General features: G+C 37.8%; 1 protein-coding gene and 1 long non-coding RNA gene across 3 annotated transcripts; one reads left to right on the forward strand and one right to left on the reverse strand.

The window, feature by feature from the left end:
• Positions 1-10,230: 10,230 nt before the first annotated feature.
• Positions 10,231-58,312, reverse strand: RRP15 (ribosomal RNA processing 15 homolog). Its single transcript, XM_036826459.1, has 5 exons — positions 58,018-58,312; positions 46,097-46,371; positions 43,548-43,645; positions 40,950-41,151; positions 10,231-11,918 (listed from the first exon to the last, which is right to left on the reverse strand). The coding sequence occupies exons 1-5, from the start codon at positions 58,223-58,225 to the stop codon at positions 11,775-11,777; spliced, it is 927 nt and encodes a 308-aa protein (XP_036682354.1). The 5' UTR covers positions 58,226-58,312; the 3' UTR covers positions 10,231-11,774.
• A 546-nt stretch (positions 58,313-58,858) lies between these two features.
• Positions 58,859-117,356, forward strand: LOC118883974. 2 transcript variants are annotated; one of them, XR_005017164.1, is made up of 4 exons: positions 58,859-59,072; positions 59,685-59,749; positions 85,198-85,312; positions 112,632-117,356. It is a non-coding gene; the product is annotated as an uncharacterized LOC118883974 (long non-coding RNA). The 2 variants fall into 2 exon arrangements; XR_005017157.1 differs by lacking the exon at positions 85,198-85,312.
• The last annotated feature ends 26,823 nt before the right edge of the window (positions 117,357-144,179 follow it).

A 144,179-nucleotide genomic window follows, 5' to 3' on the forward strand; every position in this document is an offset into this window, starting at 1 on the left:
AAACGTTTAGTGATTTCCACAAGAAAAATCATCCAAATATTGTTTCCATTCTGTATCTATAGGTTTATCCAAGAAAGAAGTGATAAAGGACAAAGGACGGCACACTGGCAGGGAGGAAAAGGCTGAAAGAGAAGATCACAGGTGGTGAAAGATAAAGGGATGAACTCAGGAGACAGGGAAAAGCAGACGTATCAGTAGGTTGTGAGGTTTTAAAGTGATAAACTCCTCACACTTTGATGATACACTGTGGGAACACTGATCTTACCCTTTGGAATTGCGATTAGTTGATGGATTACTGCTGGTGGCTTTGGGGCCCTTCCACCTCTATATTTTCAGCTCCATGAGATTTCCAACAGGGGGCAACCTCCGGAGGTCTGGATACTGTCACTGCCTACTGAAATCAGCCAGAGATTCTGGTTTCTTACCCCGGTGAAATTCAGCCACTAAAATAGCACTTGGTGACTGATATAAATAAAGAGCATTTAGTGATTGATATAAATAAATGAACATTATGGGGACAGCTGTCTTACACTAAAATATGGAGACATGCTTGATAAAATGCTAATGCTGATCAAAAGCAGCCAGCAGCAGAGTTTGCCTTAGTTTTTAGGGCAGGGTTTGACACTTGCCTTTACAGAATCTCTGCTCCTACTTCACTGACCCCACCAGCCCAGCAGTCCCCAGATACTTCACAAAGCAAGAGACTGGAATGAGGTTGCTGGGGAGAAAGGGAGACAGAGAAGTATGAACAAAGTAAAAATTCAAAGATGAGGAAGGAAAAGAAAAGGCAAACGATAAGAGAAAAACATAATGATGTTATAATTAAAATGAGTATGACAACATAAAGTGGAATTTTTATCTTTTTAAGATATATAGTCTTTAAATGAATTTGTCATCATTTCAGGGGGCTTCATAGATTGTGGAAAATTCTGAATGTGTAAATTTCCATGAGCAAAGTTACCAACCTCTATTTCAAACAACCTTGCCTTTCTGCTGCCTCAATTATCCTGCAATTAAGAAATGAAAATAAAACAAAAACCAACAGGCAATAGCAATTGCAGATAAAAAGAAAACCTGGATGTAGTTTTTTTTTAATGTTAGAAGGAAAAACTAGTAAATACGTATTTTAAAAAGCAAAGTGTAAGTATACTTTTAATATGTATTTTAGAAAGCAAAGCTATATCGGTAGTTATGATTTGTAAAAGTGGAGACTGAGGGCCACAAACTTTTCCTGATGTTTGTTTCAAGTCTTAGAAAAGAAAGTTAGTTCTTACATCTAGGGCGACCATATAATTAATCACACAAACCTGAGCACTTTCAAGAGTGAAGAGGATGCTTTTCATCAATACACAGGACACCAGGGGTAAACCAGGACTGTCCCAGACTGTCACCCTAAAATGAAGCCACTTTCCAATCGGAATCTGTAACAATGCATCAATTAACTTTTCACCTTTTCTCGGTTCAGTGTGATATATGTTGCGTATTTCCAAGCCTTTTTTTTCTTTGCCTATGCTACGGATTCTAATAATCACTATCAGAGCTATAATTTGAAAATACTTGTACGATTTTTAGCATTTATATAAACATGCACCACCCCCAAAATGAAGCTCCTGAGAGGTGCCTGGTCAAGATTCTTCTGAGCTCCATGAAAGCCCATCTCCCACACAGACAGGAAGAAGAGGATGAAGATGAAAATGACTGGGGATTAACAAGTATTTCATGTATTCTGGGTACAGCCAAATTCATTTTTAAATTTTGGAAAGTGAACAATAGATAAAAGAATCTGAAAGGTAAAAATAAAGTGTCCTCTTCCCGTTTTAGTGTAAAGAAAGAACAGAATGTTTCTGTCATTTGCTGCTTCCAGGTCACCTAATACTGACTTTTTACATGTTGATCTTTCCTGTTTAGTAAACAGTGAAGGCTGCAACAAAACCAGGGACACCTGGGAAGTTAACTTCACCTACAGTTCTGGTTTCTTTTTAGATTATTTCAGTTATCTCTATGTGTCTTTTCAAGTACAAAGGCAGTATCTTTACAGTCAATATCAAACGGCAAGCTGTTTACCATAAACCAAAGAAATAAATCCATAAATGGGCGTGTGCTATGACCCAAAGAGACTTCAGCAATACACAGAAATGATTTTGGCTACCTGGTTATTAGAGATAAGCTTTTGTTTTTTAAGAGGTCTTTGTTAATTAAGTTACTTAAGGTCACTAGACAACAGATTGTTGCAAGGTCAATCTGGTTATCTGACCAGTTATAACGGTTAAATGGAATCGATACCCCGGTTGTACTGATTGTTCAGAAACTAGTCCCTCGCCTGGTGTGAGGGCTGGAGGGGAATCGTTTAATTCAATGATAGCCTAAACCGTGCCACCTAGAGGAGAAAAGTGGTATGTCCTACAGCTTCCTATTTGGAGAAAACTAACATACTCAATTTCCCTGGGTATTTTCATCACAGCCTATTAAACAATGATACAATGTCATCTGGCTGTAAATTTCTTTTTAACTGTAATTAACTTTCACCTCAAGAATATTTTCCATTGACTTTTTTTTTCCCCCAGGGGAAAAATAAAGTGTTAGTTACTTGTTATCTCCTAGCCAATAACATTCTAAACTAAAATCTAGTCTTCATTTTTACAAAGCATAATTTGAATATCTAAATTCTTAATAGCAAAAATGTCAGCACTTACATTTTTATGAGCCATCTAATGTCATTAAGCAACAACCAGAGCTATGGGCAATATACTGTATCTTCGTATAAAAGGAGCTAGTCATGTTCCAATAGACAAAACTACTGGACCCTACTCCAGGACTTAGTAGTAGTTCCATTTCTGCAGCATCAAGATAATTAAATAGCAAAGTTTTAATTATCAGACATACTCAAACAAGATCTATAATAAATTCTCCAATAGTACACTGTATAATAAACTGACAGTAGCAACCAAAATAAAGCCTGAGCTGACAAGCTACCTTTAAATTGCTAGTGCCAGGAAAATTTTCACCTTTTGACACGTGCCGTCTTCCCCCACCTTCCACTGGCCGTAGGTTCGTGTCATGAGTAAATGAGACTAAAAAATGTAATATGCCTATTTATTTTTCCCAGAGCAAAGTGCAATTTCTAGAATCTCATTTTCTATAAGACCTTAATAATTTCTAGAATGTCACTTGCTATACAACATTAGTATCATCTACAATGTGAGGAATCACTGTTGTGTTTAACAGCTCTGTGACTGGAGCTTGGACTCAACTGTATTAATAACTGTGAACTTGGGCAAGTTATTGAACCTATTGCCTGTTTCCTCAACTATATGTTGGGGACAATAACAGCACCTACTTCACAGGGTCATAGGAAGACTGACTGGATGAGTTAAGGGCATTATAAACTGTTAAATACTATCTGGCACACAATAATTACTGTATAAATGTTTGCTGTTCTTATGACTTGCTCTGGTCCAACTTATACTTGACTGGTTGATGGGCCGACCTTCATGCAGTCATCAATTGCACCTCTCCATGTCAACCCCTTGGAGTGTTCTATTAAGACAGTATTTAGAGTTTTGGTTCTGGAACAGCTGAAGTAGACAGTAAATATATTTAAATTTCTCATTAAAGGTCAGGATCTTGGTACTCAGTGTGAACTCGACTTTTCAGGCCGTCAAAAATTATTTTTTTAAAAAAAGAATGTATTATGTTCTTCTATTCATCTAATGAATTTTTGGCATTTGAAAATTTTACTTATGCTATCTATAATTTTTTAATCTTACATTTTCAGTCTACATGCAATTCTTGACACGCGATTTCACCAGTCTTCACGCCATCATGTTAAATGGTAGCACAAAAGTGGAAGTATCACAGTTGACGTCTGTGTGTGTCCTCAAGTCACTGAACTTGTAGGTTGCCTAGAATTTGTTGTTATTAAAAATAATGCTATTATACTGTTCACACAGCGTTTTCTGTAATTAGGATCTTTTCCTGAGGAGGGTTTCTAGAAGTAGAATTACTGGGTGAACACAAATTTTACTATCTGCCAGACTTTAAACTTTTGTGGGAGGAACTCATTACCTAGAAGAGGAACGTTTATGACTAAAGAGATCAGAAATGAGTAACAAATCTACATGCACAGCATCTAAACCTCCAAATACATAATACTGTTTCCTGAGACCCTCCCTACTACATAGCAGGCACTGTGCTAGACAGACACTGTGCACGCATTATTCCAATCCCTCCAATACACACAAACATATCCCTGTGCCTGAGGTACATGCTAGCCTCAAAAAGTTTTAAGACATTTTTGCAACGACACATGGCTTAATATGAGTCCAAACTGAACTCTGAACTCAGTTCTGATTCCAAAATTTTGCCTTCTGTCATCTAACAACGAATACTGATATTTCTAAAAATATTCCATGTAAATATAACTTCATTTATCATTAAAAAGTATACTTGGGAGTCCTCCTAAGGACCAAAATACGGCAGCTGTGTCATGCAATAGATATTGCTATCATTCCTACCATTTGTAGAGAAGGATAATGTCACCTTGAACCTTCTGGACTCTGAGCTTTTACTATTTATAATACACTTAAGAGATCCCAGTGTTATTGTACAAAGACAAATATCATGTAGAAACAGCCCTGATGCTGTGCTTGGTACTACTCAGTATTTCAGGGTAACTGCTGTGTCTGGCCGCCTGGCTGACGTTTGGAGAGCTGATGTCAATCCCTTGTTTATGTCCATCCCACGGGAGGGGATCCATTTTTACCAAAGACTGGAGTCTGGCTCTGCGAGCATGCAGAGGCAACTGTCTAGAAGCCTCAGGGTGAATCAACAGCTGCGAGGCCACCCACGCAAAGGACACGGCTCTCAGCTGTCTCTCCATTCAGAGCCCCAGTTGCTCTTGACCCCACACAAATTTGGTGTTGCTGCTCTGATGTTTATGCACCGATTGCATTAAAGATGCAGGGCAATGATTCTGGGGTTAGAGAAACTGTCCTTTATACAAATGTGGTTTGACACCTCATCGCTTTAAACTGGCTGGACTAATAATGCTCATGGTGCGCTTTGTTTTCCGGGTGTTTTTGCCCAAATCTGCAACCTCCATTTGCTCTGGCAGGATGTCGAGTGTGTGCTGGGACAGATCGGAGCTGCTGGATACCTCGGGAGCCCTGCCACTCAAGGCGCTTCCTCAGGAAACCTCCTAAACAAGGAGGCTCCCGACACAAGTCCCCAGCGCTGGAATTCACTGGCTTAGATGGCACCTGCTGTCTGCTGCTCTGACAGTTCTCAGTATGTCCCTTTCGTGCATCACAAACCTATTGTTTCACAGTACAGCACTGAGACTTAAAGTTTATAGTGTGTTCATTCTGAAAGCTGCAGGTGATACTACTAAAAAAGCAAATGCTATGTGTCATACACAGTGGCCTAACATGTAAGGACAATAGTTATACCTCAGGAAATAATTATAAAGCAACTTAATATAGCTTTTTAAAAACACAAATAGTGAAAAAGACATCAACCATAATTTAGTCAATAAAAATCACACCAGTATTTGTATATACTTAAATTGTATCAGTAAATGTTTACGGAACAATTCAAGATAGACTTATGATCCCAAAATTTACTGGTATTTTATTAGACTAAATATACGCTCTGTGACTTTATTCTCTTCATAGGTAAACAGACCACCACTAGCCACGTGCAGCTTTTAAAACTTGAAGTAATTAAGTAAAATGAAAACTCCAGCTTCTCTGTATCCCTAGCCACACTGCAGATGCCCCACAGCCACTTGTGCTACCATATTGGACAGTGGAGATGTATTTCCATCATCACAGAAAGTCCTACCGGACAGTAGTGATGTAGAGACCAAAATTATAAGGAATCAGGCCCACTTCTCTAACATATACCCTTGTTTAACTACTCGAATGAAAACCAAAGAGCATTTGACAGAAAGCTAAATATATACTCCTGCTATGGTGGAGGGGTGGGTGAATGAGGTGAGCAATGTTGGACCAGATGTTGCTAACAAAGCAAAATGAAACATATTTTGTGACTCTGAGGACAACTCTTTTGAATACAAAAGTTTCATCACACACCTAGATAAATAGCCCTAAATCATAACTCCCTGAAAGTATGCTCAGTAGACCAGATGAAAAATACTAATGTGGTTCTAAGCTAGAAAACATCCTTTAGAGAATCTAAAATTGTTTAAGAATTGTTGGACTATATCTTCAAACTACAAAATTCTGATTAGATTTATTACAACTCTTAGTATTTTGTTAACCACCAATCACTACTCTAAATGTCCTGTCACCTATCTCAGACACCATTTTACTTCCAAATCTGTTCATTGGTCCTCCTGATTGATATATTTAATCAAGTTCAGAAAAGCTCACACAGAGAAAAAATTTACCAGGAGGCCTACCTTTGCTGCAATAGACAGTAAGATTCATCTATCCAGCTGGCCAATATTCAGACTCCTGCTTTCTTGGGGAAGGAATGAGAGAGCTTTTTGTAGGCATGGAGGAGTTCTCTCTCCTTTTTCCAAAATTTGTTCTAACTGCCAATTCACCTCAAATAGTCTTCGTACTCATAATATCTGCAGGGCTCAACAGACTCACTACCTATCACAGATATACCGAGCGGAGACAAACATCAGTCATATTGATCCTAATAGATAAATTTAAGGAAGGAGTAGTATGAACTCTGCTTCCTTCAACTGAAAACCGTTTCCAAGTAAAAATGAACTTAACATCGATAGAGTACCGACAAATTAACCTCTTCACACCCCTAGACAAGCTTCATTATTCTAGGACTCCTGTTACTGTACAATTACTGTACAATTCTGTTACAATAGTTTTTTTAATGTACAACTTAGATTCCACTATAATAGTTTTTTAAAAGGTTATCTTTTAACAAACATTTTTTAAGTCATGACAGATAACTGATTTATTTCAAGTTATCACGGTTAATCCAAATTGCCACACAATCCAAATCATACAGTGGGCACGTACTGCAGGAAGTCGACTTTAAAAAGGAACAGGAGATTTGACTTTTTGATTTTTACAGGAGTAAAATTACCCCTTATTTTGCCATAAACAATATCACTCAAATGATTCTAGTACAGTTCCTGGAACAGGTGCTCAATTAATGCCAGATAAATACTTCACTTAACTTTCTAATTCTAGTACGGAATTTAAGTCAAGAATCAATGGTAGGGCTTCCCTGGTGGCGCAGTAGTTAAGAATCTGCCTGCCAATGCAGGGGACAGGGGTTCAAGCCCTGGTCCGGGAAGATCCCGTATGCCGCAGAGCAACTAAGCCCGTGCATCACAACTACTGAGCCTGCGCTCTAGAGCCCGCAAGCCACAACTACTGAGCCCACGTGCCACAACTACTGAAGCCTGCGCGCCTAGAGCCCGTGCTCCGCAACAAGGGAAGCCACGACAATGAGAAGCCCGCGCACTGCAATGAAGAGTAGCCCCCGCTCACCACAACTAGAGAAAACCCGCAAGCAGCAACGAAGACACAACACAGCCAAAAATAAAAAAACAAATAATTTATTAAAAAAAAAGAATCAATGGTAGCTAAAGTTATTTCACATCTAATTTTAAAATGTACCATTTGCTATTTTATGCATTGCTGTGGACTGAATTTTTGATCCCCCGCCTTCCACAATTCATAGGTAGAAGCTCTATTCCTAATATGATAATATTGGAGGTGGAGCCCTTTAGGAGGTAAGCAGGTCATGAGGCCCTTATAAAAGAGACACTGAGAAAGACGACCTCTCTCTCCCTCAAGCAGACACAGCAAGAAGTCAGTTGTCTACACACCAGGAAGAGGGTGCTCATCAGACATCAAATCTGCCAGCACCTTGATCTTGGACTTCCCAGCACCTTGATCTTGGACTTCCCAGCCTCCAGAACCATGAGAATAAATGTTTGTTGTTTTTCCCACCCAGTCTATGGTATCTGGTACAGTGTCCTGGACTAAGACACACACACACACACACACACACAAGTGCACACTTCCTTAAGAAATTACAAATGTTAAAAAGTATCTACTGATTTTTCAAATGTATGTTTTAAAAGTGCAATCACGTGGCACAAATATATCACTATACTAAGTGCAATAATGGTACTCTGTGATCATTAAAAAAAACTGAAAAAATAAAACTTCCATCCCATTTCACTTATGACTCTTTTATATTATATAATTTTATATTAATACAGTTTATATATATATTAAAATTAATATAATTAATATAATTTTATATTAATAAACATCTATAATAAAATAACATAAAATAAGTAAATCCGTATAGGGAAGAAACAAGTTATCCAAAAGATGTAATATCAACTTACTTATTTGACCTCCTCCTATCTCTTCTAAATATTTATGCTCTATGATGAGTCCCTTATAGGCATTCTCTCAGGCCTTACAATTCCTTACAAGGTCCTCAGTTTGTCCACGTTTCTGTTCACACTTCAGCCTTAGGACTTCTCTGCTGTTACATGTTAACTGGGACATCTTTAGGTGTCTAGAAGCTCAATTAAATGGCTTTATGGTTAAGGACTGCATTTACACGTCCTGAAGACCAGCACGGGAGGGAGGATTAGTTTAGTTGGCAGCCACTGAATATTAAGTATGTTCATATGTGCAAAACACAGTGACTGAAAAGCCTTAAGAGGTTTTCCAATATTTAAACTTTCCCTTTCACCCACTTATTCATATTATAAAAGACAAAATATTTTAAAGGATTGGACTTACCCTCAAATAAATCTTCCAGAACTTCCTATGGAGTCATTTCAGGTTCTAAGTACTGAAAGCGAGCCTTTGAATTAGTCCATCCAAAGCGTTTCCAGGATATATTTTTCAATGAGTAGAATAATACTTAATCTATGTAGAAGTCTAGGTAACTTGAAAATAAATTCAGTATTCTAAGTTAAAGTACTAAACTACTGTAATGATTCTAAGTTATTGTCAGTCTATAGCAGGTATTAGTTTTGTGAGATTTCAACGCCTAAAAGCAAAACATAAGCAATACTAAACTATGCTAATACTGAGAACATTCACCCTAGCCATCTGAATATCCAGATAAGGGAATAAGATAATACCTAGGTACTGGTTACCTGGTTACTATTTTCCATTGTTCTTTTTAAACAAACAAAAATAAAATCTTTTTATTACTCTATTATCCTAAATAGTTACCAAAAATAAAATCCAAATATTGTTATATTTAGATAACTACAGGGGGGGAGGGGTATAGTAATGCTGTTCTCTTTTCCCTCCTTAAAGAACTCAAAGACAATATCAGAAGTTAGGTGCAGAATTATTTATCTGATTGATGTCAGAATTTAAATGTTGTAGGGGAACTTCCCAGGTGGCGCAGTGGTTAAGAATCTGCCTGCCAATGCAGGGGACAAAGGTTCAAGCCCTGGTCCGGGAAGATCCCACATGCCGCAGAACAACTAAGCCCGTGCGCCACAACTACTGAGCCTGCACTCTAGAGCCCGCGAGCCACAACTACTGAGCCCGAGTGCCACAACTACTGAAGCCCGCGCGCCTAGAGCCCGTGCTCCACAACGAGAAGCCACCGCAATGAGAAGCCCCTGCACCACAACAAAGAGTAGCCCCCGCACGCCACAACTAGAGAAAGCCCGCACGCAGCAACGAAGACCCAACGCAGCCATAAATAAATAAATAAATAAATAAATAAATGTTGTAGGTAAAATATTTAGGGTAGAGATGACACAGCTAGATTATTTAAAAAATCCATCTAAAGATACAGAGTTTTAAAAATAATATGCTCATCCTTAGATTCATATATGGTGGTATTTTGCTTAAATATTTGATCGCCAATATGCAGAAATATTAATACATATAAAACATCCTATCTTTATGATAAAAACTATTTCATGTGATTTACATATGCTTTACACCTTCTAACATAAGTGAAACATTTATTTTTTCTTATAGCAGCAACTCAATTTTATTTTGGAATAAAATGATTTCTGAAAGAAGAAAATCTGCCAATATTCTCTTCCTTCCTTTCAGTTTGAAAATCTTGCTCAATTTTTCTAAACTAAACTAAGGACTATACGATGAGTTTATGTTAAAAAACAACTTTTTTACTAAACAAGAAGTTATTTACCCATTTCTATCACCTGATGTCCTATGCAGAAGAATTTTTGCAAAGCTTTAATATGATTCAGAAACAGATTAATAGCAAAAAAAAAAGTAAAAGCTTTAATTCTGAGAAGATAAAAGTTTTTAGGTGCTGCAAATTTGTTTTTCAAAATTATCTACGTGTGAGGTTGTACTGAAATATTTATCTGTGTTAAGTTATACTGAGATGTTTATCATGCTCACGTTACTACTGAGGACTAGTTGTTCACATTTACTTATATTACACTGACAAAATAGCAGTTCTATAATTTAAGAAGACACTAAATTTCAAAAGTTTGGATACATACAAAAATGTACTTTGAGCTCTGCTGGTTTAATCATTTGATATCTTAGATGTATACCTTCCTTTAGGATAACAAATACCAGGCCATGGACTAATTTAACTTTGGTTACATAATACTTGTAACACTCAAATGGGTTTGCAAATATAAACGTCTCTGCTCTAGCATAGTTTCGAGGGGAGGATTATCCTTCGATATATAACAGATGCAAGCATGTGCAATTTGGTAGTAGGAGGGAACTATTTTTACTATGGAAAGATGGAGTAAGGGATGGACCCTTTTAAAAAAGAACAGATCACTTTTATTAAATAATTCCCCTACAAAGTTTGCATCTTAGGCCCAGTTTGACAGAAATTTTGGAATGATATTAAATAGCCCTGCTTTTTCTCTTCTCTTTTTGTTTAACACCTAGATTCTGAAAGTCACCCAATTTAATAATCTTTAAGACAACTATAAGGAATCAAGTCTCAAATCAGACGCAGTATCTGACGCAGACTATCTGTTGTCTACCTACCATTTCAGTGGTCAGCCAGTCCATGAAAAAAGAATTTAAGCTAACTCAAATATTTAGGGAAAATAAGAGAAACCAGAACATGTCAAATATGCTTCCTAAGAAATGATGCCTCATTGCATAAGTTAAATATGAGAATTTCCACCTCAGTAAATCTCTCATACAAAAATAACCTAACACTTAAAATAAATCAAAGCCATTATTTATATATATTACTTAGCATATAAAAGGAAATCATATAAAAGTAGAAATTTGATGCTTCTTAAATCATAATTGCCAGAGTGTCTAAAAATAAAATCATCACCCCAAATCAGAAATGCTATAATTTAAAAATTTTGCTACACAGGTTTTCTCAATAGCTCACCAAAAAAAAACCACCAACCCTTCCCCACAAAAAATATACATATATAGGTCTGTAAGTTAGAGGCTGAAAAATATTAACTTCAAGGAGTTCATTTTAATTATGAATTGATATTGCATTTCTAGAACCCTTGGTGATACTTAAATAAAACACTAATATCCAAAAGCAACAGGTAAACCTATAACGAACTTGGCAAAATGCATATCTCAAGTAGAAATATTTCTTTCTACAAACGTTCTAAAGAACAATGCTTAAAATTATACAAGGTTTGAAATATCACTTTAACCAAGTTTACATGAAAAAGAGAAACACCGAAGTTGATAATAGTGAAAGTCTTTTGGCTCTCTTACAAATGGTATCTTTATAATTCCCCAACTTTCAGAGCATGAGTATTTTTCTAGGAAAAATAAAATGGAAACTGTGTTTCTTATATAGCTTTATGTGTCAGAGTCACTTCCAGACCCCGGCCTGTTGTCATCTGGTCCATCACTTTCTTTGTCCCAGTCTTTCATGGATGCTCCCATCATGAAATTATCACGTAGGATAGTCCATCCTGGGCCCTCTTCTGATTTTGCTTCAGTCTGTGGAAAATTACACAATCAAAATATTCAGAAGTCAATTTCATCATAAGGAAATTTTAAAATTCCAAGCTATAAAACAAACCTGTCAACACTTTTACAATAGGAGTGAAATCAAGACAAATTATAGACTGACTTTATTTATGCACTATGATCATATATGCACAAATACGTAGTACTATGCTAAAATATTTCAGCCTTATGAAAGAACCATGAAAGCAGAATTAAACTTTTTTTTTTTTTTTTTTGCAGTGGGGGGTATAATACAGTAAAATCTAGGTTTGGTATCAATTTTTAAAATCTTCTGACAATCAAAACAGACTCACAAAATATCGTTTAACATTCAGTGATAACTTATTAGAAAATGTTTGGCAAATTATTTTAACACAAAGAGAAATTTAACAAAGGTTTTTAACCCAAAATAAAGGCGAGAAAATGAAACTAACCTGATACTGTGCTAGGTTTTAATAGATGCTATCTCATTTAACATTTGATAAAAATTTGAACCAAATGTTCTTTATTTAGGTTATGATCTCACTGCCTGCCCAAATCATGGACTCAAAAGACTAATCACATGCTAAAACCATAAATATCTGAAACAGGCAATAAACATAATAGGTAGTCAATTCATTTTGTTTATTCATAGGATTTATATAAAACTATGTAAGAGAGTCTAAGAATTACAGCCTCTTATTTCATGCTACAACAGTACCACCTTGTGGCATTAATTAAGTAATGCAGGATGCTGAACTCTAAACTGGTTTCTTTCCTTCATTCCACAAATATTTACTGAGAAATGCATATCAAATACCTTTCTTAGTGTTAGAAACAGAGTGATTACCAAAACAAAGTCCCTGTCTTCATGGAGCTAACAGTCTGTGCTTTTCTACTTATGCCATTCACAGAAATACACAACGTGGGGAAAAATCTCTCTAAATATACGAGAATCCATTTGGTTAGAAAATACTGTTACCTTATGGGAGCCATTAATCATATAAAAAGCAATTATTAAGGGAAAAGATGTTAAAGACATTTACTGGGTTAAGAGATTACTTATCTAATTCTGCTGAAGCTATCTTTTATTTTAAAAAATATAGCCCTGAAACAGTCATACCATTTAAAAAAAAAAAAAAAGGACGCTATTACAAACAGGAAAAATCTCCTATTGGCTTACTCCTCAGGGCTTGTCCCTCAGTAGAACCCAAAGACTGGACAGCATATAAATGTGAGCAAAGATTTCAGAAATGACTAAGTGAATCAAACAGTGCACTTTATACTATAATTTAACCAGCATAAAGAAACAAAAACATCTGTGCTAGGTTAAACCCAATAGTAAGACAGTTCCAATGCTTTTCACACCGCACTGATAGAGAGTAATGAAGTAGAAAGGCAACTGATAACGCTGCTCACGGAGGATGCTAACACCTCCCCATCCCTCATCTCTACAGTGTCAAACCTACATTCCTAAAAACGATTTCTGCTTCTGTCAGATTAAATTACCTAACTGGATAAAAGGACATTTTCCCTGATTCAACTGAAGTTTTCTTTGCCAATCTCCTCACCTTACTTAAGTAAGAGAGAGTTGCTCCCAATGAACAGAGATCCACTTAGAACCAATAACTGTAACACTTCTCCTGCCAAATTAACTATTCAAAGTTTTCAATTAAATTCTAAAAAGTGTATGCTTCCTGGTATAGGCATACACAAATTACTAACTAGTAAAGACAGCCTGACATTAATGTTTGTGTTTACATGCGAGTATGCACAAGCTTAATGGTAAGGCTCCATGTTTAAATAACTACACCCAACATGCTATGAACACGTTACCGACCCGGAGCAGGCAGACCCCATGTGACCGACCTCAATGCAGACTTGCTTCTACATGAGAGCTCACCCTGACAGCCAACTGCTGCCGCATCACAGAGTCGCAGGCACCACAAGAAAGGAGGGAAGGAAGAAGGGGAGACGAGGACAAAATCTTAAACAGGCAGTTCAGAAAGAAAGAAAGGAATAACAGTGGACCGAAGGAAAGGATTCATTAATTAAAATGGTGAGACCTACTGTCTCGATCAAGACGATCAAGCAAACGTATGTTTTAGGCAAAGAGAGCGATCACAGCATAAATTCAAAGCTCTTCTCAACTGTCCAACTTGAAGATAATGAAGTAAAGCTTTACTGGGGGTCTTGGTGGTGGCGTTCTGGTTTCCACGCACTCATAGAGCCTGCTTCAGTCCGTCTCAAAGTGTGGCCCTCACACCGGCATCAGCATCACTTGCTAGGAATTCACAATCTCAGGCCCATAAATACAGAAACATTAAAAAAAAAACAACCCCCAAAACTTGGGCCCTGCTCCGGACCTACTGAATCAGAAACTCTGGTTTAATCTGTTTTAACAAGCCCACCAGTGCTTCTGGGGCTCACTAAAGCCTGAGAACCACCAAATAAAAGGACACGTATGTCTTAGTGACAGTCTTCTTTCACTGCTGTAAGACTAAGTACACTTTACGGCTGAGAGAGAAAGGATTTCAGATTTTGGAATCCAATGTCAGACACAGCACTGGACGCTTGACAGACTGCCATCATTCAAGCTACATTACAGTGGCATTTTTATACCACAAAGCAACAATATGGAGAAAAAAACAGACAACATAAACTTTAGTACTAACAAGTGTAGGTTAACATAGTTTAAAAACAGGTATTTTCTATAGTATCTCTCAAGATGGCAGCTCAAGAAAAAAAACATCTCTCAAGATGACCCTTTAACTTCAAATGCCTCCACATGCTGAAGAAATATGCAGCAAGAAAAAAGGCAGGGGATCCGTGTTGAGGTGGCTGTTTGAACATAAACGAGTCCTGCTCAACGGCACAGCTTAAGCAACCATGGAACAGTGACTGTTGTTTTAAAGACATAATCCACAAGGACAAGATCCAAAGAGAAAAAACAGCAACAAAATTGTAGAAGGTGGAAGCAGATGGACTGGAGGAAAGTGTCTTGGCAAAGCCAAGGAAGGTGAATCCTACGCCTGCAACCGTCAGGCTGACAGCTAACCCAACTCACGCTGCAGAATGCTCAGGGGAAAAAACAAAAACCTAGACACGGGCAGTTCTGGGTACTTCTGGAAGTGAGGGTAGGAACAGAGGAACCAAAATAAAGAGAATTGGGTGAAAGTTATCTTAAGAAACAATCAGGTCTCTAGATCCGCTCCCCACTCCACACTCCCCTGGCAGAACACTTGAGGTTTAACCCCTGGAGAGGTTATGAGCTAGCACAGATGAAGGCATAGGTGCAGTACCAAAACCAGGGGATTAAGTTACACACACACACACACACACACACACACACACACACACACACTCCACCCCCAACAATGAGTCCCAGGCTTCTTCTCACATTGGGCTCCCAAAATGCTGGTCAGCAGATCTTTTTTCTCCAGGCAGGAGATCAGGAATACTCTAGAAAATCTGACCAGTTAATAATAAGTAACCCACCGAGAGAAGCCTACATTAAAGCTCACATGTCATGTGGACAATATACACATACTCAGAGTTTCCAGTAACCTTCTTTAGGATTATTTGTTCTAGTCATGAACAGACAACTAAGGTTTATCAGAAAGAAGACAGAGAATAACATAAACAAACACAAACATTTAAAAAGCAACTTGCTTGGGAGATTGGATTGACATATATACACTAATATGTATAAAATAGATAACTAATAAGAACCTCCTGTATAATAAATAAATAAAATAAAATTCAATAAATAAATAAATAAATGAAAAATAAAAAAATAAAAAGCAACTTGCAGGAAAAAGAAACTATTCAGGCAGATAGCAGAAGCAAGAAGAATTACAATCCTGCAGCCTGTGGCACAAAAACCACATTCACAGAGAGACAGACAAGATGAAAAGGCAGAGGGCTATGTACCAGATGAAGGAACAAGATAAAACCCCAGAAAAACAACTAAATGAAGCGCAGATAGGCAACCTTCCAGAAAAAGAATTCAGAATAATGATACTGAAGATGATCCAGGACCTCAGAAAAAGAATGGAGGCAAAGATCGAGAAGATGCAAGAAATGTTTAACAAAGACCTAGAAGAATTAAAGAACAAACAAACAGAGATGAACAGTACAATAACTGAAATGAAAAATACACTAGAAGGAATCAACAGCAGAATAACTGAGGCAGAAGAACAGATAAGTGACCTGGAAGACAGAGTGGTGGAATTCACTGCTGTGGAACAGAATAAAGAAAAAAGAATGAAAAGAATTGAAGACAGCCTAAGAGACCTCTGGGACAACATTAAACGGAACAACATTCGCATTATAGGGGTCCCAGAAGGAGAAGAGAGAGAGAAAGGACAAGAGAAAATATCTGAAGAGATTATAGTCGAAAACTTCCCTAACATGGGAAAGGAAATAGCCACCCAAGTCCAAGAAGCACAGAGAGTCCCACACAAGATAAACCCAAGGAGAAACACGCCGAGACACACAGTAATCAAATTGGCAAAAATTAAAGACAAAGAAAAATTATTGAAAGCAGCAAGGGAAAAACGACAAATAACATACAAGGGAACTCCCATAAGGTTAACAGCTGATTTCTCAGCAGAAACTCTACAAGCCAGAAGGGAGTGGCATGACATATTTAAAGTGATGAAAGGGAAGAACCTACAACCAAGATTACTCTACCTGGCAAGCATCTCATTCAGATTCGATGAAGAAGTCAAAAGCTTTACAGACAAACAAAAGCCAAGAGAATTCAGCACCACCAAACCAGCTCTACAACAAACGCTAAAGGAACTTCTCTAAGTGGGAAACACAAGAGAAGAAAAGGACCTACAAAAACAAACCCAAAACAATTAAGAAAACGGTAATAGGAGCATACATATCGATAATTACCTTAAGCGTGAATGGATTAAATGCTCCAACCAAAAGACACAGGCTTGCTGAATGGATACAAAAACAAGACCCATATATATGCTGTCTATGACAGACCCACTTCAGACCTAGGGACATATACAGACTGAAAGTGAGGGGATGGAAAAAGGTATTCCATGCAAATGGAAATCAAGGGCTTCCCTGGTGGCGCAGTGGTTGAGAGTCTGCCTGCCAATGCAGGGGACGCGGGTTCGAGCCCTGGTCTGGGAAGATCCCACATGCCGCGGAGCAACTGGGCCCGTGAGCCACAATTACTGAGCCTGCGCGTCTGGAGCCTGTGCTCCGCAACAAGAGAGGCCGCGATAGTGAGAGGCCCGCGCACCGCGATGAGGAGTGGCCCCTGCTTGCTGCAACTAGAGAAAGCCCTCGCACAGAAACGAAGACCCAACACAGCCATAAATAAATAAATAAATAAATAAAAATTTAAAAAAAAAAAGTCTTTTATCTTAAAAAAAAAAAATGGAAATCAAAAGAAAGCTGGAGTAGCAATACTCATATCAGATAAAATAGACTTTAAAATAAAGAATGTTACAAGAGACAAGGAAGGACATTACATAATGATCAAGGGATCAATCCAAGAAGAAGACATAACAATTATACATATATATGCACCCAACATAGGAGCACCTCAATACATAAGGCAACTGCTAACAGTGATAAAAGAGGAAATCGACAGTAACACAGTATTAGTGGGGGACTTTAACACCTCATTTACACCAATGGACAGATCATCCAAACAGAAAATTAATAAGGAACCACAAGCTTTAAATGACACAATAGACCAGATAGATTTAATTAATATTTATAGGACATTCTATCCAAAAACAGCAGATTACACTTTCTTCTCAAGTGCCCACGGAACATTCTCCAGGATAGATCACATCTTGGGTCACAAATCAAGCCTCAGTAAATTTAAGAAGACTGATATCATATCAAGCATCTTTTCTGACCAAAACGCTATGAGATTAGAAATCAATTACAGGGAAAAAAGCGTAAAAAACACAAACACATGGAGGCTAAACAATACGTTACTAAATAACCAAGAGATCATTGAAGAAATCAAAGAGGAAATCAAAAAATACCTAGAGACAAATGACAATGAAAACATGACGAACCAAAACCTATGGGATGCAGCAAAGGAAGTTCTAAGAGGGAAGTTTATAGCAATACAATCCTACCTCAAGAAACAACAAACATCTCAAATAAACAACCTAACTTTACACCTAGAGGAACTAGAGAAAGAAGAACAAACAAAACCCAAAGTTAGTAGAAGGAAAGAAATCATAAAGATCAGAGCAGAAATAAATGAAACAGAAACAAAGAAGACAATAGCAAAAATCAATAAAACTAAAAGCTGGTTCTTTGAGAAGATAAACAAAATCGATAAACCATTAGCCAGACTCATCAAGAAAAAGAGGGAGAGGACTCAAATCAATAAAATTAGAAATGAAAAAGGAGAAGTTACAACAGATACCGCAGAAATGCAAAGCATCCTAAGAGACTACTATAAGCAACTCTATGCCAATAAAATGGACAACCTGGAAGAAACGGACAAACTTTTAGAAAGGTATAACCTTCCAAAACTGAACCAGGAAGAAATAGAAAATATGAACAGACCAATCACAAGTAGTGAAATTGAAACTGCGATTAAAAACTTCCAACAAACAAAAGTCCAGGACCAGATGGCTTCACAGGTGAATTCTATCAAATATTTAGAGAAGAGCTAACACCCATCCTTCTCAAACTCTTCCAAAAATTTGCACAGGAAGGAACACTCCCAAACTCATTCTATGAGGCCACCATCACCCTGATACCAAAACCAGACAAAGACACTACAAAAAAAGAAAAATTACAGACCAATTACAGACCAATATCACTGATGAATATAGATGCAAAAATCCTCAACAAAATACTAGCAAACAGAATCCAACAACACATTAAAAGGATCATACACCACGATCAAGTGGGATTTATCCCAGGGATGCAAGGATTCTTCAATATACGCAAATCAATCAATGTGATACACCATATTAACAAATTGAAGAATAAAAACCATATGATCATCTCAATAGATGCAGAAAAAGCTTTTGACAAAATTCAACACCGAGTTATGATAAAAACTCTCCAGAAAGTGGGCATAGAGGGAACCTACCTCAACATAATAAAGGCCATATACGACAAACCCATAGCAAACATCATTCTCAATTCTCAAGATCATTCTCATCATTCTCATTCTCAAAAACTGAAAGCATTTCCTCTAAGATCAGGAACAAGACAAGGATGTCCACTCTCACCACTATTAGTCAACATAGTTTTGGAAGTCCTAGCCATGGCAATCAGAGAAGAAAGAGAAATAAAAGGAATACAAATTGGAAAAGAAGTAGTAAAACTGTCACTGTTTGCAGATGACATGATACTATACATAGAGAATCCTAAAGAGGCCACCAGAAAACTACTAGAGCTAATCAGTGAGTTTGGTAAAGTTGCAGGATACAAAATTAATGCACAGAAATCTCCTGCATTCCTATACACTAACAACAAAAGATCCGAAACAGAAATTAAGGAAACAATCCCATTTACCACTGCAACATAAAGAATAAAATACCTAGGAATAAACCTATCTAAGGGAGGTAAAAGACCTGTACTCAGAAAACTATAAGACACTGCTGAAAGAAATTAAAGATGATACAAACAGATGGAGAGATATACCATGTTCTTGGATTGGAAGAATCAATATTGTGAAAATGACTATATTATCCAAAGCAATCTACAGATTCAATGTAATCCCTATCAAATTACCAATGGCATTTTTTACAGAACTAGAACAAAAAAATCTTAAAATTTGTATGGAGACACAAAAGATCCCGAATAGCCAAAGCATCTTGAGCGAAAAAAACGGAGCTGGAGGAATCAGACTCCCTGACTTCAGACTATACTACAAAGCTACAGTAATCAAGACAGTATGGTACTGGCACAAAAACAGAAATATAGATCAATGGAACAGGACAGAAAGCCCAGAGATAAACCCACGCACCTATGGTCAACTAATCTATGACAAAGGAGGCAAGGATATACAATGGAGAAAAGACAGCCTCTTCAATAAGTGGTGCTGGGAAAACTGGACAGCTACATGTAAAAGAATGAAATTAGAACACTCCCTAACACCACACTCAAAAATAAACTCAAAATGGATTAGAGACCTAAATGTAAGACCAGACACTATAAAACTCTTAGAGGAAAACATAGGAAGAACACTCTTTGATATAAATCACAGCAAGATCTTTTTTGATCCATCTCCTAGAGTAATGGAAATAAAAACAAAAATAAACAAATGGGACCTAATGAAACTTCAAAGCTTTTGCAAAGCAAAGGAAACTACAAACAAGATGCAAAGACAACCCTCAGAATGGGAGAAAACATTTGCAAATGAATCAACGGACAAAGGATTAATCTCCAAAATATATAAACAGCTCATGCAGCTCAATATTAAAAAAACAAACAACCAATCCAAAAAAGGACCTAAAAAGACATTTCTCCAAAGAAGACATACAGATGGCCAAGAAGCACATGAAAAGCTGCTCAACATCACTAATTATTAGAGAAATGCAAATCAAAACTACCATGAGGTATCACCTCACACCAGTTAGAATGGGCATCCACAGAAAATCTACAAACAACAAATGCTGGAGAGGGTGTGGAGAAAAGGGAACCCTCTTGCACTTTTGGTGGGAATGTAAATTGATACAGCCACTATGGAGAACAGTATGGAGGTTCCTTAAAAAGCTAAAAATAGAACTACCATATGACCCAGTAATCCCACTACTGGGCATATACCCTGAGAAAACCATAATTCAAAAAGACACATGCACCCCAATGTTCATTGCAGCACTATTTACAATAGCCAGGTCATGGAAGCAACCTAAATGCCCATCGACAGACGAATGGATAAAGAAGATGTGGTACATATATATACAATGGAATATTACTCAGCCATTAAAAGGAACGAAATTGAGTCATTTGTAGAGACGTGGATGGATCTACAGTCTGTCATATAGAGTGAAGTAAGTCAGAAAGAGAAAAACAAATATCGTATATTAACGCATATATGTGGAACCTAGAAAAATGGTACAGATGAACTGGTCTGCAGGGCAGAAATTGAGACACAGATGTAGAGAACAAACGTATGGACTCCAAGGGGGGAAAGTGGCGGGGGAGGGGGAGGGGTGGTGGTGGGATGAACTGGGAGATTGCGATTGACATATACACACTAATATGTATAAAACAGGTAATTAATAAGAATCTGCTGTTTAAAAAAATAAATAAAATTAAATTAAAAAAAGAATATACTGGATAAACTTTAGTCAGTTGCTTTTAGTGTCTTTTACAAAAACAAGAAGCTCTGGGGAAAACAAGATGATTCTGCTAGGACAAAATGCATGACAGGACAATACTGCCTGGGTGTGGTTTGGTTTTTAGTGCCTGGGGCATAGTCCATATTAATAGTATTTCTCATAATCCTCCTGATATGATCACTGGAGATGAGTGGGAATTGAGCTTTTTCACTTATTTCTTAAAAAAAAAAAAAAAAGGAACTATTCAAATAAAGAAAATTTAGGGGAAAATACCATTAATATGCTTGAAGAGTTAGAAGATTATATTGCATCCACAAAGCGAGAACAGTTACTATTTTAAAATAAACATTAAGAGAATAACAAAGAGCTTGAAATTTAAAACGCGATGGCAGAAATAAAAAAATTATAAGGGTGAGAAGATAAAGTTAAGGAAATCACGCAGAAAAGAGTAAAAAGAAAAACGTGATGGAAAACAGAAGAAAAAGTAAGATAATCGGAGAACCAGTCCAAGAGGTTTAACATACAAATAACAGGTCTACAGACAGAGATATGCAAAAATGGAGAGGAGGAAAATCGATGAAATACTTCCAGAAAATTTCCCGAAAGTGAAGCACACACATTTCCAGAGTTAAAGGAGCCCTCCTGAATGTCCAAAACACTAAAGAAAAATTGAGCCACATCAAGGACACCATGTAAAATTTCAGAACAAGGCGGTGCTAAAAGAACGTGCTATAAGCTGCCAGAAAGCAAACAAATAAATCACATACATACAGATGATCAGGAATCAGAATAAGATTCAGATTTTCCTACAGCAACACTGTAAGCAAAAAAGCAATAGATGAATGCTTTCCAAATGCTAAAAGAAAAGAATTTCCAATTGAACATTTAATACCCAGATGCACTGTTATTCAAGTGTGAGGACAGAATAGGGGCACTTTCAGACACATGAGGTACCCAAAACTTTACTTCCAACTAAGCCTTTCTCGAGAAACTACTGAGAATGTCCTCCACAAAAAGCTGGAGTAAATCAAGAAGAGAAAGACACAGGAAAGAAAAAAATCAGGACATCCAACGCAGGAAAGAGAAGGGCATGTCCAGGATGAGACTGAATGGAGACTCCAGCACGGTGACTACAGTCAGGCAGGGAGGAAAGCTTGCAGCAGTGACCTCGGGAAAGGCTGCCGAGAGCTGTCATCACCAGCCAACTGCCACAGTCCCATCATTTTAACTGGACAAAACCCCTAGAGGCTATGCTTTACCGAAACAGTGGGAGTAAACCAAGAAAGAAGAAGATACGAGATCCAGGAAACAGGGAATCCAATCCAGCAGACATTCCAAGGATCAGAAGAAATTTACGTCCCAGGATGACAACTGTGAAGCGGCCCAAGACAGCAATCAACCCAGAAAAAGGAAAACAGAGGATTCTAGGAGAGAATGTCTCCAAGAAAGTTTTTATAATAGATACATTACCTGAGGTAATTTGATTTTGAAAAACTAAATAAATTGTGGAAGTTAAATATGAAAATCAAGGCGATTATTCATGTCAGGGAAAACAAATAGAAAGGAAACGTAAGTAAGGAATATTACAATCTTTAGCTGTAAATAATACTTGTACAGGCATAATAATATATGTTGAACACTGAATTAGCAAAAAATTATAAACTAGCTATATTGAAAGGACAGCCGGGAGGAAACAGACTGTGTGAGAGGAATGAAATCTTTGCCTACAGTAAGAGAAAGCCAATAGGTAACACCTCAAATTGACAAATCAAAAGATCTGGCTGTGTGATAGTCGGGAATATGAGATGTGTAAGTGCCAGCAGAACTAGCCACAGGAGCCAGCTGTCCTGGTTGCCCAGGTTGCCCTGGGGTCAGAGCCGTGCAGAGCAGACAGAATGGGGCAGAAAACTGCTTTATTTGATAATGAACTTTTTGGCAAAATGTGGTCTTTTAAACTACATGCCTAAGTAAAAATTAATTTAAAAAGGAAAAAACAGGACAACAAGGAGAAAACCAACTATTCTTCAATCATTTCCACAAATCCCAAGTTTTACAAGCCTCCTCCAACATCTTCCTAAAAAAATCTCTCCCAAGAAACCTTTCTGGTTTTATTAACCATAATGATTCTGCTTTCCTTTCTAACTTATTCAATGAAAAAAAGAATTATACTATGAAGCTATTATGTGCCAGACACTTTATATAATATTCCCTTGCTTCTCATTCTCTTAAGTTTCCTAGCCAGATTGCCATCGTCCTTCTCATCTTTAATAAGGAAACTAAGGCTCAAAGAAGTGAAGCAACTTATTTAAGTCAGAGTTAATAAACGGCTGAGTCAATACTTAAATCCAGATCCATTTGATTCCAAAGCCCAAGTTCTTTCCATAATACTACACTGCTCTACGACTTAATCAATATGAACAAAATATATTACTAAGTCATCTGTTATAACCTAAAAATTACACAGTAGAATGAGTACTAAAGTACACTGAAAACAACTGAATACACTTTCAGATAGTTTCTATGAAAGTCAAAACTTGGGCAAATTATCTCACACAACAGATTTACATAATTTCAACTTACTGGATCTTTTCCATAAAGATGACTTAACCATTAAGTAGAAAACTTCCTAAATGCTTGGAGCACCCACAAAGAAAAGGTAGATCAGAGATTAATATAAGAAAAGGAGAAAGCTTGAAGCAAATTCCAAATGTGTCATTTGTTGGTAAAATTTGCCTAGGGTGATCCCTAGACAGATTTCATTAAATGTTAAGACATCATGAGAATTAAAAGTTTTTGTTTTATTTGTAAAATAGAAGTAGTGGCAATATGATGTATTATGTTTACAACAGGAATAAAAAACCAAGAGAGTTCTGGATTTGAATCATTGTTAACCACTGACTACAACACTACAAATGAGAAAGTTTAGATAGAGGTCCGAGATTTGAAGGAAATTAAATGTACTTCCCTTTCTTAACCTTGGTATAAATGTAATGTAAGAGACAGTTAATCATACTGTACATGTGAGGCACAGATATTTACCACCATCAGATGGAAGTTGTGTTGACAGCTAAGTCTGGATGTCTTGACATCTAAGACTGGATTGATAAAAATTTAGCAGCTTATGAAGTCTGTCAGGGTTACTGCAAGGCAGCAATGACTCAATGACCTAAAGCAACCTACAAGACAACTCTCTCTGTGCCTACATCAACTGAAAAATAAAACTGACTTAAATGCAAAAAACTTAATGAAAACCGTATGACGCAAGGAAACAAAATAGTCCCCACCCTCACTGGCCTGGTTTTACACAAATATTTAATCAAGATCATACAGAAGCAGTCTGTGTTGATTTTGAAGATGAAGACAACCCTTAAAAATGTTAATCAGCTTCCATTTCAAGGTTCAAACATACACTGGCAGCTATTGAAAAGAAAACTGAAAACAGAGGTTTGGAATTATTCATTAGTCTAATACCAAATAATTAAGAGCTTAACCTCATTTCAGTTTTGAAGGGGGAAAATTAAAGTCAAATCCTAAAAAAATAAACATTATAATCATATCTAAATTTAGCAATCAGCAATAGCTGATTTCATTGCTTTCCCTAAGAAGAACGTTCTGTTTTCATTTTAATTTATTTTCACCTAAACTAAAAAAGGTTCATACTGGTTAAATTCATCTTAATACCTTTGTTGTTGCAAATTTTTGTAAGCTATTTACAACTGTAGTTAGTAATCTCCCCTACATTTGTGAAAGGAAAATCAAAATGGAGTCAGTATTGCTAAGAGAGCCCCCTAAAACACAGCCAAGGGACCATTAAAGAAGTGTGACTTACGCACATCTCAGCCTGGATGGAATCTGACCCTTTGACCTGACGAAGCCGCCCAGAACACCTACCAGAAATTCGGGGCAGCACAGCCTATCTGCCTCCTGGACCCTACCCGAAAACAACTCGTGGTTCCTCAAGGACAAAAATATTTTCTGACTTCAGTCAGAGTCAATCACAATTCTCGTCGGGTGACTTTTAACAACCTCATGGCTTTTCATCTTTATGATGAAACTTTCTCTTCCTTGGAACACTCTTCTGGGATCACCCAAATCTTCTGCATCTCCCAAACTGCAATTCTTAAGACCCCAAATAAACTCTTTTCTTATTTGCAGACTCCTGCTTCTTTTTTTTTTTTTTTTTGGTTGACATATTAAATCCTATCTAAAAGTTCTGCCTGTGAAATGAAGGGCATATGAGAAATCCCTTTATATAAAAAAATGTATTCTGGTAGAAATCAAGAGGAGTAAAATATAGCCCCAAATCTTTAGAATTTAAATAAGAGCACAAATGATTTTCTAATTGTGCAAGACACTGTAACATCCCTCTAAAGAACTGAAAATTCAATCATAAAGGATTGAAAATTTTCAATCTAGAATATACGAGAATTCCAATGAAGAACCTAATGAAGAACCTACTGATTCAAGTTTATGTGAAAGATCCCATATCTAAACAAACTCAAACTTTTCTCTGATTCTCAAAGAATTCTTAATAAGCAATTCCTACTTGTCTTTATCAATCTTTGCCTTCTCTATTCCTTCACAAACTTGTTTAACTCTTTTACTAGGATGGTATTCCAGGCAACAAGCCCACTGGGCTTCATTTTTGTTAACTTTTTGTTTAGTTTCCACATTCTTGTATAGTTTACAAATTCAGACGGGTAATTTCTAAGATCCAAGCAAACTAGAAAAGCATTTAATAAGAGATCCCAGGAAAAAAGATCAAGATGCTGAAATCATGTCACCTTTAATTACAGCCCAAGCACATATTAAATGTACAGAACTCTCTAAGAAAACCTAATTCTGCCTGGCTTTCCAAGAATTCAGGCCTAATATTCCTGGAAAACAAGCTCTTTTGATGCATTTTTTTTTCATCCACTATACTGTTTTTTGTTTTTATTTCATTTGCTGCCCTTCATTTTACTATGCACTTAACACTTATGTCCTTGTTCAAAGTGGTTCTATTTGGTTTCTTCTGTTCTAACTTGCTATCTACATACATCTAGCTCCACAAAATTAAGTCTTAGGAAACATTCCTGCATCCCTGATTTTCTTCATTGTTTATATTCTCTTAAGAATTGTTAAAAGCTGACTATACTGCCTAAAAAGACAAACAGAACATCTCAAGGAGCCTTTTGACACAAGTGCTCTATACATTTTCATACTCAATTAGGATCATGAAATATTTCGAATACACTCTGCCAGTCAGTCTCTTAAAGCACATCCTTATTCTTATATCCACTACATTACATAGTACATTAATGAGAATTCAGATTTATAAACCAATTAGCAGAGCTATGAATTTATCTAGAAAATAGACACCAATGTTTTACTATCACAACTTTGTTAAAAGCTTAAATGAAAAAAACCATACATAAGCCCCTCCTCCATGTGAGGACACAGCAAGAAGACATGTCTATGAACCAGGAAGCGGGTCCTCACCAGACACCAAATCTGCCAGTGCCCTGATCTTGGACTCCCAGCCTCCAGAACTTTGAGAAATGAATGTCTGTTGTTTAGGCCACCTAGTCTGTGATAATCTATTATAGCAACTAGAATGGGCTAAGACAGCATGTTACCTGACTATTTCCTCTTCTGAAATATGAGGGATGATAATAGTAAATACTCTCTCCCTCACATATCACATACACACACACACACACACACACACACACACAGCCATAAAGGTCATTGATATAAATAAATGGTTGCTTTTGCCAACAAAAAACTCCTTGTCATTCTTTTAAATGTAATATGTGATTATTATCCCTCCATTCTTCTCCTTAATTTCTTGAAGTACCCAACCACCAAGGTCCTTGCAGCAATGAAATGTACAGACTTCTTGCTAGTCCAACACTGCAGTTCGTTTATGAGACGGGGTATCAACAAGGAAAAAATTTTTTTTTAAATATGGAAAAGTTCTTTGTAAAACCATGAAAAGCTATACAAACAAAACTAAGTTATATCTGGTAGATAATATGCATACTATCAATCAATCTACTGAAGTCAACAAAAGATTTAAAAATAAATGGATTGTCTCACTAGAGTTCCTTGTACAAATGGGTGATTCCAAGTCTGGGACACAGGAAGTTCAAGGTTTGGTCTGGGACATCTTGTTATCCCAGAAAGCAAGAAGTACTCAAAGAAAAATGGGGTCATGTCAAAAGGGCACAAGAGCCAGTTTGCACTGGTTCCCATTACCTCATTTGTGAATTTAAGCATCAAAAAGCATAATGTTTGTAAAATACTGAACAAATAAAAATTCTTATGTCCATGATACTAAACAAAAAACAACAACAAAGGGCGGGGGGAGAGAAGGCTCTCTTGCCAGCACTGGAGATGACTGCTAACCCAACTCCCCACTCCAGAAAGCAGTAATTAAAGGGAAGGGAACATGAGCCCCCATCTTTAGGAAATTAAATTCATCCCTAGAAAAATAAATAAATAAAAAATAAATGAGAAAATCACCATTCTGTAAACTCCAATGACATAACTGTTTTAGACAAGGATCATCAGTTGATGCTAAAAGGCAAAGGAAAGATGGAGAAAGGTATACTTGCTCCTTCCAAAGTTATTCATCCCAGAAATTACTTTATAACTGTAGGGGGAAAATGCACTTTTTTTTTTTTTAAATTAATAGCTATTCTATTCTATTTATTTATTTATTTATTTTTAGCTGTGTTGGGTCTTCGTTTCGTGCGAGGGCTTTCTCTAGTTGCGGCAAGCGGGGGCCACTCTTCATTGTGGTGCGGGGGCCACTCTTCATCGCGGTGCGCGGGCCTCTTACTATCGCGGCCCCTCCCGTTGCGGGGCACAGGCTCCAGACGCACAGGCTCAGCAGTTGTGGCTCACGGGCCCAGTTGCTCCGCGGCATGTGGGATCTTCCCAGACCAGGGCTCGAACCCATGTCCCCTGCATTAGCAGGCAGACTCTCAACCACTGCGCCACCAGGGAAGCCCAGAAAATGCACTTTTAATAAGGGACTATTTATTACCACTTTAACCAAATGAAAAACTACCATCACTAATATGGGATGTGATGCAATAGTAAGTACAGAGCATCTAAGTATCACACCTATGAAACAGGCCAAAAGAGTTTAACCTAAATCCTGACCTTTAGTCCTAACTTCCAGCCTACTAAAAAAGGGGCACAGGGGAACAAGTTAAAAGATATCATGACAAAACCATCAGGCAAATTCAGAATCTGGATTCATTCTTCAAGACAACTGGTTTGTCTCTTTATATATTCTTCTTAAAAAAAGGTGGGGGGCTTCCCTGATGGCGCAGTGGTTGGGAATCTGCCTGCCAATGCAGGGGACACGGGTTCGAGCCCTGGTCTGGGAAGATCCCACATGCCGCAGAGCAACTAGGCCCGTGAGCCACAATTACTGAGCCTGCGCATCTGGAGCCTGTGCTCCGCAACAAGGGAGGCCGCGATAATGAGAGGCCCGCGCACCGCGATGAAGAGTGGCCCCCACTTGCCGCAACTAGAGAAAGCCCTCGCACAGAAACGAAGACCCAACACAGCCATACATACATACATACATACATACATACATACATAAAAAGAATGTAAGCAGACAAGAATAGCATTAAAAAAATAAAAAATAAATTAAAAAAAAAACCAAAAAACAAAAAGGTGGGGTGGGAGAGGACAAGGGACTGGTCAAGAAGAAAAGAGACCAGGATACAACCAAATGTACGGTGTGAACCTCAACTGGATTCCAATTCTCAAAGTTATAAAAGAATCCTTTGAATTCTGTGGCATGTGAATCACACGACAATAAACCTAATTTTTAAAAAAGAATCTCTGGGACAGTATAGGGACTACCTTCAAATAATCACCCCAAACAAACAAAAACTAGATGGAGAGAGGATAGGTAGACAGGTATAAAATGAACACATGGACAAGTGCTAACAATTTTAGAAACTAGGTGACAGAAATACTGGTCTTTCACATGTTTTTCCTGTTTGAAAATTTTCTATAAAATTACTGAAAAAAAAAAAAGGATTCTAAAATTTCTATTAGGCAAACAATGATTAAATGATATCCAATAACTTTAAATTCCTTGATAAATGAATAGAAAGTCAATTCTAACAGTAAACTTATAAAGAATTTTCTTCTCTTTTCTTTCTTTTTTTTTTTTTTTGGCCACACTGCGTGGCTTCCGGGATCTTAGTTCCCCGACCAGGGACTGAACCCGGGCCCACAGCAGTGAAAGCCCCGAGTCCTAACCACTGGACCACCAGAGAATTCCCCAAAGAATTTTCTAAATAAGGCTAATGAGTTTCATAATTCTGAAGTGTTTTACTATAATATTTTATCTTACTTCCTCCTTAACCAGTTTTAAGGAATGAGATTTTAAAGTGGGTCATTCCCCAAGTGCTACTACATAACCTGTGAAGGGGAGGTGAGACCCAGAACTCAGCAAGCTGCCTTGCTTACCTCTCTAGTCTGGGCAGGCAACACTGGGGCTCGCCAGACAGCCCCCCTTCTTTCCAGCTCATCTAGGTGACAGAATGGAGACAGTTTTCTGTTCTGCTTCTAAAAAAGTACCTCACTATTTTAAGCACACAGGCACTAATGGCTGAAAGACAGTTCTGGAGCAATACAGACTAGGTTTTCATCCAGAGTCTGTCAATTATTATCAGTGTGTCCTGAGGCAAGTCATTGAATCTGACTTTGGGTTTCTCATCTTTAAATGAGAGTTCTAATATTTCTTAAAATGATAATTATATAAAAACACGTTCCATAGTACCTGGCGCAAAGCGAACAATAATAAGGCCCCTCCCAGCCCATTTACCCTGTCCCTACCACTAATGCCCTGAGTCATCATGTACACACAGAACCCCCGACTGAGGACATATGTGATCTTCTAATGTTCTGCGCACTATTCACAAAGTTGAGAACATTCAAATAGTAGGAAAGCACCCACTTAGAAACCAAATCCCCCTTGCTAAGGAAAATCTTAAGTTACACAGTTCAACCACAGCTTGAAGTGTGGGGTAAGAGAAAGTGGACACATTTCTAGTCCTCAAAATCTAGTTTTATTATTTTGTAAGAAGTATGCATTACTAGGCCAGACACACCTAAAATGAGAGAGAACCTTCCAAATCTAAACACAATTTTTATTCAATTATTAGATAATTTTTGGACCATCCAGTAATTCAGCAGTAGTAACAACAGTTTCCTTTCAAACTAGCTTCCAACTTCAGATTCATCTTTAACTATTATCTGTTAGGAAAAAATAAGAACTGACTATAAGAAACTCATTCTAATGACATGCTATTGCAAACGTTTATATAGTGCTTACTAGATGCCAAGCTTTCTAATTCTAAGCACTTTACATATACTAAATCACTTAACTCTCACAGTATCTCTGTGAGATCGTTATAACTCCTAGAATGACTGTCTTAAACAGAGAAGTATCCTAGGTTTGGTGTGGGTAAGCAACCCATCTGCAGTAAGTGGCAGACCAAGTATTCTGAACCCAGGCGGTCTGGTTCTCTAGTCTGTGGGTAAGATAATTCTTTTGATTTTTAAAAATGCACCATAAGTGCAAACACATGGGTGTAAGACACACCTTGTGCAGGACATTTAAATTTAAAAAAAAAAAAAAAGAAAAGAAAGAAAGAAAAAGCCTCAACCTCACTGATGAAAATCCTATGCAGGCAGCCACTTCAGCCATTTCAAATAGAACATTTCTTCAAAGCAGGCCAGAAGATGTATGGCACCATTATTAATTTTTATTTTAACAGTAACTAAAGATTTCCACAGCAGCTCCATAATTATATTTTTCACTTATACCCATATTTCCCCCATGTCAAATGCTGCATGTTACCACACTGCCAAACATAAGTTCACTTTGATTAAAACTGCCGTTCAACTCAGAAACCACCCTATGTTAAAATTAAACAGCATATTTTAAAAGTGAGTACAAAGAGAAACTGGCTTTAGACTGTTCCCATCAACAGCAAAGTGTACAATCATGCTCATTCTTATTTCAAACTTGGAGTCTCTCTTTTGTCTAAACTCTAATCTATTTAGGCATTTTCAGTAAACAAACATTAAGCTGAATTATTTACAAAGTGAGCATTCCACACATTCCTGTTAGAGCCGCTTTTATGTGAGAGTAAAACAGTGTTGCCCTGCAATGTAGGGGCAACTTAAGGACAGCATCTTTCTCCACCCTCTTGCCTGCCTTCCACACCCCCAACTCCTTGTAAAAACTGAGGCCTGAAAATGGCCGGGGGACCACCTAGGGACCTGTGTGAGGAGTCCCTCCATTCCTAGGCTTTCTCCTTTGGGAGGAGAATTCAGTAGGTCTATGAATCAGCAGGAATGCACAATTTTAAAAGTACACAGCAATTCAGAGTCTAGGTCTAAGTTACCAAGATACCAAAGAGGCCAGGTATTGCAAAAGTATCCCCACCACTAAATACCTAGCTGTGAAGAAATCACATGGTTGTCATTTATGAGAAATGTATGAGAAACAGAGCCCCCTAACTTATCTCTATGTTTGACACTTAAAGCACTCATATCACAAAATCAGAAAAAAGTAAATACCTAGTCTCTTCCAGTAACTTTTCCCCTTGATTCTGACTGAAATTTGTTGTCCTGCAATCAGTAAGGAAATTACTTTCTAACAGAAACTAGCCAGCACTTTCTCTTACTACAAAATTATTATTGCGGTTTCATTATAACAAAAGCCCAAATTGATATATTGACAATTTCAAATAAATGAAAACATTGCAGAAAGTCTGTAATTCAAGAGTGTTAAGTAACATACGGTCAATGATCTCCTAACAGCAGCCAATATACTCTCCTTAGAGACCTAACAGATTTAAATTGCATCACCTTTGCTTCTGTGCCACCTTTAAGGAAACAGGCGCCTAAGTTCCAAGAAATCTGACTGAATTTTAGTCAACTTTTCAAGAAAAGAGCAAAAGGAATAATCACAACTTTGAAAGGTAAGGAAAAAAATTAGCAGCTCTAATTATTAAAATCTTGATTATTCAACATATTGGGAAAACATCACTCTAGACTGCTATGTGTTCTGAATGGGGGAAGGAAGGTACTACTCCCTTAAGGATTAGAACTAATCTCTAATGAACACTTTTCTTATACAAAATGTAAGTTTTTGTTGCTTCCTTAAACAGAGTGTCCTAAATACAATTTGATCTTTAAAAAAAAAAAAATTCACTCAGGGTCAACATCAAGAAAGCAGCCAATGTGCCCTGCCACATGTTGGTATGTGGCTGGTACATTCAGGGCTGCATTTATTTGGTCCAAGGGAGGGATTTACAGATTCTGGATTAGAGAATTCCCTACAAATAGGTGACAATTAATTCTTTAAACCTAGAAACGTTTACGTTTCTAAAGTACACTATTCACCTTCCCCGACTGGGTAAACAGACTAACTGTCCTCCGCGTGTCCGGGACGCTGCAGAGACAGACTCGTGAGCTCCTGCAGTAAGCGGTCTCCACACACACACACTGCTCTTCGGGCCGCCCGTTCCTTTGTGTCAGGCTTCCCACACTAACCCAGGGCCTCTGCCCCGCGCTTGACGTTTTTGACCTGATTTACTGTCATCTGTCTCATTTCTCATTACAACCTGGAGCAGACATTGCCTCCAAAAGTCTTTACCTCTCAGACATGTTCCACCTTTTACAGTCTTGACTTGGTGAAAGCTGTCACCATTTCTGAATCTCCCAAGCTGTCAACCTCACGGTCACCCACAGTCCCTCCCTCTCCTTCATCCCTCTGAATCAGGTGAGTCCCAGACCCAGTCAACCTCAAAACTGCCTCTCAAATCTGACACTCCTCTTTTCTTCTCACCCCCATGCAACCTTAGCTCACCCCCTTTTAGTTCTCCCCTCCTGCTCTGATTACCACAGTAACCTCCCACTGGCTGGTCTTCTGACACAGGCTTTACATCCTCCAGCCTTCTTTTTCTTAAAAATAATCAAACCTGATCACATCACTTACCTGACGAAAAATTACAACTGGCTCCCAAATGCCTAAAGGATAAAGTCCAAATTCCTTAACTGAAGGTAGGAGACTAAAAAATCTGATCCCAACTTACTCAGAATCCCCTTTTCTAGCTCCCCACCCATCAGCAAACACCCTATATTCCAACCCCTATGGAAGAAGAAAAGAGAAAAGAAAGAAAATTATAAAGAATGTGAAAAACTGGAAAACTGTTAGGCTTTTTTCCCTTATAGTAGTACAAAGATTGGCAGTTCTTTTCCTCCTAACCAACTGCTTAAGTGTACCTTGAAAAGTAAAAATGAGATGCACTGTCTCTTTTTCCTTGAATTATTACTAGTGAAAATGTCTACTGATTATGGCTTCATTCTCTGATGCTTATTTCATTTAAGTGTTTTCAAAGACTGTCTCAGTACAGGCTGGTTTCAGCAACACTGAACACTTGTTCCAATTTCTGACTTTCTTTATGAAATTCTTTAGCTTGAAGGTAAACACTTCATCAGAAGTATCACTCACTGCTGCCTCCTTCCCTGTTATCATCTGAATTCACCATTAAACAATGAAAAATGCTTCTTCAGTTACTCAAAGCACCTTTACGTACAGGCTAGGTTGGTCCAATGGATGAACTAGTGCCACCACTACGTTTGCTTCATGACATTTTAAAACCAAAGCTAAGGTTCTTATATTCTTCCAAAGCACGTTCCTCTTGAGAGTCACATTTTCTATGAACATTCTCACATCATAATTTTTCCAACTGTAAAACTTTCTAATTTCATGAGCTAACATCTGTACCACCTGGAACACATACTAAAACAATTTTTCAAATGGTTTCTCTTCTCGTTTCTATATGAAATATTTGATGGACTGATTCATTCAAAGAACCAACCTCCACTGAATGTGACATTCAATACTTTACCCCAAATTTTTATTTTTTGGCTAAGAATCACTCTTTTCTTAGGCTTTCTCACTTCTACTAACAATGTTCCCTTTCATAGCCCTATCTCACAAAATATAAATAAAATAAAAAATAAAAATAAACTAAGTCCCCTGTATTGATTTAGCAAGATTTACTGTGACATGATATGATAGGGAATAGAGAAAACAATGGGCATAAAAGTGGATACTGGGTAGTGAACTCACCAGTAAGTGACATACTTCTGCATATAAGCTTTACAATATGAGGAACTTTTTAAAAAAGGAAAAAACAAAAAAACACAGTGTTAAATTTGTGAATGCCAAGGTGTAATGTGTTTACATTTATTAACGTGATGTATATCCTCTGTACAGATGACCTGGCTTAACATGATGAAAGAAATACACAATTATTTATTAAGAAAAAAAAAAATTAAACCATACATATGTAACTGAAGAAACAGCTCATTTTTTTAGAGATGAAAAATACTCAGAATAATAACTGCCCTAGGCACTAGAGTGAAGGCTTTTCTTGATTTACAAATATTAGCTGTTATTTCTTCTGAAACAAGCCCATCAAGTACCTTTTTGTCTTACTTCACAGTACCCAAGCTCAGCTCCAAGGAGTAAAGTACAGTAATTGGTGACTCAAATGTAATTTAATATATCAGTGTGACATCTTTCAAAATACTTGTAAGTCATTTCAAAATCTCTTTAACTAAAAACGATCTTTAAAAAGCAATTACACCTTTTTTGCCCTAAGGAGGGCTTTCTAACATATGAGTTCCCAAGTACTTTGCTCTAGAAATAATGACTACCTACAAGAAAATTAGGAAAGAAAAAGATTTAAAAACTTCTAAGGGCAACAGCATTATCCAAGTCAGCAGGATCAGAGGAGGAAAAATGTCTTGATAAACAGCTAATGATATGAAAGGCAGTCTTTGGAACATATCAAAAAGTACTCCAATCTAGGAACCAAAAGCCTTGAAGAGGATCATGGTTTTAAATGAAATAAGCAGACTTTAAACAGGTGAAGTTGTAGCCCACAAAAGCAGTAAATATAAAAACATAAAATGAAGTAAGTCAAATGTAGATGTATAGTGCACAAATACATATTACCCTTAAAACAGACTTATAAATCATAGATATGTGACTTGTAAAGAAATGAATTAGTAATTCCCGTTATCTATCAGAGTACATAACAAAAATTAACAGACTAGTCAAATTTTTTAAAAAGCATATACTCTCTTTTCTTTATTTTCTAAAAAACAATGCTAAACACACATGTGCCAGAGCATGAATCTAAATATCTAAACACTCTCAAAGGAAGAGAGATAATCACAACGATTGTTTCCAAAGAATACGCAAACCCATAGAAATAGAGGTGAATATATCTGCTTCACGTGGACGTTTCCCTCTTTATATGGCTAAAATTTTAGGAAGTATGCCTATAATGTATTTTTCAAACAATTCACTTCAAAACATTAAAAATGTCAAAATTTAAAAGTTTATTGTTGGTGAAATACTTTATAATCAACTTAAGACTCCAGTAATTCCATTAAAGCAATAGGAAGCTACGATAGATGAACCTTTTTGCTTTTAAAATAAAAAGGTCTTCCAATTAAACCCCAGACATGCATTTATCTCCAATTCTTACAGAAAGCCTACAAAAATTAAAATAAAGGTATAAAAGTTATAAACATACAAGGAAACAATACAGAAGGGAAAACAATAGGAGACACAATATGCCAACAGATTTTGGGGGGATGAAAACTAGATAGAGTAGTAGCAACCAATTAACAGAGAAAAATAAGCTGATGTTTAAGTGACAAACAGTGGATCATGCTCAGGAACTGCGGGCAGTGGGCGGAGGTAGGGGTAATGGGTGTGATAAAAACAGAAGAATGGCTGATAGTCCGTGTAAGAAGCAGTTACTAGACCTCTGGGTCTCCTCGCCAGCTTATGGAGGCAGGTGACTGACACTAACATGGACAGTAGTTTACTCCCTGAAAATATTAAACCAGAGAGGTCCTGGACTCTGGAACACTGGCTAACACAAAGAGCTTGTACTGGATAAGTGTACACACTGAACGCTGGAGCCCCAAAGACTGCTCCTACATTCTGCTCCAAGAATATTGGCAGCAAGTTCTTACCCCATACATAGGCAGAGGATTATTAAGAGTCTTCTCTAGAAAAGATATAAAGTTCCAGAAGAAAGTCCTATAGAAACTGACAGTTGGACATTCCCCAACAAAAGCACCGACTCTCTTGATTCCTCTATAGCTGAGCTCACCAACCAGTAAGCTCTGGGCTCACGCGGGGATGTTCAATCCATTCTCTAGTACTTTACTCTTAAATATGAATGGACAGTAAGGATCACCATGTACTAAGGAAGGCCTCCAACTGGAAAGACCGAGGCCAAAACAAACAGCAAAAATGAGCTCAGAAGAGACTAAAACAACGCAGAGTAGAAGAAAAATTTAAGATGCCTATGATTAATTCCCCAAAGAGAACAGATAGTGCATTTGTGAAACGATAATAGGATCCCAAGAATAAAACAAAAGAACAAAAAGTGTTCTTCAAAATTAAAAAATATGAAGTCATATATTTTTAAAACTCAATTTAAGGGCTAGAAATCAAAGAACTTCCCTCAGTAAGGTGCCAGAGAGAGAGAAAATAAGAGGGAAAAAAGTTATGAAAATAAGAGGATCAATCCAGAAGATCTAACAACCAATTAGCAGAAATTCCAGAAAGAGAACACAGAAAAAAAAAAAGGCACACAAATAATCAGATATTAAATCAAAGGAACCGAACAACGTGTCTAGAAGGGAGGAACATGAGTTTCTCACTGGGATGAGAGAGCCACCACGGGTTCAGCACAAGAAGTGAGCAAGCCGCCCAGGGCATTTCACTGCAAAGTTTCAGAACAGCAGAGATAAAGAGACGACCCCAAAGGTTCCAAGGAGTAAAGAACCAGAAATCAAAACAGCACTGGGCCTCTCACTGGCAAAAAAAAAAAAAAGAAAGAAAATGAAACAATAACTTCAAATTTCTGAGGGAAGATTATTTCTAACACACACATCTATACTATATTAGTTTCCCATGTCTGCCATAATATTACTACCACCAACTGGGTGGCTTCAAACAACAGCCATCTAGCGTGCCACAGTTCAGAACGTGGCCAGGCCCCCTTCCCGAGGGCTGTGGGAGAGAATCGCTTCTGTGCCTCCTCCAGCTCCTGTGGGCTGTCGGCACTCTGCCTCGTGGCTATCACTCCAGCCTCTGCCTCCGTTGTGACACTGCCCCTTCTGCTTCTGCCTGTCAGATCTCCCACGTGTCTCTTACGAGGACACTTGTCACTGGACTTAGGGCCCATGCAGATAATTCAGTATGATCTCTTCATCTCAACATCCTTAACTTAATTACATCTGCAAAGACCCTTTTTCCAAATAAGGTACATCACAGCTTCCAGGCATCAGGACGTGGACTTATTTTGGGGGCCACCATTCAACCCACTACATATATCTAGCCAATACATCAATTAAAAATGAGGATACCCAAATCTGTTCCCAGAAAGCTACTGGTAAATGTAACCTCATCAAAATGAGGGAGAAAGCCAAGAGAACGTAAGACATTTAGTCCAAGAAACAGAGACTACTGCACAGGGAAGAGGCAAAGGGAATTCCCAGGACAGTGACAAAGCAAAGTCAAAAACAGACAGTGCATAGCAGGTAAAAAACAATCAGTCTGGATTGTAGCAGGGTGACCATGAAGAAAATAGTACTGAGAAGGGTTTAAGAGTTCTTTTGAAGACTGTAGCAAGCCTTTGGTGCATAAAACAAAGCAAATGTTAATTCCAGGAAAACAAAAACTGTAAGGAAATAAAGAAAGAAAATAATATTATCATATATTACTTGGCTTAGCAGTGAACAATGTTTACATTGAATACTGATTTAGCCAAAAACATGAATATGCTATATTGGAAGGACCGAGTATGAGATGTATGGGGTCGAAGGAATGTTAAGAATGCCAATTCTTTATCTTCCATAAAAGATAATATCTAATATTGATAACGAAACAGTATAAATATTATTTAATATATGGAGGTAAACACTAGAAGAAAGATCTATTACCTTGGGGCGAAGGGACAAGACAAGGGGTAGAGGGGGATGGGGAAGGGTACTGGCTATTTTATTTGGTCATAGTTCCCTTTTGGAGCGGTGTTCCTCTTGCGTTGAAAATAAAATTAAAAAAAAAAAATTTAATGCAGCGAAAAAGAAAAGGTTCTGAGAAAAGTAACTTGTTCAGGGCCGTAACACAGCTAAGAAACATTTGTCACAATGTCTCAAAGTTTCTAATATCTTGCAGGAGTATGGAAATTCTTGAAACAGGGTTCTTAAATTCCCAAGTCACAAGTCTTCCTAAGGATTCAAAAACAGACAAACAGACAAACAAATAAACCAACCAACCACACACAACACCAAGAGCACTCCTGAGGTATACTGACAGTAATGGACCTGACCTCTATGTTAGATTATTACCACTCTACCCAGCTTTGCTTAATATAACACGACTGGCTCTTGTTTGTTTTTAACTTTAATGTCACAACCACCGGGTAAAGGGGCTGAAGACATGAAGGTCTTTCCAGATTGGTATCCTGACAGATAGCTGCCAGTGAATCCAGTTTATATGTGGACGGACTCTAAAGATTTCACAATATTAGAAATAAGAGATTAAAAGCCAGTGTTCTGAATACCGTTATGCTCAGAAAAGAGACGACAAAGAGCAACTTCCGTAAAATCTCTTCTGTCAGACTGTATGAGGAGAGAAGGGGCACTTATTAGGCAAATGTAGCAGCAGTGGTGCTAGGATAAGGTGAAATAAGAGAAAAGGGGGAAATCTTATTCTCCACTTAATTAACGTCCTTCTTTATCCAGTCCATTAATATATGACTCATTTCCGAATAGTGTTTTGGCACACCAAACCTATTCCCACCTTGGCCTTCCCTCCTTCTCTTCAATTGCCTTAAAAGTCCACCTATTTCAAGTAACCTACATAGACTTAACTGATCTATGTCCTAAATGAATAATATAGGTTACTTTGAAATTCTCCCCACAAATGGGAATAGCCACTTAATTTATAGTCTATTGTACCTAGTGTAATTGATGATAATAGTCTAGACATACTAATTGAGAATTTGTATGTTGTCATGTTAATCTCGTTTACTTATTTACTTGAGATCATGTGTCTGTCTGAATTGTAAGCCTTTAAAAGATACAAGGATGGCACCTGGTACAAATAGGTACTTTACGTTTTTCCATAAGTATAAAATCAAAATGAAAACAAACATTTTTAAAAGGAAAAAATGTGCCAGGGTAGCACTGGTGTGGGATAGGTAGTTCTAGAAACAAATTACTTTTAAAGCAAAGCCATTTTGGTTTAAATCTCAAGGAATTTTTGACCGTGTCTCAGATTAATACCATGCCTGTGATCACTGAAGTAGAAAAAAAGAAGGTCAAGGGCAAAAGAGCAAATGGTAACAAAGAAAATGCAATAATTCCACTGAAAAGAACCCTTCATGTACTTTCATAACTCATGAAAAAACTAATCCCAAAGCAAAAAAAAAATGCTTCTGTTAAAACTTACTTTGAAACCAACGAGGAAAAGGGAAAAAAAGTCTTTCCTTTTCCATTGCCCCGTTAGCTCTTTCTCATCCAATGCTGCTGGATCTTTCTCCAGTTCTTACAGTAAAATAGCATTACATCACAAGTGAGAACACAGCCTGTAAGACTTTTTAACTAAAAAGTACAAATCCCCAAACACAGTATTCATGTGTTCATAATTACTTCTGACAAACACTTTAAAAAGGCAGCACTAGTGAGCACCACATTTACATAAATATACAAAATTTGAGTCCTTTGATATTCAAGAGATCAGCAAAGTATAAACAGCTTAGAAAACTTTTGTCAAAATTAGGTAAAATGGCAACTTAGTCAAGAAACTTGAAAAATACTTCAACACTAGGCTAGCATGAAATTCCTAAATGCTCTTCTTGCCAGAGTTCCTATTGTCTTCCCAAAATACAAACAAAAAACTTACGAAAGAAACTCTAGTTTCCTGATTGAAGTACTCTTTGTTGGTGATAGAAACCAAGCCATCAAATGCAACTATGTACTTTGCTTTAATTAAAAAAAAAAACAAAAAAACCCACAGCCCTTCTGGGAGTAAAGCACATTTCAGAACCTTTCACCTGGTACAGTAAAAAGAAAGCTAGTGGGGTTCATAGGTCAAAGGGCTGGAGAAGCAGAGATTCACGCCAAAGATCATGAAAAGTATTTATGTTCTTCATCTCCCAAACAGCCAAGTATCATCAAAGCTGCCTCAGCACAAGGATGAATTCTCACCCAAAAGCTCCAATTCTTCATTATAGAAGTTACACACCATCACAATTACCACTGTGGGTAACAGTCTCAATTGAAGCTGTATCCCTCACTTAGTCTTCTACAAAATGCACAAAATGCAGGATTTCAGATAGGAGAGAGACTGCTCTGTCTCTAAAAAATGTACCTGAATCTACTGGTTCCTGAGTTCTAACAACATCTGTAACTGGCAACTTCCATACTGAATAAGTCATCATGAAATTTAAGAATACAAACTTTTAAATTAGGCTGTGGGCATGTAGAAATTTTAATAAAATCTGGAAAAAAAAAAAAAAAAAAACAACCCTATAATTCTATAGTATGCTTTTTCACCTCAAAACTCTAAGAGCTGACATCGGATGCACTGAATCCTATCTAACGGTCTTACCTGTTTGGCTTTCGAGTTCTTCCCAGTCAAACTTTTCTCATTTGTGCTTCCATCCATCCCTCTGAGAACACTGATGAAATCTTTCTTGGAAACAGTTGATATCAGCTTAGCACGCTTTCTAATAGAGCCTCCAGCTTCTTTAACCTTTTCATCAACGTTCTTTTGATGCTTTTGAACAGCATTAAATAATTGCACCACACCCCTATAGAACATAAATGACCAGAGCAATGTAGTTAAATAACAATTACACTAGAACACAAACTCTGAGGACAGAAACAATGTATTTTCACTGCTCAGAAAAGAGGCACTAATTTAATAGGCACTCAAGTGAAAAGCGTTGAATAAATCTGAAAAGTGAACATACATTTCAATGAATGAATACAAATTTCTGAATAGAGAATAAATATATGTGGATTGATTTGTGATTTTTTTTCAGCTTTAGTCTTTCTAAATCAACTTTTGTACCACTAGAACTAAGAATCAGAACTAAGATGTTTTAACACAAACATCTACTTCTCAAAATATAAAAGCTTTACAGTGTAAATGGAATGAGCACAGCCTTTACAGTTAGCTGTCTAATCATTTGATGCTAGGAAAGATTTTCTGGATCTCAATTTCATCTGTAAATGGGAAAAACAATACCCAAGAAGCTTAAAAAGTATTCATCTATATTATCTGCAACTCTAATAAGACTAATTTAAAAAAAATTTTTTTGAAGTACTTTGTGCTATAGTTAAACTCACTGAAAGATAAACCCTGAAGATTAAGAACTGTTGTGTCCATTACAGTAGCCACGAGCCACATGTAGCTAGCGAACACACAAAATATGGCCAGTATGAACTGCAATGTGCTCCAAGTTTAAAATACACACTGGATTTTGAAGACTCAGTATGAAGAAGAGAATTTTAAAATCTCTTTAATAATTGTTTTATATTGATTACATGCTGAAATAATAATTTGAATATACTGAGTTAAATAAAATTTATTATTTAAATTAATGTCACCTCTTTCTTTTTACTTTTTTCAATGTGGCTATAAGAAAATTTTAAATTACACACGTGGATCACATATTTCTACTGGACAGCATTGATTTAGACCATTAACATCCCTTCCGGCTCTAAAATTCTATAACCTATTAATCTTCCTGCTCTAATCATCACTGGCAGAGGCAATCCGCCACAGGCCCTGAGCATCCCTGCACGTTCTTGCTGGGTTCTTCGAGAACGCAAGGCCCCGACCGCTCTTTACCCAGGCCATTTCTCAGGGTTGTGTTTGCAGTACGCAACCTTGAAAGATGAGGTAATGTCTCCCCCCGGACAAAGAGCAGGCTTGTTACCACTTACCATAAAAGCAACAGATTCCCAGGTACAGAGTTCCTCTCCTGTAACACAACCCACCACAGGCACAGGCATGCATCTAGGGCACCTGCGCTGGTCCCGTGGGACACAGGGAACCAGTGGGAATGTGAAGCTCTGGCTACTGCTTTTGCCGTGAGTAACAAAGTCCTTTGTCTCTGGCCCACAAGCCTCTTGTCTCCTGCCAGCATCGAAGAAACTTTACCAAGCTGGCTTATTTGTTTATGAGGAGGGTAAAATTCCATACCCTTCACAGCAGGGCTGGGACCAAAGTGAGGAGAGTGAGATGCCCAGGGTATAAAATTTAAGGAGGCACTTATTCTCTGGCACTAATCCTGCACTCTTCTAAGCTCTGCATGCGTATTAATTATTTAATTCTCAGAGAAATCCTATAGGGTAGGTATAATATTCTCTCCTTTTTCTAAGGAAAAATAAACTGAGACAGAGAGAAAGTAAGTAAATGCCCAGGGACACCCAGCTCGTCAGTCGGCGTGCTGGCACAGGTCAGTAGTCTGGCTCTACCGCTCACTCTCTGACCCATCCAGCCTCACTGTCTTACTGCACAACAGCCAGACGGGCTGTTGTAGGCAAACAGGACACTTACGGGAATCCCACTAAATGTAGCTGCTATACCCGCTAAGCAGCAACCCGACCGCTACCTCCACCGCGGAGCCTGCCGCAACTCCGCTACAGCCTCCCGTCGCATGTTCCCAACACATGAGACGCACCTTATTTACAAGGAGACCAGAACGCCCGTAGAGAAGCGGGCAAAGGCCCCGCAGCAGCCACCAGATTCTATTTATCTTTGAGCACAGAGGGCAACAAAGGAATGTTTGGTGCCAACGGTAAACAAAATGCGGAGCGCAAGGACAGCACGAAGCTGCTATCGTGTGTAATCTGTTACGTCATATAGGGCAAAATAACAAAAATAATCACCTAGTGCCATAATTTAAGACAAGCATCCTAAGAGAAATGCAGTAAGAGGTCTGATTATACCGTTCTTGTGACCATAAAATACAAGATGATATGAAACAGGTTCATACCAAATATCCACTTAGCACATTATATTCTTGCCTCATGAGACCTCCAAAATCTGTGGTTGAATCCAGTATTAAATAGGCAGGCTGAGATATAAATCACTTGGCTCTGAGAAGGCAGACCTTAAGAAGCAAACCTAGTCAGAAATGGATCACTACACAGCTTTAGAGTACTTATTTTTTAAAGGGCAAGAACACTGTCTTACCTCGTTGCGATTCTCTGAAGATTTCTCTCTGTTTCTTTGTCTTTGACAACATCTGGCTTTACTCTGCACATCATTTCCCATTCCCGCTTCTTATCAAGCTGTGTTATAAATATTGTTATGTGAAAGAATATTAGGCATTTTTGAAAGTGCAGCATACTTTGATATGATACTCTGTGAAAGGACAAAGGTAATAAATCATTCTGGCTTAGTTTGTCACGGGGACTTTCAAAAGCCCACACTTTCAGGGGTCCGGCTCAGGGAGCCTGTGGTTAGCACTCCGGGTGTCACGTGAGAGGCACCAAGTGCGCTGACGGCAGGCTCTCCGACAGCAGGGGCCTGGAGAGCCGCCAGCGCGAAGCGCCAGGCAGGACGAGGCGGGGGGGGGGGGGGGGGGGGGGAGCCGCGTTCCCGCCTGCCATCAGCAGATCCTCAGAGGGGAGCATCAGCGGGGCTCCAAACCACCCTCTTCCGTAACCACAAGTTTAAATACCGTTTCTCTTTATTTTTAGAAACTGACTTCCTCAGCAGTCAGAATTATTAAGAATTTGTATCAGCTTTGAAAAGAATAGCGTCATATCCAGATATACCCTGTTTATACAGTGACTATTTTTCTTTTCTCTTATGGCACATCTGACCAATATCCTTGCCATATATGGCACATCGGTCACAAACTACAGCAAATTGATTCTTTGCTATAATGCAGAAATAGAAAGGGATCAGGAGATAAGGAAGTCCCAAAGACAACATAATCTAATTCAAAACTGTTTTCCGGGGGTATCCTGGTCTCAGGTACCTGATTTGATACACGGCTTCTCCAGGTCCCCTCCTCGGGCCAACCTATCACCAGTATCAAATATACTGAATATGATGAATTAATCACCAAGAAGCTGATGAACATCAAAACCAGTAAGAACCAGTGGAAAAAAGTCTCCTTTTATCTTTTCCTTTTCTCCATTCATTTAATCTCTCATTTTGTATTAATAAAAACATCTGAACACGGTTAAAACCAAATCTTTGCTCTTGCTATCAAGATTACTCTGATTCCTTTTTAAAGGAGTAGTTTCTTCCCCAAATCATGTAATTTAACTATCATGAAATTCATTATCAGACTATGCCAGAAATAAAAAAATCTTACTTTTAAAACAGTTGATTCTTAATTTTCTACTGTACCCAGGGGATAACAGGCATGCAGGATCCCAAAATATTTTTTAACTTTGAAATGTGTACTTTTATATTTATGATTAGAAATAAGTAGCCAATATTCTGGAAACCAGTAATATATAACATTAAAAAACGATGATAATTTACATAGACTCTACCCAGAAATATACACTCAGAGTGCTTGTGGCTGCTGTGTTGTGTTTCTGGTATCCACACGCGTGCTTTCATGCATTATGTGGACAGTACCGTCTCTAGCACTCAAAGCTCTGGCCTAGAGCAGAGTTACAGACTCGTTTCTGTTGGCTTCAAAAGGCTGTCCTCTCACTGGAACACTAGGACCACAGGTAATTAAGGATTAAAGCCTCTTCTAGCTTTTGCCAGATAAAAAACAAAGATTCAAATTTTCAGTTGAAAAGCTACCAGTAAGATTTAGAGATAAAACTGATCTTAAATAAAGTACAATGAGAATATCGAATTAATAAAAGAGCACGTGGTTTCTAAGAGCAGCACTTGAAAAGCTCCATCTTTATACAGCCTCTTACAGAGCCAGCCAGTATTAGGAACAAAGAAAACATTCATCTTGAAACAAGATAAGGGGATGGTGAACTTAAAAGGAAATAAATGCCATTGAAATCTATTTTTCTTTCATTTTTACCTATAACATAACTCTTGGAAATGAGTACTTTTATATTGTCAGTACGATTGTAGAAAGTTATTTTTCTCTCATTAAAAAATAATACCTATTTCAGTAACCAAATATTTTTAGACATAGAAATACCTCATCAGGGGATATAAAACCTTATTATTGTTTCTCTATCTCTGTAATACACAACAGCAAACTTAAGTCCAACTTTTGGCCTTTCCCTTTCATTAGTAGGCGGCACTAGTCTAACTTCTTCCACCAGTGGTTTAACAAAAGGTACCAGGAATTCAAGTTTATCCAACAGTGAAATAGTTTGTTTTCAGAACTGCAACCAACCCCTGACAATGACATCATCAAAGATTTATACCATAAAACAGATTCTGAGCAAAAAGTAACTAACATGATTCTATTAGTTCAGAATTAATAAAGTTAGTATCTGGACGGCTAAGTTGAATAAGATATTCAAACCCAGGAGTCATTGTCACATGTATAACTGCTTGATTTTAAAAGGATACATTTCCTTGGCGTTTACATTTCTATTGCTTTGCTTAGATGAACAACAAGTGAGCTTGCTCAACAGAATGATTCAGACTAGACCTCTGAACACAACCTTGGTTATGCACCCTCACATAAAACGCAAGTTACAAACTGTAATGTTAACTGGACAAACACTGCAGGGAACAATCTGGTGCAGATAAGAACTAGACTAGACAAGCTAATCTACAGAACAACTGGTAGGACACACCTGTTTTCTTTTCTCTAGTCTCTCTTGCTTCGACTTCTCTTTTTCCTTTTCCAGCTCTTTGTTTTTGACCAGAATGGTGGGTTTACTTTTAGGAGTCTTCTTGCTAAGGATTTTAGCCATGGCATCTGCCCAGCCCACGTTAGTTCCAACATTAGCTTCTACGGCATCTTCACTGCCATCACCACAGGGCTCAGCTTCATCCTCATTGTCAGCTTCTATTGCTTCTTCACCAGAGGAAAAGTGATCCTTTTCCGATCCACAGCTTCCTACAGAACCTAAGAGTAGAAACAAATTAAACTTTAAAACCAGAGGCAGACCTTGGCAAGGCCATGGTAAGACCCCGGGGGCCCTTCCTAAGGCTAACGGTTCTCCATCAGTCTCCATTCTTGCAAGAGGAGACTCTTCCGAGTCCCACAGCTGCAGTAATAGCAGAGAATGGCAGGACCCTCCATCCTACTGCCATCCTCCCCCAAAGACCTGGCCCAGCCATGTCGACGGGGAGCCCACAGTGGCTTCAGCACCCAGGACCCAGGGAGTAGAAAAAAATCCAACAGCCCCACCACGTCTTGTCATCAAGGTGGTGACAGACGCTGACATGGTGCCAGTGCAGAGTGTGTTCAAATCCCCAGGCTTTGTGTCATTAAACTACTTGTAGAGACTAATGAAGGCTACTTTAAAAACAAATAACAACAAAAACTTTAATCTGTCAAGAAAATGGTATAGTGCTCCCATGGCACAGAGAAGTCAGATTAAGTTCTCTGAGGGCTTTGGCCCAGATGTTTAAAATTCTGAATTTGTGTGCAGAAAAATCTAAAAACCAACTTCCTTTTATAGAATCTGCATATGACATTAATCAATTGGGGGTGTTTCAACATTTTTTAAAAATAATCTAATGAAGTGATATGTGCCCAGGGTTTGACTGCACTGCTGGGTGACTGAGTGAAAATATCAAGTTCTGGGTTGAGGATACAAATTCGTATACTGTTGAATTTTCTCATGCAGAACCACCAAAACAAGCATGTGCAGGTTACCAGCAAACTATGTCATCATGTAAGATTCAAATGGCTGGGATCAGAGGAGTGGCCTAAACAACAATCCAGTTGGTGACCTTACTCGAAAATCAACTTGCCAAGAAGCTCTGGGTACTTTTAAGTTTTGCAGCCTATCTCAAATTCTGAAGCTCACTGTACTTTAACAACAAGAACACAAGCGCCTGCACGGTGTGTGGGTAACTATATGATCCAGAGCCTTCTGAAAAGCTTCTGCTTTGTTCTTCAGAAACCTATGGAACTATTAGGAAATACTTCAAAAGTAGTTTTATATCAGCTTATGGCTACGATCAAAGTGAAAGGAACTGAATGTGTAGTCAGCTCTTCAATTCTGAGTGATCCTCCCTAAACTCTTGACTTTAAGCCATGAATTAAGAGGACTGCTGAAAAGACCTGACTTTTAGCTAGTCGTCATTATATTTGCTTTTTGGTATTACTTTTGCATAATACCTTTATTTTTTAATTGTTGAGAATTCATGAAATAAAAGGATGGAAAACTAAACATTTAACATATTGAAACTAAACTTGTAACATATTAGAAAAAAGCAAATAAAAATATATAAAACAAAACATTTTATACACATATAAAAATGAGCCTCAAGCATAGGAGTAAAAAATGAAGTATCTTCAAAAAATTAACAGAACAATACATAAACTAGAGTTGAACACAGAGAGCAAAATAATACTTTACATTTTTAAAAAGCATGATCTTAAAACATAAAGTATGTTAATGGTATCAAAAAATGTTAAAGGAAACGATAAAGAAGCAAGAATCACTAATAATTCTACTGCCCTAATGTGCTGCATATTTCTTAATAAAGAGAAAGAATTTTTTTAAAGAGAAATTAATTTGCCACGTATTTAATTTGAAGCCTCCTCTGTATCCTGTACGCTGGGCAAGTTTAAGAAATCTGAGAACATGACTAGGATTTGACATGCAAATCTAAGGTGATATAAGAAATCTTACTGCCTGCAATATAAGAAAAAGTGTCTAAATTTTGCCAAACAAAAGCTGAAAGCACTATCATTCAATGAAAATCTGAGTTTCTGCTATATACCAGATTCCAGAGTCACATTATTTTTCCCCCAGAAGCATCTCCTAGGATCAGTGTTCCCTGGAAAGTAGGTTGAGAAACAAAGTTTGGAGAATGTAGTTAGCTGAAAAACATGTTAATATTGCATATGTTTATTCCTCAGTCAGCAGCACTAGACAGGTACTAATAACAAAATAAATAATTCTTTGAAAATTACTTCTTCTAAGTAAGCATTTATCCAAATGTAAAGAGGCACAGCAGCTTAAAAGTTTGTGTCAATGAAGAATCTCTGAGTGATTAAAAGCAGAAGTCTTTACTAGCTCCTGGTAAAATGTCAAAACTACAACACTGACATCTAGTGTTTTGTCCTGATGAATTCACACACAAATTGCAGCGAATTTCACAGTTTCACCTACACTGTAAATGCAGCCAAAGGCTTTATGGTTGTGTAAGGCACTCCAATTCTCCATTTCTAAACCCTGGCTATTTTTCTTTGGTGTGTTTCTTACCCAGCCTGACTACCACAACATGCATGTTATGGACACAATAAATCCATGACGTTTTATAACACCATTGCATACAACCTGCACTTACCCCACCAATTAAAAAAAAAAAAAATCCCAGAATAATTTACTGAAGTCATAGTTTTTATTTTATTATTTTTTTTAAGAAGCTCTATCTCAGAAGTTTTTAGTCACGCATTCACTGCCAATGGAAATGATGATATTTTATATAAATTTAAAATGCCAATGTAATGAGGTCTTCCAGCATACTAAAAAACAGGATTTACTTCTAGGATACCAAAGATAATCACTATGCAAATCAGAAAATAGAACTGGTCCTTAAAAACTTACTATAGCCTATGAGGACGAGATTCTTTGAATTGACCATGAACTGATATTTAGAAGAAGTTAAGTGGATGTAGATAAGCAAAAAATTCCTTTTCAGTCGTATGTGTTATTTTAAACATTAACTCTAATTCTGCATTCTATTTTAAAAATCTGGAAATTAAGGAAGGGCTACAGAGAATGCTTACTGGAAGTAATAACTCGAGGTTCCAACAGAACTTTCTGCATTCGTGGACATGTTCTATTATCAGAGCTGCCCACTAGTCACCAGCCACAAGAGCCTACTGAGTACTTCAAATGTGGCTAGTACAGCTGAGTCACTGAATTTTTAACTTTATTTAATTTTAGTTACTTTAAATTTAAAGTGACTAGTGGCTATCATATTGGACAGGGCAGGGTTAGACCTCTGAGATAATGAGGTAGACACAGGCATTTCTCCATCTCTTGCTGCCTTTTCCCCAAACTTCCACCAGCCTTTCAAACTTGCCATCTGTCCCTGATCCCAGATATATGGTTAGCTGCTGGCAGAAAAGTGAGCTATTTACCTTAGCCTTTGGAACTGGAATAAAGTTTTTGTTTTTGTTTTTGTTTTTTTTTTGGGATAAAGTTTTTAAAGAAGACTCGCAGTCCTTCAATATTTACCAAGTAATCGTGGATGAAGATGAAGGAAGGGGAAAATGAAAAATCAAATTCTCCTTGAAGAAGTCAAATGTTTAGCAGGATATGTAAATCAGTTAAAACCAATTGTAAAATTTGGTTTTACAATCTGTAAAATTTGTAAGTGTTCTTCTAAAAGAAAAACAACGAAGAAAAGGGTGATTGTTTAGGGGTATCTTCTACAAAGATGATTTCAAGTTGTTTCTTAAAAGTAAAGCAAGAGTTTGAATGACAAGAGAAGGAAAAAGGCCAAAGAAATAAGTTTCTACAATGAGGGCAACTGAAAGAGGCAGGGGGCAAGATCACTGAATCTAGAACCAAAAACATCCTAGATTTGAGTCAATGCTCTGTATTAAAATTAAAACTATTATTGTAATCATCATTATTATTGACATTCCAGGCAGAAGAAACCAGCATGTCCAAAAGCATGGGAATGTTGAAGAAGGTAAGATATTTATAAAATAACAAGAAGTTCACACTGGCTGAAACTGGAGATTTGGGGATTGGACGGTAAGAATTGGGTATGAAAAGCTGGCTGGTTTACATAAATAAGCTGGTCTGATTTACCATCCAAGAAATAAAATATACATCAAGCCCCAAGTTCTGCACTATAGGTGTGTACTTCCACTAAGTGGCCAAACTGCTAGTGCTTTTTTCTCTTACCACCTACCTCAAGTTCTTACTTCTAAAAAAGTTTCTCTATTGGATTAAGAAGGTTGTTCTTTTAAAATACAAATATCATCTGGAAGCATTAAGGCTATTGGTTAACCTTGATATTACTTCACACCATTAGAATTTACTCTAAATCAAATAGAACTCTGATAAAAATTTGACTGAGATCAGCTAGCAGTGGTGGTTAAAGAGTAAAGACACAGAACTCAGGCTGCCTGATTCAATCTTAACTCCAGACACAAATCTATGTGACTTTTCTGAAGGTTTTTATGTTCTCAACCTTAATTTCCTTGTCTGTACAAATGGCAATAAAATAGTATCTACTTCATCGGGTTTTGTGATAATTAAATGAGTTAATATATACAAAGTTCTTAAAGAGTGCCTAGCCCACAGTAAATGTTTACATGTCAATTACACAACACACACAACACAAACAATGTGGCTGTGGAGAAGAGAGGAACAAAGAAGAAATAACGCTGGTGGCTGGAATCTACAGGACATGTGAGGTGCTGAATGGGAAGCTTTAGATGATCAGTTACAGCACAGGGGTTAAGAGCTCAGATTATAAAATTAGGCAGACTTGGCGCTATGTCCTGTTTCCGTTACTTCCTACCAGCATAATCTTGGGCAGGTTACCTAATCCCTGTGTCTCTGTAAAACGGGAATAAAAACAGTACCTACCTCAGTGGGTTGTTATGATGATTAAATAACACAGGAAAAGCACTTAGCACAGCCCTGGCACATAGCAGGCACTAAACAGATGACAGTAACCAGAAGACAGACAAGGATACTAAGAACCTGGGAGCCAGAGCAGGGGGGAATCCCAAAAGCTTTCAAAAGGATGCCAAAAAACAGGGGGGGAAGGGGGAATAAATTGTCCTTCCACTGTAATTCTACCCCCAGTCTTGGCTATCGCCTATAACCCCTGCACCAGGCGTTCATGGTGAGAAGCCACCTCTGACTCTATTTCCGAAGTGGTCGATGTCTCCATCCTACAGCTTTCCGAGCACTCTAAAACAGGTGTTTAGGGCTAGGTGCTATTTAAAACACTTTTTATGCGTTATCATTTAATCCTCACAATACTCTTTGAGTTGCTATTATTATTCTATTTCCAAAGGGAACGGTTCTCAAGCTTAGAAAAGTTAAAAAAAATGTCCAAAGTCACAAAGTTAATAAGGTAGGATGATAGGGCTGTTGATTTCTAAGGCACTACAAAGCTTTGAATCAAAGATTCAGCTCAGACTAATGTATACTGAACTAATGCAGAAGGTATTCACAAAATAGCTTAATAAAGCTTGAATTAAAAAGGAATTTCTCTCTAGGCCACAGTTAACAGAAGAGCCATTGCTCGCACCCATTCTCATTTCGCCCCTAGTTATGCAGAGCTCTACAAAACCACTGCCCCCCACTCCAGGTGTAAATCATCTGTTCCGATCATGTCACATGATCTTTCCTGCCCATTAGTACTTAATTTAGAATATTCAAAATTGATACTTGAAAACTTTTTTAAAAAGCATTTACCTCTTAAAAAAAAAAATGAAGTTACCCCAGGTTTCCATACAAATAACCAAAAATAAAATGAAAGTTCTACCACAGGACAAACTATTGGATGTGATTACTGTGTGCTATCTGGGCAAGGCAGAGCAGACAGAGCCTGGAAGTAGTCTGTTTCCTGAGTCTGTCCTACAAATTGCTAAACCACTCAAGTAGGACTACGATATACTTCATTTCTTAGGCATGTTCCTTTGCTATTTAAGTAACTTAAATGATGAAGGAGGCTATAAGCTACAGTTTGATGAAAAGCCCATTTATCTGCTAGGTTATTACATCTTGAATACTGTTTTGTAGTTTATCAAAAATGAAGGGGGGATTCCCTGGTGGCGCAGTGGTTGAGAGTCTGCCTGCCAATGCAGGGGACATGGGTTCGAGCCCTGGTCTGGGAAGATCCCACACGCCGCGGAGCAACTAGGCCCGTGAGCCACAACTACTGAGCCCGCGCGTCTGAAGCCTGTGCTCCGCAACAAGAGAGGCTGAGATAGTGAGAGGCCCGCGCACCACGATGAAGAGTGGCCCCCGCTTGCCACAACTAGAGAAAGCCCTCACACAGAAACGAAGACCCAACACAGCCAAAAATAAATAAATAAATAAATAAACCCAAAGTTTAAAAAAAAAAAATTTAAAAAAAAGCAAGTAGGTATTGTGTATAAACCTCCAACAGTGCATAAATTCCATAAATCTGAGTAGGTCAATGATAACTCAGAGGTAGAGGTTATCATACTCCTCTTTATAATACTTGATATCATCACCAGTGTTCTCATTTTTTTCACCTGAGTTGATTTACTGACTGGGAAGGCTGGGTGTGCCTGTGTTTTTTATTTAGACTACAAACTTAAGAGCCAAGTATACATTGTATCTAAACCTCCAACAAGGTATCAATTCAATAAATCTGAGTGGTTCCAGGTTAACTCACTTAGGGGTGACATCCTCTCCTTTATAATGCTTGACATTTATGTGTTACTCCAACGCTGACTATAGCATTTTACCTTTCACATACCTCTGATTCGCGATCGTCTGCAATTTTACTATGACCAAATTTCAAACCCTACTGAAGAGTATTACAATTTACCAAAACTTCACCCTGAATCATTTTGCTGTCATTCAAGCTTATATTACATACAACTTCTGTTAATTTTTAACTTCAGTTAAAAATACCTGGTACATGAGAAAAGACTGTAAAAATCACATTAAGAGAGGTTTCCAATTTATAATAAATGGATATTGAGTACTACACCATGTTTCAGGATTTATGCCAAGTTCTGAGACACAGCTGTAACCAAAGCTTTCAAGGTCTCTCCCCACAGAACTAGGAAACTTCTGCAAAGTCTGACAAATAATACTTAAGAGTTTTACACTCATAAAAGCACAATTTTCTACCTTTCTTATACAATGTGTCAAAAGAAGTTAAAGCCAGAAGATAAAAAATAAAGTTAAAACAACACATGGGTTATACCTGTGTGTTTCCTATGGAATTTAAGTAGCATCTTGCTAAAGGAAGTTGTTTTCAAATGTTGATATAAGGCACATCCCTATCAATTTTTATGAACCAATTAAAATTCAAAGATAAGTCTCTAATTCAATTTCCTGATAAAATGAGCTGGTACACTTTAATAATAAGCCTATAATTTGCTGATTCCTCATGTGTCTGAAGTCAGCTTCAATCGTCTGCCTTTATAATCTCTCAGAATCCATTCTCTGTAAATTTTTGATAACTTAATAGTTCTGCCAAGGTCACATGTACACAAATATCTGAACTAGAAAAGCTGTTTCCATGGGTCACTTTTTCCAGAAATATCTGATTTCACAAGCGGAAAAAAATCAATTTCTTATATTAAATAGCAAATTCTGAGTTAAACCAAAGGAAAATGTCCCATCCAAAGGACCTACATTACTGAATTTATTAAATAAAAGGCCCTTTATTATTTATGTCTATTGAAGAGACACATTCTAAATCCTGAAAGAAACAGCAGAGGGAGACAACTAAGTAGAAATCTAAAGGACACAGAGAAGCTGGTTACGAGAAAGTGAAGAAAAAAGAGCAGCTAGTAGGATAGCATAAGCATGGCTAGGAGGGAGGAGAGCAAATGTGTTCACGGAACAAGGAGTTCAGAAACTGTGACACTAGCAAGCCGGGGGATGGGGGGTGGCGACAAGGTGTGAGCCTTGAGGAGTAAGCAGCCGTCAGATTGTGGAGGCTGGGTATGCAGACTATCACCAGTTCACAATGATACAGTCCATCCTCCTTATTCACTGGATTCTGTATTTGGGAAAATGAAATTATGAATTCAGCCTTGCAAATATTAAGTGTGAGGTATCTATGGAACAACTAAGCATAGACAACCCATAGTTGTCAAAATCACTATTATTAATCCTGAATTTTACCACAAATACATGACTAAATGATTAGATTATGGAGTAAGAAGGACAGAATTAAGAGACAACATCCTGCAACTATGGACTGAACACTTTTCCACTGGGAGGCATAATGGAAACAGTATCTCCAAGCCTCTGTCTCCTCATCTGTCAAACAGAAACGCCATCAGCTACCTTGCAGGGTTACCAGAGGAAATTCTAACCTTCTTTCTGGAGAAAGCTCCAGCTTATAAACATCACGGTTATCAAGGGCTGGAAGGCTTATTGGGTGGTCAAGAGATGGGACTAGCAGTTTTGTTAGATCAGAAAAAATGTCATGATCATTAATCCAAGTATTTATGAGTAGGTGCCTTGTGCCAAACATTAAATGCTTTACATATATGAGCTCACTGAATCTTTGCAACAATCCTGAGGAGACACTTATCACCTCCATTTTAAGGATCAGGAAACTGAGGCAGGTCATAGTAAATAAGCAGTACAAACAAAGGTGCCTCATACAACTGAGTAAAAGTGATCATTCATTTCTAGAGATAATACATGGATATTAGGAGAAAAGAAGGAAGGTTGGAAGAAGTGAGGAAGGAACGAAGACTACACAGTTGTAAACAGCGGAAGGAATGCTACAGAAATCTGACCACAATAACACCCCTTAGTGATGGAACCTTCTTGAGTGGAAGAAAAATCTGTCTCAACACCAAGGTTTCCTCATACTCAATCTTTCTTAGGATTCTATGCCCCTGCTCTTTTACTTTCCGGGGAGCTTTTTTTTTTTGATCATCTCTATCCTCCTGGTTCCTCAATCGTATCAGGGGAGTCAGGGGTCAGAGTAAAGGCTCTAGAGCAAACTTCAATAATGGTTGTGTCATTTACCAACTTGTTTATCAGCTTATGCATTGGCGGAGCAAGATAAAACCTCTCTGTGTCTCAGTTGCTTATAAGTAAAATGAGGATAATAATAACCCTGTCTCACAGGGTTGTTGTCAGAATTAAAGTGATACGTAGGGAGCTTAGAACAGTACCTAAGCTAATATTATTGTTGTTATTAACCTAATTCCTCTAACAGTATAGTACACCCAAAATTTATGGTGCTACAAGTTTAGTTGGAAGTTGGTTATCTGGAAAATTGAATGCTTTCCTTCTGAAACACATTTCAAGTGGGGACCTTCTCTCTGTCTTCCCTGTACTTTCCTAGTACAATCCCTAAAAGAGTTTTGCAATTGCCTGATTGTTCTGGCTCTCTGTGGCAGTCACCATACAGTTAGCAGTGATGTTTATAAAGATGTGTCACCCTCTTGCTTAAAAGGTCTCAAGCGCTCCATACTGCCTACAAATAGAGAATCCTATTTCCTTCATATGGCAAACAAGGTCCTTTACAATCTGGCTTTATCCTCTGTTCCTAGTCTCAGTGACTCCTCTGAAGAGCTAGAGCCATAGCCAACAATTCATCTCAACCTAACCAGCCATGCGTTTTAAGAAGCTGCATGCCACTGTATGTGCTTTTCCTATGTCTGAGAAAACTGTCCTCTCCACCCCCAGACTTAGAAAACTAAGGCTTCGATGAAATGACACCTTACTTATCAATATTTATTCAGCAGGAAAACGTACTTAGTACCAAAATGTGTAAGGAAGGCCCTATGAAAATAAAGATATGTAAGACATCGTTCCAGCACTTGAACTTATATTCAAAAGGAGAGAGACACGTTAAAATAAAATAATAATACAGTGTATTATGAGTAATATGTATAAGATAGAAGGAAGCTAATACAGTATATTATGAGTAATATGTATAAGACAGAAGGAAGCAATGCCTAGGCTGGGTTCTATAGGATATGGATTTCTCTGTCTCCATCTTTACCATTTTTAACTGGACCAGGATCATGGTAACTATAACCTTTATAACGACCTCTTAATAATACTCAATACATTGTATTACAGTCCTGTGTTTAATATCTATCTTCCCTGAGACTGTAATTCTAGGGCAGGAATTTACTCATCCTTTGTATCCTCAACACCCAGAGGGTGACCAGAATACAGAAGAACACAATTGTTCATTGAACTGAATTGAATAATAAGGTCTCTATATTAGCCAAAAGCCTTCTTAACCCAAAATGTAATTGAACTATAATAGCAAGAGAACCCTAGACCCTAATCATATTTATAATAATGCACTGAGAAGTCAGGACAGCTCTAACTTGAAATTATCCAGTACTTGAATAGAGAAATCTACTTTCCACCTAAATCTGTAAGCAATACTGATATTCTGCTCCAAATGTAGTAGTATTTCTTTCTCTGACAACCTCACAGGAACTAGTCTATTGAGTTCAAAAAATATTGGGAGGTGTTCCAATCCCTGCTCAACGAATAGTCTGTTTTCCTTAACTCCTTTGGCAGGAGATAAGGATTCCAATTACCTAGGGACTGCAGTAGTATATGACAGTTTCTTCTTCTTAGTCCTGGAAGTCGAGGTTTATTCACTCATTTACTTAAATATCTGCGAAGGATCCACAACACAGCAGGCACTGTCTTAGGCACTGGGGACAGAGCAGTCTCTCCTCTTATGGAACTTACATTCCAGCTGGGAGAGACACACAGCAAATACAATATGTCAGAGGGTTTGAGAAATGCTGAGAAAAATAAAGCAGGGTAATAAGTCAAAAAGTGAAGGCAGGGAGACACGGAGAAGAGTAGTGGTGTACATTAGATAGGGCGGTCAGGGACAAGTCTCGCAGACAAGGCATTGAATCAGAGACTGAAGGAGTGAGCGAGAGAGAGCCATGCAAGCATCTGAAAAGTATTCCAGGCAGTGAAACCAGCAAGTGCAGAACCCAGGGTGTGAGAGTTATGTTTAACATGTAAAACAAACCACAGGATATCAATGTGGCTAGTAAGGGGCAGAGCAGAGTGGCAGATGATGAGAGAGATGCCTGAACTAGATCATACACAGGCTAAGGATGTTATTCTGAGATGGGTAGCCACTGGACCATCTTGAGCAGATAACTGACATGATCTGAGGTACATTATAAAAGAATAGGTCTGGCTGTTACAAAGTTCTAGGTAGCACAAAGGATCAATCACTGGGCAGTAGTAAGTCAGGGGTCGTCTGCGACCCCTTTAACCTAAGAAGCTAGTGCCAAGAACGATGGTAGAGTAGGAGCATGGACACATCATGGTTGAAAGCCTTAAAATATATTTCCTTCCTTTCAATAGCAAACGTCTCTGAGAGAGAGAGTTATCAACTGCTACTTTTATTTATTCTACTTCAACCACCCACTCTTCTTTTACTATCTCATTTCTAACTCCCCAACAGATGCACGCACCTACCGCACAAGAATATTCAAGTATACCATCCGTCTTCCTCTTTCGGCCTTTTGCTCTTTGCTCCATATGAGAACTAACTCATTCTTGTAATTTCAAATATCCCCCTTCCGTTCGTCCCTCGCTACTGTAAGCTTCTTTTTGCTGCTATAAGCAGCAGCAGTTTCATCTGTTTTAATTAATTACAGTGACGATAAAAATGTCCAATAAAAGAACCTGGAAGCTTTAACACGCAACAGGGACCCTTCCCTGAACACCACTTTCCCAAGACTTCTCAAGGAGCCAAAGTCGCCCCTTCGCCGTGCTGAGGAGACGAAATTCGGGCGGCTAGCGGCAAATGCATTCGCATCCCCTGCTTCCCGCAAACTCATGCCGGCCTTTCCTCTGAGCAGCCAAACTCAGCCCTAGTACGTTACCTTCACTATCGGCAGCATCTTTGTCCTTATCTTCCAGCTCCGATGCTGCAGCCGGGGATACCATTTTCATCTTCCCCTTCTTCTTTAGTGAATTTTTCAGCTTTTTCCCCGCACTCACACGTGACTCTCGAACGGCCGCTGCCATGATTCCTAACCGGAAGCGTCCCGTGAGCGTTGCGTCCGGCGGTAACACAAGGGATTTCGGCATCTAGTTCCGGCGATACAAGGTTCCGGGGCGGTGCAGTTTAGCCGGGAGTTCTCGGGCTGGAGGCTCAGAATATGGATTGGAAAGAGGACTGATTGGTTGTCTTTACGTGCTATCTGCTCCAGTAAAAAACAATAATAATAATAAAAATCAGTGAATATACGTTCTCAGCCGACTCCTCTGCCAGCTCGCCCTTGTCCTGGTCCGCCGCCCCACTCTGACCCCAACCCGACCCGGTCCACTTTCATTTCCTCCCCACGGCTGTTTCCGTATCTGCTGCCTTATTTCGTGTTGGTTTATGGTGTTGGACTAACGTCCCGAACGTGCCTACTAAACGCACTAGAAGGGAGGAAGCGAGGACAATCGCGTGAGGGGTCGATAGTTAGAATATGAGAATGTCCTCCGCTCTCCTCTGATCACCGCCAGCAACTCCAGATCTTTCTTAAAACTTTGATCCGATAATCTCCCTCTGATTAACCCCTGAGTGGCTTCCAATTGCAAACCGAATAGAATCTCGCTTTCTTCCCTTGGGTCGCGGGTGTGAAGGGTTCCGGCCCCCACCCCTCCCTCCCACCTAGCTCCGCCCCGCCCGCTCAAGGCGCCCGACCGCGCGGTGCAGACCGGGAAAACAGCAGCTTTGCACTGCGCGAGCTGCTCCTGCCTCCCTCCCGGGGCCAGCTTCTCCCTGAGGTCAGCCTTTGACACCAGCTTTCCCAGCCCCGCTTTCCCTCGAAGCTGCTCCCACAAGCTGCCCCTATTTCCTTTCCCTAACTTGTCGGCTCCTGGAAAATAAGGACCATATATCATTCACTACCCTACCCCCGAGGCCAGCAACGGAGCCTGGACCGTGGTAGGAACCCAAACATATTTTTGGAAGAAATGAATGAATGAATGAATGACAGAATACAACCATTCACAAAGTTAATGAGTCAAACAGATAATGTAGCAAACTCTGACATCGTGTTCCATCGGCCAGGCGTATTCTAAAGGCTTTCCCTAAGCTTAGCATTTTCCTGGAAGAGCATTTCTTGTTTTTCTTTAATACCCACAATTTCTAAAGGGGGAGGGGGCACACTTCTTTGGGCGCTGTTCTCTCTCTGCTCCTTTTATCTGCTATTACTATCTTCTTTAGAGTTCTCTTCATGTCTTACTAGCCAATCCCTTGTTATTCCAATTCTCTGTTAAAGTTAACAATTCTGTATATTAAACTTTCCGAATCAAATTACTAAGTGGTTTCCATCTCCTGATTGGCCTTAACTGATACAAAGATCAGTGTTGTGATGGAAATATTATCAGTACCCAAATACTGTCCCTACCAGCCTGCAGCACCGTTAAACCGTTCCCTTAAGGTTTAGTCATTTTTAGAAGGGTGGGGGTATTCAGAGTAGAGTTGCTTGTTAAAATGCAAATATTTATAGGACGATAACAGATAAAATAATTTCTTCTGGATGATTTGTTGCAGCTTGGCTGATGTGAGTGCATTGAAGAGCTTTGGACTACTGGACATGGAACAGATAAGAGGAAGAGGTAATTGCACAGTGTATCCAGAGCAGGGGGTGCTGGGTCTGCAAGGTCTGCATGCTCTGGAAAGATATTCTGGGTTAAGTAATAATTCTTGGGTTCTCTACAGAGAAAGGAACCTATAAAAGGAGAGTGTAAAGAGAAAGAAGATATCTCAGGATCATAGGGAATATCATCAGGGTTGCTATGTGGGAAGGCACAAGAAAGAGGGATCAGGATAGAGAGTTACGAGAAGAGCAGTGCTAGGTCTCTAAACATTAGTGGGACACATTCCCCAAAAGAAGTGATTGTCATCAAATGTGGACTCACAGGAAAAGAAATCATAAATATTTAATTGATTTGTCACTTTAACAAGAGATGTAAAGGAAAACTTAAAAAAAGAAAAAAAAAGAAATGATGTACTATATTCCTGAAAGACAAATCAAATTTTCTAAAGCTATTTATTTATTCCAACAAAAGTGCCATTGGAAAGTTTGGGGAGGAGAAAAGAAAAGAGCAAAGTCTTAATAAAATAATTCTAAGGTTCAAAATAAGTAAATGGTAATATTTTTTTAAAAGAGGAATATTGAGACAAAGCTTGCCTGTTCAGATATTAGAATATACTATACATAAAGCTACAATAATTAAAATGTACAGATCAAAAGAAAAAATAAGTGATAATGAACCAAATTCTAGAATATGTAAAAACTTAAAATATTATGCAGGAACTATCACGAGGAAAAGAGAGAAGAGAAAAATTCTGCAAAACTTATTTTAGTAAAGTTAACTGTTTAGTGAGAAAAGAAATTAGAGGCTCACATCTTACCCTAAAACTAATTCCAGAATTAAATATGAAATAAATGTAAGGAAAAAAGAAGAAGTGAATGTCTGATTTATTGGATTGTAGGAACAACTTCCCAAGTTTAAAATCGATGGAAGTAATTCTGAAAAAGAGAACAATAGATCTAATTATATAAAAACCAAAAACTGTGTATCTAAGAAAATGACCAAAATATAAAGGTAAATAGAATGTGAATAAAACAGAAAATCAAGTTTGAGATGACTACATAAAGAATTCATATGACTTTCACATCTGGTCAAGGTGGAGTAACAGGGAGCAAATTTATCCTCCCACCTGAAACAAAAAATAGACAAAATAAATAGAGCAACAGTTTTCAAGAACCAGACATTAGATAATGAAGGATAATGACCAATGAGAGATGGGAAACAAACTAGGTGATCCCATGATCTCCTCAGCATACTGCTTGGAGAAAGTTTCCAGACCTGGGCACAGAGAGAGGGGATCGAAGCTGAGCCTGGAAGACTTTTCAAGTTGGAAAGATACAGCTGAGAGTCAGGGAAGACCAAGGCAACTAGAGTTAGCAGGATAGAGTACCAGAGAGAAGAGAGACAACTCAGGAGATCTGTGAAGAGGCTCCCTCAGGGATTTAGGTCAGTACTGATCAACACATACATGTGAGAAACTACCCAAGAACTACCCAAAAGAATTAGAGTCAACAGCTACTTATGCACCCATGGGACTGGGAATAGTGCCTATTCCAACCAGCCAGACTGGCAAAGTCTCACAACTCACAGGGTATTGGTTAGAGTATCTGTCAAAAACTTAAAGGTATGAGATTTTATCTTATTTGCAAGGTAACAAGAAGCCTTCCAAAATTTCATGAATGCTGGTAGAAGACACAAGACTTCTGGGTAAGAGAGGAAGGACAGTTTATTTATTATTCAGAGCAATAGCAGTAGCAAGAGTATCAGCAATTTTTTAGACAATTCTCCGAGCCCCACCACAGAGTGACTAAAAAAGAGCTAGATAACATTTGCAAATGCAATGGGTTGACTTACAGGAGAGGAGCTTGAGCTATTTACAATAGCATCAAAAACCACAAAATACTTCGGGGTAAAAGATGTGAAAGACCTATATGCTGAAGACTACAAAGCATTGCTGAGCCAAAATTAAAGAAGATCCAAATAAATGGAGAGATCTACCATGTTCATGGATCAGAAGATGCAACATTATTATCAATTCTTCCCAAATTGATCTATAGATTCAATGAAATCCCAATCAAAATTCCAACAGACATTTTTTGTAGAAATTGAAAATCCGATTCTAAAATTCATATGAAAATTCAAAAAACCCAGAATAGCTAAAAAACAAATGAAAAAGAAGGACAAAGTTGAAGAGTTAGCACTACATAATTTCAAGACATTATAAGCCTACAGTTATTAAAACGGTATAGTATGGCCATCAAGTAGACAAGTAGATCAACTGAACAAAATAGAAAGTCAGGAAATAAAAACACACACACACATATATATATATACTTATTTATATACTGATTCTATATATATATGTATATATATACTGATTTCTATATATATATACTGATTATATATATATATATATATATATACTGATATATGTATAAAGAAGAAAGATCTAAAATCAATAATCTAAGTTTCTACTTTAGGAAACTAGAAGGAGAAAAGCAAATTAAATCAAAGTAAGCAGAAGAAAAGAAATAATAAGCATTAGAGCAGAAATCAATAAAATTGAAAGGAGGATCTCAATAGAGAAAATCGATGAAACCAAAAGCTGCTTCTTTGAAAAGATCAATAAAATGGATAAGCCTCTAGCCAGGCTAAGAATAAAAGAACTTCAAGAAGTTCAAAAATTACAAATATTAGAAACAAAAGAGAGGACATCACTACAGATCCTATGGATGTAAAAAGTATAATAAAGGAGTACTATGAACAACTCTATGCCCACAAATTTGATAACCTAGATTAAATGGACCAATTTCTTAAAAGATACATTTTCCCCAGATTCACACAAGAAAAGATAGACAATCTGAATAGGCCTGTATCTCTTAAATAAATGGAATAAATAATTAATAACCACCCCAAACAGAAAACACCAGACCCAACTGCATTCACTGTTAGGGACTGAATTGTGTCCCCAAAGTTCATAAGTTGAAACTCTAACTGCCAATGTGATTATATTTGGAGATAGAGTCTTCAAAGAGATAACTGAAGTTAAATCAGGGCCTATGGGTGGGCCTCAATCCAATAAGACTGGTGTCATTAAAAGAAGAGGAAAAGATACCAATGATGCATATACACAGAAAAGGTGGCCACTTATAAGCCAAAGAGAGAAGCCTCAGGAGAAACCACCCCTGCTGGCACCTTGAAGCCTCTAGAACTATGAGAAGATAAGCATATGTTATTTAAGCCACCCAGTCTGTGGTATTTTGCTACAGCAGCCCTAGAAAACTAATACTCCCGCCCTATACATGTCCTTCCTTTTAGTAAGATAAATTGGATCATTGTTTAGGTCAGTTCATAATAAGTCGGGTTTTCTGTTCTTTACATACAAAAAACATTGCACTGGATACACTACATGACCTTGGTCAAGTTGCTTTACCTTCAAAAAGATAAAGGTGTTTCCGTTTCCTCATATTAAAAATAAGGGAGCTGGACTACATAAACTCTAAAAATCTTTTCAGTTTACATTTCTATGCCATTATAGAATACATTTCCAGGTAGACATTGTTTTCCCAAACCATCCCCCCTTCGTTCAAAATCTAAGATTCAAGACTGATATGCAAACTTTTCCTAAGTTATTTAATAGCAGTAATCTAAAATTAATAGTAACAAGAATAATGATGATGGTGATGATGATGTTGATGATGACGGTGATAATGTTTGGCTCTGAACTCTGTGTTTTTTTAAAGTAGTAACAGAGTGGAAAGAATATAAAGATGAACATAAATTCTCCTGTGTAGAAAGGCTCTGAACACAGCAAAGTAGAGAAACTTCCTTCATGGGAAAAGAGGACTCGCAGAATTTAGATGCCAATGAGTGAATGGCTCTGTGTCTCCTCTGGAGATTGACTAGAAATTCCTAGGAATGATCTTTCATGTGAGTCACCTTAAGGCTTTTGAAATCCGTTAAGGAGCAGCTAACTAGAACTCCATTCCCTCTCCAACCAGGTAACTTTGCTCTCTAAAGGAAAAGTGGAACTACCACCAAAACCCCAGCATTTCAGACTCCTGTTCATATGGCTGTTTCTGAATCTTATCATCTTTATTTTAAGGACACATGTTTCTGAATCTTTCGGAACATCCCTAAAAAGGGGATAGCTTTCCTCTTTATCTTTACTCTCCTCTAGCACTGGACTTCTGCTGGTGATATAATTAAGACCCAGGCAGTGGCCTCATTATTCCTAACCAGACTGAGGCAATGTTTGACTGCCTCTTTAGAAACATCCCTGTAAACAAGAAAGGGACAGATTACATCATCCGATTGGTGTTAAGCAACGAAGCAGGAGAATACTGGCAAGACTAACAGGCTTTATTTCATTTGAACAAATTACTCTTGGACTCCTGGTCTCAGAGCCTTCATTAGTGACACGGGTACTATCATGCATCAAGAAGACATATTCCACCTTGCATAATGCCTTTCCATTAAACACTCACCTCCCTATGGGAGTTAACCGTCTCTTAGGCAGTATTCATCAGCCATGGCAAGATTTGCCCTGGATTTTTGAATGATCAAGCAACCAAAAGAGAAAAGTGGGCTACCTCGATCCTTCCAGACTTTCAGATTCTCATTTCTACTAGTATAAAGTGCATCCCGAATTGTATACAAGGAACTGCCACTTCCTTCCCATGGTGGCAGTTGAACCCAATCTGTGTGTCCTTAATAGACCAGCGATACAGATGGAAGAGGCCTTAAGAGCTCGGCCTTCTTATTTCATCCTTCTGAAATTGAATGTCTTCATCATGCAAGGCAAGAGATTATTTGTCCAGTGGTAAGGTCCCAGGGTCCAGCCTTCCTAGACATGCCATCCATTCATTCATTCACTCATTCATTCATCAAATATTTAATGAGCCCTTACTATGTGCCAGGTACTGTTTTAGGCACTAGGGATTCTAACAAAACAGACAAGGTCCTTGTTCTTATTGAGGCTTACATTCTATGTGAGTGAGACAACAATAAATAAGTAAATAAAAATAAAATGAATAGCTGCAGATAATAGTGTTAGAAAGGTAATAAAATAGGGTCATGTAATAGAGAATGATTTGGAATAGGGTGATGGCTGGAGTGGGGTACCTTAGATAGAGGTCAGAGAAACTCCAAAGGATGACATTTGAGCTGAGATATGAATGGTGCGACTGAGATGGCCATGTGACAATCTGGGAGGAAATTTTTCAGGAGAAGACAGGTTCCTTTGAGGAACAAAAGCCAGCATGAATAAAGCATAGTGAGCAGGGAAGGTGTAGGACATGCTGAGATAAGAGGGTTAAGAAGGGCCAGGTTAAATATGTCCTTGTAGGTCATGGCAAGGACATTCAACTTTGTGCCAAGAGAAATGGGGAGCCATGGTACTATTTTAAACAGAGTAATAACAGGATCAGAACTCATTTCTGAAAGACCCTTTTAGTTCTTTTGGAGAACATGTGGGTCAGAGTGTCAATGCACAGACCAGTTAGGAGGCTACTGTAAAATTCTGTGTGAGTGATCATGGTGGCTCAGACTGGGGTGGAGATAAATAAAAATTGACATATTAAGGGTATATGTTAGACATGGAAAGAGTTGTTAATGGTTTGGATATAGGAGGTGAGAGAAAAAGAATTAGAAATTATGCCTAGATTTTTTATTTAATGGCTAGGTGGATCATGGTGCCATTTGCTGATATGGGGAAGGCTGGGAAGAACAGCTTAGTGGGGAAAATCTATTGTTTCTACTTTGACTTATTAGGTTTAAGATCTTAACATCTAAATCAAGATGTTGAATAAGTAGTTGGATCTCAAGAGAGAAGCCAGGGGTAGAGATACAAGATATAAAATTTGATAGCATATGACATCATTTTGGTGGGTTTTAACACCCAGGTATTAAAACCTGGAGCAGGTTTTCCAGGCAGAAGAGAAAAAGGAGGCTACAGTCCAGGTGGCAGGAACTCCAATATTTAGAGCTGAGTAGACAGTGCATGAAAATGGATAGCCAGAAAGTAGAAAGAATTAGGAAATTAAGAAAGCAAGAGAGAAGTGTTTCAAAAAGGAGGCAAGCATCATCTTTGTTAAATACTATTGTGAGGTCAAGATAGGTGTGGATAAGATTGTATTCATAGGGTGTTTTCAAAGTAGAAATCTCCACTCTGATCTCATCTATCTTAGAAGTTTGTGAGTGGTCACGGTGGGAACGCCGCACAGGGGAACATTTTCATCATCTCATTCAGGCTGAGAGGGAGGGATGGTGACGCTTCCACAGAGGAGAGCCAATGCTGAGGTTCAGGGAGGCTCAGCCAAATACAAACCACGGTCCTCACACCCCTCCCCCCGCCACACCTCCTCTTCCCTGGGATTCCCCAGCGCTTACTAAGACCTGCTTACTCCCAGAGGACACTGGGTAGGGCACCTGTCCTGAGTCTGGTCAGCACTAGTGGTCTGTCATCCTTCCTATTCGCAGACTGAGGCTCCTCTACTGGTCCTATTTGGCAGACGTGACAGTCTTTGAAGTCTACACTGACATGACCAGAGGCTTTGCCACCAAGGCCAGCAGCCAGCTGGGCACCCATGTCTCCTCTGGCTTATAAAGAGCGCTCTCTTTGCTTGGCTGTGCCAGGAGCTTGAAACCCAGCTTTGCGGAGCCCCGTGCAGCCCTCGGCTCGAGCAGCCCTGAGTTCTCTGGTGAGCTGCAGCCTGAATCCTGAGCTGCTTTGTGGTGAGAGGAGAGGCTTCCTTTGAGTAAAACAGATCAGGTGGCCTGGACCATTTGGTCAGGTTTCTCACATGGCCATGGGAGGCTAAGATTTCCAGTGCTCTGTTTACTGAGCACTTGTTATGTACCAGGCAACGTAACAGGTGTTTAAGAGCCCCATTTTACAGATGAGGACACTGTGACTCAAAAAGATCATGTGAAATACCCAGAATCAAGATTTCAGCTCTATCAGTTATTATGTATTTTGAGTCTCTGTTACTTGGTATGTACACATGCAGGATTGTTAATGTCTTCCTGGTGGATTAATCCTCTTATCATTACGTAATGTCTGTTTGCCTCTAGTGATTTTCTTTGCTCTGAAGTCCACTTTATCTGATATTAATACAGTCTTTCTTCTTCTTCTGTCATATCTTCCATCATATCCACTCTACTATTGAACCTATCCAGCCAGGTTTTTATTTTGGCAATTGTATTTTCCAGTTTTATAAATACCATTCTGTCCTTTTAAAAAATAACTTACAGTTGTTTCCTGAGATTTTCTAGTTTTTCATTTGTTTCAAGAAATTCATAGTTACTGTTGAGGCATTTTAAGATGACTCTTTTTAAAATCTTTGTCATAGTTTTAACATCTGATTCATCGTGGTCTCAGAGTTGATTGATTGTCTTGTTGCATTTAAGGTGCATATTTTCCTGGTTGTTACTATAACAAGTGATTGTATTTAAAAAACTATAGTAACAACCAAGAAAAGTAGAACTCATTCATGTTGCTTAGTAGTTTCCAAATGCAGGTGTCAGCTCAGCTCTCTGTTGGGCACTGCTGATACCAGGGAAGGGAGGAGTGAAGATCTGACATGAGCTTTGTGGCTGCGGGGCCCTACTGACACTACGCTCCACCTCCTCCCACCTCATTATGCCTTGTTCTGCCTCTTTGCTGCCAGATGGGGGTGGAGGTGCAGCTGTCTGCTGGGCTCTGCTGACACTATCCTGGTGAGGGAACCAGAGCACCACTTGGCAGAGTGGAGGACGAAAGGCAGTTCCTCACTCAGCCTCTGACACCTCTTGGCAGGCATCAAAGCCCTGCCTACTTCCATCAGGCAGTGGGAAGAAAATCAGCTCCCTGTTCTTTGGACACCACTGGGCAGGAAGACTGGTGCACTATTGCCTCCTTCCGTGGGGCAGATAGGAGTGGACTGAGGTGGGAGGTCCACTTCCTACTGAGAGATAAGTCCTATTCCAGAATAACTAAATCCAAATCTCTGGGGATAGGACATCAGCCTTGGTATTTTCAACAAGCATTCCAGTTCATTCTGATACACAGTGAAGGTGAGAGCCGTGAGTCTACGTGGCTGCTGAGGTCACCAAGGATGATAACAGGTGCTAAAATCCGTAATGAATAAGGTGCTGAGATTGGAGGATGACAAAACAAGTTGAGTGGGAGCAGACGTTTCAGGAAGATGTGGTTTTAAAAAAGGAGAAGCAAGGGGCCTCCCTGGTGGCGCAGTGGTTGAGAATCTGCCTGCCAATGCAGGGGACACGGGTTCGAGCCCTGGTCTGGGAAGATCCCACATGCCGCGGAGCAACTGGGCCCGTGAGCCACAACTGCTGAGCCTGCGCTTCTGGAGCCTGTGCTCCGCAACAAGAGAGGCCGCGATGGTGAGAGGCCCGTGGACCGTGATGAAGAGTGGCCCCCGCTTGCCACAACTAGAGAAAGCCCTCGCACAGAAACGAAGACCCAACACAGCCAAAAAATAAATAAATAAATAATAATTAAAAGTGCTAATAATTAAAAAAAAAAAAAAAAGGAGAAGCAAGATTGGCAAAGAGGAACAGGAAGAATACTTTGGCTATTTCACGTGCAACAGGAAAAAAAAAAAAGCAGCCTCCCTATGAGAGATTTCTAAGGTCAGTCAAGTTTCAGTTGAACAGGATATGAAAGGAATCCTGAGGGAAGAGGTTGAAGATGTAGGGAATTTGCTGATGACAGGTTTTGGTTGATGTAGGGCAGAGTAGAAGGGTTTGAGAGGAGAGGGGGTGGATCGGATCGGAGATTTTCCAAGCAGCACAGGACAAGTGTCTGGGTGAAAATGGATGATCCAGAGGTTTCAGATGGTGAATTGGGGGAAAAAGGGAAATGCAGTAATGATGGAGTTCATCTGATTGTCAGCAGTGAAAGGAGCAAAATTCAGATACAGCTCAGGGTCTTTCTTTGGTATCTGTCTGTGGGCTCGCTGAGCAACTATGAAATCCTGTAGCAATCTAGGCAAGGGGTGATCTCACCTGGGAAAAGTGGTCCGCTGGCTTGAAGGTGACCCTTTTTCACAGTCATGGCATTCCTTTGTTGCTGGAGTAACTCCCCGTTCCCAGTCCACAGGATATTTCCCTTCTCTCCTTTGTTACTTAAAGGTGTTCCCTCCCTTCCCAACAGCCCTGGGATATATAATCTCTTAGACTGAATTCATGATTTTACAAAGACTTGAAGAGTAACAGATTTCAAACAGCTTGTTTATCACCCTACAAGTCTCAGGTTCAATAAATTACAAAGGCCTGGTTATCTGCTTGCAACTAAAAAGAAAGGAGGAGTCTAGAGAGAAAAATTTAATGTCTCAAAATTATTATCCGGATTCACCATACAGAAAATATTTCATTCAGGCAAATTTAATTGTCAACCTTCCTTACTATAAGGCATCCTCATAGCACCTACTGGGATCTGAAATTTTCTTATGTATTTGTTTATTTTATTCAGTCAAAAAATATTTATATGCCAGACACTATCGTAGGTGCTTAAGATACAGCTAAGAACAAGACAAACTAGGACATTTCTTCTTATGGAGATTATATTCTTATGGGACTGAGTGAACAAAAATCCCATCAACCAGTCAAGAAATAAACAAGGAAAATGTCAGCTAAAGATCCTCTTGTGGATCTTTGATGGAACTCTTACCATGTATGGTAAGTGCTGCAATTTGTCCCCTTTCTAGAACTTTAGGTGTTGCCTCAAATGAGTAGGTCTAGGCAAGTCTTGCCCATTTCCTCCTCTTTTATGTCTATTAAGGTATTACGTACATGCACTAAAATTGGCCAATTTTAAAAGTGTAGTTTGACAAGTGCTTGTACAGAATCACGTCACCACAATAATTAAGATACGGCATCATCTCCTCACCCTAAAGTGCTCTCGTGTCCCTTTGTATTAGACCCTTTCAATCTACCACCAGCCCCCTAACAACAATTGAGCTCCTTTCTGACACTCTAGTTTTGCCTTTTCTACAGTTTTGTATAAATAGAATTGTACAGTGCATAGTCTTTTGTATTTAAGTTCTGTCTATTTTTATTGATCCTCTAATTGTAATTTCATTAGCACCACCCCACTGATTCAGGAAAGATGACCATATTCAGCTTTATCTGTAAAGATATAATGTTTGTAAACTAGCTATTTTAAAGCCACCACCCCCCATTTTTGTTATTGCACAATAAAGCACTGCAGGCAAATATTCATATAGTGCCAAGTGCTATGAGATTGATGGTAGGAATTTTATGGTTGCTACTCCTAATCTTCCAACTTGCCCTGCAGGGTCACACACACAAAAGAATAAGAGAGCATTTGAATACTGTAATATAATATCCACCTCTCCTGTGCTTAGCAAAAAGCATGTAAATTTTTGGCATAACAAGCCAAAGTCATCAATACATGGATAAAATTTTGAGAAAAATACAAGTTAAAACTGTGGTGACTTCTTAACTCACATAGATTTGCTAAATATTTCTATAGTTTCAAAATGGAATTGGTTGTATTTTTTACAACAAAATTAATCAAATTTTACTGTAAGAACTTTGGAAAAGATGCATACAAAGAAAAAACAATTTACATTTATGTTTAAATATAATTTGGATCAGAGTTGTATATACTACTTTTCCACTAAATATTATGCCATAAGGATTTTTGTCACCAGATTCTCTGCTGTTTCACTGCACTAACTACCACCAGCACTGAATATGCTTTCCTCTCAGTGCCTGGAAGGGATGCTAAGCACAGAGGACTGATGCTGTTACCCTACAGTTTTTCAGTGTTTATTTCTTATTGAATTTAGGGGTATTGGTTACACTTGCTGGGTTCAAAATATGGGCTCCGCATGTGGCACAATGCACCACTCAGACCTCAGGCTTCTTTGTCTTAGAAAGCAGGGATTCTGTTTTCTGAATCTCTGATTCACAGATGGGTGATAACAAGAATCTTGACATTTAGACAATGGAGAGATTTGTCTAGCCTTTCACTCTTGTTCTGAACACTTGCTGCCCAGCTGTGTGAGAAAAACATTTCTATTTTCAGAATGATCCTGGACCTGGGCAGTAAAGGATCCCAATATGCAGTGAGTCTGGAGAGTGAGCTCTCAAGTTGAGAAAGATTAGGGATGAAGCGCCAAAAGACAACCTCCCCTTTCTTAGCAAGGAAATTTGTTTTTCTGTTGCATCTCATGGTCATATGAAGTCATGGAGGATTAAAAGAAAGCATGTGATCTTGTGGATTCTTTTTATTTTTTTTCTGTTTTTTTTTTATTGAAGTATAGTTGATTTACAATGTTGTGTTAATTAGTGCTGTACAGCAGTGTGATTCAGTTATACATATATATACATTCTTTTTTTTGTATTCTTTTCCATTATGGTTTATCACAGGATATTGAATGTAGTTCTCTGTGCTATACAGTAGGACCTCGTTTATCCATTCTGTATATAAAAGCTTACATCTGCTAACCCCAACCTCCCACTCCATCCCTCCCCCAACCCCCTCCCCCTTGGCAACCACGAATCTGTTCTCTATGTCCATGATTCTGTTTCTGTTTCATAGATAGGTTCATTTGTGTCATATTTTAGATTCCACATACAAGTGATATCATATGGTATTTGTCTTTCTCTTTCTGACTTACTTCACTTGGTATGATAATCTCTAGTTGCATCCATGTTGCTGCAGATGGCATTATTTCATTCATTTTTATGGCTGAGTAATATTCCATTGTATATACATACCACATCTTCTTTATCCATTCATCTGTCGGTGGACATTTAGGGTGTTTCCATGTCTTGGCTATTGTGAATAGTGCTGCTATGAACATAGCATGAATCTTTTTGAATTATAGTTTTCTCTGGATATGTGCCCCTTTTTCTTTAATCATAGAATTTTAATGCCTGACAAGGCCTTAGATGTATGAGAGCAGGTGGGTTGAGACCGATATGCCCAAGGCCACACAGGAGGAGGAACTGTCCAACACTCACTGGCCTGACTCCCAGCTCTGTGTTCTTTCTTCGGCATCACGTTGCCTCTCCATGGAAAACGAGGTTGTCCTTTTCAGGCTCTATTGAAATATTAACTTTCCAGCATTTTGGACTCCACTACCTTGGGGAGTTGTTGTGGTATTAGCTACACAGAACTTTCCTTTTAAAAAAAATTGGGGATAGTCATGTGGTTGATGAAGCCTAATTTTAGCCACTATCACAACAAATGAAAAATGACCATTATTACCACAAGGACTTCAAGGTAAGCTAGAGCACATTGCCTACTTGCTTTTCTAATTTTCTTTCAAGCTTTGTTCATTTTGTCATTTCCAATGGACTCATTCATATGAAAGTAGAAAACATGAAATTAATTTTCTTAAGATGGAAACTAGACAACATTTGGCAACAACAACAGCATCAAACTCAGCGCACTAGGACCTTGTCTTTGCACAGGAGACAAGAGAAATGGGTGGAGAATGTGGAGGTTTGCAATAGAATTTGTAGCTAGCTTCACCTCCAGAGAAGGTGTCTCCATGAAGCTAGAGGTCCTCCAGTGACCTGAGACCAGATTTCGAGGTCCTAATCCAGATGTGTGCATACGGCTCTAGGTTGAAATGCGTACCATGGCTTTGCCTCTATGTATATTTACCCACAGATCTTTGGGGGAAGATTTTTAATAAATTGCTCCTGGAATATTGTTGGCTTTAAGGAAACCTTGGTGTCTTTACTGAAGAAGAGAGTTTTCCTCTCAGTGTCAATATTATTTCCTGAGCTTGCCATTGAATACAGCTCACAATGGTAAAACTAGATATTTAGAATGGCTTTGGATCAGAAGTAGGGCCCAAATGGCTGCCTGTCCATTCAGGTTCTTTAATGTGAGGAATATTAATAGAATCCCTGGAGCTGGAATCTCACATTTAGAAAACCCATCAGTAATATTCTTGTTACACTTTGACTATCCATTGATGATCTGTGTCTCACTCACAGGAAAACCAACAAAAATGAAATCGTATATTTTTTATTTTGTAATGGGATTAGGTAATGGCCCAATTATGTTCAGCCTCACCTAGTAAAGGATCTCTCTAATTAGTGGACAGAAGTTGCAGGGAAGCTATGACCTTTGGTTCCTCCTTTTACTAAGGGAAAAGGCCTTATACTGTGCAAGGGGGGTCATGATGAGATGGTTCCTGAAATCCACTAAGTAGGGTAATAAATATATTCTGACTACTGTTGATTTTTCTGTGAGATAAACCAGAAGACCATTTTGCTGACTTCAGCAAGTGCTCAGATTGTGGTAGACTCATCAATGCTATTTTTTTGTCCTTTATACTTGGGATTCCTCCCTGAGTTTCCTTGTAAAATGGGGATCAGTGGAAGGATGGGAACTGCTTTGACAAGCTTCTAGTAATTTCCTGCCTCCAGGAAAAACAGGTAGATAATCAAAATGGGCCTGTGTGGCCTGAGCTTCTCTTCCAAAGGAAATGCAAACAATGTCCTTCACAGACAGTTCCAATGTCAACCTTAATAAAAAGTAAAGAGTTTGGGCTTCCCTGGTGGCACAGTGGTTGAGAGTCCGCCTGCCAATGCAGGGGACACGGGTTCGAGCCCTGGTCTGGGAAGATCCCACATGCCGTGGAGCAACTGGGCCCGTGAGCCACAGCTACTGAGCCTGCGTGTCTGGGGCCTGTGCTCCGCAATAAGAGAGGCCGCGATAATGAGAGGCCCACGCACCGCGATGAAGAGTGGTCCCCGCTTGCCGCAACTGGAGAAAGCCCTCGCACAGAAACGGAGACCCAACACAGCCATAAATAAATTAATTAATTAATTAATTAAAAAAATTAAAAAAAAAAATTAAAGAGTTAGAAATTATATTGATAAGCAATACGTAATAAGCAAAGAGTTCTCCTGAATCAGAAAAAAAGATGTAACCAATTGAAATCAGATGGGTATTAACAAGAAGACCTGCTCTGCTGGTTCTTCCCCAGGCCTTGAGTAAGGTCAAATAGAACAGTGAAAAAGGTCAGAAAAAAGATGCCTGGCAAGATTATGAATACCACTCGCATTCTACTTCCTAATATCTCTTGAATCTACCAGGTTCTGTCCATCCTACTGCCACTATCTTGGTCAAAACCTCCATTTTCCCTCCAATGGACTTCTTGCCATGGCCTCCCAGTTGGTCTCCCTGCATGGATTCAGCAGGAAATGATTTCTTCAAACTGCAAGTCAGGTCACAGTGATCTCCTATACTTCTTTATGTGACCTGCAAGGCCCTGCAATGGCCTAGCAGCCCAGTGGTTCTCAATCTCAGAAGTATTTCCCCCAAGGGGCCTTTGGCAGTATCTGGAGACATTTTTGGGCATCTCACTGGGGCGTATTGTTGGCATATGGTGATTGTGCTGCCAGCCATCCACAAGGCACAGGACAGAACTCCACATCAAAGAATTTTCTGGCCCCAAATGTCAATAGTGCGGAGGTTGCCAGCCCAGCCCTAGCCCCTGCCCACCCCTCATCTTGGACCACTCTCCTCCTGACTTATGCTTCAGGCATGGTGGATTTCTTTGTTTCACAAAATTTCCATCTTATCTCCCATTTTCAGTCCCTCGTGTATGTTATTTTCGCTGAAGGATATAGTCCCTCTCCTACAACTCTACCCTCTCATGACCTAAACGTTATTTTGAGTCCCTTCCACAGGGAAACCTTGTCCAACATCCACCCAGTCTCTTATACACTAACAAGCATATTCAGGGTCGTTTCCAAACCTGGGTGGAGCTGATCATGAAATCCTCAGTATTGGCAGCTGGCCGGTGAGAGAGGGCTGTGATGGACACCGGTTCTGCAGGGCATGGAGCAGACACGGCTGAGTGCTGATCCTTCCCCGCTTCAGTTTTCTATTTGAAATCATTATTAACTGACAGACATTTTACTCAAATAAATTCCAAGCACCATCTATGCTCCAGCGATTGTGTCAGGTAAAGAAGGGCGCGAAGAATACCAAGATGAACATAACATGCTCTCACATCGTGTATTGTCCAAAGTGCTCTACCAATTGTGAAAAGCAGATGAGGAAGTGACTAATCTGATCTCTACTGGTGTTCGTAATCATACAATAAATTTTCACTGAGTATCTACTAAACGCCGAGCATTGTGCAAGGTGCAGGGCATGCTAAAGGCAAATAGCAAACCGTTTTTACTCTTAAGGTATTTCCTATCCAGTGGAAATAATAGCTAATTTTACTGGGCTTCACAATTCCTTCACATGTATTGTATCTCATTCCTTCCCTCACACTTTCCGCATGAATTTGATGTTATAATTATGCCAAATTAACAGAGGAGGAAGCTGAGCTTTGGAGAAGACAGTTAAATAGAATGAAATATTTTGAGTGAAGGACCCATATCTGCCTTGTTTATTGTTGTAACTCAAGTGGCCAGCTCAGAGTGGGTGGTCATTATATATTTGTTGAGTGAATGAGTGAACTTCCTTGCCAAAGGTCACAGCTTAGTAAGTGATGCACTAGGATTCCCTGCCTTCCAAATTCATACTCATTCTTCCACATCAGATCCTTGAAATGGTTTCATGTCTGCCCTTACTTAATGTCCGTTTGTCTACTAGGTGTTTAATCCTTGAGGTATAAGAAGGAGACATATAAGAGGAAAGGGGAAAGAGACATGCAGGCAAAGCAAAAGGGATGCTCATGATTCATTGTTTCTCTCTCTCCCTTCAGCTAGTTAGAAGCCCCTGGAATAACAGGCTAGTGCTTTAATGAATCCCTTTGGCACCCCTGTTAATGGCAAAGAGTATTCAATTTTACACGGAAGTTATAACAGAGGAAAACTTCCACAGCAGAAGGAGTCCTTTAAAATTATGTTTCATTTTCACAACTATAGACATAAATTTAAGTAAATGAAATCTCTCCTGTTAGTTGTGAAGGTTTTGATGGTTTCATAAATCCCATGATATGCCTTGGGTGTTAACTATAGTTGACTTTTGGAAGTAGGGCCAGGAAAGTTAGTGAAGGGGAAATTATACAACAAGGTGGGTTTTTTTCCCTTAAATTGTTGAATACGTGTTCTTTTGGAAAAAAAACACTAATTCAAAAAGATATATGCACCCCAATGTTCATAGCAGCATTATTTACAATTGCCAAGATATGGTAGCAACCTAAGTGTCCATTATTAGATGAATGGATAAAGAAGATGTGGTTCATACACACACACACACACACACACACACACACACACATACACACACACTGGAATATTACTCAGCCATAAAAAAGCACAACATTTTGCCATTTACAGCAACATGGATGGACTTAGAGGGCATTATACTAACTGAAGTAAGTCAGACAGAGAAAGACAAATACTGTATGATATCACTTATATATGGAATCTAAAAAATACAACAAACTAGTGAATAAAACAAAAAAAGAAGCAGACTCACAGATATAAAGAACAAACTAGTGGTTACCAGTTGGGGGGGCAGTGGAGGGGGAAGTATAAACTACTGGGTGTAAGATAGGCTGCAGGATGTATTGTACAACATGGGGAATATAGCCAATATTTTGTAATAACTGTACATGGAAAGTAACTTTTAAAATTGTGTAAAAAAACTTTTTTTAAATTTTTAAAGAGTTCTTTTGGGGAAGATCTTATGGGAGCTTTGTATAGAGTATATGAGTAATTGTAATGGCGTCAAGAAGATATACACACATACATACACACATATACGTGCTGTGTCATTAGTAACTCATTTTGAATAATTATATACTGAGGGTGAAAATTAGTCCTGGCATTTGTGTCATATTAATCCAACCCTGGACAGGTCATGAGCATTGGAAACCTGATACAAAATGGTCTGCCATTCATAACTCCAAACCTTTCTTTTTTGGAGCCACGGTTGTGAGTTGTGGATGTTACAGATGGTGGCGATTGTACATGTGGCCAAACTTGACATCGTTATGATTATCTAACCTTAAACTGAGAACTACTGCCAGGCAGTCTTGTCTGAAAAGCTCTTAGGCATCAACACTGCAGGAAGACCATGACATAGTATCTGAGGATAGGCTTTCAGAGGCTGCCAGAATTATTCTCCCTCCATCAAAGGAGTTTAAGCCCCAAACCTAAGCTCTAAATGCAATCTAGCAGTTACGTTTGCCTGTTCCTGCCTGCCATAAAGCGCATGACCATGTAAGTGTGATACTTGGTAAACTTTGAGAAGGTGAAAGGGAGCTAGGCCCAAGCCATGATGGTTTTTAGAGGAAAATATGGAAGAAGAGAGCTGAGGACCTTTTTTTTTTTTTTTTTTTTTTTAATTTGAGAATGTAAGGAGGAATTAATAGAAGTTCAAAATCAAAATCAATTCTGAGGAACTAGAGCATAATCAAGACGCACTTACTGGCTACTGACATCATTGACCAAGAGGCAGGTCCAATTTGAGATAGGACATCAAGACTTCTGCATGGTGATTCTCTGCATTTAGTGTAATCAGTGCCAGTCAGTCTGAGAGTCCGTTCAGGAGAGTATGAAAGATACCAGAACAGATTCTGGTTCAGGAACTGCTAGGAGAAAATGGGAAGAAGGAAGTAGGTCAAGTTCCTATTCACCTCTGTATTAGTTTCCTAGGGCTGCCACAAAGTACCACATACCAGTTGGCTTAAAATAGCAGAAATTTATTCTTTCATCATACTGGAGACTAGAAATTTGAAATCAAGGTTTTAGCAGGGTTGGTTCCTTCTGTATACTCTGAGGGAGACAGCTGTTCCATGCCCCTCTCCTAGCTTCTGGTGGTTGCCCGCTATCCTTGGAGTTCCCTGACTTGAATATACATCACTCCAGTCTCTGCCTGCCTTATTATATGGCGTTCTCTCTCTGTCTCTGAATCTCTCTCTCTTTATAAGGACACCAGTTATTAGATTTAGGGTGCACTCTAATACAGTACAACCTCATCTTAACTTGATTGCATCTGCCAAATAAGCTCATATTACAGGGACCAAAGATGAGGACTTCAGCATATCTTTCTGGGGGAGACAATTCAACTCATGGCAACCTCCTTCCCTCTCTTATGCTAGGGTGTCTTCCACTTGTCTTCACCCAGCTGCCACTCATTCCTGATATGTCACAACCCTAGCTGTCACAAGACTTGAGCATCCCTTTGAGCTGTCTCTCACATAGTGGACACTGTCTGGGTCGGTGTTCGCCTGCAGCAGGCTGGATTTGTGATTTGGACTGCTGGCCCTTTCTTTGCTCTGGAGGTGGGAGTGGGTGGGGTGGGGGGATGGGGGGAGCAGCGACACACTTGTCTCATCGTTCCCAGCTCCCTCCCAGGTAGCATTGCTTGCATCCGGGCATCCGGGCTGTGTCTGTCATCAGCAACGAGGCCTCAGCTTGTCTCTGAGCAATGAGTTTGCCATTTATGAAGAGTTTGCAGTCATTTTGCATCCTCCTTTTCATGTCTTTCTTTGTTCTCTGTTACACTCAAATTCGGACAAAAGAAAGGACAAAAATAGGGACTCACAACTAAACACTGATACTGTTATGTGTGAAATCTTTGTTGCAACTTCCCGTATAAAACATTTTTCTCTCTCAGTAATACTTTGCAATACCATGAGATTCTGAAGGGAGGGAGAAATGTTTTGCTGTTGATTGCTATATAACTTGGAAACTATCACTGTTCTTTAGAGTACAGAGGTGACAATCTCTAACATTAATGCGCAGTTCCAAGGGGGACTGTATACTGGGATTCATATTTTCATATTTTCAATATAATTGAAGGAGGGGATCCTACCATAATAGAAGCTGTAGATATGAGTAACTATACAAGTCCCACAAATCCAATGCTCTTTTGAATTAATTTAATTTAATAAAGCCATAATTTCCAGTTTCCTATGTAATCTGAACTTAAGTTTTTTAGAATAATAAAGTTCAGAGTTTGAAGGAAAAAAAAATTTTTTTTGCTGAGATAGATGGGAATAGTAAGAACTAAAAGAGAAGAAAATTATGTCTTCCAAACGCTATCTCAATAACAAGAAGCAGATAAAAGACTTTCTGTTTTGCTAGCATCTTCTTATTTTTACTACAGCTAAAATATTTTTAAAGAGAGGGTTATTGATAAGAAAATTTTTGAACACAAAATAAATTTCTAGTCATCACAAAGGCTTTTCTTCAACTGTCTGCTAAAATAGAAATCTTTACAGGAAAAAAAAACAACAACAACAGGAAAATCACCTTAAAATGGACATGGAAAGCACCAGACTCCATGAAAATATTCCCGTCTTGCCTGCTTCCTTATTTGTATCGTGTTACATTTCCTGCAAAATGATTTTGTTATTGTTTCAATGTACAGAAATGCAAATTTCTTTGCCTGACCAAGTGCAAATACTAAGCCATTGAGTAGAAAGAAGTGGTTGTTTCCAAATTAAGGACTTAACAATTTTCTGGCCCTGAAGACCCTCCCAGGATGCTGTGAAATGCACAGCCACGTCTGAAATCTGAAAAAGTGTTCTGTGTCCCCTGTGGTCAGTTCTGCTACGGAAAGAGGTCTTTCCTCCCTCTCTAGGGGGAGGCTATTGCCGGCCTCACTCTCGAATTCTTTATTTGCATGTGCTAGTCTTTTTATTGCAAATAGGGCTCTAAATCTTACTTTAGAAATGGATATTGCACTGTGTGCAGGTGCCTGCGCGGTAGAAGCTATCAATAATGTTAGTTATGAAAAGCTGATCATAAGTGTTTTTAGTCCATTAGCCATTTCGCTTTATTTATGTCCCCTTTCAGGCAGGATTTGAAGCCAATATTCAAAAGATGAAGTTTGGATGAAGAGCAACACAGGAGGGTATAAAACACTGTCACATCTTTTCATGCTAGAAAATATTTCTTCCTTATATTATTATTTTTTTTAACAGCTCCTAAAAATAAGTAACCTCTGGGGGAATGAGGAAGGCAGAAAGAGGAACTGGGCCAAGCATAGATATATTTAACACCTATTTATCCATCTATCCATGTATCTATCCATCTCTCCCTTTTCTATCTAATTACCTTTAACGCACATTACCAAATTTTAAAAATTACTTATCACACCCCCAATGTACCTACAGGCAAACTGGACCCATTTTGCTTCATTTCAGCTCCTAACAGAAATTCAGTTCATGATTTATTAATAAAGTCCTATTTGCTCTTATGTGCTGCTTTATTCTCCAAAGAGCCTGCAGTCTAAACAGTTCAACCTGCAAGGAAAGAAGGTTTCTGTACCTTTTCCTGGTGGACAGTGGCCACCAACTGTTGAGATTGCTGGTGTGTGATCACCAATTTAATGCATCCCGGAAGCCACTGCCTGATCCTCCCGCAGAGAGAAGCACGTGCAAACGTCAGCCCACGGGCTTCGCTCCAAGCTTCCCCCAGCGTAGGTAACACGGCCTTAGCGATCACTTCCAGAGATTCGCTCCCGTTTCACAAAAAATGCCCAAGGACAGCAGGAGAAGAAACCAGACTGGCGAGGAAAAGGATGTCTTGAATCATCTAACTTTCTGTTATATTAAAACGCATCATAATATAAAAGCAAAGGAGAATGCATTTTTTTTTCCAAGAGGTTAATAGGCATTTGGGGGTCTTTTAAGAAAAGAATCAAATGTTTAGTCTAATGTCCCAAACCCGTAAAAGAGATGTTGTAACTCAGTGTTGGGCCCCATGCTTCATTTGAGCTCTGCACACTTAATGGTGAGTCCCTGACTTTCATGTTAATTTCCATGAATGACGATGCATAAATGATGTTTTAAATCCCCGTGCAGACCCAAATGAAGGTGAACCCTAGCAACCTGAGTTACCTAGTCCTTCTCTGTGGACTCATTTCTAATTGAATGTTAAGATCAAAGTTTAAGTTTATAAGAAAGAAAAAACAAGTGCAGATAAATAGTTATTATCTGACATCCTTATGAAAATTCATGACCTGCCGTTTTATCAGAGACCTTCTAAGAATTCTAACTGTGAAGTCTGCGGAGCTATTAACTGGCTAGTACACTTCAGTCTCTTGATAAGAAGTGAGTTAAATAATTGTCCTGTTCAACTTGTGCTTGTTAACCTTTAAGGTCAACTAGTTTGAACATACGTTTAATGAAATCCTGGAGCCAGAATTTATGATACCGCTGCTGAATGTTAAATTGGACAATTTACATAAGCAGGACATTAACCTTCTGAGCACTAAATAGCATTTTAGCACTTAGCCACTGGGGACAATAAGGAACATGTTCTATATATTTGTGATAAGCTTGCCTGGAAACTCTCATGATGACCAATTGGCCTACCAAGTTTAGCAGCATAATTAAATGAATGGACTCAGCCCAAGTAAATGATCAGTGCTGTGTACAGTATATCATTATAGTCCGAAGGAAGAAAAAAAGATATGAATAATTTAATAATACATTACTAATTTATCAATGCTAAGTGACTTCGAGGTGGCTCTTTGTAGTTCATTGTTTTCAATTTGATATTTGATTGACTGCTCATGTGATTAAGACTGAATGTATTTCATTTCTTACCAGAAATATATAAAAGCAGTAGATCTGATTTGATTGTTTTGAGCTGAGATGTGTGGGGTTTTCTGCTTTGGTGAGATTACAAAATACCTACTACTGTGCACTGATTAGCAGGTAAACTAGGCATTTGTCACAATCAGATGTGATGTGTGTAGTCCCTACTCCTTGGTAGCCTTCCTGAGGGGAGGGCACTAACCCCTGTGTTGTGCATAAGCCCAGCTTGCCACACAGCAGCAATTATCATTACGCTTTGGAAGGGTCAAGCACCAGGGAAAGCAATTTGCGCTTCACCCAGGAATGTTCCTGCTGATTGTGGACAATCAATCCACTGGGCTGGCTGTCCAGGAGTTGCATTCTGTAAACTCGGTCTAATACTCTGGCGTACTGCTGGCCAAGCATGTATTTGGGGAAACAGTACGTTACCCTGCAGTCAGCTGGGGCCCCTGCCCCTCGGACTTCTAGGGTAAACCTGGATCCCAATCCATGTCTGTGACAGTCCAAGATTCTTCCTTATATTTCGGAGAGGTCCTGGTTTTTACTTCCTGTGCATCTCTCTCTTAACCTCACTCTCATTCTCCCTGTCTCTATTGTCTTGAGAGACCCTGTGTGTGTTGTCCTCAGCTTTTTAGGTAGCTTCTTCTAAACGCTACTCATGTCCGCCATTCTGTGATTCTAATGACAAGCGGTCTGGTTAGGTCACATTGCTGAGCGCCCTATCTTTCGCTGGTCTCAGCCTTTATCCATTCCTCTCTCCTCTTCACCTTCTTCTTTAAAGGAACAAGATTGTTTCTCTCCATCTTGCCGAGGTCCCTCTCATGTTTACCTTCTACCCCAAAGAAACAACCATTTCTGCAAACAAACATTTTCCCCTTTCTAAAGGAGAAATCATAAATATTTTCACATCTAGTTGCAAAAGAATGGGAATATGGTACAAAGTGAAGTGGATATTTGGCAGATATTTGGTTGATCTGCTTGACGTGGCAAGTCAGGCTATACGTGGTAAGTCCTCCCTTTCTGAAGACATGGCTTCCTAATCTGAACCAGAGCCTGCTTCAGCAACAATAAACAATAATAATTCCTTGCATTTTTACACTTCAGAGAATGCTTTGCTGTATATTATCTCATCTCATCCTTGAGAATCTATGAGATACTGTTATACCAATTTCCCATACATGAACTTGTAGCTAAAAGATTCAGGTCCCTTACACAAACCCTGCCCTGCTAGTTGGTGACAGAGCCAAATTAAATTTTTTTTTGTCTGTTTCCAAGTCCAATGCTTCTAGGTTGGCATGACCCATGTGTTCCAATCATTGTTCAGATCCACAAACATAGATTGCACACCTATTATTATTTATTAATGTTAAAATACTTTTAAGTAATTTATGTACATGATAAAAGATAGAACAATACAAATAATTATGTAGTAAAAAGTAGACTTTCTCTTTTCTCTGAATCACAGTTAACCCTCTCCAGAGACAATACCAGGATCTTGTAGATCTCTCCAGTGATACTCTATTTTGCATGAATTTGTATGTCTATCTTTTAAGATCTGTTTGGTAACTTACTGGTCATACTAGTCAGAGCCTTGATTTTTCATGTAACAGTATGTCTTGGTGACTGATCTGTATTAGCACACATTAATCTATTTAATTTCTTTTAAGGTTGCACAGTACTCTATTGTATGTATTTGTCATAATTTATTTATTCTTCTGGTTCCATCTAAATTTTGTGTCTTTTCCTATTACACACAATTTTAAAATCTTTGTAATACATTTTTATATTTGAATTCAAGTATATCTGGAAGATTAATTTCTTATTTGAGAAGAATCATTTCTGATACTATTCCTGGCCATGCACTGGTTACTCAGCTTGGCGCCAAACTACCCCATTACAGAAAGCAGGCTTTCCTATTAAAGTGTGTTCTATTTTGCACTCAGTTGATTTAACTTCATTCCATCTTTCTAAAGTAAGCTATCTCTGGGTTTGATAACCAGAATTAGGAATATAGCAGAACATTGGGAAGGTAATGGAGAGTATCTGGCCAAGGTAGAGTCAAGTGGACATAGTAAAGGGTTTAGACTCTGAAATAACACAGACCTGGATTCAAGTGGTAGCTCGACTGATTACTAGCTGTATAATGTGGGCAAGTTACCTAGGCTCTAAGTCTGTTTTTTGCATTCTTCTCTACGTGGCTAATAACAGCACCGACATTCATATAACTGTAGCAGTATGAAATTACATAATGCTTGTAAATGCACAGTTTCTGGCTCACAGTAAGCAGTCAAAAAATCTTAACTATTGTGGGCTATGAATATTGTTTAAACTTTACAAAATAATCGACTAGATAGCTGAGTCAATCCCAGACAAAATTTGATTGTTCATTTTTAATTTAAAACTGTTTACATCAAGCTATTACTTGACAATTTTTACTTGGTCAGAATACAGCCAGACAATTCTTTTGACCTAACATTGTTTAGAACTGTCTTATAAGTAGATATGGTCCAAGCTTTAGCAACTACTATATGCACACTGTTGGGTGAGAAAAGTATTACTGTGCAGATAAGTGTTTTCAACTGAGACCTTATACTAAAATATTTTATAGGCACGATGTCTTATTTTCCTTCTCTGTTACTAGTTTGCTTTTATTATTAATTTTATATTGTTCTGTAATGTGAAAGGACTCAAGTATGGGATTAACAGATACATACTAACATATATAAAATAGATTAACAACAAGGATTTACTGTATAGCAAAGGAACTATATTCAATACCTTGTAATAATCTATAATGGAAAAGAATAGAAAAAAGAATATATATATATGTGTGTGTTTGTATATGTGTATACATTTGTGTGTGTGTGTGTGTATAGAACCGAATCACTTTGCTGTACCCCGAAACTAACACAATATTGGAAATCAACTATACTTCAACTAAAACAAAGTAGAATTCAATGGAAAGCAGTTTAGCTATATAAATCAAATATTACATGTGCATATTTTTGAACCCAGTGATTCTACTTCTAGAAATTTATGTAACAGAGATATTTGGAAAAATCTACAAATACTGTTCCTCATATTTGTGTTCTATTGCTTCCACTAATAAAAAAGTAATAGAGTAAGAAAAAAAAAAGAACTCAGAAAGAAGGCTTGGCCTTCACTACTTTGGAAGCTGCCAGGTCCGTGTTTTTTATATAGTTAGAGAAAAGTAAAGGAAAGATAGAATCAAGTTGCTGGTCTTCCAGATGCCTAGCCTGACTGTGGAAAGATGGAATCCTTCCTCTCGAATTCTCTATGAGGGTCACTCTGATCAAAAACCTGCCAAGATATTTAATTCCCACTTGGATTGTACGAGCCCTGCTCAAAATCTGCAAGTTTGCCTCTAGACGTTCCATGACATTTCAGCACAGTGAAAATGAAGTACTTGGATTTGAAGTCAGAGGACCTGAGTTTGTGTCTTATTTGGCTGCTTTTGCAGCCTGAGTGGGCAGTTGCTGAAGTCAGCTTCTTCGTCTGTCAAGTTTTATAAAAATACTGACCCTACCTACCTCACAGGAGCAAATGAGGCGATGGAAGTTTTTGTGAATAACAGAACATGGGGAAAATTTTAGCAATTATTGTTATTATGATTGTCATTGAGACTGGAAATAATGTTCAGAGAGTCAGAGATAGTGTCTGAGGCCAGCAAAAGGAGTCATTTCTGGAATTAGCTGGCCCTTTTGTAATACTTTCCATTCTGTCCAGCATACCCTTCATCAGTATTTTCAGACCTCCTAGAGCTTTTCTATTGGCAGAACTTCTGTCTTACTCCAAGATCCAGCTTGACATTTATATGTATGTGTGTGTATTGACAATACTGCTGAATGATTTTCTCACCTTTGTTACCACTCAGGTAGTATACTTTTAGCTGACACAGCTGAAACTATGAAAAGTCGGTTTCTTGTCTTTTAGATTTTTCCATCATCTCCCTCCTAGCCTGTCTCCCAAGGGCCTCCGACGAATCACCGTGTGTTCTGGGTATGCAAAACCACTGGAATAATCGCCATATCAAGATGAAATGAGAAAGGTAACTTGCTGCAAAGAAACCCTATAAACTTTATTCTCTCAGAGCTAAACAGATGTGGTTTATGGATTAGCTGATAGTTTGGGTTAGTTAAACCGACGATCCTCTCTAATGTGTTTGATACTCAAGAGTTAAAGGTGTCACTGATTCTTTTTTTCTCCTAATTCTTCTAAAATACTCAGTGGTTTCGAGTAATTTCTGGCCAACAGATGTAGTAAGAAAGTATTTCCATCTTTGCTTCTGCCTCTTCTTTGTGGCACACCTTCCCTTGAGAATATATCAATACATTAACATTTTTAGGATGATTAGGTATGGAGAATAACTATTTTTTTACTATATTATATTTTGTTTTTTAAATTTTCATTGAAATATAGTTGATTTACAATGTTGTGTTAGTTTCAGGTGTACAGCAAAGTGATTCAGTTATACATATACCTATATATCTATTCTTTTTTAGATTCTTTTCCATTATAGGTTATTACAAGATATTCAGTATGGTTCCCTGTGCTATATAGTAAGTAGGTCCTTGTCGGTTATCAATTTTATGTACAGTAGTGTGTGTATTTTAATCCCAAATTCCTAATTTATCCCCCCCACCCTTTCCCCTTTGGTAACCATAAGTTTGTGTTCTATGTCTGTGAGTCTAGTGAAACAGGTAGACTTTGGTACATAAATATCTATTTTGGAATCTGTAGCGCCCCCTAATTGTTGCCATGTTTATCCACTTAGAGTCGGCTTTTTCTCTTCAAACATACTACTTGCCAGACACTAGAAGAACAGTAGTTTGGGGACATTTTTCAAAGGATGCAAATGATTTCATGGCCTTCTTATTGGCTAGTATAATCTTAGCTAGAGCATCTTTTCAATAAGCATTTGATGCCTTCATAAGCATATTTCCTTGTCTCCTATTTACTGTTCTTCCTTGTTTCCTATATTTTCTTTCTTTTCTTGGCTTGGAATAAATTATTTAGTTGAGCACCTTACACTATCCCCAATCGACATCTGGCTAGAAATCTATACAGACAGATTTTTTCATCTGTAAAGACAAACTCAAAGAATTTGAAAATGAAAATGTTGGTGTAGCCATCTGAAAAGCTTTGAAACATTCTTTCAACTTTAGGGCAACCATCCCCCACTTTGCAAGGAACATGCTTCCTGTTAACTGGAAGGAAAAGAAATTTTTCTGGCACATTTTCCACTCAGCCTTCTTCTAGGTAATTCCCTTCATTGCTTTGGTAAGTCAATCACACTAACAGGTACCAGTGATTCTGTGCCTGCCTTGGGCTAAATAGAACAGGTGAAAAACCCTTTCAGGTTGTCAGGTATTAATGTAAAATACCCCTAGACCTCACTGCTTATTCATCTTCATCTAGTTGACTAATGCTTTTTCCATGTTGTTACGTGTTGTTAAATTAAAGAAACCTTCCAGACAGTTCTGTCAACAGTTTACTGAAATGTACCTCATTAGTGAAGTTGAGCTGTCACATGAGTGTAATTTAATCCTATTGAATTATCACTCAAAAATGCCTAAGTGCTCGGTTTTTGTACACCGGATAGAACACTTGCTACTAACACTGTCATGTTTCCAGTTGATGAGAGAGGAAACAAGCAAAAAATATGCAGCGTCTCCTCTGTCCCCCTGCCCCACCTTCGCCAATATAGTGATACTAATGTTAACTCCTGAGCAGAATATTATGTTTCACTGTAGATCAGAAACATCCCCATGGATCATCTTCTTTTCAAATCTAAAAAGTAAAGCTTGCATGCTGACTGCTACCTCCTTTATTTCCTTGTCCACTAACAAAAGGACTCATTGATACAGAGGCTAATCTGAAGGAGTTCAGTTTTCAGAGTCCATGTACAGCATTTCTTTAACGTTAGTGGAGCTTTTTATTGTAAGATATTATTTGTGACCTGCTGGAGGCGTTATCATGTTTCATCGATTGCAAAACAGCACATGAAATTAATTACTTTGCTTTAGTTGTATCTTTATTGTGATTATTACATTATTCTGAGGTGAACTGTGTCAAGGGAAGGATAAGAACTGATTATAAGAGTTTGGGGTTTGGGGGAGTTTGGCGTTAGTAGATGCAAGCTATTACATTTAGAATGGATAAAAAACAAGGTCCTACTGTAGAGCACAGGGAACTATATCCAATCTCCTGGGATAAACCATAATGGAAAAGAATATAAAATAAGGATGTATATATGTGTATAATTGAGTCACTTTGCTGTACAGCAGAAATTAGCACAACATTGTAAATCAACTATACTAAAATAATAATAAAAAAAAAAGAACTGATTATAAGAAAACCATGCAGGCTTAACATTTTGTGAAGCTCTCCTTTGCAGAACACATTTGTAACTGTTTCCTTGGTTATTCAGGTAATTGTCACGATGTGGTCAAGGTGTGAGTTTTTCATTGTTGTGACTTGCCTAGTTGATCAGCCTAGCCTGTAGAAATTGAGGACAGTCTCTTTAATAGATAAAGACAAAGAGCCAAGAAATGTATAAGCAGGTCTAAATAAATTAGCCTGACATATCACACAGAGACTGATGAGGTATCTGTCATAATAAAAAATGCTTCCTATGGGGGCTTCCCTGGTGGCGCAGTGGTTGAGAATCTGCCTGCCGATGCAGGGGACACAGGTTCGAGCCCTGGTCTGGGAGGATCCCACATGCCGCGGAGCAACTAGGCCCGTGAGCCACAATTGCTGAGCCTGCGCGTCTGGAGCCTGTGCTCCGCAAGAAGAGAGGCCACGATAATGAGAGGCCCGCGCACCGCGATGAAGAGTGGCCCCCGCTTGCCACAACTAGAGAAAGCCCTCGCACAGAAACGAAGACCCAACACAGCCATAAATAAATAAATAAATAAACCCAAAGTTAAAAAAAAAAAAATGCTTCCTATGGGACGTGTCCTGTACTCTGCATCTTACATGGATTAGTTTTTTCATTTCTCTTAACAACCCTCAGTGTTTGGCTTTATTCTGATCACCATCTTATAGTTAAGGAAGATGCAACTTATTGAAGTAGAAGCTAAGGTTATCCAGCTCACAAATGGCAGAACCAAAATGTGAACTCCAAACCCACACACTTACCATCTAGGCAGCATTGCAGTAACAGCTATGAAAGCACAGAGTCAAAGCCTGATCATAAGTTCTGGATGCTCTAACTTGTCACAAGGGTTCTCCAAAGGAAAGTAGTTCTGTTGCTTGCATTTGGCCTCCTGGTTATGGGAAAGGGAAGCTGCAGACTTATGCAGTTGTTTTCCTATTCTGTCAGAGTAGATTAGCTATGGCCCTAGAGTGGGACTTTTGTGCACTGTGATACAGGTCACAGGACAATGAAATAAGACCCTGTAGCTTGTGGAGGCCTGGCTAGTGCCCCCGTGACAGTGTGCTCGACCTTACCTGCTTGCTGTGCTTTTATGGTCATGAAGATTATAAATTATATGGCTGCTTTCTTAGCCCTCTTACCTTCCTCCAACCTCTCTCCACCAACCCTCCATGTACCTGTCAGGCTTCACCAAAGATGCACTAAATTCTAAATGCTGGAAAACTGACTCTGCATAATGGTGGGTGAAAAGGACCAGGGAGCCTTATATTCCTATTCAGATGGCAGCCATCTTTGCCTGAGAAATAAAAAGGGAAATTCCTGGGAGAAAAATCACAGAAATAACATATATTTTCATATTCATTTTTTCCTCTGAAAGTAGAGCAAAGGGACCAAAATCAATCTAATGCATGTGTATTTTTTCTGTTATTTCTACTGGTGGAATAAAACCCATAAGCAACCTCTGAGATTGCTATACACACGGAAATGTTATTGATTTCCACAGCTATTTTATATGGGAGACACAAATACAGGATGGCTTTCGGGGATTTTACTAGATCTGGGAAACCTCATTTGGGAAGCAGAAAAGAAGGTGGAGAAAAGGTGTGTCAGGAATATGGACCCACCACTATTCACTCGTGTTACATAATATTTGGGAGATTAAATTGGAAGATCTCAGAATTCCCTTTCAAGTCTAAAATATTAAGTCAGCCCCGCCATCTTATGATTATTTGGGATCATATAATAATGATTATATGATCACCACTGACACCATATTTTAGTCTTCTCAAAGTGTGGTCCCCAGACCAGCAGAATCAGCATCACTCATTAAAAATACAAAGGCTTAGCATCACCCTGTTACTAAGTCCAAGCTCGTAGTGCTCACCACATGACAGGCCAATAAATCAAGAGAAGAGTGTTGGGGTAAGGCATAGTGACTTTATTTGGAAAACCAGCAGACTGAGAAGATGGTGGACTAGTGTCCCAAAGAACCATCCTCCCCTCGTTAGAATTCAGGCTTCTTTTATACTAAAAGGGGAGGGGGATGCAGTCCTTGTTTTAGCCAGATTCCGGAGATGTGTTAATTTCGTTTTTCCTGCAGCCATTCACGGTGGGCCTGGGCAGGATGTTTCCTGTGAGCTAAACAAGGTATTTTAACTTAACACTCATTACCTGGGAGGCAGGGTTCCCGGAGGTGGGCCATTATGTATAATTTAAGCTTATAGGAAACATCCCTTTAGTGCTTAACTTGAATACAAAAGTTAGCTTAACAGAATATAAAAGTTCTTCCCTATTACAACCTAACATCTACTGTATTAATGACTCTGGTGGTGTGGTCCAGTAATATGTGGATTAACACACCTTCCAGGTGATTCTCACGCATGGCCAAGTTTGAGACCCACTGACATAATACTTGCATTATGGTTCATTTATACATATGTTCCTCCATGTATTCTATGATAAACTTCTTGGAGCAGGAACGCATTGGTTTTGCTCTAACTTTAGCTCATCGATTATGAGTGAGGCACAGCCTTTGCTTTCCTGGAGATTATAATCAAGTAAGGAACATAAAACTAGCAACCCTCAATGTGTGAAAGAGATGGGTTTCTCTCTACTCATCATTTGGAGAATCATGACTGTGGGAGTGACAGACACATATTTGATGCCCTGCTTTTCCCCATCCACAAAGGCACAAATGAGCTGCTTACTTTTGCTGGACAAGCTTTAATATATCTTTGTAAGTTAAAAATCTAAGTGGTAGTGTTTGATAACAGTACAAAATGCAACTTAAAGTTCGTGTCTAAAGATCAACTGGCGTGAAAATATATTGGATTCTCTAGAAAATGATCAGCCTGCTGACATCACATTTTTGGACATAGCACACTTTTGAGACAGGAAAAAGGACTGAGTACAATGTGCCAAGGCTTTTGATAAAGTTATCACGAACTCCATAAGTGAGGAAGACGTTGCTCACCTTCTCCAAGGAAGAACTCAGAGTGAAGAGTCCCCACTGAATGATGTTTCATTGTCATTCCTTGCTTCAAAACACATTGAGCCAAGCCACAGTTAGTTTGAAAATGGTTGCAATTTTCAGATTTTGCCTTCTCCTCACGCTTTCAATAAAAGTGAGCCTGCCCTTTCTATGAACTTGTCAACAAAGAAGTAAGAACTAATGATAACATGCCTTTTAGATGACTTAAGAGTTAGTGCATCAATGTGGTTCCCTTCAGCAACTCTTCTTTGTCTTATTATTTTTCTTAATAAACCATACACACACAAATTACATGCACACAGCCATTCATTCATTCATTTATGAAGTGGTCATGCCTATTTCCCATTCCAAACCTTTTTATCCTACCATGTCTGGTTGGTCAATCATAACAATCTTTTGCCTGTCTTCCCGCCTTCTGTTTCTCCATCTTCAGAGTTCACCTCCTCTTTACTAATCGCATTTTTCTTATTTGCCCTCAGGGTCCGTCACATTTATTGCATTAGAAAACGAAGGGCGTAGTAGCCCTATTCACATGGGTGAGAAGTGTTGGAAGAGATTAGAAGGTGGATAGAAAGGACTGTTTGCACTTAATGTATTTGAGGTGCCTGTGGGACAAACATGTGGAAATTATTTCCAATATACATGGGTCCAGGGCTCAGAAGGAAGATGTTGTGTGATGAATTAAGGATACACATGGTAATTTAAAGTCCAGATGTAGATGAGATCACTGCAGAGATTAAGTAAAGGGAAATGAGATTTGAGCACAGAGTAGGTTCCCAGTAAATGTTTGCTGTTTGTGGCATTTTACTGGGAAATTTACTACTAGTATGTGTGTCATGATCGTTTTAGGTTGTCATGACCTGACCCTTTGAGGTTATGAAACTTGCTCATTCCTGGTGTCCATTACAGATTCTAACCCTCCACTTCAAAAATTACTTTAAAGAGCGATATTCCTAGAAATTTTGATTAATCAAATGGCAGCTCAGTGGATGGAACACTTCCAAAATAAATACTGAAAATGGTTTTAACCCTCACCCCTCTTAAGGCTAAGAAAAGAAGTCTGCTTTTTGTAGAAGGAAAATCCAATAGGAGCTATAGTCAGAGAAGAAACTTCAGAGATCAAAGCTGAAGCGCTTATTTCCTATGAGAGGAGACTGAGGCAAAGAATGGTTAAGAAGCTAACACAAGACCTCCTGCTTAAAACTGGCAGAAATCTCAACCCATGTCATCTGAACAACAGATTTAGAGAAAGACTCTTTACTATAAGTTCTGATAATGCTGGGAATGCTCCCTGGAGCTTAAAGGGTCAAAATAATGACCTATTTCACAATTTCAAATTAAAACTTAAAAATTTCAATTACATTTTTACTTAATTGAAAAAGGAAGGCATGGTCTGATATAAGGTAATTTCTTAAGTTTCATTGTTTTTTTTTTCTTCAGCTGTTTTTTTGGTTTTGTTGTTTGTTTGTTTTAAGAGGGGAATGTGGATTGGAACAGATAACATTAGGTCACTTTTAGCTTCAAAATGTGGCATTCTATAATTCTTAAAAATCATAATACACTTGTGTAAGGAAGGATGAGAATGCCAGTAAATCAAATAATAACACTCATGCTAACATTTCAAAATTATAGAAAGATTCGAAATTCTTGATCAATACAATCAATTGTAAAGTGAAGATTTTGCTTGCCTTGTTCTATTTTGTCTGATAATCTGTATACACAGCTCTTTTTTTAAAAAAATTGAATTATCGTAGATATGGGTGATTTCTACAGTCTAAAGAGCCATACTATAACATTCAAAGGAAAACTTTAGACTATTATTTCAGAAGAACTGGCAAAAATAAGAGTTTCTTCTTTCTTCATACTCTACATTTTTTTCCTCCATATTAATGAATGTTTTAAGTGTGAAAGCCCAAACTTCACAAGTACCTAATTCTTCCTTTAAAAAGAACCGACACTACCTTTTCCCTGACTTCCCACCACATAAATTGGTAGTGGTGGAGGAGAGGGGAGGAGTGAGTTTTAGAAATTAAAGAAATGATCATCTCTAATATTCTCTTCCAGTTCTGCAGGTGACTCACTGCAGCTAATAGCCATAAAACATCTTTTATGTGTAGCCGAATTCAAGAATCTGCCGATTATTTATGGATCTGACATTAGTTCGTTATTTATTATTCATTCAACAGACATTTTTCAACCTCGACTTCTGTGCTGGGTAATCAGGTAAAAAAATATATGATGTAACACCAAACAGTTGCTTTTGTTGAACTGAGGGAGGAAACTCTTCCATTAGGCAGAACTTTTCAAAAGCAACTTAGAAAAAAAAAAAAAGAAAAAAAAAAAAAAGCAACTTAGAGCGCGATATGGAGTAATTATGGAAATTGGTAGCAGGAAAAAGAGATAACGCAATTCCTTCATCATTGCCCTAATCAATTCAACTTGTAAAACCACTAGGAATCCCTAAATCTTTTGACAGATTCACAAATATGCAAACAGAGTCACAATGATAAGATGAGAGAGAACGTTTTACTGTTCAGTATGAACATCAAACAATATTTTTATGAACTACAGAGATTTATTTAAGAGTTCCTTCTCTTTTCGCCATAAAACACATACAAAACATTTCTGAAGATCAGCAAACAATCAAAGTCACCCAAAGGTTTTGATTTCCTTGCTTGCCATCCAAAAATGACCGTGAGGCTGTAACAAGATAGAACAGTAGATTAGAAGTAGGCTTTGTAGATAAGACAAAGCAACCCTAAAAGAAAATCCTGAACCACATACTCAATGTGGTTGAGTATGTTAAGGACAGTCAATTCTAGACGTGTATCACAAGGATGTTTCTGGGGTTAATGTTAAATCTTTTAGAAAATTCAGAGTAAAAAATCTTTAAAGGTGGAGATAATACAGCATGGTGTGCAGAATAAAGATTGTGGTTAAAAGACCCAGGTTTAAATCCTCCTATAAATCTTAGTTTTCTCATTTTTAAAATAGGCATAATAATTCCTACCATGCAGGATTGTTATAAAAAAAATAGGCAACAAGTAAATGGTCATTTATAATAGTGGTTCTCAATAGGAGATGATTTTGTGTCCTCTTTCCTCTCTTCCACCCCAGGGGACATTTGGCAAAGTCTAGCGACATTTTTGGTTATCACAACTAGAGAAGGGGTATTACTGGTATCTAGTGTTCAGAGGCCAAGGATATTGCTGGGCACCCTATAAAGCACAAGACAGGCCCCACGACAGAGAATTATCTGGCCCAAGTATCCATAGTGTGAAGGTTGAAAAATCCTAGTAAGTACAGAGCATAGCAGGTGGGTAGGAAATCATGGTTATTACCATTACCTACAATACTAGATCTTACATAAAAAAGAACCAGTGTGTATGTGCGGTGAATAGACTAAATATTTTTCTAGCCCTTATGAATGAACTCCAAGATCTCCCTGGAGATGTACATAATCCATTGTACAGCTTGAATACCATTCTCAATTAGCTCTAGTGACATCCAAAATGGATCTAGGTTGAGACAGGCTTCTATGAGTGTATAAAGGAATTTCCTGTCAATGTTACTGTTTGTCAAATAGCCAGCCTCTTGACAGGCAAAACAACTAAAACTTAAGACAGGCATAAGCTGGAAATATAATTTAAAATTGTTTGTCAAGGTTGATTTTCCAATATGTTCTGTCTTAGATCCATCTCTGTTATGATTACCTGGTTATTTCTTCCCACTCTTTCCTCCCTTACCATGAGCTGAATTTGGGTGTTCTCCTCACAACTCCCTTACCAGGACAATTAGGCTTTGGGTCAGTGGGACACAGCATGCTATCTATAGAATACATTCTAAGGCCCATGGTCCATGAAAGTCTTAAATTTTTATTTCTGTGCTTTCCGGTAAATATAACAACATTCCTCTATCTTCTCTATTATGGAAATATCCTATGATGTTCCTCTGTAGGAATTTTTTCCATGGTAACTTTGAAAAAAATCACAAAGTACTTAGAGATTTTTTTTGACATACCAATAAAACAACCTAAAAAATGCAATCCATTGTATCAGATTCTGACATTTTCTAAGAAGGATCTGTATTCAATTAAATCTAGTTTCTCACACATGGTTTTTAGGATTTTTTTTGGATTTGACATCCTCATGTACAAGTTTCCATCTTCATTTTGTCATGTAACAATTCTGAACACTCTTTTTTTAACTTCTTTCCCAGCTTGCCTTCACCATCCACGAGACAGTTCATCACTTCTGTCTCACTATGGCGATTGTACTTTTCCACTTTTCTAATTTGGCTCATGCACATTTTTGATTACTCTTTCGTATTCAGTGTTGGTTATTCATTTACACAAGAGTTAAAACATCGGCTGTTTTATTACTCTTTGTATTTCTACAAAGTGTCTAATGCAATGCAGGCACACCATAAGCCTCCCAATAATGAGGATTCAACAAATAAAGACCTACTCACATGCAACCAAGTTATGATGTAAGCACTGTTGATTCCCAAAGAGTGATTTGTTTACACAGTCTTATCAATGCTGCCTTGGTTCTTTCTGCTTTATGTTTAAAACATCATGAACATGTCACAGGTGAAATTTATCTGTAACTAGTACCAGATGTTATAGTAGATCTAAGCTTTATAGCCACAAGAAGGAGTCTTAAGAAATTTTGTTAAGAGTTTGTATCTATCTTGAACCCTTTAAAGTCCCTGAATAGGATACAACATTGTATCCTTGATAAGTATGAAATGAAATGAAGTTAGGCAAAATCTTAATTATAAATAAAGTCCCCACACTGATGCAGTTCATTTTTTATTAGTTACCTATCAAATGGCACTGGACTAAAAATTCCTTGCTGAATATTTAGTTTTACAAGATGCTGTCAAATCAAGGGAATTTGATATGTCAATATGACTTTTAAATAAATATTATTAATTGAAACTGAGAAAACATTTCAGCCTTGCCTTCAATCCAACAGATATTTATGGAATACCTATTATGTGTTAGATGCTATTCTAGGTACTAGGCATGTAGCAGTGACCATACCTTTTGTCCTTAAAACTTACACGTGCAATCTGTATTCATTTGCAACTGGAGGTATATGGAGAGAATAGTAGTTTGCTTCTTAATTAAGTTAATAAATATGCTGTTTGCATTTTCTGACATATTTAATTACATGATGATCTGGATTTCATATGAAAGAATCAACCTAGCAAGGAAAAAAGGCATGAATTATTTTTGTATTCTTTCCAAACATTCGAGACTGAATAGTTTAAAAGCTGTTACCTAGAATGCTTCAATAATGGTTTGGTGAATTCCCAATTAGGATGATTTTTTAATTTTACTTTTTAATATAGGTTTTACTTACACATAATCACTGTTCATTGTCTTACAGAAATATACTTACAAATAGCTATCTAGCTACATATTTAGGTGTGTTCAAATTTTAATATTTTATTTTAAAATAAACAAACAGAATTTGAGGATAGGGAAAAATAAGCAGAAAAAAAAAAAACTTACCTCTGGTCATTAGTGTAAATCCAGTTGTCTGTACTTTACAGGGAATTAGTCGCTTTTTAGAAAGAGCTTTTAATTGTTTAATCTAAGTAATGTGGGCAATGGCATACGTGTTTTATTTTAGGGTCTATCTAGCCCACTCAGAAAATGTAATGGACCTAATTTTCATTTAGTATAGGTCTGTGCAGTTCCTAAAACATCTAAATGGCTATTAATTTAATCAGGTAATTTAACTATAGCTCTAGAAAAGGCCACCAGCTAGTTGTCACGCAATGATTATGAGGATGACATTTCTATCCCATGATGCCAACGGCAGACTTTGATACATCATTTTCTTTTTGAAGGTTAAACTCAGATAACCTGCCTTTGGCATTTAATTAGCTACATATTAAACACTTTTTTAATAATAAAATGATTAAAAATTTTATTGCTTCTCAAATGAGGCCCTTTTCGATAGATTTAATGACTTGGTTAGAGCTCTGTAGTTTGTGAACCAAACCTTACTTAGGCCCATATGTAGTAATGATATGCTTTACAGCTTGCAAAATCTGTATTTTATTCAAATGATGGCCATAATCATTTTGGATAAAACTTATAATGCTTTTTTCTGTATTTTTAAGTCTAACTGTTAAACGTCATTGGAAAGTAACCAGAAACCCCTTGATTCAAAATTTCCAGAAATTATCAAGTTCAAGATGAATAAAGAAACCATGAAATCTGTTTAATGTGCTGAATCTTATATACTAATTGTTTACATTTCGAAAAATCACTTGTCACCATTGAATATCTGCCAAAAAATAATACAACTATTGTAGAAATGATGGCGAAGTGTGAGTAGACTGCAAATCCCCATCCATATTTTCACTTAATATTAGCTCTTTCTTCAGTGAAAACGATCATCAGGAGACTCTTCATTGTTCATTCTTAGTGCGAATTGGGAGGGAGAAGGGGGAGTTAAAATATCTGTAAAATAGGTTGAAGAGACTGAAAGCTATCACGCAAGAACATGGTGTAAGTAGTCTGAATAAAAGCGACCATTGTCCTTTTATTCATTTTTAAAGTTTTTTAATTTAATTTCAAATTTATTTTATTATTTATATATGCATAGGTTTTAAGTGCTCAGTCCAATGACATTTGACAAAAGTATACAGCAATATGACCACCACCTCAATCAAGCTATGGAACAATTCAATTACCACTCACACTTCCTCATGCCTCTTTCTAGTCAGCTGCCCAGCTGTTTTGAACTCTGTCACCATAACTTAGTTTTGCTTGTTTTAGAGCATCATGTAGATGTAATTATAATGGGGACATACTTCTTTTGCTTGTCACATTATTTTTGAGCTACACAGTATTCAAGATTTTGCTCCTATCACTAGCTTGTTCCTCTTTATGGCCGTGTTCACACTCCATTGTGTGAGTACATCACAACTGTTTATCCATTCACCTGTTGATGGATGTTTGGGTTGTTTCTAGCTGTTTACTATTATTAAGTAAGCCATGAACATTTTAAAATAATTTTTTGAACACGTTTTTATTACTATTGACTAAATATCCAAGAGTAGCACTGCTGGATCATTATAATACTTGTATCTTTAACTTGAGGAGAAACTGCCAGTATCTTCACTTTTGATGTAGTTGTCAATGGACCTGCATCTACTCCCTTCAGCATAAAAAGATAAAAGGATATAATGAATACTATTCAATGCAAAGTATAATGTGAGGTTGTTTAGAATTTTAATTGTGATTTTCTTCTGTCTGTAGATGTAGAAATTTTCTCTTTGGTGGTTTGACAGAATGGTCCCCCTCTCATTCCATATCAACAGATTACCGCTTTTATTTCGGGTTTAGGTAAATGTGGACTTGTTTTTTGGGATTTTGGTTGTTAGAGAAAATAAGGGAAAAAACATAAACACAAATGATTAATCAAATTAAGATGAATCGTATGGAAGAGGCTACCTATTATTTTGTCAAATGTATATCTCTTTTTACATTAATGAAACTTCTATGTAATCAAGCTATGTAGATGGCAATAATTTTGGTCATTAAGATCTGTAGTCAGCAACAAATAAGCTTAATCCACGTTACTCACTTTTAACTTTTTATGGAGCATTTTGTTAATTATAGTACAAAAATTTTGAGAACATCTGTGAACTATAGAAATATCCTTGACCTTTGATCTTGTGAAAAGAAATTTATTACAGTTTGATTCTATCAGCTGAGAATACATTCCTGTTTACATAGAACCTTTATCTTTAAGCTAATTGTATACAATCGTATATAATTATGGTGTCTCGGTAGAAACTAACAATTTTGAGTCAAATAAAATGGTCTGGAGGCACTTTATTTTAACTTTACTTAATGATTTGCCACCTCTTTTTGATGATCTAGAGCTTCACTGCCCAGTAAGGTAGCCACTGGCTACATGTGTTTATTGGGGACTTGAAGTGTGACTAATCAGGATGGAGACTTAGTACCAAAGACAAAAAATCTCATTAATAATTGGTATATTGATTATGTAATGAAACGTTAATACTTGGGATATGTGGGTTAAATAAAATATGATATTAAAATGAATTTCACCTGCTTCTCTTTGTTCTTTTCAACATGGCTATCGGAAAATTTTAAGTTACATATGTGGCTCCCATTTTATTTCTATTGGACAGAGTTCATCAAGATGTATATTCTCCTGCTATAGAAAATATAGAGCAGGTATCGCTACATGCTAATTATCTGTTTTCATGGATATGAACTGAGAGTGGTTTCAATAGGTAACTGATCACAAAGTCCCCTAAAATGGAGCTCTGATGAGTAAGAGAATGACTAGGAGGAGAAATCTTAGCTCGCCCGAAGTACCTAAGCTCTGTAGATGGCAGAAGACCAATTCTCCCCAGCAACTTGATAGACCTTCCCCCTGCTGAAGTTCCAGATTGTTGAAAGGCATTTATACCAGTTTTTACGAGGATGAATTGAGGGTGAATGGATAAAGTGAATGCATTCCATCCTGGATCCTCTATTCTCATTTCAAACCTTGATGATCACCATTCTGCCTATGCATCATTTGCATTTATCCTCATGCAGTCTCAACACAGAAGACAAGGATGAACTCAAGTGAAGAACTAACCTACCCTGAGGCAACTAGAGACTTAAAGTTTGAAAGTAAAACTCCACTGAATTTTTGTTCATGTTCTCTGCATAACTTAAGAATGCAGTAGAGAATTGAAGCATAGATCCATCCCTAAAAAAGAATAAACAAAAAAAAATTTGTAGACAAGTGACTGAATGACCCAAATTAGGCATTTGATTTGAGGCATTCATAGAATTCCCCCTTGTGTGTTTGGATGCTACCAAAAGGCAGGCTGTATGGGGTAATGGAAACATGAATGTTTGGGGAAAAGCCCAAGGAAGTTTCTCTGGCTTCTGGGAAAATTCCCATCTACCTCAGGAGTACTTGGGGCATGGTCCTCATTGATAACTTCTAAAAGTGAGTCTATAGAGGGTATAATTGAAAGAGTTATGAAAAAAGAAAGAAAACAGTTTCACCCTATTGACAAAAGGACTACAACCTTAATTTGCTCACCTGTGTATAGGATGCTACACCAAATGGAAATCTACCTGCCACCCCTCTAAGTTACTCTGTTTAGAAAGACCTCTGCTTGCTTAGACTTCCTTCTATAAATGTAATGCTTGCTGAAATGTCAAATTGAGACTTAGACTACCTATACATATTTTACCCACCAAATAGAAGCTATCTGTGCCTCCCCAAACAAGCTCTATCAATGCATTTGAATCATGTTATGTTTTCATAACACCAAACGATTCACTGATGTGTGAAAAGACCAGTAAATCGGCAAGTTGCTTGTTCTGTGTAAACCCAATGAGCTGATGTATTTGAGTAATTAGACTGGAGGTGCAGCTGTTTGGTGCCATGAAGTTTCTAGTCCTTGGTGAGACAGAGATCCAGGAACTGTTATTTCTTATTGAAGAAATGCTCATGAATGTGACACCGAATTGCTGAACTATGCTATCCAGAGCTCTCTGTATATCCTCATCAATCATAGTTTATATGAATAACCATTGAATTATCAGAGACGGAGGCAGTCTTCCTTAAGTATAAAAAGGCACTATGATACAGCATTTAAGAGCAAAGATGCTGGAGCCAAACTGGGCTCTGTTACCTACAAGCTGTATGTCCCTAGGTACTCACCATTCTGTGCCTGTTTCTTCATCTTTAAAATGGAATAATAATAGCACTTAATTCATGGAGTTATTCTGAAAATTAATGAATTAATAATTTTAAAAGGCCTTGAAAAGTGCTTGACATATCTAAGCTGTTAATTATTACATATTTTATATTGCAACTGAGGAAGTCTCACTAGTTCAATGGAAGTTACGGATGCATCAGTTTAGGAAGATGTCACCTAAGGTTCTATGGCCTTGGGTGGACTTAGTCACAAAGAACTGAAGCTGATTTCCTACAGCCTTTCAACAAACTGCTAAAGATGAGTTCTATCTCTTCTCCATGGGAAAGCATTTTGAAACAGGGACCTAGAGGCAATGGAGCCCTTTCTACTTACCAACTACACATTTTTCTTTTACCTGAGATAGTTATGTAAAAAACTGTGCAAGCTAGCCATCCACTGGCATCCATTTCTGCAACCCAAGCTTTTAGCACAATCTTTGGCACAGAGCTAAGACACCCAATAAATAATCATAATCACATCCACAGTTGCTATGGACTGAATGTTTGTCTTCCCCCAAATTCATATATTGAAGCTCTAATCCCCAATTGATGGAATTTGGAGGTGGGGCCTTTGGGAGATAATTAGCCTTCGATGAGGTCATGAAGGTGGGAACCTCGTGATGGGATTAGTGCACTTATAAGAAGAGGAAGAGAACAAAGCCCTCTCCTCACCATGTGAGGGTACAGCAAGAAGTCTGCAAACCAGGAAGAAAGCACTTACCAAACACCAAATCTGCCCTTGACCTTGGACTCCGCGGCCTCCAGAACTGTGAGAAATGTTTGTTGTTTAAGCCACTCTGTCTATGGTATTTTGTTATAGTAGCCCAAACTGACTATGACAACAGCTAACATTTGTTAAGCATTTATTCTTGCCAGACACTGTTCTAAACATTCTATATATATTAATTTTTAATCCTCATAATTCCATGAAATATATACTATCATTATCTTATAACCCCTATGTGGAAGATGGATACCAAGGCACAAAGAGGTTATATACCTAAGATCACCCAGCTAGAGAATGGTCACACTGATATTAAGACACGAGCAGTCTGGTGTAGAGCCTGCACTTTCGATCACTACATTATACTGCAATAAATATCTCCTAAATGAATGAATCAATGCACACTCAGGACACGATTTTCCATCACAATTTTATTGTTAATGTTTCCTTCAAATAAAGAGCAAAAATTTCCCTGGAGGAAAAGTTTGAAACAGTACTGACATATGATAGAACAAATATGCATAAAGTGTGGGTTCAACACATATAGGCAGTTTTGAACAACATTCACCACATCTCCAGGAAAGGGTGCATATGAAGTACATGGTAATTCAGTCCAGGGACCAAGGGGCAGGGAAATGGAAGCGTTACCTTGGAGAATGGCTCATGATCTAGAGTTAGGATAGTAGACGTTACATGCATCAATTCAGGCTCCAGGCTTCCAGGGACCTCTTACACCTAAGGTACCGAAGGCACGTGACCTAACAGCTTTCAACTTCAGTTTCTTCCTCTGAAAAATGGGGATAATATCAATCCCTACCTCTTGGGGTTGTTGTGAGAACTGAATGAATTGGATGTGTGCAAAGCAAGGAATACAGTGCCTGACCCACAGCGAGTCCTCAATAAGTGTCTGGTGTGTTGTCAGTGCCAGGGCTCTAAATCTCATCTCTGTAAACTCCTGAGAGCTTTTTGTTGAGTTGTTTTGGCCTCTTGCTTCTGGTTTTCTCTCTGGAGAATTGTTAGGGTGCCCTTGTGATTTAGTCAGGCTTGAAGAAGAGGCTTACTAAAAACACAGATACTCCTGATCAGGCTGGCTTTGTCGGTCATGGGTTTCTTTCTCAGAGCAGGGAGACTTTTCTCCAGCTTTCTCTTGGCTTGGATCAAGTTGCTTCAACAGACCAGTATCTCTCTTTCAATCCAAGTCTACTTGCCTACAAGCTATAAATCAGCTTTGGAAAACATGTTTTTCTACAAGTCCAGACGTAAAAAAATAGACCTGATTTCCTCATAGTGCCTGCAGCGCCTCCCTCTGAGACAAAGCCAGGTTGATTTGTTTTTTCCAGAGCAACATGAGTGCCATTAGTGCAATTGTATCAATAAACTTCTTTTGTCAACAAACATTCTCAGCCAGGGACTTGGGCACTGCTAAGATACAAGCCAAATGTGTGTTTAATCATTAGGTGTATATTTTTATTTGTATTTATTTATTTATTTATTTAACATCTTCATTGTAGTATAATTGCTTTACAATGTTGTGTTAGTTTCTGCTGTATAACAAAGTGAATCAGCTATACGTAAACATATATCCCCATATCTCCTCCCTCTTGCGTCTCCCTCCCTCCCACCCTCCGTATCCCACCCCTCTAGGTGGTCACAAAGCACCAAGCTGATCTCCCTGTGCTATGCGGCTGCTTCCCACTAGCTATCTATTTTACATTTGGTAGTGTATATATGTCCATGCCACTCTCTCACTTCGTCCCAGCTTACCCTTCCCCCTCCCCGTGTCCTCAAGTCCATTGTCTACGTCTGTGTCTTTATTCCTGTCCTGCCCCTAGGTTCTTCAGAACCACTATTTTTTAGATTCCATATATATGTGTTAGCTAACGATATTTGTTTTTCTCTTTCTGACTTACTTCATTCTGTATGACAGACTCTAGGTCCATCCACTTCACTACAAATAACTCAATTTTGTTTCTTTCTTTCGCTGAGTAATATTCCATTGCATCTATGTGCCACATCTTCTTTATCCATTCATCTGTCGATGGACACTTAGGTTGCTTCCATGTTCTGGCTATTGTAAATAGTGCTGCAATGAACATTGTGGTACATGACTCTTTTTGAATTATGGTTTTCTCAGGGTATATGCCCAGTAGTGGGATTGCTGGGTCGTATGGTAGTTCTATGTTTAGTTTTTTAAGGAACCTCCATACTGTTCTCCATAGTGGCTGTATCAATTTACATTCCCACCAACAGTGCAAGAGGGTTCCCTTTTCTCCACACCCTCTCCAGCATTTATTGCTTGTAGATTTTTTGATGATGCCCATTATGACTGGTGTGAGATGATACCTCATTGTAGTTTTGATTTGGATTTCTCTAATGATTAGTGATGTTGAGCATCCTTTCATGTGTTTGCTGACAATCTCTATATCTTCTTTGGAGAAATGTCTACTTAGGTCTTCTGCCCATTTTTGTATTAGGTTGTTTGTTTTTTTGATATTGAGCTGCATGAGCTGCTTGTATATTTTGGAGATTAATCCTTTGTCAGTTGCTTTGTTTGCAAATATTTTCTCCCATTCTGAGGGTTGTCTTTTCGTCCTGTTTATGGTTTCCTTAGTGTGCAAAAGCTTTTAAGTTTCATTAGGTCCCATTTGTTTATTTTTGTTTTTATTTCCATTTCTCTAGGAGGTGGGTCAAAAAGGATCTTGCTGTGATTTACGTCACAGAGTGTTCTGCCTATGTTTTCCTCTAAGACTTTTATAGTGTCTGGCCTTACATTTAGGTCCTTAATCCATTTTGAGTTTATTTTTGTGTATGGTGTTAGGGAGTGTTCTAATTTCATTCTTTAACATGTAGCTGTCCAGTTTTCCCAGCACCACTTATTGAAGAGGCTGTCTTTTCTCCATTGTGTATTCTTGCCTCCCTTATTAAAGATAAGGTGACCATATGTGCGTGGGTTTATCTCTGGGCTTTCTATCCTGTTCCATTGATCTATGTCTCTGTTTTTGTGCCAGTACCATACTGTCTTGATTACTCTAGCTTTGTACTATAGTCTGAAGTCAGGGAGCCTGATTCCTCCAGCTCTGTTTTTCTTCCTTAAGATTGCTTTGGCTATTCAGGGTCTTTTGTGTTCCCATACAAATTGTGAAATTTTTTGTTCTAGTTCTGTGAAAAATGCCAGTGGTAGTTTGATAGGGATTGCATTGAATCTGTAGAGTACTTTGGGTAGTATCGTCATTTTCACAATGTTGATTCTTCTGATCCAAGAACATGGTATATCTCCCCATCGGTTTTTATCATCTTTAATTTCTTTCAGCAGTGTCTTATAGTTTTCTGCATACGGGTCTTCTGTCTCTTTAGGTAGGTTTATTCCTAGGTATTTTATTCTTTTTGTTGCAATGGTAAATGGGAGTGTTTCTTTAATTTCTCTTTCAGATTTTTCATCATTAGTGTATAGGAATGCAAGAGATTTCTGTGCATTAATTTTGTATCCTGCTCCTCTACCAGATTCATTGATTAGCTCTAGTAGTTTTCTGGTAGCATCTTTAGGATTCTCTATGTATAGTATCATGTCATCTGCAAACAGTGAGTTTTACTTCTTCTTTTCCGATTTGGATTCCTTTAATTTCTTTTTCTTCTGTGATTGCTGTGGCTAAAACTTCCAAAACTATGTTGAATAACAGTAGCGAGAGTGGGCAACCTTGTCTTGTTCCTAATCTTAGAGGAAATGGTTTCAATTTTTCACCATTGAGAACGATGTTGGCTGTGGGTTTGTCATATATGGTCTTTATTATGTTGAGGTTGGTTCCCTCTATGCCTACTTTCTGGCGGGTTTTTATCATAAATGGGTGTTGAATTTTGTCAAAAGCTTTTTCTGCATCCATTGAGATGATCATATGGTTTTTATCCTTCAATTTGTTAATATGGTGTATCACATTAATTGATTTGCATATGTTGGAGAATCCTTGCATTCCTGGGATAAACCCCACTTGATCATGCTGTATGATCCTTTTAATGTGCTGTTGGATTCTGTTTGCTAGTATTTTGTTGAGGATTTTTGCATCTATGTTCATCAGTGATATTGACCTGTAGTTTTCTTTCCTTGTGACACCTTTGTGTGGTTTTGGTATCAGAGTGATGGTAGCCTCATTGAATGAGTTTGGGAGTGTTCCTCCCTCTGCTATATTTTGAAAGAGTTCGAGAAGGATAGGTGTTAGCTCTTCTCTAAATGTTTGATAGAATTCGCCTGTGAAGCCATCTAGTCCTGGGCTTTTGTTTGTTGGAAGATTTTTAATCACAGTTTCAATTTCAGTGCTTGTGATTGGTCTGTTCATATTTCCTATTTCTTCCTGGTTCAGTCTTGGAAGGTTGTGCTTTTCTAAGAATTTGTCCATTTCTTCTAGGTTGTCCATTTTATTGGCATATAGTTGCTTGTAGTAATCTCTCATGGTCCTTTGTATTTCTTCAGTGTCAATTGTTACTTCTCCTTTTTCATTTCTAATTCTGTTGATTTGAGTCTTCTCCCTTTTTTTCTTGATGAATCTGGCTAATGGTTCATCAATTTTATCTTCTCAAAGAACCATCTTTTAGTTTTATTGATCTTTGCTATCAGTTTCTTCATTTCTTTTTCATTTATTTCTGATCTGATCTTTATGATTTCTTTCCTTCTGCTAACTTTGGGGTTCTTTTGTTCTTCTATCTCTAAGTGCTTTAGGTGTAAGTTTAGGTTGTTTATTTGAGATTTTTCTTGTTTCTTGAGGTAGGATGGTATTGCTATAAACTTCCCTCTGATAACTGCTTTTGTTGCATCCCATAGGTTTTGGGTCAATGTGTTTTCATTGTCATTTGTCTCTAGGTAATTTTTTTATTTCCTCTTTGATTTCTTCAGTGATCTCTTGCTTATTTAGTAGTGTATTGTTTAGCTTCCATGTGTTTGTATTTCTTACAGTTTTTTCCTGTAATTGATATCTAGTCTCATAGTGTTGTGGTCAGAAAAGATACTTGATACGATTTCAATTTTCTTAAGTTTACCAAGGCTTGATTTGTGACCCAAAATGTGATCTATCCTGGAGTATGTTCCATGAGCACTTGAGAAGAAAGTGTATTCTGTTGTTTTTGGATGGAATGTCCTATAAATATCAATTAAGTCCGTCTTGTTTAATGTGTCATTTAAAGCTTGTGTTTCCTTATTTATTTTCATTTTGGATGATCTGTCCATTGGTGAAAGTGGGGTGTTAAAAGTCCCCTACTATGATTGTGTTACTGTCGAGTTCCCCTTTTATGGCTCTTAGCATTTGCCTTATGTATCAAGGTGCTCCTATGTTGGGTGCATATATATGTATAATTGTTATGTCTTCTTCTTGGATTGATCCCTTGATCATTATGTAGTGTCCTTCTTTGTCTCTTGTAATCGTTTTTATTTTAAAATCTATTTTGTCTGATATGAGAATTGCTACCCCAGCTTTCTTTTGATTTCCATTTGCATGGAATATCTTTTTCCATCCCCTCACTTTCAGTCTGTATGTGTCCCTGGGTCTGAAGTGGGTCTCTTGTAGACAGCATATATACGGGTCGTGTTTTTGTATCCATTTAGCCAGTCTATGTCTTTTGGTGGGAGCATTTAATCCATTTACATTTATGGTAAATATTGATATGTATGTTCCTATTACCATTTTCTTAATTGTTTTGGGTTTGTTTTTGTAGGTCTTTTTCTTCTCTTGTGTTTCCTGCCTAGAGAAGTTCCTTTAGCATTTGTTGTAGAGCTGGTTTGTTGGTGCTGAATTCTCTTAGCTTTTCCTTGTCTGTAAAGTTTTTAATTTCTCCATCAATTCTGAATGAGATCCTTGCTGGGTAGAGTAATCTTGGTTGTAGGTTTTTCCCTTTCATCACTTTTAATATGTCCTGCCACTCCCTTCTGTCTTGCAGAGTTTTTTGTGAAAGATCAGCTGTTAACTTTATGGGGATTCCCTGTGTATTATTTGTTGCTTTTCCCTTCCTGCTTTAATATTTTTTCATTGTATTTAATTTTTGATAGTTTAATTAATATGTGTCTTGGCATGTTTCTCCTTGGATTTATCCTGTATGGGACTGTCTGTGCTTCCTGGACTTGATTGATTATTTCCTTTCTCAACTATAATCTCTTCAAATATTTTCTCAATCCCTTTCTTTATCTCTTCTTCTTCTGGAACCCCTATAATTAGAATGTTAGTGCATTTAATGTTGTCCCAGAGCTCTCTGAGACTGTCCTCAATTCTTTTCATTCTTTTTTCTTTATTCTGCTCTGTGGTAGTTATTTCCACTATTTTATCTTCCAGGTCACTTATCCGTTCTTCTGCCTCAGTTATTCTGCTATTGATTCCTTCTAGAGAATTGTTAATTTCATTTATTGTGTTGTTCATCATTATTTGTTTGCTCTTTAGTTGTTCTAGGTCCTTGTTAAACGTTTCTTGTATTTTCTCCATTCTATTTCCAAGATTTTGGATCATCTTTACTATCATTACTGTGAATTCCTTTTCAGGTAGACTGAGTATTTCCTCTTCATTTGTTAGGTCTGGTGGGTTTTTTACTTTGCTACCTCATCTGCTGTGTGTTTCTGTGTCTTCTCATTTTTCTTAGCTTACTGTGTTTGGGGTCTCCTTTTTGCAGGCTGCATGTTCATAGTTCCCATTGTTTTGTTGTCTGCCCCCAGTCGGTAAGGTTGGTTCAGTGGGTTGTGTAGGCTTCCTGGTGGAGGGGACTGGTGCCTGTGTTCTGGTGGATGAGGCTGGATCTTGTTTTTCCTGTGGGCAGGACCACGTCTGGTGGTGTGTTTTAGGGTGTCTGTGAACTTATTATGATTTTAGGCAGCCTCTCTGCTAATGGGTGGGGTTGTGTTCTTGTCTTGCTAGCTGTTTTGCATGGGGTGTCCAGCACTGGAGCTTGCTGGTCATTGAGTGGAGCTGGGTCTTAGCGTTGAGATGGAGATGTCTGGGAGAGCTCTCGTCAGTTGATTATGTGGGACCAGGAGGTCTCTGGTGGTCCAATGTTCTGAACTCGGCTCTTCCACCTCAGAGGCTCAGGCCTGACACCCAGCCGGAGCACCAAGACCCTGTCAGCCACATGGCTCAGAAGAAAAGGGAGAAAAAAAAAGAAAGAAAAAATAAATAAAATTTAAAAAATAAATAAAAGAAGAAAGCAACCAAACCAATAAACAAATCCACCAATGATAAAAAGCGCTAAAAACTATACTAAGATAAACAAAAAAATCAGAAACTAGTCATTTGCATACAGCAAACCCCAAGTCTACAGTTGCTCCCAAAGTCCACCGCCTCAATTTTGGGATGTACATTGTCTATTCAGGTATTCCACAGATGCAGGGCACATCAGGTTGACTGTGGAGATTTAATCTGCTGCTCCTGAGTCTGCTGGGAGAGATTTCCCTTTCTCTTCTTTGTTCGCCCAGCTCCTGGGGTTCAGCTTTCGATTTGGACCCGCCTCTGCGTGTAGGTCACCTGAGGGTGTCTGTTCTTTGCCCAGACAGGACGGGGTTAAAGGAGCTCTGATTAGGGGGCTCTGGCTCACTCAGGCCAGGGGCAGGGAGGGTACAGAATGCAGGGCAAGCCTGCAGCTGCAGAGGCCGGCGTGACGTTGCACCAGCCTGAGGCGCGCCATGTGTTCTCCTGGGGAAGTTGTCCCTGGATCACGGGACCCTGACAGTGGTGGGTTGCACAGGCTCCCAAGAGGGGATGTGTGGATAGTGACCTGTGCTTGCCCACAGGCTTCTTGGTGGCAGCCGCAGCAGCGTTAGCATTTCATGCCCATCTCTGGGGTCTGCACTGATAGCCGCGGCTCACGCCCGACTCTGAAGCTCATTTCGGCGGTGCTCTGAATCCCCTCTCCTCATGCACCCTGAAACACTGGTCTCTTGACTCTTAGGCAGTTCCACACTTTTTCCCAGAGTCCCTCCTGGCTAGCCATGGCGCGCTAGCCCCTTCAGGCTGTGTTCACACTGCCAACCCCAGTCCTCTCCCTGGGATCCGACCTCCGAAGCCCGAGCCTCAGCTCCCAGCCCCCGCCCGCCCCCCGTGTGAGCAGACAAGCCTCTCGGGCTGGTGAGTGCTGGTCGGCACCGCTCCTCTGTGCGGTAATCTCTCCGCTTTGCCCTCCGCACCCCTGTTGCTGTGCTCTCCTCCGTGGCTCTGAAGCTTCCCCCCTCTGCCACCCGCAGTCTCCACCTGCGAAGGGGCTTCTAGTGTGTGGAAACCTTTCCTCCTTCACAGCTCCCTCCCAGAGGGGCAGGTCCCGTCCCTATTCTTTTGTCTCTGTTTTTTCTTTTTTCTTTTGCCCTACCCATGTACGTGGGGAGTTTCCTGCATTTTGGGAAGTCTGAGGTCTTCTGCCAGCGTTCAGTACGTGTTCTGTAGGAGTTGTTCCACATGTAGATGTATTTCTGATGTATCTGTGTGGAGGAAGGTGATCTCCACGTCTTAATCCTCCGCCATCTTGAAGGTCCTCCTAGGTCTATACTTTTAGTTTTCAGTAAGACATCTATAAATTGAAGATGTTTATTAAATTTAATATGACAGTTTTTCTGTTAAAGTCTGATGATTGATTTGATTTGTATATATGGTTTAGAGTCCCAAATAAAATTGCAGCTACTTTTTAATGTGAATATTGGTATTGATTAAATAAATTATAATACATCCATACAGTGGAATATGCTACAGCCACTAATACAACAGTCTTGGGAATGTTTATAGCCATGTAAAGACGTTCACAGTATGTTATTAAGTGAAAAAAAAGGTAAATTGCAAAACTGTATTTACAGCATAGTCCCAGGATTTCAGAAATATATCAAAATGTCTAGGCACCAAAGTATTAATGATTATTAGTTTTAAATGGTTATTAATTTTAAATCTAAATACATTTCAAGAAACTTTTTTAAAACTATGATTTAGAACTTCACTTATCTCATAATTAATGTTTGGGATTCAGTAGTTGATAAGGAAGTACTGGCATAAAATAAAAACTGACCAAGAAAGAATGTAAACAAATTTATTTATGTTAGAACTATAAATGATGGATTTGGGATAGGCAATGGTTTTCAAAAAAATCATCAAAATCACTCTGGGGAATTTTGAAGTATATATGTCTTAGGCTCCATACACAGGGATTTTACTAAGAAGGGAGAACGCTTTTTCTCAAAAGATGGTCTTGTGCTAAAAACCCCCAAATTTCTTCCTCCTTTAAATTTCTAAAATGCTATAATTCTTCAGAAGAATACTAGACCCTCGATACTGTGTAAAAGCATAAAACTTTGTCATAAGAGGGACCTGGTTTCATGTCTTGGTTTATTTGCCTACTAGCTGCGTAAATTTGGACAAGTAATGCAGTCTTTCCAAGCAACTCCCTACAACATCCCTGTTCTTCATCTGGAAAGTGGGGATAAAAATACCAATTCCATAAGAGGATTTATAAGGTTTTATAAAGGATGAAAGGAAACAATCCATATAAATTCCTTATCATGGGCCTTATATATAGTAAGAGCTCAATAAATGGTAACAATTATCACCGTCACTGACAATTTGCCTTTAATGTTCCTGTTGGTGACATACTACTTGAATAGTTTTGGCTGAGTATGACACCCCCTGTTCCTATGATTTTGCAGATTTGAAATTGATAAGAAAAGCATTATGATTTATTATGTATGTAATATAATCTATTGCCTTGTGCTTGAAACTTCATTGAAGTAGAGCTCTCTGTACATAATTGGAAGGTAGCTAACAACACACAAGAAAATAATGAGGGTAAAGATAATTCTTGTTATTGACTGAGCTCCCACTATGTTCCAAGGACTATTCCAGGTATTTTATGTACAACACTCTATTAGAAATCTGTTCTTATTTTTAATTTACAGATGAAGGAACTGAAGCTTGAAGAGTTTGCTTGCCCATAACTGGCTTATAAGAAGAGCCAGTATTCTAACCTTCTGCTATCTGAGTCAGATATGGACTTGATAAATCTAAAGATAGGAATCCTATGTTAATTATTATTTTTGTCTCCTCAAGTTTTTATTGTGAGAATGAGAAAGTGAATGAAAAATCATGAAGATAATGGGGTAGAAAATGTTTAGGATATGAGCAACAAGATTTCTAACCTATTATTAAATTAAAAAACACACACAAAAAGAAACCTTTCCAAGCAAAATTGGTGGTCTTCGGAAGAAACAGGTGGAATAATTTGGAATTGTTCAATTTTGAAATTGCCATCACTAAGAGATTTTTTTATCCTTTTCTCTCAAATAGGCATACTTTTCTAAGGGATTGCTTATTCTTTTTTTTTTTTAATTTCAAATTTTTGATAAATTTTATTGGAGAAAAAAAGCAGATGAGGAAATAGAAAGTAACTGGGCGATAGATGGTGGGGCGCAAAGGCTACTTTAATTGTGTGGCCAGGGAAAGCTTTTCTGAGTTGATGACATTGAGGCTGGGAAAGACAGAGTCATGGAAATACCCAGGGAAAAAGGCTGGGGGCAGGGGAGTAGCAAACGCTAAGACAGACGAGCCAGGAGGCCTGTCTGACAGGGCTTGCTTATTCTTACAGCTTATTGGTCAGCATTACTAATGTCTTAATGGGGAAGTTTTGGGCAGTTTAGGAAATGACACGATAAAGAGGGTTATGGTGGTGAGGAAGAGATTGTAATTTTTGGTAATTTTCTACTTGTATTCTTTCTCCAGGCTTTTAGATGAGTCATTAGCTTTGTCAAAGGAGACGACTGCTATTTGTAACCCTACATTTTTTTTTAAATGCTGTTTTTTATTTTTTATTCTATTTTATATACATGTACATATATATATATGTATATATATATATATATACATATATATATATATATTTTTTTTAACTAGGCCTTTTTTTTTTTCTTTCTTTTTTTTTTTTTGGCCATGCAGCATGCAGGATCTTAATTTCCCAACCAGGGATCGAGCCCATGCCCCCTGTATTGGGAGCATGGAATCTTAACCACTGGATCTCCAGGGAAGTCCCTGTAACCCTACTTTGTCAATGAACTTACCTTCAACTGAAAAAGTGGACAGCATTTTCCTTCTTTAATACAGCTGTAGGGTCTCTCTGTTATTCTTGCCTCTGGCTGTTTCTTTTGCTATATCCTCACCTAATAAGATTTATTTGAGTTGAATATTCATATTACTCTCACCTAAACCAACTTTCTTCCCTCCTTTTTGCTTTCCTGCTGTGGAGATGTTCTATTCATGCCAGTTTTATGATTTGAGGGGGGGGGGAGTTTTTCTTTTTAAGTCTCTTTTACCCTCTGAAGGTCTCCAGAGGGTAGAGCAAAGACTGCTGATACTGGCCGTGTATCTCAGTTGGAGTGAAAAGCTAAGGATGGGGGGCAAAGGGGAGATTGTCTACTTGTCTGTGATTTCACAGGACCCATTTCTGTACTTTGCTGAACAGGAAGGAAGCCTCCCAATGCTATCAGATCAACAGATACACATTTTTTTGTTTTTTTGTTTTTTCCAGACCAAATGCTCACTGGAGGGGAGTGATATGCTGACCAAAGACATCCCCAAACATGAAGCTGTCCTGCTGGGATTGTCCTGCCAGTGGTCGTTTTCCTTCCTGCCTTCTCGAATACTCCCAACCCCAAAGCAAAGGGCCCCTCTGCACAAAGGTTGAGATTGCGTCCCAGCTGTGGCCACAACAGCGACATCGATCCTCATCTGTTCCCCACCACTGAATTCTCCACTGCGCGTTAGAAACAAGCAATGCAGCCTCCGCTACCAGCGACACCGGCGGGACCTGGCTTTTAGAAGTAAGATTGAATGGCTATTAGAAGGGGTGACGGCTATAACCTAACACTGTACAGAGAGACCAAGGTAATGAAGTAACACAGCATCGTAGAATGTGGAGATCTGGAAGGCTCTTTAGACATCATTCTGGCCAACCCCTTTGCTTTACAGGTGAAGAAACCCAGGACCAAAGAGGTTAATTGACTTATCCAAGGTCATAGTGTGAATTATTGTCCTTTGGTTGTTCAGGTCACCCTTAAACAAAAATTTTTTTCCCAAGGTTTCTAAGAGTTCAGAGTTCATAGTCCATCAGCTTTAATAGTTTAAATGCTTCCCTTTAGAACTCATTCATCGGCGGTGAATCATGGGAACCTATCATGAACATGCCCCACATGTTATAGGTGATTAAAAAAGGGGAAAGAGGTTTCTGCACCTCATATCTTACAATTGAATTGGAGACTTAAGAAATATAAATAGCAAGAGGAAAAATGAAATTCTTAGGTAGGTAAAAAAAAAAAATGAAATCCTTGATGTATGCGTGTAAATGCTGTGCATAAAGAGAATTCTACGGAGTAGGTGTCCTATGCTTTATCTTAAAGAAACTAAAGACCACGTGTTTGTATTAATATTTAGAGAGCCATTAATTTACTATTGGGATTATAAAGTAAAAGTGATAAATAGCAATATATATTTTGTGTTCTATAATGTCCATGTATAAAGTTTCCTGGGCGTTTCAGCAGCCACCAACATCACTGAAAATATGTTTATGGCCCACGAAAAAATTCCATTTGAATCTTGGCTCTTTGAAACATAGCTTCCTCTCTTCATCCTTATTGCCTCATTTCTAGTATAAAGTGGTCAGATTAGATGATCTTTAAGGTTCCTACAAATTTCCACTTTCCTTGATTAGGGAGTGACTAAAAACAAAAGGCAAAATAGTCCAGATGTTCTAGTAGGTTTACATTTGCATCTGAGAGAAGTCCTGAAGTACCTCAATAGTTTTAAATTATTTTTTGAGTGGTGAAATATCACTGAAAATTTTCTATGAAATTCTCCCAGTAAAATAACTGGTTTTAGAGTTCTGCACTGTCGATCTTGTAGTTCCAGCGCAGATTTGGGATAATTATGGTGATTTCCACTGGGTAGAACAATATTTTAGGATCAGAACAATCAAACTCAAATTATACAGGTACAACAGCTTAACAATTGTTACACATATTTTATAATTCATATCAAACTGATGAGTCCCTTTGGTCTACCCATCAAAATAACTGTCAGAGGTAAATAGGCACTCATTTTCCATGTGAACTTTTCCATGTTGATGCTGGAAAACCGTTTCTAAGGGTATAATAGCAATAGCTGCCCCTGAAAGCCTCGAGCCCCAGATGATCATTTAAATGGTTCTTGTGAATGGCACAACTCGTGTTTATGAGTGCCAGGTCCCAGTGTTTCAGATACATTGAAACAGCCTTTGCCAATGCAGCTTTAGCCAGTAAGAATAGCTAATATTGATGCTTACTGAGTGCTAACTATGACTATACTGAAAGTTTTGCATATATTATCTTATTTAATACTCCCAATAATCTGAAGAGGGAGGTACTGTTATTATCCCCATTATACAGATAAAGAAACTGAATATTAGAAGGTTAAATAGTTTGCCTAAAATACATCTAGAAAACAGTAAAGCTGAGATCCGAAGCCAGATGTATTGACCTCACGGACAATACGCTAATCACTATACAGTATTACCTCGTGGCTTACAATAGTCTAGAAGACAAATGATTTTTAAGTTGCTTTGATAAATACCCTTTATGTGGAAAATGATGGGTGTGCAGACTGAGTAGTGTGTATGATGGTGGTGGAGGTTAGAGGCGCGCGGATCATTAATTTTTATTGACTTTAGTTAATTGCATTTAATTCGAATCGTTCAACGATTTTGGCCAACTGCATGTTGTGCCTGTCTGGGTCTGCAGTATCACTGACAGCAGAGATGTGGGTACCAGGCTAAGTAGGCATCCTTCCTCCAGAACCTTCACTGGCAGACACGAGCGTGCATCATCCAACCCGGGTCTGAACAGCGAGTTCAGAAGCCATCTCATTATTTAAATTTCTGATCTGCAGTGTTGTATGAAATACTGTGAAGAACCCCGTGCTTTAGGATCGGTGGAATATCAACACATTTCCCAGCCTAAATCTAAAGCAATGGTGCTTAATAATTTATATGAACCCATATCCCCCTTCTCCATGTGGTTAAAGATAATGGAATAGAGAACTGCGCTCTCCGAGAATGTTACAGGCCAATTTACAATTCTAATTCTCTGTTTGGTCATCTAAAATATACTATTTTAGCAGCTTTCTGCCTTTAACAGGTATTTCTTGAAAGCAATTCCTACTTGCATTACTGTTCCGTAAATGTTTGGCTTGAAAGAAAAGAAAATGTGTCCTTCAAAACAAGTGTGTTTCTTTCAGGGCTACTTCTGTATGTGAATTTCTCCGTGGTGACTACCCAGTGTTTTCTGTTACCATCTTCTCAGCGTTCAATTCATTACCCCTGTTCATTATTCAATTTGTTGGGCTTTGAGCACCTGAATAATTGAAAGCTATGCAAGTATTATAAATTATAGTGTCCACGTTCATAATCCCCATTTTAGAGTTTATAGCTTCACTGTAAAAATTCATTGTGTTGGAACCTTACATACAAGGTCTTACACTGAAAACAAATTAATTTATACTTACATTTCTTTCTTCCCTAAACTCAATATTTATCAAATCTTACATTTTTCCAGTTACGATTTTTAGGGCTTTTACTGCCACAGCAAGACCAATGAAAAAGAATGTTCTACATGTTCATTCATTCTTTTTTGTAACAAATATTTATGGAGTGACTATACCTTTGACAGTGTGAGGCTGGGGCTAGGTCAGCCTATTTTCTTTGAGAAGAATGAGAGAGAAAGCAGGCTTTGCAACCCTTTAAGTTATGGCCTCCACCTCCTGATGGCACTCCAAAATCAAAACAAACCAAAAAACCCCCAAACCAAATCCTCAGCAGCTCTTCCTCTGTAGTCTCTGCCCCTGGGTTCTTCCTGGTCCACATAGGGCCCTGAGGGCTGGAAGATTCTGTAGCCTCCTTGAGGCAGGTAGCCCAGTTCTTTGCTCTGCAAATAAATATGGGAATAAATGTTTTCAGTGAGAGTAAGAAGGAAAGAAGAGAAGATGGGTGAAGTTTAAGAGACTGATGACCCAGCTAGTAAGTGCCTGAGCTGGAAGGCAGGCTGCAGACTAAGTCTTGTGGCTGCAAATCTAGTGTGGTTTTTAATTTCGTCAGCACTGCCTCTGCATTGCTAGATTGATTGATTGATTGGCTTTACCATAATAAAAATAGCTTTACTGGGTTTTTTTTTCTCCATAATTATACCAGCAATACCCACCCTTCTCTTTGTAAAAGCTGAAACAATGGATTAAGGTAGAAAGTTGAAAGTGAAAATCACCTGGAAATAAATTTGATTGGCATTAGTTCAACAAGTATTTCTGAAGCACATATTCTGTACCACTTGGGCCTTGGTAAATAGGGATTGCTATTACAGATGTGGTTCCTGCCCTTAGTTAGCATAAAATTGGTGAAAGATACAAAAAATAGGCAAGAAAGCAAATGAATGTATATTATTTTTATGACGGCTGAGAGCAGAGAATCATGATGGCAAATCAACGGGGAAGGTACTACTTACGTCAAGCTATTAGAAATGATCTCTCCTGGGAAGCAGTATTGTAGAGTATGGCCTTCCAAACTGTATTCTATGGCTCTGTTTATGCATTTTTATTTTTGACAAAAACAAGATCATATATGCATATTGTTTTGCAACTTGCCTTTTCAATATAAGCCTGTTAATCTTCCATGTAAATAAGTATAGGTTGAATGTATTATATTGTATGAATATATCATAATTTAAGAAAATCAATCCTCTATTGATGAATATTGATTTTTTTTTTTTTGCTTTCATATGCATTGCAAGGATGGACTTCCTTTAAAATATCCCTTGGGGTGTATTTACCATTATTTCTTAGCATAAATACATAGGAACAGAATTTCTGAGTCACAGAGTGTACACACTAAAAGTTTTGATACATGTTGTCAAAATACTATATGAAAACTTGTACCAATGTATACTCCCTGGAGCATCATGTTCAAATAGGAGACAGAAGAGAAGAATGACTTGAGGGGGCAGCTTTGGAGTTAGATTGCCTGGGTACAAGTTTCAGGTCCCGCACATGTGAACTGTGTCTGACTTTCGACAAGTTGTGACACCCACCCAATATCTCAGTTTTCTTATCTAGAGTGTGGGCATAATAACTTATGGGATTGTTGTGAAGAGATTAAATGAGATAACTCATGTTCATCATTTAACAAAGTACATGGCACATAATAAACGCTCAATAAAAATATGAGGTATTACCATTATTTACCCTGTGCACTTGTGAGTACTGTCTATTATCATTTTTATAAATTTTTAACATATTTTAATTATAAAAAGAATCCATGCTTATGGTAAAGAATGTCTCCAACCACATGGAAGGATATTGACATAATCACTCCTCCTCCAACTGCTATTCCACTTCCCAGAGAGAACCACTTAAGACTTTTTAAATTGCCACTATGACTGAGTTAAATGCCTACATCTGACAGTCACAAATGTCGATTTTAGACAAAATCTCCAGATAGACCACTATAAAAGAAGAGGATTTCACTCCTCTCCTATGTCTACCTGATTTTTGTCAGTTTATTTTCCAGTTCTTTGATTTCCCAGTTCATCTAAAAATAGTATTTCAAATGGAGTGCAACATGTACACTTCTGTATTCATATTTGCCTCCATAAAATCCACTAAATTCGATAAACCTGTTACTGCAGTGGCGCATCCAGCAATTGTAGTCTATAGTCAGTCTGGTTCGGTGGGACAGTCCTGGTTTACATTTTTTGTTCCAGTATAGTTTTTAATAGTGCCCGTGTTTGCTTTTAAAACTGTGTTACTTGGAAGATAACTTAGGTGTTCGCCCAATTTATAGAAAGAATTTGAGCAGCCTTTTGAGATTGCTGGCAGAAGGAGGTGTTTGATGGCTTCCTGGCCACTGTGTCATCATATTTTACTGAGTGGCTAAAGAGAGTATGTTTCCTTTGCTTTTTAAAGTTTCATATCTATTCTTGTGGGCTCTGGGGTTCATGTCCCTTTGCCATGCTTGATTTAGATGGTGCCCCTCATGTCAACGTATCATTTCTATTCAGGGCACTGTTTTCCTTAACAATTTTGAGATGGAAAAGAGAAAAAGAATCTAATTAGGATATTTATCCCACGGTAGATTAACTACTACCTTGTTAATGTTATTTTCTTATTCCTTTAAAAACTATTTCAGATTTACAGAAAGGTGAAGAGAATGATAACAATTAAAAAATCTCACGTTCTCAACATCCAGCTTAAAAAGTAAAACATTACCAATACATTTGGCTTCCCCAGTGTTCTGTGTTCCTGTGTACTCTTCTTGACTGCAATATCCTTTTCTTACCCCAAGGCAACCACTCCACTGAATGTAATGTTTCTCATTGCCATGCATTTAAAAACATAATTTCAATGTGTAGTGTATAATAAAATAGACAATATTGCTTTCATGCTTTAAAACTTTATATAAATGATGTACAATTTAGTTTTTTTTTTTTTTTTTTTCCCTCTACATCCTATTTGGGAGAGTCTCCTTGGTAACCTGTATAGGGATAGTTGATACTTTTTCACTAGTCTACAATATTGCCTCCTATGAATAAACCACTATTTACCCATTCTACTTTTCTTTGTTCTTACAAACTGTGTTCTGCAGCTTGTCATTGAATATTCTTGACCAAAAGTGTAAAAAACAGATTGCCATCCAAATGGTTGTAACCATTCATATTCCCACCAGCAGTGAAGAAAAGATTTAAGACCATTGTAAAACTATTTATCTAACTCAGGAAATCGGTCAACCAACTAAATATTATACATCAATTGTAAATAAGGTACTTGTCCTTGACGTTGAAGATAGATACAAAGATATACAAGAGAGTCTGAGTAGAATATATATGCACAGTGAAATTCTTTGCAGACAAATACCTACTACATGCCATGTACTGCCCTAGGCAGTAGGAATACCAAAGGGATCAGGAAAGTGAGATTTGGTCAGAAAGGTAAGAACAGAGGTGGAGAGGAATCAGACAACATCTCAGGAAGAAATGTTGTGAGTGACCTGAATATTCCCTTTATTCTTCCTCCTTCTGAACCTTCTGTACAGTGGAGATTATATACCACATTGCTTAATTTTCCAATTTGCTAAGGAAGACAACTCAGAAATGAAAATATTTCATAAATGTTAATAGATGGCTTGATCATGCAAAGATTTTATTATTGTTGTTGGTAAATTCCAATACCTGAGGCAAAATATATACTTAAGTAAATAGGCTTTTCACAATTCTAAACGCACTTGAGAAAATTACAGCTTTCTGTGTATAGACTTTGGTTTGCTCGAGAACAAGAATTGTTATAAGAAGGTATAAAAGCTACTTATTTTTTATGGGACTTCTGCATAAATCTTATATCTATAACATGACCTAGTGACATAAATTTTACCAGCTTGTTTCTGTTTCACCTGCTGTGGAACCAGTGCTGTCCTACAGCAATATCCAGGGGTGGAATTGAGCTATTTGCTGGTGTCATAAATAAGTAAGGATGTCATGACTGTTTTCATTTGACTGAGCAGTAATGGAGTTAATTATACTATCTGTCTTTGTTTTTGATCTGTGTTTCCAAAGTCATCTAAGCTTTGGGGAGTTCTCCTATTTTAACCCTTCCCTTTTCTGATTGGATTTCATAGGCTTTGGGATTTCACAGCTATCTATTACTACTCCCTTTTAATTTCCACCTTTCATTCACAACTGTGCAGATTGTGTTTCATATGGACTCTTCTTCAAAGAAATAAGAGAACTGGCATTCTTTTGTACTTGATAGGTAACTTTTAATTTGAGCATTTTATATAAGTTATCTCTGGAGAAGGACGGATTTTAGCCTAATTTTTTAGTTGAGACAGACTCAAGAGAAATAAGTAACTTCTGAAGTGTGAGCTAGCAAGCCAGCGAAATAAGAATGGATTTAGAATTTTCTTGAGTATTTTTGCTGAGATGAGGAATCATTGTTGAAATGAAAAAGAATTTCCATGATTTTTTCTGCCAGGCTATCACTTATCAAGTTGAGAGAGACAAAGTAGATAAATACACATATACATACAAATATGTAAATAGTTGGAGACCTCAGATTAATTTTTCATCCTTATTGATATTATTTATCTTAACTACATAATCTGAAATACTTGGATTACTTAATCACTATAGATACTTTAGCTTTAATTAATTATACTTTTAATTTTTTGTTTATTTATATATTCTCTCATTTAATTGGCAACTAAGCTCCCAAAGAAGAAAACTGAGGGGAAAATTATTTTCACATTTTCTTCAATACATATAACAATACATATTAAAATATTTAAAAATAAGGAGATTTTTAATTTTTTGCTTCTATAAATTGCTGGACAGTTTAGATATCAGATACATAGGAAAGCAGCACATGCTATTCTCAAATATATACATACACGCCATGTATACATACATAATATACATTGAAATAATAAAATGAATTTCTAATTTCATGGTTTAATTTTATTGAAACCGTGATCTTGCTTTTTAATAGATCCAACTCTTCTTTGGTAACTCTTCATTTCCCTCGGTAATGAACAGCTTCATACAATAGCTTTCTGATCCATCTTACAAGTTTGAATTTGTTTTCCAAATGATTTAAACAATCTCTAGCTGCTTATTTTTATTTAAATTAAAAGTAAAGAAATTCTGACATAAAATTATTTTATCTTGTCTTTTGTCTCCTGCACAAATGACTTTTACTATTAATCATGGTATTTCTATGATCGCCATCATTTTTTTTTTTCTTTCTTGGCCACGGGGCATGCAGGATCTTAGTTCGATCCCTGACCAGAGATCAAACCCGTGCCCCCTGTAGTGGAAGCGTGCAGTCTTAACCACTGGACTGCCAGGGAGGTCCCTCACCATCATTTTTATGAAGAACTTATGAGTCAGTTATTTTTCAACATGAAAAGAAGTAGGTTAAATGCCAGAGAAATACACTAAAAGTGGTGCTGAGAGTCATGGAGGGATTTTGTTGAAATGCAGGTGAGAAGTTGAGTAGGAATCAACTATGAGGCATAAAAAGATGTTTTAATTTTTGGCCTGAGATTTTCCATAAGGAATTCATATAATTCTTCTTGTTGGCAGGAGTGTGGAGAGGTTGGGATAGGATTAGTTGTCAAGGATTTTCTACAGACCTGCAGAGGGTAAATTTCCTATCTCTGGGTACTGAGGTATGACCCCAACAGAATTCTTTTATCTTTTAGGGTTTGGGTAGGAATTTTTGTTGATGACTGTTAAGTTAACCCTGACCTCATCACACCTACCCAAGTATTGCTATGGCAAAATCACTTCGCAAACTTATAAGCAAGTAACCTGGGAGAGATTCAAAGAAAACCTTCTGATATTAAAAAAAGGAAAAGGTGGGAGGGCAGGTTAAACCTGCATTTTGTGCTGATTGAATGGCTTGATTTTAACGCAATCACAATTAAATTGGACTTGCTGTTCAAAAGTAAAGAAAAAAAATTCCACTGACCCTGACACCTCCGAAAGAGTGGAATTGAAAAGAAAAAACAAAGCAACACACTCAGGCCCTTTAGTGGCTGCTAAGTTTCAGTCTCAGCTTTCTCTGTGCCCTAATGTGGAGAAGAGGTGTGTGTCTCTTGTCTTTAACAATCATGGGATTCAACGTAAGTCGCTGTGAAGTTTGACACATCTTTGGCATTTAGAAAAAAATGTACAAACTAGAATCCCAGCTTGTTAGTTTTCTGAGTTGTTTAGGAAGCGACTTACAAGGGAAATAGATTTTCTTCGTGGGTTTTATGAATGCTACCAAAATTCCATACTTAAAAGTGAATGTGGGCTTCCCTGGTGGCACAGTGGTTGGGAGTCCGCCTGCCAATGCAGGGGACACGGGTTCGAGCCCTGGTCCGGGAAGATCCCACATGCCGCGGAGCAACTAAGCCCGTGTGCCACAACTACTGAGCCTGCCTGCCGCAACTACTGAAGCCCACCCTCCTAGAGCCCGTGCTCCACAACAAAAGAAGCCACTGCAGTGAGAAGCCCGAGCACCACAACGAAGACCCAACAGAGCCAAAAACAAATTAATTAATTAATTAATTAAGAAAAAAAAAGTGAATGTAACTGAGCAACATGCTCTTCCTAAGGAAGGTCAAATGTTCTTCCCTTTGAAATCTTTCAGGCTCCCAAACCAGTTTGCATATTGAGTTTCCCAGAACTCTTTTCAACTACCTGGAGCAGTTGAGCATGAAGAACACCATTCTCAATGTCTTCAGCTACAAATTGGTAAGCAAATAGGTTCCAGAGGCCCGGTGAGGAGGGGCACTCCCCTTCCATCCAGTCTGTTTATTACTGAGGAAGTTCTGATCAAGTTTATGGTGTTAAAGACTCCAACATATCAACTCTATTGAAGAGCAGGACAAGCCATTGTAAATATGAACCATCAAAGCATTAGCCATTTCAATGAAATGAAGCAAATCAATTGTTTTTTAGAAAGGTGCCTTTCAGATCTCCTCTCTCAGGTTCTGAGTTGCTGCATCAAGTTCACATTAAAACAACTTGTGCTAATGGGATTTTAGCTCAGGATCTTGGAAGGTCAGTGGCTTGGCCGATAAACCATGATTTCCTGAATCTGTGGCAAAACAATCACCTCGCTGCTTTAAAACCATTGAAAACAATTCAGGGACATGTTAGCATTAGGACAAAAATGAAATAGCTAAAATAATTGCAGTTACTTGGGTTGTGAATTTGCTTCTATCAATCAGCTGCCTTTTATTTAATATGGCATTAATAGTTTTTTGTCCCCTAAATGTGTTACGGTTTATTAAAATTGATATATGTATCAGATGCATGTAGACAAAGAGATATTATTTTTTGAAATCAAAACATCTTTGGTTAATCTCTTGGAATTCTGTGTTCTGGAAAATAATTTCAGCTACAAGGAGGATGCTGAATGTAATTTTTGTATAAACCAGTAAGATAGTCATTACTGTATCATAGTCTGATTATTTCTTTTAACACATTAATTGAGCACCTTGTATGCAGCAAACACTGAACTAGATATTCTCACATGCTCTCTCATTGACTGTGAATATCATCAGTCTTTGTACACTGTGGGCTTCTCATGATCAGGGATCTTGCTTCATAAATCTTTGCTTATCCTTAGGACCTAGCAACGTGCCTGGGATATGGTCCTCAAAATCTTTCTGTTAGATAGACATAAATATATGTACTTAGCTTTAAAAACAATTAACTTCTGGCTGAGAATTTGAATTCAAGATATTTAACCCTTTGGAGAAAGCAAAAACAGTTACATTATGGAAGTTTTTTCCCATGTGGTCATACCAAAATTCTGTAGTGTTTTAGAAGTAAATGCTATGTTTAAATAGAGAATGGACTGAAATGAAAGGAGCGTGTTTTGCCAGAACATTCTATTTGAACTTAAAAAGTTATTCAGTATTAAAAATTAACCAGCATTTAGGTAGAAGGTTGGGATATTTATTTGATGTGAGCTATATATTAACTAAAACTAGATCATGAGAAACAGAACACTTTACCCATAGTTGAAGGATTCATTCTCTTTAAATTGGTTAGATATTCGTTTTGTGTACAATCTACCGATAAAGATAGGTATGTAGTTAAGTAGGTAGATAGATATATAGACAGATAGATGCATACATACATACACAGACAAATAGAATTTTTTTTTCATTAGGAGCCAAGCACTAGGCTAGCTACTGCAAAGCATAGGGTAGAATTTGAGGAAGACAAACTTTCTGCCATCAGTGCATTCACAATCTTCTTTATTTGGAAATGGACAGTAAACATAATTTTTTTAAATTTATCGGCCGCACCACGTGGCATGTGGATGTGGGATCTTAGTTCCCTGACCAGGGATGGAACCTGCACCCCCTGCATTGGAAGTGCAGAGTCTTAACCACTAGACCACTAGGGAAGTCCCTGTAAACATAATTTTAATACAAGTCAAGTAGATGACTTGCGCTTATTTTTTCTTTCCTTTTTTTTTTTTTTTTTTTTTTTAACAGTCCTGGTCTTTTATTTTCTTTACACCCATCATGCTACGAATTCATAGGGAATGGGCTCCATCCAACAGTTCAGGCTCCTTTGCATTGGTTCTCACGAAGTGTGCTTCTCTGGGTGCAGCAGGCTGGAGCTTCAGCTGAACCCAAGTACCTTTCTCTTTGGCCTCCTTCTTTTTCTGATCATTTTCCTTCACACGTTTCGGGAAGCTGTCTCAGCTCTTAGCGTGCTTAACATGCTCAATACGCACATTAGTCTTGGCAAGAATTTTGCCAGGTATGTTCGTGGTGAAATGGTGGTAAAGATGGGAAGCAGAAGAAATGGAGGGATTTGAGAAGGTAGTTATGAAAGAAAGAGGTTCAAGAAGGATTTCCAGATTTCTGAGATGGGCAATTAAGAGGGGATGGGGGGCTTCCCTGGTGGCGCAGTGGTTGAGAGTCTGCCTGCCAGTGCAGGGGACACGGGTTCGAGCCCTGGTCTGGGAAGATCCCACATGCCGCGGAGCAACTAGGCCCCGTGAGCCACAACTACTGAGCCTGCGCGTCTGGAGCCTGTGCTCCACAACAAGAGAGGCCGTGATAGTGAGAGGCCCGCGCACTGCGATGAAGAGCGGCCCCCGCTTGCCGCAACTAGGGAGGGCCCTCGCGCAGAACCGAAGACCCAACACAGCCAAAAATAAATAAATAAAATTAAAAAAAAAAAAAGGGGGGGGGATGGAGTTGTAGTCCACAGATATAGTAACACAGAGAAAGAAATTTTTTAGTAAGGAGGAAAATAGTACAAAAGTCGTGGTAGAAAGAAAAGAATGGATTAATTTAATTTTGGATCTTTGACTTTAAAAAGTCTCTGAGACATTCAAGTAAAAATATTCGGTAGTTTGTAGATTAAAATCAAAATTTGGAATAGAGAGGGAGATTGGAAGTCACCTAGCATTCTCTAAATCCTGACTGTACTACTTCAGCTCCAGAATGTTTTGTGAAACTTAAGTCATCTAGGAAGTCTGTATTTTTTTAAATTGTTTTTCCCCAAATCTTTATCTATTTAGTGTCTATGTTTTAGAAAACAGCTTTCTTAGTGTAGAGTGATCTGCAATTCTTTAAGATATTGCTTTATTTAAAAAAAAAAATTATAGTGGCTCAGAGCAGGAAATGTAATCAGCAACTTCTGAGTTGGTGTTCTAGCTTTCCTACTTCCTAGCTGTGTGATCACCGGCAACCCATTTAACCTCTCTGAATCTTTCCTTACCTGTAAAGTGAAGGTATCATTGCTGAATGAAAGCACTGTCATGAGGATTAGATGATATATAAAATGGCTGGCGGAAGAGGTGACGTTGCGATAACTTAAAAATGGCTATATTAATGTTAATAGGATAAATATTGTTGACTGGTAGTACATAGTAGACGGTATAATTGGCCCTTCTACTAAATTTCTCTCATTTATTGCTCACAAAAACCCTGGGAGGTAAATATTATAATTCCCATTTTATAGAAAGATTAAAACTCAGAGGTCAATAGTCAAAAAGCTGCAGAGTCAAGATTTGAAGCCAGATTTTTAAAATCTTATTTCTGGCATTTTACTTGCTCCCTTAGTGCTTCAGAGATTATGGATTAGAAGTTCTTGTCTGTTTCCCGAGAGCCTTCAGTTTTGTACCATATAGAAGGATGCTCTGTAAGTACAGATGAGCAGATTCAGGACAAGGCAGAATATTTATTGAGCTTCTATTATGTGCCAGACACCGTAGCACGCAGTGAGAATACAAATAGTTCTTGCTTTGCTGTTGACATCTTGGCACAACAAGCATTTTTACAGATAACTATAATGCAGTGTGTGGTCTGTGCTCAACTAGAGGTGGGCGGGGAAGGGAAACAGCACAACGAGGAGGGAACAATTTAGTTTTGTCGTAAGTTTGGGATGAGAGTGAGATAAAGTCACCCAAGTATCCTCAGAGAAGGTGAAATCTGAACTGGGCCTATTTTGGAGAAGTTTATGCAATATAAAAATAATTCTTGATCTGTGTCTCTATTAAATTTGGAAGGCCATAGTTGACGTGAGACATCTCCTCTTTCTCACAGTTTCTTATCCGACACTAGAAATAACACTATATCTGAGAGCTTATAGTAATTGGTGAATTGTATTTTAGTGGTATTACTAAAATTGTGTGTTAGTAATTGTATTTTAGAAAAATGATCTGACCACTTTAGAAGACCTAGATTTTTATAAATTTCGATTTAGTAAGTACAAAATATATACATGTTTTTTAGTATTTTATTTGTTTATTTATTTTGGCTGAGTTGCGCAGCATGTGGGATCTTAGCTCCTTACCAGGGATAGATCCCGCACCCCCTGCAGTGGAAGCGTGGAGTCTTAACCACTGGACCGCCAGGGAAGTCCTAATAAGTACAAGATATTTTGAAAAATTAAATAGCTACCCTGATGGCCTGAATTCAAATTCCAGAACTGTTTCTGGAATACTTCAGATACGTCATCTTAGGAGGTTACTTTACTTTTCTGTTGTTCAGTTTTCTTATTCGTAAAATAAGGTTGTTGGAAAAATCAAGTATTAGGAAGAGATGGTGTAATAGTAAAAGCTTGGGCTCCCGAGTAAATCTGCCTGAGTTTGAGTCCTAAACCTATTGTATGCTAGCTGTGTGACTTTAAGCAACTTACATAACTTCTCTGTGCTTCAGTTTCCTCATTTGTAAAATGAGGATAATGATAACCTCCTTCAATTGTGCTAGTACAATTTACTGAGTAGTTTGCCATTTCCTAATTTGAAATACCATCTTTATTATATATTAAATTCTTACATAAGGTAGATAGATAGGGGGTTTCTAATGCATTCATTGTTCAATCTCTATAACATCCAACTAGTATATTTTGTTAATTGTTTTAGCTTTATAAGACATAATCTTGAATACATAAAGATCAATTCTCCCCCATCATTCTCTATCTCTATACACACACACACACACACACACGTGCACACATGAGCATGCACACACAGAGGTTTTGCTAGCTCATTCTTCCTCATGGTAAACTTAAAATCATTTTGTAAAGACGCAAAATAAAATCCTGTTGAAGTTTATAGAAATTGTATCAACCCACAAATTAATTAAAGAAATACTATTAGATCTCACTAGCTAGAAATAAGTCAATTATTTTCTAATCTTCTTTCATATCCCATAGGAAATTTTTGTGCTTTTCTTCACAAAAGCTTGTATCTTGCTTGTTGTATTAATTTCTGACTCTTTTATATATATTTGTTGTTAATGTGAATGGAAGAATAATTTTTCCATTGTTTTTCTGATTACTGCTCTTCTCTGGAAATGTTACTGATTTTGATATTTATTTTGCAACTAGTCAACTTTCTGAATTATCTTGTTATATCTAATAGTCTTTTAGTGGAGCTTATCTGATGATCAGCTGGGTTTTTCATTACAACTTCTTCAAAAAAGATCTGAAATTATGTTTTACCATAGATTGTTGCCTTAAATGTTGTTAAATTCCTCCGATATATATAGGTTTAAGAAATAAAGGCAAAGAAATATCTTACTCTAAAAAGCTTCAGAAATTTATATTGAAGTGTTGAATGAAACAATTTATAGTTAGCAAATTCAGTAGAAAATTTAATTCTACTCTTTCTTATAATTGAATATTTCACACTTAATAATGCATTTTTTCTAAATTCTGGAATATTATACTTCTTTACCTTCCATGTTTTATTCCTTATAACTCCTTAAAATATAGGGAAATTAAAAGTCCATTGAATGGTGTCCATTATCACCTACTACTGTAAGATCAGCTATGGACAAGTTTGATCGCTTTGAAGTCTGAACACAGGATTCATTTAATGGCACTCTCTTATTTGTACCAAGAAATAATGCTGACCTAGGAAACAATTTGTTATGAAACAGGTTAATGGCAGGAACGTTAAATTTGGTCCCTAAAAGTCTGAAAAAAAATCCATAAGTAGAAAGGAAAATTCATTTAAACTGAAAATATAACATTTTTATTAGCTAAGAGAAAAAGGCGAACATCATTTTCCTATATTATTGATACAGACATTCTAAACATTACTTTGCCAGCAAACTAAATTGGAATTTCTGACAAAGTTCTCTTTGGAAAACTTTCTTACTTGGGGATTTTATTAAGCCAAATTATGACTGAACATTAACAAAAATTACAAATAATGTTTATTTTTGTAGACTTTGACTATAAGGTATTAGTGAAGCATCCACTGAGTATCTAAGTCCTAAAATTTTAAGATTTTGGATTGTGTACACAGGTGGTTGAGTCAGGCAATCTTTTATTTACATACATAGAAGGAGAAGGGCTACAGTATTTCTGCCGGTAGGTTCCAAAGAACTGAGTAAACTTTCATTATGTGAAAAAAGGAGAAGGCAGGAAAGATTTTGAATGCCAAAGCTGCTATGAAGAAAGGAAAGGCAGGCTAAAGGAATAGACAGAAAAAGTCATAGGAGGTATTGGAAAAGACTTCTGATTTTTTTAAATTTTTATTGAAATATAGTTGATTTATATGTTGTGAAGACTTCTGCTACTGATGTCATCAGAAAGTCATTTCGTCACTAAAGCACAAAAAAACACATAGGAGTTACATCAGCTGAAGTAACAGAATTTTATTTACAAAGGTACTTTCTTGGCTTTTATATTTTGTTAAACCTTCAAAATCATAGTATCATAGAATATCAACTTAGCAAATTCTCTTATGAAGTGAACAGGTATTTTTTAGATTGTAAATATATTTGATAATGGACTGCATGAGAAATTAATTGTAAGACAACATAAAATTAAACAAATCTCATGCAATAAGCTCTATTATTCCACCAGAGAAAAACCTAGTTTATTGTTATATTTGGCCTGATATATCCTATTTGAATTGTGGTCTCCAACACTGGATAATAAGTAGTTTGAGAACACTTCTATATATTCAGTTACCTAGCAAAGTATTTTATATATAATAGGCATTGAATAAATATTTTTGATTCAAAGAATGATACTTCCACTGGATACTTCCAAGATCTTAGACATTTTAAAATTAAAAATCTAGTTTGCAACTTAAATCACATGAGTTGAGGCCAATATTGTCTAAATTCTTTAATTAAAAATATTTTGTTACAAATGTTATCTCATTCTATGAAATTCTTTGCTAAATGATACATATGCTAGCTACTATTATTCCAAAGGCATATGCTACTTAATATTATTTCTAAGACATGAAGTTGTTTTAAAAATGTGTTTTTGAATGACAATATACTTTTGCATCTCATTATATTTAAATTATATTATATTTAAAATGAGTATCATTTTGTAATAAAATTTAAATAAACTGGTCTGTAAAAATAAAGAAAGCCCTAAGAAAAAGGGCTTTGCAATCCTAACATCCATTAAATATTGTGGCTTTAGACAAATCCTCCAAAACTGCAGTAGAAGTTATAAAACAAATCTTTACCGAGTGTAAATGATCTCTCAGGCTTTCACAGTCATTCTTTTTTATATGGAATAAAAGGTTCTTAAAATTCTGTAGTGCTTTACACTTTTCAAAAGTTTCACACACATGATTTCATATAATCCCATAATCACCCTTTCTTTTCTCCCCCCCCACCGCCCCGCACCTATCTTGCCCCTCCCCCCTTCCCTCTCCCCACCAGTAACCACTAGTTTGTTCCCTATATTATTCACTCTCATTCTCGATCACTCACTCCTCCTCAACCTTTTTATCTATTCCAAACTCAAATTATTTTGATTTCGAGGGGAGTTACTCCGCCCATTTATAGAACACATCTATGCTGCACAGGCAGTGCTTCAGTGTTTGAGGCTGGTAGGGCTGGTAGAAGTCAACGAAACCTACAAAAATATTCATAGGCTCAGATACACGTGCAGCTGTTGTCCACTAGGGATATAGGGCGATAATAGCACAGTATCTTGGATGAGTTATGAAAACTAACTTCCAGGTCTGATCTTGTTTGCTAATACGCCCTCAAGTCAGTAATTCAGCCCATCTTAAATTATTTCCTTATCTAGATGGTAGAGCTGGCAAATATAACAGAAGGAACACCTGAAAATGACTCTTAAAAATCAAGTTACTTCTATATCTCCAGCTGGTACTTGGATCAGTACAAATGAAATTTTAGTGGCCAGTATAAAATGCTGAAGGTCTTTAAATTTACATCTGTTCTTTTTTAAAAAGTCCCTGACTTAAAAAAAAAATCTCTTCTCTCCTTTTTTTCCTGAAGGAAATATGAAAAGATGTGTCTTAGTAGTTTCAGTCTACTTGACTGTAAAAAAAAGACTTCGAGACTTGGCTCTTTGCCAATAAATCATTCCTCTCCATTATTGGCTGTCTATTTTATGAGCTTTGACTAAGCCACAAATACTCTAACAACATAAAAGCCTAATTTAGTAGAAGACAGTAATGAGAGAAATGTCTCCTACATTCTCCAGGTAATGAAGTACAGTTTCAGGTAATGTTATGGTGTTTGCATTTTTTTATTTTCACGAATATCCAATCATCTTGAATGTATTAATTGAGATCCCAGAGTAGTAAATGTACAATTATCTGACATACATACCCAGCTAACAAGTATAAGATATTTGCACTAGGCGCCATCCATCAGATTTATGTTATTTTCCATGTTCATTATGATTGTAGGCTCAAATGGCAGTGGTCATTAACCTGGTGAAGATACTGGTATGCAAGCAGTTGTGTGGGAACGAAAGCTTTTAGATTCATCTGGTTGCAACGCAGTATTAATAGAGAATTTAAACTATTATTTTTCACTTGAAAAAATACATGAACAATTCTTATCACTTAGAATATAAGAAAAATGAATGTAACAGATGAATTACTTTTATCAACAGAAGAGTGTAAGAACATGCTGTTTTCAGTTCTAGCTGAATGGTCCTTTCTACCAGGAACACCTTCCTGAACCTCCCTGCTTGGCTGATGGTCCCTCTTCTGTCTTTTATAACCTATTACCCTTCGTAAACCTTTTCAAGGCTCTGATTAATTTTATGAAAATTTTCTATTCTTCTAACCCACTGGCCTATATTTATCACCTTTGTATGCCCAGTGCCTAGAAAAATACTTGATGCGTAGGTACTCAACAAATGTTTATTGGACTCACCAGAGGAGTAATTTTTATGTATAATGTCTATTAAACCAAAAGTATTACTTGAAGATACATAAATTTAAATAGGCTTTTTGGAGTCTATAAAATATAAGCACCTCTAAACCATTTTCCACCCAATTATTTTGGCACTATATGATGAAATTTTTAAAAATACTATATTGCAGGTGTCAGTAAGCTTTTTCTGTAAAGGGCCAGATAGTACATATTTTCAGATATGTGAATTTTCAGATGATCTGGCCAGATAGTCTCTATCACAACTAATCAACTCTTCTTTTTTAGCTTGAAAGCAATCACAGAAAATACATAAATGAATGAGCATGGCTGTGTTCCAATAAAACTTTATTTTGGCATACTGAATTTGAATTTCATGTAATATTCTTGTGTCATGAAAGACTTTTCTTCTTTTTTAACCACATAAAAATATAAAATTCGTTCCCAGCTCATGGACTGTACAAAAAAACAAGCGGTTGACCCCTGCCATATAGTATGGAATTATATATTGCTGCCATTCTCACCTAGTCCAATTAATGAATATGTGGACTCTGATGTCTGTGTGGAAGTTGAATTTGAGAAATCAAGACTAAAAGCAGGGGATTTCCCTGGTGGCACAGTGGTTAAGAATCCACCTGCCAATGCAGGGGACACGGGTTCAATCCCTGGTCCGGGAAGATCCCACATGCCGCGGAGAAACTAAGCCCATGTGCCACAACTAAAGATCCTACATAAAGAAACTAAAACATGCCACAATGAAGATCCCGTGTGCTGCAACTAAGACGCTGTGCAGCCTAAATAAATAAATAAATATTTAAAAAAATAATAAAAAGTTAAAAAAAAAAGACTAAAAGCAGGAGGTTGTAGTAATCCTCATCAGACACAATAATTGCCTGAACTAGTAGGAAGAACAAATAAGAATTTGAGCCCAGAAGTATTTAGGAAGTTTATATCACTGGCCCTTTCTAATCAACTCTTTGGCGAGAAAGCAAAGTTCTAACTTTGGTGTCTTTTGGATGGTGGTACCATGAAAATTGGGAACACAGGAGAAGGCACAGTTCTGGGGAAGGATTAGGCTCATATTGGACATAATGAGTTTTAGGTGCTTGAGTGGTAGCTAGATGAAATATACAAAAGGGGGCTTGAATAAACGATCTGGACCCTAAAGAGAGTTACGTCTAAAAGTGTGACTCTGTTAGTCATTTGCATACAAATAGTTACTGAAACCATGACAAGTGGGTAAACCTGATTGCTCAGGATAAAATATAACAAGTCAGTTAAGCCTTGGGATACATGTAGGAACACCAGTATTTAAAGGTAGGAGAAGGAAGAGGACATGGTGAGTATGAGGAAGAAATGGCCAGAGATGGGAGGACAGCGGCAGAATGAAGAGTTTGGATGCTGAGAAAATAGAAGTAGGTATCAAACGCCATAGAGGAATATAATAAGATGGCAACTTGGTTTTGAGAATAAGAAGGTGACTGGCATTTTAGCAAGTGCAACCTGGGGATAGAAGTCATACAGGCAGTTGGTTGATATGCATTGAGAATGTGAAATTAAAACTACACTGGAGAGGAATTTTGATGTGAAAGGAAGGTTGGACTGAAGATAGAGAGCTCTGAGGTAAAGGTCAGTTCTTTCTTTTTTGTCTGGGGGAAGCTTGACTATGCTTATGAGTTGAGGACAATAAGCTAGAAGAGAGGGAGGAAGAGGAGAGGAAGATGCAAGAGAGAGTAACAGAGGAGGTGACTAAGCGAGCAAAATCACGGTGTTGGTAGAAGGAGGAATTAAGGGCACAGATTGGGTTTGAATAGGGGGAGATCATCTTTTCTCGAAAACTGAAAGAGAGGAAGTTAGGAATGAGCGTGGGTGGAAAGAAACCAGTAAGCAGGGAGTAGCAGTTGAGAGATAATGCCTTAATTTTATGTATAAAATAAGAGGCATAATTATCTCTTGAAGACTGGAAGGAGACAGGAGTTGAAAAGAGAGTTTGAGGGTGGTGTTGAAGGTTTGAAAATATGTCGAGGGGAATGGGAGTAGATTGACCATGGACAGGAAAAAATTAGACCCCAACGTTCATAGCAGCTCTGTTCATAATAGCCAAGACATGGAAGCAACCTAAGTGTCCATCGACAGATGAATGGATAAAGATGTGGTATATATAATATATATATATATAGTGGAATATAACTTCTGTGAGTCTGCTTCTTTTTTGTACATAACTCTCTCTTAATTGGAAAAGAGCAGCTTCCTGTTGTGCACAACCTGACTCAAGTCCACCTCTCACTACTCAGAAGAATGGACATTTCTTGGATAGCAAAAGCAAGCTTCCTTTATATGCAGCAATCCCGGGTTCTAAATCTAATGCTTTTGTCTTTACCTTTAGAGTAAAAAGACACCGTCTTCTGGGTACACCAATGAGGGAGAAGTCTGTGTCCTCAGTGGGCTTATTGTTCAGAATATAAACTGCAGGCTAGATAATAGAAGAAAGAGCAAGTAAAGAAATTAGTGAAATGGGGGCTGAAATGTCACTGTAGGAGAAGAGTGAGGGGAAACAGAGACTCCGGAAAGAGGATGGGGCCAGTGAATGGGGTGTGAGGAGGAAGGAGAGGATTGGGAGATGGTCTTTGACAGGATGCCCCATCATCTTCAGCTGTAAATATAATCATCGTTGGAGTATACATTGCCTTGCCTCACCCCACCCTGATTCTTCAAAGGCTTTTAACTGTATGAGCCTTAATTCCTTTTTTTAATTGTATTTTTTATTTTTTGCAGTAGGTCCTTGTTGGTTACCTATTATAAATATAGCAGTGTGTACACGTCAGTCCCAAACTCCCAATCTATTCCTCTCCCCTACCCTTCCCCACGCTAACCATAAATTCATTCTCTAAGTCTGTGAGTCTGTTTCTGTTTTGTAAATTAGTTCATTTGTATCATTGTTTTCTTAGATTTCACATATGAGTGATATCGTATATCTGTCTTTCCATGTCTGACTTACTTCACTTAGTATGATAATCTCCAGGTCCATCCATGTTGTTGCAAATGGCATTATTTCATTCTTTTTCATGGCTGAGTAATATTCCACTGTATATATGTATCACATCTCCTTTATCCATTCATCTTTCGATGGACTTTAGGTTGCTTTCATGTCTTGGCTATTGTAAACAGTGCTGCAATGAACATTGGGGTGTATGTATTCTTTTGAACCATGGTTTTCTCCACATTTATGACCAGGAGTGGGGTTGCTGGATCATATGGTAGCTCTATTTTTAGTTCTTTAAGGAACCTCCATACTGTTCTCCATAGTGGCTGTATCACTTTACATTCCCACCAACAGTGCAAGAGGGTTCCCTTTTCTCCACACCTTCTCCAGCATTTGTTGTTTGTACATTTTCTGATGATGCCCATTCTAACCGGTGTGAGGTGATACCTCATTGTAGTTTTGATTTGCATTTCTCTAATAATTAGTGATGTTGAGCAGATTTTCATGTGCCTCTTGGCCGTCTGTATGTCTTCTTTGGAGAGATGTCTATTTAGGTCTTTTGCCCATTATTTGATTGGGTTGTTTGTTTTTTGGACATTGAGCCACATGAGCTGTTTGTAAATTTTGGAGACTAATCCCTGTCAATTGCATTGTTTGTGAATATTTTCTCCCATTCTGTGGGTTGTCTTTTTGTTTTGTTTGTGGTTTCCTCTGCTGTGCAAAAGGTTTGAGTTTAATTAGGTCCCATTTGTTTATTTTTGTTTTTATTTCCATTGCTCTGGGAGACATTGAAAAAGATACTGCTGCAATTTATGTCAAAGAGTATTCTGCCAATGTTTTCCTCTAAGAGTTTTATAGTATCTGGTCTTGATTCTTGATTTAACAACTGGCAAGAGCATCTTCTGATGCCCCATCCTGACAGATAAGAAATATAATTCCATAATTTTCATCTTTCCTCTCTTCTGATTTTAGACTATACTTTTTGGTACTGCTATCGGTTACTCTTTCTACTTTAAATAATAAACTCCCTTTTTTTTTATTGTGTCAGGTTTGGATAGTATTTTTTGACTTTTTATGAACGAAGGTGAAGGAAACCCTGCTCCTGCACGATCCTTCACCTCACTTTCCCACCCCCACCTCTCAACCTCTCCCAGCTTACCCTGACTTTTATATTGCCCAAGTTTATTTTATAGAAGTATGCCTGCGAAATCTATTTCAGGTCTCTCAGGTGGTCCTTACCTTTGGTCAGCTTTGGCTGAGAATAGAATTCTAGACTGAAAAGCCTTTTCCTTAGAATTTGAAGTATTTTTCCAATGTTTTCTATCTAAATACAATATTGCTAATAAAAACTCTGTTGCTAATTCAATTCTTGTTTCTTTGTAGATAATCCACTTTTTGGTGGATATTATGAAATTTCATATGTGTGTGTAAATATATGTATATAAAACAATATATATGTACATACATATATATAGTTATCCCCCGTTAGGTATTTGATGGACTTTTTCAATGTGAAAATCATGTTTTTCTTCAACACCTGGAAAATTTTACTTCCTTATTCATTTGTTATTTAGTTTTTTCTATCTGTCCTATTTTCTGTTTTCTTTTTTGAACCTCCTTTTGAATGAGTCGCAGACTTCCTTGGCTGCTTTTCCACAGCTCTTAACTTTTTTTTTTTTTAATCTTTATTGAATTTGTTACAATATTGCTTCTGTTTTATGTTTTGTTTTTTTTTTGTTTTTTTTTTTGACCACGAGGCATGTGGGATCCCACCTCCCTGTCCAGGCATGGAAACTGCACCCCCCACCCCCATTGGAAGGTGAAGTCCCAACCATTGCACCACCAGGGAAGTTCCATAGCTCTTAACTTTTATTTACATCATTTTCACCTCATCAGCTCCGAGAGCACAGATATTTTGTTGTGTTCATGGCAACATCCCCAGCCCTTGCTTGACTCCGAGCAGCTGCATGATAAATACTTGTTCCGTGCATGAGTGAATGAAATAATTTTTCCCTCCTTTGTCTCTATGCTCTACATTCTGGACTTTTTTTTAACCTCAACCTCCAGTTTTCTAATTATATTTTGATTTCAGTCATCATATTTTTAATTCACAGGAGCTCATTCATTTTCTTTCAGTGGTCCTTTCTCAAAGAAGCTTGTTCTTTCATAATTCGCGGCATTGCCTCAGCTCTCTCTGAAGATGCTAATTGGAAATTTGTAAACGTTCTCTTCTATTCCCTGAATTACATGTTTCCTTTAGCATCTGTTTATACTGTTAGATTTCCTCAAATCTTTGAGTTGCTTTGACTCTCAGTACTTTTGAATGAAGGCATGGTTTTATAAATAGAGGGAGTTTGAGTGGATTTCCTCTGATTCTTTGTAGCTGTTTTCCCTCCAAATATGTTTTGAGAAAGATTTGGCTGAGTGCAAAGTTGCTTAGTTGGTGAATGATGATAGAAATCTAAAACCAGTTGTGTACGAGAACAGGGCTTTTCAAACTTTACTGTGTACGGATATTACCTGGGGGATACTGTTAAAATGCAGATTCTAATTCTGTAGGTCTGAGGGGAAGCCTGAGACACTGCATCTCTAAAAAGGTCCCAGATGCCTATGTTGTTGCTCTGGAGACCACACTTGGAGTAGTATGGCCCTAGCATCCTCTAGCTTCTTTCCTACCTTTGAGGATTTTCTTAAAACAATTATGCCCAGGTATGTAGAGGAGGATCTACTTAGTTTTAATTCGTTTTAAAATGTGGGGATTATTTTAGATTATACTTGGATGTATTCCACAGGAATAACGTCATGATGGTCATGGCTGAACATAATCAGCACCAGTGGGAAAACAAGGCTGTTTTAGATCAGCAAGTATGTATTATGAAGACATTTGCTCCATAGACATCAATTATGATCAGTCCTGTCAACAAATCCTTGTCTCTGAAGCTGGAACACTGGTTGACAGAATCAAGGAAAGCAGCTTCTCTTATAGCAAAAGCGAACAATGTCTACACTGATTTGGAAACTCACCATTTTACATAACAAGGATACAAGTAAACGCAGCACACGTCTATGGAAAAATCACAGGGCAAGTGACTATAGCGTTAAAGCTGAGTCTGTGGGCAGCTAAAGTACGTGCCACTTTTGAGAATAAAAATAGTGTGTACCTTATTAAAAGCCGCCTGAGAGGGTCAGCAGCCTGGTCAGAGAATACTTACCAAGAACAATTTCAATTTTAATAGCTTTTACTACGTATTTCATAAGCATGCCCATTGAAATTGAGTCATCAAAGCCTCCCAGTTCCTCCAAGACAGATTTTAGCCTGAGAGCTTGGAGTAATTATCCCACTGGATGTTAGCCTGTGTAGCTATTTCAGCCTCGTTCATCATTTCAAACAGCTACATACTCTGCTTGCTAATTTCTTCTGATGGATTAGCTGCTCTCACTTGTCTATCTTTTTTTATTTCTGGGGGGTGAAATATTGCCTTCTTCCCATGTTTTAATAAGCTGAGCAGGCACGCACCACTGCACGGCTCCTGACTCCTATTTCTTTCAGCTCAGAGAATGATCTTCTGGGGGAAGAGCTGGGTGTAAATGTGAAGGTGAAAACTTGGCCATTACTACCTGCAGCCTGAAACCGGTTGCTTCCAAAAGGACTGAAAACACAGTTTGGAGCTGAGCTGGTCTGCACTGACCTGGGTATAGTACGTTCTAGGCTGCTCTCCCACCACTGAATGACTGTATTACTTACCTTCTGCTTCTTTTGGACCTGATCATTATTCCCACCCCCAGCCCCTGTATCTCATCTCTGCTCTGCCTGTGTGCCTTCCATTAGAAAACCACAATGTGTGCAGAACTATTCATTGCAGGATATAACTTCCTCCGTTCTTCACAGTAATGACCCTGTTGGAGCTTCTGAATTCCGGGGTTCAATGATTTCTTTATTCTCTGTCCTCCCAGGGAGAACACACAATTTCACATGCTGGGATATCACTCCTTCTTAGGGAGGTGGTTAAAAAAAAAAAAAAAAGCAGGGGTCCTGGTAACAAATCAACCCAGGTTTTAATCCTGTCTCTGCCACTCAGAGGCTTTGTGACCTGGAGTAAGATAGTCAACCTCTCTGAGCTTCAGTTTTCTCATCTTCATAATAGGGATAAATACATTTTTCATTCTAGGATATGGTAGCAGAAATTAACAAGTGAGGCCGTGTGTACCTACCCTATAGGAGGCATCTCAGCACATCGAACTTACTACACTTCCTTTATCCTAGTAATTTAACAAGTGGGCTTTTCCCCCTTGCACTTGGTGTTATTGTCAATTAGGGCTGTGACAGCTTTGCAGTGGATCCTAAAACACCAGACAGAATGAAGGCAGAAGCAGATGAGGCCTGCTTGTGAAATTCACAAGCCTCGTCTCAGGATCGCCCATCTGCACTGAGAAGGCATCTGAAGCTCTGCAGTGTGTATAGTCTAGGAGACTCCACTGAACACTCTCCCATTATCCCATTTGGGTATCTTGACACCAGTTTGAAAGACACATATTTTCCCTGGATTGAAAACAGTTAACTGACCCTGTAACCCAAGGTAAAGAGGACAGAAGATGGACTGCTTCTTCAGATAAAGTCTTCAAACTGACAAAGGCCATGGTAATGGGGGCTCAATCTTCCAACCTTTAGGAAAGGCCAGTCTTCCTAGGGCTGCCAATTTAAGGAAAAGCTTCTTTTACTCTCGGCCCCAGAACTATCCTGTATTTGCTGATAAATTTGAGATGGATACTTTTTATCCAGCTCAGGAGGAAGTGTGAAAGACAGTAATTGGTAATTCTTAGAGACAGTGGTGCAGCTCTCAAGTCCCTCTCAAGAGATTTTTTGGGAAATGTGATATCATTTGGAATTATATTAATAAGAGCACTACCTGGGATCAGAAACTTGGAATTGGTAGAAGTTTTTTTTTTTTTTTCTTTCAGAAACATAAAGTATCCGTATTCTTCATTTACACATAAATTATGTAAGTGAGTAAAATCCTCATCATTAGAGAATGACCTTGATGTTAGGACACATTGATATTATAGGTGATATTCTTCTTTGAAATTCTGCAAATTTTTGACATTAGTTATGGTTCAGTGCCAGAATCAAGATCATTAGTGTGGAGTCAAATACTTTTGTATTCACAAGGTAGTAATTAAAATGACGTTTCCAACTATTTATATATTTCATCCAATGAGATTACATATATATGTATATTTCTTTTTCAATTTGTCATTATCTCCTTTCCCCACTTTTTGACACTGGGTAAAGTGAAATGGAGAATGTGTATCAATACTGGCAAAGAAAGGGCATAGTCCCAAGACCATATGCTAGGGAAACTCACCCACCGCATGGAGCCTTTGTTCACCTCACTGAGGAAAATTCCCATAATATGTGTTCGCTCTTTACTTTTATTTTCTTTCTCAACCTAACCACCCACCCTCCACCGATGAAACAAACAATTTCAAAACAATTTTATTATCTTAAGTGAAGAAATAAAACTTAGTGTCAGACAAAATCTTTCCAAAAGGAAGTCACCTTACTTATTCTATAGAGCCTAAATTTCATAGCAGGGAAAAATGGTTAGTACATATATTTACCTTTATTGTGAAGGCTGGTGGTTTAATAACTTAAATGAGAACCTATCAGTAGTAGAAAACGATCTCATAAAATATTGAAGCTGTGTCTCATTATGTTAACATATATGAGGTGTTGTTATAAAAGATTGAGATTTTTAAAGCACATTTATCTGATCCTATATAACCCAATGTGTGTCATCCTTAAAAGTGGCAGTTCCATCATCTCTGTCTCCTGTGACTCTTCCTCAGATACTGCTTGACCAGCTAGCTTGAGTAAGACCCCAGTCTGGTTTTTCTGTCCAGAGAAACTGTGATTAAACACTGCTTCCCATTCCCTTTTCTCTGCCCTCCTTGTTAACTTTATAAGAATATAAATACATATTTTTCTTTTTACAAATAAGCCAATGGAGACAGTTTAGTATTACTAACATAATATTTATAGGCTCAAAACAAATGTACTCGTGGGTGATTAGATGTCATTACTGTTACAGACTTTACAAAACCATAGTGGTTCTCAGGCAATACAAAGTAGAGAAGGAATTGTTACAAAGTAGAGAAGGAATTGTTTGTTTTTTTAAACTGTCAAAAAGGAAACTGAGAGTCATCCTAGACTCAACTTGTGTCCTCAACTCCTGCTTTTCTTCCCACCCCACCTCTCATTTTTAGTCTACTTAATAAATGGCATTTAAAAAAAAAATGGTCTCTCATTCAGAGGATGCCTACAAAAGGCAAACATCACAGACATGTGGAGTTCCTGCATCCTTGACCCAAAAGGACAAGTAAACATTAGAAGGATGCTCTTCATGTACACATCCTGAAATGTGAAGTAAATGAGTCACATTAACGCAATACCTTATAAACTCAGTCTTAAAGTCCATAAAGCTTCACTGACAAACACTAATGCTTAATATGCAGCTGAAAGATTCAAGTTCATACAAATGGTTAGAAATTAAGAAAGAAGAATAAATAGAATTGGAATGAATGACTGTACTAGTTGTTCTTCTCTGATTCAGACATTATGGTTTGTGTTATAAATCGGTTTTATCATAAAGGAGGAAATAGGCATAATACACAAAAGCTTGAAAAGAAAGGTAAATAAAATGTTCACTCACTGGGGAACCCAGATATAGCATAACAGCTGTGAGAGTTTGCAAGTTTTCTTTCAGTGTTTTATGTGCACGTATATTTGTTTTTATTCAACAATTTAAATGAAACTTTGCATACCATTCGATGACTTTGTTTTTTCATTTAAGCATTCTCCTTGTTTTTACATAATCATCCTAGTCATTGGTATAAATTAATGTGGTACACTCTTTAGAGAGATGTTGCAGAAGTTAGTTATCCTTTCTATTAATGGGCATTACAGGTTTTTTTCAGTTTTTAAGATTATGAATAATTCTGTGATAAATTCCTTTGTGTATAATTTTCCCCCCAAATTGAATATTATTTCTTAGAATAAATTTTGAGAAAGGGTGTTTCTTTCCTAAATGATAAAGCAGAGAGATTTTTAACCCATTCTAGTTGTAGAATATCTTGAAAATACAGAAAGTTATGAAGATGAAAATAATAATTATGTACAATCCTACAAACTAGAAACATAAACACTAGTAGCATTGTAGTATGTTTACTCCAGTGGTCTTTTCCCTATGTGAGTCCCCTCCCCCCATACATGGTTTGTAAAACTGAAACCTTATCGTGTATAAGAATCGAGTTCTGCTTTTCTTCATTTCACATTGAGTAATCATTTTTTCAGGTCATTAGTCTCCTAAATATGATTTTTAATGGATATACGATTATTCATTAGTCATTTCCTTATTGTTGAATTTTTAGTTGTTTCCAAAATTTTGCTGTTATGAATAATATGTCTTTGTATCTTTGTATGTATCTCTGATTTTTTTTTTTTTTCCTTTAGGATAGGACACCAGAAGTTATACTGTTGGGTCAAATGCTGTGCCCTTTTAGAAATTCATATTGCCCACTTGCTTTTCAGATAAGTCATATCAAAGTACACTTTTACTGGCAGTATATGAAGATACCTGTCTCATTGAACCTTCCTTAACGTTTAATAATATTATCAGATTTTACTATTTTTAATTATAGAAGTGTAGAATGACAGCTCATTTAAAAAGTTTTCACTCATTTTATTACTAGTGAAGCTTTCTTTTACCATGTACTTAGTTTCCCAAATTGTTTTGCAGAATAATGATTTTTTCAAAAAAATATACATGCCTAGTATAAGAAAGCCAGTTACAAAGGTAAAAATAATTATTGCTAAAAAATGTCTCACCACTCAGATATAATAATCAGATTATATTAAGTGATCATCATTCCAGACAACCCAAAGCAAGTATACATTTCTTTAAAAAAAACCATTTTATAGAGTTATGATTGACATATAAAACACTATATATATTCAATGTCTAAACTTGATGGTTAAACACAAGAATCCATCACCACCATCAAGGCCACAGACGTATTCATCATGTCCCAAAGTTTCCTCCTGCCCTTTATGATTAGTGTGTGTTGTGTGGGGTACTGTGGGTTGTAAGAGCACTTAACATAAGATTTACCCCCTTAGCAGATTTTAAATATAGAATGCAGCATGGTTAGCTATATAGGCTCTATGCTGTATAGTACATCTCCAGAACCCATTTATTGTGTAACTGAAACTTCATACCCTTTGACCATCACCTCCCTATTTCTCCCTCCCTTTATCCCCTCGTAACCACCAACTTACTCTCTGCTCTTATGAGTTTGACTATATTCTCTGCCACATCTTAATTGACTAAATATCATTGTCCAAAAGTGCTTGTTTGTTTTAAAGTCATAGGCAAGGGTGGCCCCAGAAATTGGAGCAATGAGGCAGCACACACTTGGGTAACAAACCTCCACCTCTCATTCATAAACATGACTTCCCTCATTTCCAAGATCCCCAGTTTCCTCTGTGGTTGGTCCTTCTATTCTCATTCTGGAGACCTTGCCTTGAAAGCATGGGATATTCCTAAGCATGTACATTAAGCATGTAATTTACTAGGTCTAAAGCATTGTAATGTCACCCTATGAAAACTTGTCCACCTGAAACAGAGTTGTATCATTTCCCTATATCCCATCCTTTCAAAACATGGAGTAGTTCAACATATATGTTTTTCTCTGTGTTCATATTAATTTATATAATTACAATAATATCTGCCATTTGTATAGAAGTTTAAAATGATTTCACTTCTGTTCTCATTTTTGATTCCTAATATACTATCATTTACATGATATCATTACATACATAATTTAAGATGGCTGAATCAATTGTCCAAGGTCCCATAAACCTACCTCTTTTGCCCTAATTTTGATCTTGTGCTACAATACATCAACCCATTTTTGATTCGAAGAGTATTTATTTTCCATATAACTTTAAGATAGATTGCGAACCCCTCACAGATTTTGTCTGTTGTGTTAGTTTTATATTGCACCTTGGACAGTTTATAAAAATTTATACATAAAATATTGTGTTGTATTAACAGTGGTGATAGAATTGCTTCGAGTCTGACAAGACAGGGAGTTAATCAATCATTTATTGATTATGAAATATTTTCCATTTAATTCTTTAAATTTCAGAATATAGAAGAAATTAAAGCAAATATGTTGCCCTAGATTGGAAGATAATTCGTTTTCAGAATCACCTCACAATTCATAGGTATTTGGGCTGGAAATAGAAAAGAAAGGGAAGAGGAGAGACTGAGATTATCATTGACCTTGAAATTAAGTGAGTTTTTTCTTTTTTTCCTTTTAAAATATAACACATAATAGTGCCTAAAAAAAGCACACTAAGAATTCACGGATTTGCCCATTCTATTTACTTGCAAACTCATTCCTTTTTGTTTCAGGATTCCTGAGGTCCTTTCATTGCTACAGGTGGTAGGAATCAAACAGTGGTTTGATTCAAATGAATTCCATATAAAATATGTCATATTTGAAAACCTTAATATTATAAGGTTTATTTTCAGAGAATTTTAATAAGTACCATAATTCAATGGTAGTTATTCCAAGAGCTTGGCTCTTGGGTTAAGAATACAAAATTGCTGCTTAATTATTGTGAAATAAGCTTCAGAAGGCTAAGAAGAATACTATTCTGAGTATTTCCAAAACATAGTCAGTGATATGGGACTACCCTAAAAGAAAGTGATGTCCATTAGCAAAGTCAAAAGGCAGGTGACTGTACTTTACATTTGTTTACTTGACATCGAAGCTGCTTCAGATTATCTCATATCACCAGTAATATGAAAAACAAAGCATCATAT

This window comes from Balaenoptera musculus, chromosome 1 (genome assembly GCF_009873245.2).
Source record: "Balaenoptera musculus isolate JJ_BM4_2016_0621 chromosome 1, mBalMus1.pri.v3, whole genome shotgun sequence".
Classification (NCBI taxonomy): Eukaryota; Metazoa; Chordata; class Mammalia; order Artiodactyla; family Balaenopteridae; genus Balaenoptera; species Balaenoptera musculus.

Coding starts and splice junctions, on each gene's coding strand:
- RRP15 (XM_036826459.1), bottom strand. CDS start 58,225: ATGCCGAAATCCCTTGTGTTACCGCCGGACGCAACGCTCACGGGACGC. Junction 41,152..43,547: donor CTTCAGAGAATCGCAACGAG/GTAAGACAGTGT, acceptor TATGTTCTATAG/GGGTGTGGTGCAATTATTTA. Junction 11,919..40,949: donor AGAACTCGAAAGCCAAACAG/GTAAGACCGTTA, acceptor AATTTTCCACAG/ACTGAAGCAAAATCAGAAGA.